Source organism: Ursus americanus, chromosome 1, assembly GCF_024610735.1.
Source record: "Ursus americanus isolate L20-20 chromosome 1, mUrsAme1.1.p, whole genome shotgun sequence".
In the NCBI taxonomy this organism is placed as follows: domain Eukaryota; kingdom Metazoa; phylum Chordata; class Mammalia; order Carnivora; family Ursidae; genus Ursus; species Ursus americanus.
Window position 1 is genome coordinate 40,422,176 of NC_142127.1, and position 144,179 is coordinate 40,566,354.

The 144,179-nt window shown below is 36.7% G+C and overlaps 1 protein-coding gene across 7 annotated transcripts; it reads left to right on the forward strand.

Annotated features, from left to right (window-relative positions):
* The first annotated feature begins 5,855 nt into the window (after positions 1-5,855).
* On the forward strand, positions 5,856-93,241 carry TANK (TRAF family member associated NFKB activator). 7 transcript variants are annotated; one of them, XM_045780857.2, is made up of 8 exons: positions 5,856-5,976; positions 40,331-40,478; positions 61,615-61,726; positions 62,811-62,929; positions 82,382-82,458; positions 83,089-83,204; positions 88,382-88,962; positions 92,411-93,241. In XM_045780857.2, exons 2-8 carry the CDS (start codon positions 40,380-40,382, stop codon positions 92,588-92,590), a joined length of 1,284 nt encoding a protein of 427 aa, XP_045636813.1. In that variant the 5' UTR covers positions 5,856-5,976; positions 40,331-40,379; the 3' UTR covers positions 92,591-93,241. The 7 variants fall into 7 exon arrangements, with proteins under 7 accessions (XP_045636813.1, XP_045636807.1, XP_045636799.1 ...); XM_045780851.2 differs by having other exon boundaries at positions 5,862-6,079; XM_045780843.2 differs by lacking the exon at positions 5,856-5,976 and adding an exon at positions 20,946-21,111.
* The last annotated feature ends 50,938 nt before the right edge of the window (positions 93,242-144,179 follow it).

The following is a 144,179-nucleotide window of genomic DNA, read 5'->3' on the forward strand; positions in this document are numbered from 1 at the left end:
CGAGGTTATCTAAAGAATAGCATGTACACACACACACACACACACACACACACACGATTACTTCTACACCGCTACCACTACTTCAGTCTTTCCCCCTCAAACAATAGCTCGTGATTTTACTTAGAACCATGTTTATTGACTCTTCCGTCACGACCCTGGCATCTCTCCAAATATGATTAATTAAAAGGTAATTGGTGAACGGAAGAATAAATAACATACAAGGAACCTTGAAATCTTTCTGTGAGTTTCAACTAGTTAAGCTTCTCAGTGTTCCCCTGGAGTCAAGCTAAACAGTTTCCAAAGGGCAAATATCTTTGAAAGTCTGACTTATTTTATTAAAGCTACAGAAAAATGCAGAGTTTATGGACTATCCTTTTTGTCTTTTCTCTTCTCTTTTCTCTTCTCTCTAATTTCTATCTCGTTGTCACTGTGTCTTAGAGTTTATAGATGGGCTAACGTGGTCTTTTTAATCTCCTCAAGAGAATTACGAGTATGAACTATTAATCCTGCTAATATTAGAAACTGTATCAGGACTAAATTACTGTACTGTTTGCATAGAAAATTATTGATGACCTTAAGCATCTCACAGCAATTTCAATTTTATGAGTACATAGATCCAGAAGAAATACGTTTCCAGTAATGCAAATTTGTTTTCTACCATTTATAAATTCTGGATCTCTGTGAAGGAGCCAAGTAATTTTTATTTTCTTTATTCCAATATCGAAACCATTTTTCTGGGTTTCTCAGTTTAGAGAAAGAAAATGCTTGTGAGACTCATTCTTTTGGTGGGTGGTTCTCATTAACCTTGGACAGGAGGAATCCCATTACATAGATCAAAATAAAAGGGCCATTTGGCAATAAACTAAATGTATTATTACCTTGGCCATTAAAAGAGAAAGTTGAATACGTAACACCTGAAACAGACATTTCTATGGTGAGGTGCCTTTATTCCCTGATGAAATTGTGTCAGCTTACAGAGATTTTTAGTGGAGAATTAGATAGTTCACCTTATAGCCTGTAGAAAGTACCATGGGGTTTGTTCGTGTGTGCAACTCACTCAACTGTACATAACAGATTAGAAAGGGAAAGAATTAAAGGATAAGTAAATCTTCACAAACAAAATGTGCACCATCATCTTCCTTAACTAATGACATTCAATCTGCTCCAAGTCTGCCCTATTTTCCTAAATTGGCACTTAAGAAAAGGCATCAAGTCTAATTCGCTCCTCCACTTCTCAGCAAGAGCCCCCTTCGCATCGCCCTCCTTTTCCTTTCCCATCGTCTTGTTGCCTCTGATTACACCATTCCTAAAATCCTATCCTTAAGCCAAATTAGTGCATGTTGAGAAGGATTGGAGGTATATATTCCCACTAACTTCTTTTTAGTCTGGAAGCTTGCAAAATTGGGCATAAGAAGAAATAAAAATCGGTAGGGAAAACATCTGAACTTCTTTTTACCGCCTCTAAAATTCCATATTATCAGCGAATGAGAGGATCTGTATTAAATAAAGTGCCCTATAATGGGCATCATGGCTGCACTACAGTAAAGTTGTTAAAAGCATGGACTTTGGAGACAGATGCCTGCATTTCCATTTACTAAGCTACGTGCACTTGGTTAAATTAGTTAACTTCTTGATGCCTCTGTCTTCGTATCTATAAAAGAGCATCCTCCTCATAGGGTACTTACAAGAATTAAATGAAATAATACATGTAAAGTACTTAGAATTGTGCCAGGCCCACAGTAAATACTACACAGGTACTAGCCATTATTATCTCATCTGAGATGTTAATGCTCTTGCAAGATTCCCAAGCAGCGGTCATTCATCTTCGGCTTGATTTTTCCCAGTAATTGGGAACTCACTTCCTCCCAAGGTGATCAGTCTCATCTTCTTACTATTGGAATGTTGATCCTTCTATAGTGAGCCAAAACTTGTTTTTCTGATAGTTCCTACTTAACCAGTTTGAGGTCTACGTGGGAGCCATACAGAAGAATTTGCGACTTGAACACTGTCATTTCCTTCTCATTGTCTTTAAGCTAAACATTCTCCACTCCTGCAATCGTATACTTGTGCTATGGATGAGTATTTTACAACCAGTTCGTCTATGGGCGTCTTAAAGAGCAGTACCCAGAAAGTCAGGTCTGAGAGCAAGACTAGCATTCCCCTATTCTCGAGGACCTTAGGATTAAGGTCCTGTTCATTTTGGAGTTTCTTAGCATCCACAGATTACCCCCTCAAATAAAACTCTTCGGTTGTGTTTGTGTGACTTCTACTAAGTTGAATCTCATCATCTCCTTTCTGGGCTTAGGCCACTTTTTCCTGGTTTTTTGTTTGTGTGTTCGTTTGTTTGTTTGTTTGTTTCTAGGATGGTGGTAGGAATGGCATTAGTAATTAGACAACTTTAAAACTACTATTAAAGTTATCTTGGCATTGGCCTATAACTTGAGTTTGTCAAGATATTTTTGGATTTTAGTTCTATCCATCTTCTTTCTATCATACGTCACTAAGTGTCCTCTTTACTTTGATAATCAAAAATACGTAGGCATCATAAGATGAAGAGGACAGAGTACTGGGAAGCCACAGCCCCACTTTTATTCCTATTCTCAAAAATAACAGGTCCGAGGTACTTCTTAACTGCTCAGTCTATCTGTGTACCTCACACATTTATTTTTTTAAGGAAAAATACCAGGAACACTAAAACAGTGTCTATCATCAAGACTATAAATAACCCTCTACAACGTTAAAGAGCAAATTAAGATTTTTTGGAGAAATTTTACTTATAAAGCTTTGGAAACAAGCAAAAAGTCACAAGGTTAGCCCAGAAGAAATCAAAGTGGAAAGGCCTAAAATACATTTTTAACACTTGGTCCTTCTGCTTGTTCAGTCCCTGGATATCTAGGCATCTCTTCCTGAGCTACTCAGGCTCTGGGGACTGACTCTCTGCCCACAAGCACCTTGTAGCTCTGCTCTTGCCTTTGGCAGTGGGCACAGGAAAATGTTGTTTGCCTACCTGTCTCTTCAGTAAGATCATGAGCTCCTCAAGGGCAAGAAAAGATCTTTTTAATAATCCCTATACCCAGCACAGATCCTTACACATAATAGATAATAAATTTTTATTGAATAAATAATAGAGCAAGCATGCTAACTACACATCCCTATTAATATAAGGCCAGTCATTAACTGAGGTTACCGCTGAAGTATAAGAACGGTAAAGAGTAAGGCTATTTCCCTTTCCCTGCCTCTTCCTATTTCGACCACATCTCCTCCTTTCCCCATCCATTACGGCCAGAAATTCCATTAAATGGGGACACCTTTAACTCTACAACTCTCTAAGATATAAAATGCAAATATCCCCAACAGAGAAGCAGTACTTTGGCATAAATTTATATTAAGTTGCAAATTAGTGATACTAACTACTCCCTTCAGCACACTGTGTAGAGATTGGGGTGTTAGCAGAAAAGGAGTATCCATTGTCCCTGCAGGTTCCTGCCTGCTTTGGCCCTGGGCCTATAAAATCCTAGAGCATCAGCCCACCAGCAAGCAGAGGCTAGAAATTTCTGCGGCTTCCACAAATACCATGCTTGGAGCAAGGATCCACCCTGAAGTTTCCCATGTGATCAACTGAACCAAGTTCCTCGATCAGACACCTATGCCAGGCAGCCCAGCTGCTCAACTAGCTTCTAGCTTCAGAGCTGCAGGTATCTGCCTCCACTCATGGAAGAGAGAGCCTATCCCTGAATCCCCGTCAGCAGTGAAGAGCCCTGGCCTTGCCCACTTCTGTTCCCAGGGAAGACTCTGCTTTCCCGGGATTCTTCTTAGGGAGGCCTTTGACCCGGATCTGCCCTGGGAACCTTGCTGCCTCAAGGTGGTGATATCTTCATTATTTGATTAGGAACTCCTTGGCCATTCACCTCTGCCTAAACGGGAATCTGACTTTTGCCTCTCATTCTCTAACTTGGCCTTGGAGCGCCCTCCCAAATCCTCCTGCCCTGGTCATTGTACCCTAAACTTTGCCATCCTGGCTTGGTGCCAGTTTCCTTCTTCCTCCCCTGCAGTAATCTCCATATCTCTATCTGCATGGTCATGTGGTTTATGACTCTGAGAGGAAAAAAGGAGGGGGAGGGAATAGGAAAAGGAACTGCCCGAGACAACAAAGATACAAACTTCCATCTGTCTCACATGTTTTGCCGAGAGCCAGAACTGCTTGGTGGTACAGGTTTTAAATTCCATGCACTCGGACAGAGTTTCCTCAAAAAAGCATCTCTTAACTACAGCTTCTCTGTCTTGCCTCGAGACCCTCCTGCAACCAGCGGCCCACCAGGTGGAGACCAAATTCCCAGGACTAGCCAGTTCTGCTGGAGCTTGGGTATCTGCCAAGCTCACAGGCCAAAGCAAACAGAAGAGGGAAAGGGCACAGAATGGAGAGACCAAAGGGGCATTTCCCAGCGAAGACATCAGCACACACACAAAAAAAGCAGTGTTTTTAAAATTCTGCTCATGCAAAAATATAAATTCTTGAGAAGAAAATTTTCCTCCCGCTTTTTGTTTTAATTTGCTGTATTTACAGTATTAGATAGGTTTTATTTTTCCATTGCATACAAGAAAGTTGAATGTTGGCTATCTGTGAGAGAGTTGTAAAACACAAGTGCTGAAAGAAATTAATAGTTCACTTTATGTTCAATGAGCAAATGGAATGTTTTTCATTACAAGCTTATTCATCATTTTAGATGCTTTAAAACATATTTCCTTTTCATGGAATAATTTCATCATGAGTAGACATATCTCAGGCTTACTTAACATCTAATTTAAGAGAGGGCAGTGTGTCAAAGTAGAAAAGAAACCAGACTGAGAATCAGAAGCTCTAAATTCTAGTCCTTCTAACAGTGGCACTTCAGGGATAGTCCTAAACTCGTCTGCAACATGCAGGCATTGAACAGAGCCTCTCCATCTTTTGTTGTTGTTGTTACAGTCATTTTCCTGTTCAGTAACTTGGTGTGCTAAGAGTACGGTACAGTAAAAAAAAGAAACACACTGGGATTCAAAAGACTCAGCTGCTTCTAACTTTCTTTATGACTTTGAGCATTTACCCTCTCCTGTTTCCTCATCTGTAATAAAAAGGAAATGGAACATACGGTGTCTCAGGACATTTCCAGCTCTAAAATTTTATAACAAAGAAAAATGGCCATCGTGCATATGCTGCCTTCCACTGGCATGTAAACTTGATGTTTTGCTCCAAGTAGCCCAAGAAGAATACATGCATTTGTGAAGCATTTCCCCAGTGTGCTGGAGCATGCACGCACTCATTCATATGAACAGAGCACCTTAGCTCCCAAGGAGAAAGCTGTCTTAAGACCCTTTTTTGGTTCATCTTTCTTCTCAGTCTCTGAGACCATGCTCTGGAATCCAGCACAAACTTCATTATTCCTAGGCTTCATCATAGGGACCTCCGTAGGCTTTCAAGCAAAGGCAACCACGCTTTGCCTAGTCTTTGCCTGCTGTTTATAAATATACTGCTTAAGTAAAAAAAAAAAAAAAAAAAAAAGCCTTCTTAAAAGCTAAAAAAAAGCCATTTTTTCAAACAGATTTTAACATTTTCTTACATGAAAATGTGATTAATCCAAAAATATTTTTGTGTTTACAATTTCTGGACTTTTGTTAAAATGCCCTAACTAGTCAAGAAAAGTATCTTTGATTCAAAAGGAAGTCAGAGCTGTAGTCACGGGTGGTTTACAGAACATTTTCTGGTAGTCTTTGCTTCATTTCAATATCTTGCCACGATTGGCTGTTGAAAGCTACAAATAAGGAAGTCTTCAATTTAGGGGATTTCTCAGTGGAAGTTCCCAGTTCAACACAAGAGAGAGCTCAGGACGGTTTGGGCAGCATTGCTAGAGCCTGCAGATAAAGCTTCCAGACTCTGCAACTGGCCACGTCTTTCAAGACCGCCAGTCTATGAAGGAGGACTTAGAACCCGGAGAAGAGGTAACCAAAACTTTAGTTGTTCCTACCAATTCTCAACCTAGCAAGGTGGCCTGGATGTCTTAGACTGAAGCGCTGCAGATTTGTTCTACTCTTCGTCTGCAAAGTGAGTAATTTATGACATGATTCAATAATGTCTTTGTATTTATTGTCATAATTGGAAATTTGGCCTTTAAAAGATGAGGTCCCTAACCAAGACTAAAGAAAATTTTTAAATACTGTGATCTTTTTACAGTCTTCTCAACTTTTAAGATCCAATTTACGTCTCTACTTGAAATGATATTTTTAAGTTTATATCTGGAATATATAAGCCTTCTCCAATGAGTGGTTTTTATAACATAAGACTTAAAAGATATGTATTTGGCATAATTAAGTTGTATATCACTTACTAGGTTGAACAATAAACTAATGCTATATATATTTGTACTTTTGGGGGACCAAATTTTTAAAGATCAATTCTGGCCTGATTCAGTCCATTCAAAAATTAACTCAAGGTTAGTACTTTTTCACCTCTTAAGAAATACACGTAAATGAGTATTTTTTACAGTAAAACATTAACCTTACAGACAACATTGCATTTCCTATCTTAGAACATTTAAGCTTTCACCATGGTAGTAATCCAGTCTTATTGGTACCAATTGGCCTTTATTTTCACAATCAAAAATGAATACTGAAGATTATGTAGTATTTTCTTAGGAATAATCCTAAGAAAAGTTGATAGTTTGAAAAGATTAAACAGCAAAATCATTACCAACACCAAGAGCTGCTGTTTACTGAATGTCTGCTGGAGAAAAACAGTCACAGGATCTTCCAGCTATGTAAGTGGTGGAGCCAGGGCTCACATCTGAATTCATATTACTCCTTTTCTTTTTATGACTCTCTGTTACCACTGCTCTGCCCTCTTACAATATTGAAATCGTATTTTGAGATGTCTTTTCCAAAGTGCAGAGTGATGGGGGGAAAAGGAAGATGACTTGGCCAAGTTCACAGAGCAGGCAAGTCATTCATAGAAGCTTAGAAGTCATTCCAAGGTCTCGCTTCTGCTCGCTCTCCCACCCCATTCTTCTCATTCCTTCCAGGATGCACTTCCACTCATGCACAGGTGCACACATTAGTTACTTCCATGCAGTGGGGGACATGGGACTGTATACTAGGTCCGACCTGACTGAGGTTCCTGCAAGCAGCTAGTTAGGGCCCCAAAGCAACATCCGGGCAATGAAAGAGATGGCCAATGGAAAATATTGAATCAATTTGTTAAATTCTGCCCAAAAAGTCCTGGTTGGAATTTCATGGAACTTACTAATTAGAGGGAAATGATCATGCTTATAGTAGAGAAACTTCCTGTCTGCACACATTTTTTCTCTCCATGTATTAAGGCTCCGGGAAACACCATAGGTTCTTTATTTATTATAAAATATACTCCAATATATTTCATCTTCTTTGTGTATAGGGTTGGGATGCTATTTGGATATGGACATTCTTTCCACTGTTTTTTCTAACAAATTACTGCTAGCATTTAGAAAAGTTCTTGATTTCATGTTTTTATTTTGTATCCAGCTATTATATTGATCCTCTATTTGTTCCAAATTACTTTAGGTAATTCACATGTGAAGCCTAGTTCAGAAAAATGTAATTTTTTCTCCTCTTTTTTTTTTCTTCTCACCAAAACTTCTAGAACAATGTTTAATAACAGAGGACATAGCAGCTAACCTTCTCTTGTTCTGATCTCAGTGGGAATTTCCCTAGTGGTTAACATTAAGAATGATGATGGCTGTTGGTTTGAGATAAATACATTTATCATAAAAACCAAATAACTACCAAATCTAGTCCTCGCTCTGTTTTACTAAAGGTATATCAAGCCTTCATGTTAACCTATATTCAATGTCTTCTGGTATTATTAGAGATAACTGTAAGATTTTTTTCTACTTTAAGGCATGTAGTGCTCTGCTGTTACACAATGCAGTAATTGCCTTATTTAAAAATTCTGTGTTATCAAAAATCATGCCTCCATAATAAAGGTATGTTTATAATTATAAAGTATATTTAGTTATTGCTCTAGTTAAAATAATAAATTAGTTGATCAAAATGAACCAAACCAACCCTACACATTTCCTCATTCTCTCTTTAATCCACATGCTCAGATGCCTCCTTTCTATTATTTTGGCTTCACAATTCAGTTCACAACTCAAATTAACAGAAAAGAATGAAAACAATGTGGCACAGCCAAGAAACCCTATCCAGGCAGAGCAACCAGATATTCAAACAAAGCAGCTGTTCCTACGCTTTGTGCAAAAAAGCTTTCTCCCTTTGATGACTGTGCTAGCTGCCAGCCACGGTTGTGTTATAACCAACAACGGTACGCAAAATGTGGGTCCAAATTAAATACTATTACACCAATTTATATTAAGAAAATGCATGCTAAAAAAACCTGTAATTTGTTGAGGACTTTTGCTTTCATTTGTACAAGTGAAATTCATTTGTATTTTTATTTTTTGGTAAAAACACCGAAGTTTTCCATGTTCTAAAAATGTTTAATGAGAGTTATCTGCTCCTTGAAATGTTTAAAGAGCAAATCTTCACACTGTTTGTCCTTGGTACCCACTTTTCGAAGTAATTCTTTAAAAGCTTTCCAATATTTTCTATTGTAATTGATCTAGTTGGGTTTAATGTTATTTTTTCACGCAGTTTAGGTAGCTTATAAATGATCCTTTTCATCAAATTTTTCAAAAGTATTAGCACACCCAGTATTCTCTTGTACTTTTTTATCATCTCCAAAACTATATAACTATAACCTTTTTCACTACTAGTTTTATTCTTTAATGTTTTTGCTCTCTTTTTTTTTCCTTATTGGACATGTCAAAGAATTTATCCCTTGGATTAATCATTTTATGATTAGCTCTTTTTAAAATAGTTTTTGCTTTCATTTCTATCAGTATTTTCTCTTTTTTTTTTTTGAGATGTATTTATTTATTTAAGAGGGCAGAGGGAGAGGGAGAGAGAGCATCTCAAGCAGACTCCCCACTGAGTGGGGAGCCTGATGTGGGGCTTGATCTCTGGACCCTGAGATCATGACCTGAGCCAAAATTAAGAGTTGGAAGCTTAACCAACTGAGCCATCCAGGCGCCCCATCTTTATTAGTGTTTACTTAATGTCTCTTATTAGACTATAGTATTTTACTTTTTCTTTTTTCAATTTTTGAGTTAAATGCTTAGTTCATTTATTTTTATTCTTTATTCTTTTATTTTTATTTAAAGCTAAGAATTTTCTGAGCACCATTTTAACTACATCTTACAACTTTTGCTAGGTCACTTTCACATCATCATTTTATGTTTTTTATTGTAGCTTTATTTCCTCTTTGATCCAAGAGTTATTTAGGACAACCAAGTTTTTTTCAGTTAATAGGCTTTGTTTGTTTAGAACAGTTTTAGATTTAGAGAAAAATTGAGCACACACAACAGTGAGTTTCCATATACCACCCTGCCTCACCTCATCACATAGTTTCCCCTATTATTAACATCTTACGTTAGGATGGTACATGTGTTACAATTAAGGAACCAGTATTGAATAAAAACCAGTATGCTTTTACTAACTCAGTCCATAGTTTATCCAATTTTCTTATTTCTTTCCCTTTTTAAACAATTGAGGTAAAATTCACATAACATAAAATTAAACATGATAAAGTGAACAATTCAGTAGCATTTATTCCATTCGTAGTGTTGTGCAACCACCACCTCTATACTGTGTCAAAACACCTGTATCACCCCAAAAGGAAACCCTGTGCCCGCTCAGCAGGTGCTCTGCATTTCTTGCTCCCCTCAACCCCCGGCAACTGCCAATCTGTCTTTTGTCTTTATGGATGTACCTGTTCTGGATATTTCCTATAAGTGAAATCATATAATATGTGACTTTTTCTGACTGGTTTCTTTCACTTAACATAATGTTTTCAAGATTCATCCATGTTGTAGGCTATATCCATACATTCCTTCTATGGCCAAGCAATATTCTGTTATATGTATATACGACAATTTGTTTATCCATTCATCTATTGTTGAGTAGGATAGTTGGGCTATTTTCACTTTATGGCTCTTGTAAATAGTTTTGCTATGACCATGTATTTATACGTATTTGTTTGAATACCTGTTTTCAGTTCTTCTTGGGAATAAACCAAGCAGTGGAATAGTGTGTCATATGGTAATTCTGTTTGATGTTTTAAGGAAGAACCAAATAGTTTTCCACAGTTGTCAAACCATTTTACATGCCCACCAGAAATGTATGAGAGTTCTGATTTCTCCACATTCTTGTCAACTCTTGTTATTCTCCATTGTTGTTGTCGTTATTATTATTATTATTATTATTATTATTGCTATCTTAGTTTAGGTGAAGTGGTACCTCATTGTGATTTTGATTAACATTTCCCTAATGACTAATGATGTCGAGCATCTTTTAATGTGCCTGTTGGCTATGTGTATAGTCTCCTTGGAGAAATGTCTGTAAGTCCTTTACCTGTTTCTAAGTTAGGTCGTTTGTCGTTTTGCTGATGAGCTTTATGAGTTCGTTATATAGTCTGGATTCTTAGAGTCTTATCAAATATATGATCTGCAAATATCCTCTCCCATTCTGTAGATTGTCTTTTGATAATATCTTTGATGTCTTTCAATGTCCAATTTTTTTGTTAATTTTCGTGAAGTCAAATTTATTTTTTTTCTTGTACATTATTTGGTAGCATATCTAAGAATCTATGGCCAACTTCGAGGTCATAATGACTTACCTCTAAGTTTTTATCTAAGAGTTTTACAGTTTTAGCTGTTACACTTAGATCTATTTTGAGTTAATTTTTATATATACTGTGAGGAAAAGGGCCCAATTCATTCTTTTGATTACAGCTATAAGTTGTCCTAACATCATTTGTTAAAGAGACTATTCTTTCTCCATTGAATAGTCTTGGTGCCCATGTCAAAAATCAATTCACCAAATATGTATGGGTTTATTCTTCACTCTCAATTCTAGTCCATTGATCGTATGTCTATCCTTATGCTAATGGCACACTGTTTTGGTTACTGGAGCTTTGTAGTAAGTTTTGAAATTAGAAAGTATGAGTCCTCCAACTTTGTTTTTCTTTTTCAGTATTCTCTTGGCTACTCAGGCCCCTTGTAGTTCCATCTGAATTTAAGGATCAGCTTTTACATATCTGACAAAAGAAAGGGGGGGGCATTGGAATTTTGATATAGATTACCTTAAATCTGTAGACGATTTTGAGAAATATTGTCATCTTAACAATATTAGTTCTTTCAATCCAAGAACTCACAATGTCTTTCCATTTATTTAGATCTTTCTTCATTTCTTTCAGCAATGTTTTGTAGTTTTCAATGCACAAGTGTTTTACCTCTTTGGTTAAATTTATTCTTAGATATCTTATTTTGGGGATGCTATTATAAATGGAATTATTTTCTTAATTTCCTTTTTGGATTGTTTATTGATGATGAATAGAAACACAACTGATTTTTGCTCTTGTATCCTACAATTTTGCCATCTCATTTATTAGCTCTACTAGCTCCTTGTGGATTCTTTGGGATATTCTACATATAAGATAATGTCATCTGCAAATAGAAATATTTTTACTCATGGCACACCTGGCTGGCTTAGTTGGTAGAGCATGCAACTCTTGATCTTGGGGTGTGAGTTTGGGACCCATGTTGGGTGTAGAGATTACTTAAAAATACAACCTTAAAAAAAAAAGAAATATATATATATTTAAATAGGGATAGATCACACTTGCATGATGCATAATCTATTTAATATGCTGTTGGATTTGGTTTGCTAGCATTTTGTGGAATTTTAAATCTTTATTCATAAAGAATACTGGTTTTTAGTTCTCTTTTTTTCTGGAGTTTTTGTCTGGCTTTGATATCACAGTAATGTTGGCTTCATAAAATGAGTTAGGAAGTATTCCCTCCACCTCTATTTTTTTGAGTTTGAGAAGGATTGGTGTTAATTCTTTTTTAAGTGTCTGGTAGAATTCTCCAGTGAAGCCATCTGGTTCTGTACTTTTCTTTGTTGGGAGGTTTCTGATTACTGATTCAATCTCTTTATTTGTTATAGATCTGTTCAGATTTTCTGTTTCTTCTGATTTAGTTTTCATTGTGTGTTTCTAGGTATTTCTATATCTTAGATTATCTTATTTGTTGGTTTATAATTCATAGTAGTCTCTTGTAATCCATGTTATTTCTGTTTGATTGGTAGCAATGTCCCCACTTCCATTTCTGATTTTAGTTGTTTATTATTCTCTTCCTTTTTTTCTTATAAGTCTAGAAAAGTTTTGTCAATTTTGCAGATTTTCTCAAAGAACTGACTTAGACTTCATTGATTTTCTTTCTTTCTTTTTTTTTTTTTTTTTTGGTCTATTTCATTTATCTCTGCTCTAATCTTTATTATTTCCTTCCTTCTGCTAGCTTTGGGTTTAGCTTGCTCTTCTTTTTCTAGTTCCTTGAAGTGTAAATTTAGGTTATTGATTTCAGAGCTTTCTTATTTTCTAATGTAGATGTTAATTACTATTAATTTCTCTCTGAGCACTGCTTTCACTCATCCCATAAGGTTTGGTATGGTATAATTTTGTTTTCATTAATCTCTAAGTAAATCTAATTTCCCTTGTGATTTCCTCTTTTGATCAGTTGTTTAAAAATGTGTTGCTTAATTTGCACATATTTGAATTTTCCAGTTTTCCTTCTGTTATTGCTGTCTAGCTTCATTTCACTTTGGTTGGAAAAGATACTTTGTATGACTTAAGTCTTTTTATATATATTGAGACTTTTTTGTGGCTTACCATTTGTTTATCCTGGAGAAGGTTCCATATCTACTCAAGAAGAATGTGTATTTTGCTGTTGTTGAGTGGAATGGTCTATATATGTCTGTTAGGTCTAGTTGATTTACACTATCATTCAAGTCCTCTCTCTTTCTTGATCTTCTATTTTTCCACCCATTATTAAAAGTGGTGTAGTAAATTCTCCAACTGTTATTGTAGTACTGTCTATTTCTCCTTTCAATTCTATCAATATTTGCTTTATGTATTTGGGAGATCTATTGTTTGATGTGTAAATGTGTATAATTGTTATATCTTTTTTATTAGTGACTCTTTTGTCAATATATAATGTCTTTCTTTGTCTCTTATAACAGTTTTTTACTTGAAAGATATTTTGTGTTAATATAACTATCCCATGTTTCTTTCAGTTACTGTCGCATGGAAAATCTTTTTTCCATCATTTTACTTTCAACTTAGTTGTGGTTTTGGGTCTAAAGTAAGTCTCTTGTAGTAAGACTATAGTTTGATCGTGTTATATTATCCATTCTTGCTAAGTTTTGCCTTTTGATTAGAGAGGTTAATTCATTTATATTTAAAGAAATTACTGATAAGGAAGGATTTACTTCTGCCATTTTGCTATTTGATTTCTGTATGCCTTATACAATTTTTCTGTTCCTCATTTCTCACATTAGTGCCTTCTTTTGTGTTTAATTGATCCTTTGCTTTGTACCATTTTATTCCTTTCTCATTGTGTGTGTATGTGTGTGTGTGTGTGTGTGTGTATATATATATATATATATATATATATATTAGATATTGTTTTAGTACTTACTGTGGGGATTACAATTAGCAATGTAAATTTATAACTATCCAATATGAATTAATACCGACTTAGCTACAATAATATACAAAAGCTTTACTCCTATACAGCTTAGTTCCTCCCTTATGTTGTTGTAATCACAGACTTTATCTTTATACATCATGTACCCATTAATATAGTTTTATAATTTTTAAAGCATTTGTCTTTTAAATCATAAGAAATAAAAAGAGGAGTTACAAACCAAAAATACAATTATGCTTGTTTTCATGTTCATCAATGTAATTGTCTTTGTCAAATTTTTTTTTGTAATGCTTTGAATTATTGTCTAGTACCCTTTTATTTGAGCCTAAAGGACTCCCTTTATCATTTCTCATAGGATAAGGAAGTCTACTAGCACTGAACTCCCTCAGCTTTTGATTATCTCAGAGCATCTTAATTTTTCCTTCATTTTTGAAGAATAGTTTTGCCAGATCGATAATTGACATCTTTTTTTTTTTTTAGCACTTTAAATACGTCATCCCACTGCCTCCTGAACTTCATGATTTCAAAACAACATTGGTTGTTAATCTCACTGAGGATCTCTTGTATATAATGAGTCACCTTGCTCTTACCACTTGCAGGATTGTTTCATTTGTGGCTCTCAACAGTTTGATTATAATGTACTTCAGTATAGATTTCTTTGAGTTTATCTTACTGGGCTCATTGAGTATAACATTTAGAATTTGACCGGAGAAAATGAGGAGAATCATTAGGAGGCTAGTACGATACGTAAGAATTAATGGTGGCTTGAACAAGGGGGGACAGAGAATGGCAATGAAGACAGTGTGTAACAATGAGGACAGAAAGTATATGCATGCAAGAAATGTTGCAGAGGAGTACTCATATGAGTTACCTTATGGGTGACTGATTAAATGTCAGGAAGAAAGAGTTTTATATCTTTGTTATATGGGGAATGTCAAAAATAAACATAAATAAACATATAATTTTGAATTCTAATTGTAGTTACTTACCTTCACTTTAAAAAAAAAACAAAACCTAAAATAATGTATGTCTAGCTATCATAGTTAGAATGACATCCTATCTATCCTTTCTTTATTTCTATAAGTAAAAGATAAGAAAAATAGTAAATTAGAACTTTTCACTTCCTGCCACCTCTCTTCCATCCACTTGAGTTTTTGTTGCTATGAACAGGAATTTTAAAATACATTATTATTAAATTATTTATTTATACCTGTACCTTATATCTTCACAATTACCTTTAATACCTTCATTATATTTGTTCCAAATTTTCACTTAATCCAATAGTTATTTCCAATACTTACAAATATTTCTTTTATCTCAGAATTTTACCTTTCCTCTTCTAAAAAATTTGATTCCCTTCTTGAGTAACTGAAGTGTATCTTCAACTATTTCAGGAAATGGGTGGTATATTTCTGAACCTTGAGGTATCAAAGAATATCTTTGTTTTCATTTCCTATGTGAATGATAACTTGGGTGGGTATAGACTTTGTAAGTTAAAACTTTCCCATGTTACTGTAGATGTTATTCTAATCAGCTTCTGAAGTTTAATGTTGAAGGTAGTCTATTTTTCTTTCTTTGCAAGTAATTTATTATTTTCTTCCTGTTTTCTTATTGAATTCTTTCCATACCTTACATATAGGAAAACTTTCCTTACCCTCTCAAGCCTGGACTCCATTGTGTTTTCAAAGTACCCTATACTGACTCCTATTGTAATATTGTAATACCACATTGCGCAATAATTGCCTGCTTCTCAAAAATTACCCACAGCAGATACTAAGTTCTTTTAAAGTAGGACTGTGTCTTGGTCATCTTTGTATCCCTAATTTTTAGCACACAGCAAGCACTCACAAAATACTTGCTTAATAAATAAATAAATTGGGGCGCCTGGGTGGCACAGCGGTTAAGCGTCTGCCTTTGGCTCAGGGCGTGATCCCGGCGTTCCGGGATCGAGCCCCACATCAGGCTCTTCCGCTATGAGCCTGCTTCTTCCTCTCCCACTCCCCCTGCTTGTGTTTCCTCTCCCGCTGGCTGTCTCTATCTCTGTCAAATAAATAAAATCTTTAAAAAAATAATAATAATAAATAAATAAATAAATAAATTGATAAATCATTTCATATCAAAATTTTTATGGATATGTCAAAGTGTTTGGTCTCTTTTCACTAATACATTTTAAAACTTATCGAGTCCTTTTCATCTCCAATTGCTTTGGATATATCTTCTGATATATCTTTGGTTGCTATTTCTGTTCTATTTACTCTGATCTCTTCTTCAGGAAGAAGTTGGAGCACTTTCTTTCCACTATCCCATTTCATGGTTTTCTTCTATTTGTCCTTTACATTGACATTTGAGAGCATTTTGCAGGCTTTTATTCTAATCATTGATTTAATATTCTGCAGTATTGATTCCATCCTTGATTATGTTCAAACAATATTTTAATTTTGCCATTGCATGTTTTATGTCCTTATAGCCTTAACTTATCCAACTTTATTTTTATTTCTCCCTGCCTCCTAACTAGGTCCTTCCTTTTCTTACTCAATCTAATATCTTGTCTAATATGACATCTTTTTTTTTCACAGAAAATGCAAAGCAGATTTTTCCCATTTACTTATGCTTCTGATAAACCATTTTCTGAAGTTTTCATTTTCTCTGCATTTTGAGAACTCTGTTTTCTTCCTTTATGCAACATAATCTTTCCAAAGTGTGCTTTGTCCTGTATTTTCTCATTCCAGGCACTCTGTAGCCCTTACTAAGCAGATGTATGGATTTTCCTTGGTTCTTCTCATTATCTGCCTGATTTCTATTAGTTCCTCAGCACGGGATATGGAGCTGAGAGATAAGAAGACATGCACAGGTCACAGGGATGTCTTGGTCCTGAAGCTGACATTTATTAATTTTGTCACTATAGATATTGACCTGGGGTGAGATCCCTTACCCTTATTGCCTAGTTATTTTAGTATGAAGAGGAGAATTCCTGGTTAATCAGAAACAATCATTGGTCTTTTCCTTGATAGGAACCGTATACGAAAAATCAAAGTCTTAGAGATAGTCAAACGCACAGCTCTGTCTGCTCATCCCCTTTCCTTATTAACTTCACATATCTTTAAATATAGAGCATCACATTTATCCACTACCATTGGGATCGTGTTGGTATACTCCAAACAATAGTTCCAAAAATGATAATAGAGAGAAGTACTAAGGAGGGACGTTGGGGCAAGGAGGTGTCAAATACTATGTGCAGGTCACACATAGTAGTGGGGTTACTGCCCAATTCACTAGCAGGTGCCATGAGGCAGATCATATTTTTACTGTTCTTCAGGCCAGCAGATTTCCTCATTCTCAAGCAACAAAGGTTATGTCCATTTCAGCCCCACAGTTCCTGGAAATGATTGGAAATCGTGTCAAATTTTGTCACTAGGATGCTTGTCGAAAGGATTACAGCTACTTTATTGATGCTTTTTTTTCTGACTTAGAAAAAGGCACTCCTTTGGGGAAGATTCAAGCCCCAGAGGGCAAAGCTTGGCAAGTGACCACTGCTGTCAGCTGGGTGCTCTGTATAGGGCAGAGCCTGCTCAGCCATCTATTCTTCCTTTCAATGCTGTTACGAGTTCTCATATTTTTCTGATTCTTTATTAGGCATTTAATTTAGAGTCTGAGACACAAACAGCTAGTCCAGATGTCATCCTAAATCGGAAGTCAACCAGATTCTATTAATAGTGAAACTTCACATCAAAGACTTGACGGAGATCATTGATGCATACCTGACATTCCAAGTTGTAGTAAGTGTTTATGCTGGCAGCTTTCCTTATCCCTAGATTTATATTCAGAGCGCTCAGTAAAATATTAAGCAGTTTTGAAAATAGAACCTAAAATATTTTTAATGAGCCTGCAGTTCTCATTTTCATCCCATTCTACCCCATAGTGCTGCTTGCTAACCTAAGGTATATAAATATAATATGAGTAGAGGAAAATTGAAGTGAAATTATGTCATTCTTTTAAAGGACTAATCCTCAAATAAATGTCTCAACTCAATTCCTAAACTTAATAAAACATACTGTATGTCAGTTCTAAAAAATTCATCATCATTATAGAAAAAGGAAAATGTTTGACATTATCTTAGCCCAAAATTCATCTCTGTACCCCAGCATTCATGCATGTTTCACACACTGGTGAAATATGCAGCCATTTAATTTTATGACTACAACATCATGGGATTCAAAAGAAAGAAATATATATATTTAAGAAATGTGTATGTTTAATTTTTTTATTCCTTATTCAAAGCTCTTAACACCTCCACATTCAAAATGCTTATGCATTTAGTTTTAGATTCTGGGTGTATTATTAAATTCCACTATTTCAAATAGAAATTATCAAAGGAGCTCTTTCAATTTGCTCAAAAGTTGGGTGAGTTGGACTTCATTAAAATAAAAAAAATTCTGCTCTACAAAAGACACTGTCAAGAGAATGAAAAGACAGGGGCGCCTGGGTGGCGCAGTCGTTAAGCATCTGCCTTCAGCTCAGGGTGTGATCCCAGCGTTCTGGGATCGAGCCCCACATCAGGCTCCTCCACTAGGAGCCTGCTTCTTTCTCTCCCACTCCCCCTGCTTGTGTTCCCTCTCTCGCTGGCTGTCTCTGTTAAATAAATAAATAAAATCTTTAAAAAAAAAAAAAAGAGAGAGAATGAAAAGACAAACCACAGATTGGAAGAAAATATTTGCAAAAGATACATCTGATAAAGGACCGTTAGACAAAATACACAAAACTCTTAAAATTCAACAAGAAATCAAAGAACACAAATTTAAATGGGCCAAATACCTTAACGGATATCTCACCAGAGAAGATATACAGATAGATGGCAAATAACCATATGAAAAGATGTTCCACATCATATGTCATCTGGGAAGTGAAAACTAAAACAATAAGATATACTACATGCCTGTTAGAATGGCCAAAATCTAGAACACTGACAACATCAAATGCTGGCAGGGATGTGGAGCAACAGGAACTCTCACTCATTGCTGGTAGGCATATAAAATGGTACAGTCACTTTAGGAAGATAATTTGACAGCTTCTTTCAAAGCTAAACATATAAATATATATATGATCCAACCATCCCACTCCTTGGTATTTACCCAAAGGAGATGAAAACTATGTCCACACAAAAGCCTGCACACTAATGTTATAGCAGCTCTATTTATAATCGCCAAAAATTGGAAGCAACCAAGATGTCCCTCAGTAGGTTAATGGATCAATAAACTGTGGTACATCCAGACAATGGAATATTATTCAGTAATAAAAGGAAATAAGCTACCAACCCATGAAAAGACATGGAGGAAACTGAAATGTATGTTACTAAGTGAAAGAATTCAATCTGAAAAGGCTACATACTTTTTGATACCAACCATATGACATTCTGGAAAAGGCAAAACTATGGAGACAGTAAAAAGATGAGTGGTTGACAGGGACTGGGGGTGGGAGGGATGAATAGGCAGAGCACAGAGGATTTTCCGGCCAGTGAAACTACTCTAGTATAGTATGATACTACAATGATGGATACATGGTATTGTATATCTGTCTAGGATGAACCCTAAAGCAAACTATGGACTTTGGAAGACAATGTTATGTTTATGTAGATTCATCAGTTGTGACAAATGTACTACTCTGGTGGAAGATGTTGATAATGGAAGAGATTTCTTCATAAGTTTGGATAGGAAGTATATGGGCAATCTCTATACATCCCACTCAATTTTGCTGTAAACCTAAAACTGCTATAAAAAATTCTTTTTAAAAAAGTGCTTTACTATCATATTTAACTCCATTACTTATTATAAGAAACTGTTCAACTGATCACAATGTTATATATGAGAAGTTTCTGTTTAAACATTTTTTGCAATATGTTTTGGTTTTGACTTTTGAAAGTAAGCCCAATATTAAAGAGAAAAAATACAATCCCAGGAGGAGCAAGATGCTGGGCTCCCCTGAGAAGACAGCAGCTTCTAAGTTACATGGAACTATATGACCAGAAAAAAGGGAGCTCAAGAATTCCAGAGCTAGGCTTGAATCTTTCAGGATGAAGAAAGAATCATTGACTGAAGATTTAATCAGGCATGGGTTGGCCAAGATCACCAAGAAAGAAAGTTTGTCAAATCTATGGATATAAAGCTATGTTCTAGAGCAGGCTGTGCCTGATAACAACATACAGTATTCACGGCTATTTTAATCCAGGCTATCAAACTATTACTTCAATGTCCTTAGTATGTTTGTGCTTGTTGATGAGGTCTTTTTCAAACACTATCAACCCATGTCAGATATGTGCAAAAGTGGCAAGATTTTTAAAAATATTTTTTAGTGAAATAAATAAAATAGGTCATTACTATGGAAGCTTCTGAAAGTGCTACATGCATTCAGCCAGATGCAATCATGCTCCAGTCAACGTGGAAAGTCCTAGACTTCAATGCCCTCAGGAGGACTCCACATGTGTTGTGGATTTGACTGTTATGTTTTCATGCGAGGAATCCGAGGGAAAATTGTGGTGGCAAGGAGCCAGCCTGACATGAGTGACTCTGGACAATATCTTTCATTTGAAGAGCATTCTAAAATTTACCATGTGCTTCTGCTTTCATTATTGGATTGATCCTCACAATCATCCATCCAGTGAAGCAGGTTATCACTGTCTCCATTTGTTAGGTAAAAAATTAAGGTTCATTAGGTTAAGCAACTTGCCCGAGCCAGGAAGTATAAGAACTAAAACTGAGAGTTCAAGCACTTCTAGAGGTATCTGTTTAAAATTTCTATCTTGGAGAATATTCAAGGACTGCTAGGAAATGGAATAATGGGGAAGTCTTAAGTCATGAGAATTTTCTGTGAAGGTCTACTTGTATCTAGCAACCACTCGACTTTAGCAAGTATATTTAGTGAAAAGTATTACAAATGGGGAAAAACTAAGCGGGGGCGTGTGTGTGTGTGTGTGTGTGTGGTGTTTCACAATGTGGACTTTAACCACCTTCATCACATTCACAGGAGCATCCGACAAATATGCAGGAGTTGCTCTGAACTCTAAGATCTCTAGGGGTGAACTGGTAAATCTAGATCTTTAACAATCGTCTGTGATGAGTCTTGTGTACGCTAACTCCCATACAGGGTGATGCTAGACCTGGCTATTTTCTGCTTAGGAAAAAGTCTCCCCAAGGCCCTCAGGTGACCTTTAACCTTGACATTATTGACTTTCCGCAGCTGTACTTTTCCCGGTGGGTCGGGGCGGGGCTTGGATGGGCGGGGTTTGGGTAGGGGGCGGGTCGGGGCGAGGCGGAGCGGGTCGGGGCGTGAGTGGGTGGTACGGGAGGGGTCCGGTCTGGCCTGGCGGGGTGGAAGGTGAAGGGTTAAAAGCTCCGCGCGCAGGCGCTGCCCTCTGAACTGGAACGGAAAACAACTTCCGGTCGATTCACTCGGCCGGGCGCCGCCGATCCGGGGCGTGAGAGACAGGCGCGGAATCCCTGAACTGTGGGTAAGAAACTTCGCGAACGAGTTGTTCCGTTGGAACCCGTCGAGCACAACGGCGGGGAACTTGTGTGTGTGAGCGAGGGCGGTGCGCTGGCAGTACGGGTGCCGCAGGGAAAGAAGCCGAGGAGCTGCGGAGACGACCAGTTCTCAGAGTGGAGAGGGACGTTGTGGGAGGGAAACCACCTGGGTGTGCGTCCCCGAGCGGACCCGGGAGGGGCTTTCCGAGCCCGCGACGTCAGCGCAGCAACGCTCTCCCCGCCTCGACGCTCTCTGGGGCGGGTTCCAGCCCAGCTCCGCGTCCAGCGCTCGCGGGCACTTGACTTCTTCGCCGGGAAAGAGGGGAGGCAGGGCTTGCGATGTCAGGGTGAGCAGTGGGCCCCGTCACGAGTGTCCCAGACTCCTTTCGGGGCAAGGGTTGTCTTCCGGAAGCTAGTACTGTCGTGGTTATTCTTTCGACAACTTTTTAAAAGAGGTCTTTCTGTTGTTCTTCCCAAGGTTGTTGCGCAATTCCGCTCTCAGCTTTCCTGTGGGGTGTCATCATAGCCGTGTCAGTGAGAAGTGGGGTAACTTCCCGGAGGGTCACGGAGAGAATGGGTGGGCGAGGCGGGAAAAGCAAAAAGCAAACCCTACCCCCAGTGGAACCCAGGCGTTAGGTAGGGTCTCAACTCCGGTATAAAATGAGTAGCAACTGAGTTACAGGTCTAAAAAGCTCTGCTTGTCAAGAAGTGAAGAAAGTAGGGGGAAGATACTCAAACCAAAGAGTAGGTGTATTTCCCTTGTTGCACTGTAACAAGCAAAAATTGAACAGCCTTGCTATGTCAAGTGTCCTTTCTCTCTCTGATGCTTTGACGAGTTGTCCAAAGGGAGAAATGGTAGTAACAGGAGTGAAGTGACATGAAAACGAAGCAATATAAAATGATCTGCCTCCTTACCGTGGTGGAATACACATTTCAAACGAGGGGTAGCAGAGAAGCAAGCTCTGTATTCTGTTGAAAAATTATTTTTTCATCATTTGGGAGGAGAGGGAAACCCTAAAATGATACGACCATGTATGTATAAAGCCAACAATTTATGGAGAAAATGAAACTTTTTTCTCAGTTTTCTCTCCAGTCGTAGTACTTCACAAAGGCCTTCCACATCACTCTTAAATGTGCATAAACATGTTATTTCGTTTCCTTGTGAAAGTGAGAGTATATATTCATACAATTCTGTTATCTGCATTTTCAGACAAAAAAAGAATATACGGTGGAAGTCTTGCCATACATAGCTCTACTTTATCTTAACGTCAGCTTGGTATTCTTGTCAGGATGTACCGTATTGTAGTTAACCATCTCTTAATGTGACCTGCCCATGTATTTTGCCCATTATTCTTCAGAATTATTTATCTATATTTTACTAGGGTGCAGATATATTAATCCTTTGTGAAGTATATGGCAGATATTTTCAAGAACTGTCAGTCTTTTGGTTTAAAATGCCCACGTTTGTTATCACTTAAGAACGCAGTTCCCACTCAAAAAATTATTAAAATATTTTCCTGTATTGTCTATTAATTCTTTTATAGTTTTTTATGCTTTACTCATTAGAATATCTGAAAATTATTTTTGTACATTATATAAGGTAGGAATTTAGCCATTTTCCCTGAAATCAGTTGTTGAAATCATTTCTTCCTGACTAGAATACTACCTTATTATAATAAATTTCCGTGTATACATGGGTCTTTTATTATTATTATTATTATATTATTATTATTCCTTTGTTCTATTTGTCTCTTCCTATATACAATCTCCTGATTATAGCATTTTTTAGTAATTCATAAAGCAAGTCCTTCATTTATCTTTTTCAAAATTTTCCCGAATATTGCTTTCTTTTTGAGGTAAAATTTAAAGTATAAACTGGTCATGTTTCATTAAAATAATTCTTTTGGAGGTTTTAGCTACTATATTCACTATATTTTGTGGCTGGTATCTAGATGAGTGATTCTATATCTGACCAACTTTCTAAACTTAATAGTTTTCATAAATTGTTTCCCCTGAATTTTCTAGAAAAGGTCATCTAAGTACAATCTTATCTTTATACTTCTTTTCCTTTTTTAATTTAGTGAATTGCTAGCTTCTCCAGCACAGTGATATGTAATAACAGTGATTCTGTCCATCCATATATTATTTCTTAGTTTGTGGATGTTTTTACTATGTCATCATTAAATAAGGGGTTTACTATTAATTTCCAATAAATTCTGTTTATCAAGGAAATGTCTTTAGTATTTCTAGTTTACTAGGATTTTTGCAGAGAATGGATTATTTTATTTTATTTTATTTTATTTTATTTTATTTTATTTTATTTGAGAGAGCAAGCAGGGAAGAGGGAAAAGGGGGAGAGAGAGAGAATCTTAAGCAGGCTTCATGCTCAGTTCAGAGCCTGAAGCAGGTCTCAGTCTCACGACCGTGAGATGATGACCTAAGCTGAAATCAAGAGTCAGATGCTTAACTTACTGAGCCACCCACACACCCCACAGAGAATGGGTTTTAGGTCAACGTTGTGTGTGTGTGTGTGTTTACATTGACTAGCACATTGAGAGCAATTTGAATAATAGATGTTGAGTGTTCATTTGGCCTATATATTTCTGGTTAAGATGATGTATTTTCATTACGACTTAACTAAACATTTTTATCAGGAGTGAAAGTTGAATTTTGTCATATGGCTTTTGGCATCTGTCATGACATATTGTGTGCTTTACTTTGACCTATTAGGATGTCAGGTTATTTTAGTTGAATTCCGGTTTGTGAACCAACCTTACACTTGGTCATGGTGTAATATTTAAGCATATAGGTTTCTTTTTGGTAACATTTTTACTTAAAATCAGTAATTGGGTATCATCTGTAGTCATCATTTTCTGTGTTATCTTTGCCAGAGTTTGATATCAGGGTTATGATGGTTTCCTAAAAAGAACTGAGAAGAATTCCTGCTTTCTCTACACTGAAATTAGTTTAAACAGCATAAGAGCTCTCTATTCTTAGAAGGTTTGAAAGAATTCACTCATGAAACCATGTTGGCCTGAAAGTACATTGTTCTTAAAATAGCAGCAATATTCAGCAAAAAGCCTCAGAACTTAAAAAAAGCAAACAAACAAAAACTCCTCAGAGTAAATCCAAATAAATGGAAGAGTCTAAAACACCAATATATTGAAAATAAAGAACTTCTGTGTTGATCCTGGTCATTTCTCTTCCCTCCTCCCACCTCTTTTTTTTCATGGTCAGAGAAGATGCTATAGGTAGGCTGAGGCTGATAATAAAATGTATTGCTGTTCTTTCTTTTCTCCGCTCCAGTTATACTATAAAGTAAACTATACTATACTGTACTATACTATAAAGTAAAGGGTGTTGCATCTACATGGGCAAGTTCTTCTCTGGCCTGGGGGAAACCAGGAATGACACTTAACTGGGAAAGCATCAGTTTCACTTTGCTGTCATTAGTGTCCCAATTTTGTTGGGAAATTTTCTTTCTTTAGAGGTACTAACCAAGCTAACATTCTACTGTAGCCAACTCCCATAAGAGAGTTTTAAAATGAGTAGGTGAAAAAAATACACAAGCTTAGCATGCCTGTACTTATTTAATATGAAGTGAAAATTATTAGCATAGTCCAGATATATGTGTGACATGTGTATTGTGTACTCTTTGGTAGAGTTACTACCTTTTATAAATGATTATTTTGGATTATTTTTGATCACTCAAGAATATGACCTTAAGCAGGTAATGTAATTTACCAGTATACGTCTGTGAACTGTGGACTTCAAGACACTCATAAGTGTTATTTACAGAGAGATGCAGGCATTATGTGAATGCTTGCATATTTGAAGATTTTAACTGAGCATGTATCAGTCTAGATAAAGTAATTATTGACATGATTTAGGAATGTGCCGTATAACAACAAAAGACTTCTTCTGCATGTTTTTTAAAGCCATATTCATTATCCAAAAGTAAATGGTAAATGAAAATAAGTAGCCTGTGATGTAAAACCTCACTATTCTAACTATTCTGACGTGATGCATTAACTGATTAGCTGTTAACTACTGTTTGGTACTTTGTTTGTTTTCTGACACCTTTATAAGCATGTATATTACTGTTTAATTTCACCTAGATTGTGTTTCATTATGTCAGGCCAAGTTTTGGTTTCTGGTTCCTGTAGGATTTATGTTGTGGCTGCCATTCCCCTTCCCCCCATCTCCTTGCTGCTGTGGTTTTCAGTCATGGGTAGAGGGAAAGAGGAGGTTATTACCTAGAATAGGTAACAAAAATTTCTTTATAGTCTGGGACCAAGATTCTGAGTCACCTTCAGAAAAGAATAGCAGAGAATATTCCTTGTGGGTAGATGGCTAATTAGTGTACGAAGTCTTTTGAACTAGATGAAATATTTGAAAAAGTTGAGGAGGACCAGAACAGACAGTGGTACCAGGTCCTTTGCAACTGAAAACAAGCCTTTGGGACCTATGTAATACATATGTCATAGTTTTTCAATCCCTAGTCTATAAAAACTTTTTAAAATTATGGTGAAATACATAAAACATGAAATTTACTATCATAATCATTTTTAAATGTACAGTTTTGTAGTGTTGAATGTATTTACATTGTTGTGCAACCAAGAAAAACAATTCTTAAGGGACTTTTTTTTTTTTCCTAAAGAAAAAGAGTTTGGGAAGTAAATAATATTTATCTCACAGGGGAAATGTCCTGTATAGTAAGCTGAGTTTTCTTCCTTTTATCCAGAGATACACTTTCTATGATAATAATTATCCGTACTAAATTATGAGAGTAAACTGAGCACTGATGATCTGCATTAGCTTTCACTTAACTACCAGTACTTTTGCTTTGGAAAAAAAAAAAAAGTGCCTATTAAAAATAGGTTGTGAAAACAAGGTCTGTCTTTCAAGTCATTTCAGTAAGGAATTATTGGGAATTGAGTAGATGAAGAAAAATAACAATGAGTTCCATTTTGATGGTTACTTAAGAAGTTGAAGTTCTAAGAATCTTTGAGATATTTGCATAAAGTGAGGTATAGAGAATTGTTCTCTGGAGCAGCAGAACAAACACAACCAGGTAATTTTGCTAGGGAGAGTAGCTTGCTTAAAAGGACAGAAATCAGGGACTTCGGTCTCTTCAAGATAATATATTATTTCAAATCACTTGAATAAAATCACCTGCTCTTATAGGGTATTTAAATGCTTATATTAGTCATAGCCACTTGTTATGTGGCATTTCCTGTAATGTAATTTCATGTATTTGCTATCTCTAAACTAGAATTGCCTTTCCTTTGGTATTAATGGTTCTTGGCTTTTAAAAATCCTTATCTCCTTTTTCATAAACGTTAAAATCTCACATATCCTAGGGAATTTAATATTGGCTCCTCCTTCCTACAGTCTTCTCTTACACCTCCTCGTACTGAATATAAACTTGATCTTGTAGTTCCTCCATCCAAGAATATTCTGCAGAGCACTACTTTATATGATTTATGAAAACAGATTTTTAATATTAAATAGCCATTTTAAACTGCATAAACCCCATTCTGCCCCCTCTCCCATCTCCAGATTTTAACATGACTCTTACTCAGGAAAGAATACCCCTTAGGAAGCTGAGCAAGCTAACTGAGCAGTGCCATGTTTCTGTTTACCTTGGGGTAGAACATCACATGCCATGCCCAATGTCTCTTCTGGTGTTATACTGTTTGGTTGTGCACTTCAACGCCAGAATTTGATGAACGGTTTCAGAGAAAGAAGTACTACTGGGCCAAAAAAAAAAAAAAGGAAGTAAGGCAAAGCTGAGACACATGGGTGTGGTCTTTGGCTGTGAAATCTTTTAACTCTTAGAAGATAACACAAAAAAGTTTCACCAAGTTAAAACATCCAGCAAAATGGAGAACCTGGTCTGGGGAGCTTTTGGGTTGATCATTGGGTGGGGGGTCATCTTACCTTGTTTATCCTGATACATTTAGCCTACTACCAGCTTATGGAAAAAATACACAATCTAAATTCTGACACTGCTGGATCAATGGTATTTAAGTTTCTATTGTTTCAGGTGCCTGACTGCAACACAGTTAACAGTTGTATTGCAGCATGCTATGGGTATATGGGAAAGAGACCAGAAATGCAAACTGTCATTTTGGGGAATTGGCTGCTTATGTTAGGGAACTCTCTTAAAAGTGGGAAATGATTAAAACTAAGTGTTAGGAGTGACAGTTCTTTTCCATTCCCTTTCTTTAAGTGGGGAAAACACACATACTTTTGAGTGTCTTTAAAAATTTACCCTAAGACAGAAGATGTCCTTTATTTAAGGTATGTACTATGTTATTGACTTGTGCTTTTTGCTTCTGATGATTTTTGTGGGTGAAGAGGTGATCACAGAGCTTAATTAAAAAAACACAGGGTGTATCTTCCACTAACCTATTTGCCTTTTCTTTTGCTAAAGTGGCAACTTTTCTGAAATAGAATGTGAATGCTTATTATTCATATCCCAAGGGGTTGGAAAAGCAGATGACTTTTCTGGGAAGAGGTAGCTCCAGGTGATTTCCTCTTCCCCCCTCTCGGCCCCAATCCTGAAACCACTTTAGATTTAAAGTGGCCCCTTAACACAAGTATGAACCTGGCAGAATGCTTACCTAGACACAGAATAGTCTCAGCGGGGGGGCGGGGGGGGGAACCAACAGTGGGGGCCTTTCCCACCTCCCAAATCACCCATACTTGTCTCAACTACCCCACAAAAAATAGACCTTACTAAAGCATTATAAATCATTCTGGGTGGAGGTGGTGGGAATCTGGTACCTTTAAGCCTGTGATTCTTTTCAAATTTGAAATCCCAAAATATGTAACTAACTAAAGTTGAATTGTTTGGTTGAGCTGGGCAATTGGTGGAACATTGTTTCGGCTTACACACCCCCAACCTTGGTTAGTGGAGCAGTGTTTTGGTTTACACAGCCCCAGCCTCAGTAGAGCTCTGGAAGCACCACTACTTACTTCGATTATTATTTTATTTATTCAGGATTGGTTAACTATCAGTTGGCAGAATAATACTGGTTACCAAAGACAGCAGGCTTAAGATATTTTATATATGAAACAAGAAAAAGAAGTTCATTTAAGAAGGAGGCTGGGAGGAAATAAGAGTATCACTTCAGAAGATTCAACATCCAGATAGAGGAGTCCCACAAAGGAATACAGAAGGAATGAAATTGCCAAAAAAAAAAAAAAATTGAAGAAAATTTCCTAGAAGTGAAGGATGAACTTCCAGCTGAGTTAGGTACAAGATCAGGAATCAGAATGTCTCTGGACTTCCACAAAAGAAAATGGAAGCTAGAAGACAGCAGAGCAAAGCTGTGAACTAAATCCTTACTTTGCGTAGTGGAAAGACAAGTAAAACTGAAAAATCAATAATGGCAATATTAGCATGTTATTTAGAGATACCGAGATAAATACCAGAAAGAACCAAAAGAGCTAAAAATCGTTGCCAAGGTGAAGCAGGAAATGAGGAGGAGAAAGAACAGGGCAAGGGATTTACAGTTTTTCTTAAGTCTTGTGAAACTCCTTGACTCCTTTAGATAGGTATAACTTTGGTTAAAAATAAAATAAAAACTAAATTAGAGTGAAAAGAGCTAGAGATTGGATTTTCATGTCAGAAAGACCTGGATTTATCTGGGTCTTTCATTGTCTAATTCTTTGACCTTACTCAATTTATATAACCTTTTGAAGCTCGTTTTCTTTATGTAAAAAGGGAAAATAATCTATGCTCCTGCAGAAGAAAAAGTAAGGTTGTTTATATAAAGCACCTGGCAAGTAATATTACCTCGATAGGTATCAAATCCCTCCCCCATCCCTAATGTTTCCCTTGGGGAAATAGGGAAATGCCTCTTAAATTGTTGGAATGCTTGTCATTCAAACACAAAACTGAAATTGTCTTTATGGTCCGTGGTTGTGTGCCTTTCTGGATTGAAGGCATGTCTTTGAGGTCTATGCCCTTTCTCAACTATCTGTAGATAGTTTGAGATTTAAATAGAATAGAGATGATTAGAGTATTGGTGGGGGGAGCATCAAGTGAAAAGGGTCATTGCTACTTGGTAGAAGAGCTGTGGTCACACTCAAATTTCTTTCTCAACATGAACTTAAGTACAAATGCCGTTAATGGAATCTCTTCCATTAATAGAGGAAACACTTGTCATACAGACTGTTGAGTTGTGGAAATTTCAGGGAACCAAGATCGTTAGAGTGCTGTTGCTTTGGGCCATCTGCCAAATTATCAAAATACCATTTTTTTTTCTTTTTTCTTTTTTTAAGAACATCTTCTACCTTAGCAACTACTATTTTTGTTTCCAAATTCTATATACTTCTTCTGGAACAATTCAAACAGCAGATCACTGTGGAACAAAAAAGACACTATAAAAAGTCTGTTTCCCTGCCTTGGTGCATATTCGTATAGTGTTATACAAAGTACAGTGCTTTCCCAGTTATGAATTGACCCCCTATGGCATGATTCTAAATTTGTCTTACATCTGCTCTTCTCTCTTTTCCCCTTTAGCCCCCACAAGAAAATTGTCCAAGAAGTCTTGGCCAGGGTTTGCTGATCTGTTTTTTTTTAAACCACCCTGGATGATTCTACTGACCCATGTCGTACAGTATGTTCTACCCCAGACATCCTAAACTAAGGCAGATGAGGGAACAGAGGTGCACGGAAAGGTTAAATGACTTGTTCACTCTGACCTGTCAACAAGCATGTATTCTCTACTCCCAAATCTGATTTTATCTTTGGTTGACTAGGCTTTTTAATTTTGATTTCTAATGTTCAAATTGTCTTAATAAAGAAGAAATTAATATATTTTACACAGGATGTGGTCTCAGTTAAAAACTGTTTGGAATCTTTATTTTATAGCATCCTTTTATTTTTCCAGATACAAAAAGAAGTGAAAGTGAAAAAAGTGAAAATTCTTTTTTTTTTTTTAAATATTTTATTTATTTATTTGACAGAAATAGAGACAGCCAGCGAGAGAGGGAACACAAGCAGGGGGAGTGGGAGAGGAAGAAGCAGGCTCATAGCGGAGGAGCCTGATGTGGGGCTCGATCCCGTAATGTCGGGATCACGCCCTGAGCCGAAGGCAGACTCTTAACCACTGTGCCACCCAGGCGCCCCGAAAAAAGTGAAAATTCTTAATAAACTCGCTTCCACATGGTAGGATAGCACAGCAAGTGTTAAGATTTACTAGGTCTGAATAGTCATATTTAAGAAAAACTGGCTTTGAAAAGAGTGGAAACTCGGTCACTTTGGGCACAGATGCAGGTTTGAGAGGTTGGTTTGTCAGGGTATCCAGGGATTTGGGGGCCCTGTCTTCAGGGGTATTCAGCAACTGGAGTAAGAGTGTGTTACGTGGTACTATATCTGGTTTTAAACTTTTATCATACTAAACATTTAAAGTCACACCTTAAACATCTTGGGAATGACTGGAAATAGAGATCTGGAAATCTCTGAAACCTTATTTATTTTCTCATTGGAGTTCTCACAATTACTTCTAATAAAACAAGTTGTGACTTGCAAACATTTGCCCAAAAGCCTCGAGGTGTCCTCAGGGAAATTAAAAGCAGGGGTATGAAGAGCTGGGGAGTCTCGTGCCAGTGGTTAAGAGCACAGAGTACAGCTTTATAATTATGTAAGCTTTTGCTTGTTCCCATTTATCATTGGTAATATTCTCAAGACTAAATGACCGCTCATCAATTTAAACTGTGACTTAAGAGAAAATAGGCCTTTTTGTGAAAAGGTCCCCTATCTGTCTCCTTAAGTTTTATATCTTCATAGAAGATCTCTTTCCTTTCATAGTGGTTTTGTTTTGTTCTGATAACAATAAACGACTCAGAGATGCTGGAGGGGTCCCTAATCTCTTAACTCGTGAGATTTTATTTTTAATTTTTTTTTTAAGATTCTGTGTATTTGAGAGTGAGACAGAGAGAGTGCACAAGCAGGGTGGAGTGGCAGAGGGAGAGAAAGAAGCAGGCTTCCCACTCAGCAGGGGCCTGACTCAGGGCTCCATCCTAGGACCCCAGGATCATGACCTGAACCAAAGGCAGATGCTTAACCAGCTGAGCCACCCAGGCGCCCCAACTCATGAGATTTTAACAACTTCTTCAAAAGCAACTTTTCCTTTTATAAATCTTGTGCAGCCTGTGACATCTTGTACATTATTGTGTTCTATTTAGGTGGATTTTTTAAAGATTACTGAAAATATTTTTTTTCAGACTCTTTTAAGACCACAAGATAGGCACAAACCATCCTACTCCTATGAAAGATCTTGGTAATGCTACTTTCTTGTCATAAATTTGCAGAGTAGAAGGGAGGAGATTTCAAAAAGATCACGCATTCAGACACTTTACCAGAGTTATTTTTCCTGTTATTTAACAGCATGTAAGGGTTAACAGAACAGAGCATTAGATAACATTCCTACCTTTTTGCCTGAGGGTCTCTTTACATAAGAATAACAGACTTATGCTAAAATGCCTTACTGTTTTATGCATTCCCTATTTTATTATTTACCTTCTGACATTGTCCAGTGGCCCTATCCTCTTTTTTGCTTTATATTTGAGAGGAAAAGAGTGTACATCTTGTAACCTGAAGTGATACAATAATGAGTATTACTTCTTTCTCCACTATTTTCTTTTCAAAAATGTAGTGATTTGGGGGTTTTTTTGTTTGGTTTTTTGGTTTTGTGTTTTGTTTTTTGTTTTTTTGTTTTTTGTTTTTTTTGGTAAAAAGTTTTGGGCTTGGTTGACTGTCCAAGGACTTAGGAGTTATCAGAGGCCATTCAAAACAGGACTTTAAGAATAGGAATATAAGCAGGAGGGAAGCCATACTTAGTATTTATTTGTTCTCTGGATTTCATTACTGCTCAGTTGGTATATTTTCCCTGCCTATTGTTAATTATGTGTCTTCTATAGCGCTTCTATCTAAAATTGTATTCAATATCTTTCTTCCCAAAACATTTTTCTTCCTGTTTCTCTATCTGGCTATCATCATTGTCTGCCTAGTATTTTGAAAAATATGGCTAGTGAACCAGCTTCAACAAAGTCACATGGGTTACTTATTAAAACACAGATTCCAGGACCCCATCCCAGGCCAGCTGATTCAGAATTGTAGCGACTTGAATGCTGCCTTCCTATCTAGATCCACCTGGACAACAAATCCCATTGACTTTGACTTAGAATTGTGTCTTAAATGTATTCATCTTTCACTTCCCCTGCTCTTGATCAAGCCCATCTTTCACTCAGACTACAATAGTTCCCTATGGATATCCTCACTTTGTCTCCCTCATTAGTTTGTATTCCACAATGGGTACCCAGTTTACCTTTCTAAAACATGTTTATCTCCTGCTTGAAAATCCTCCATTACTTTTTTTTTTTTTTTTAAGATTTATTTATTTATTTTAGAGAGAGTGTGCTGCGTGCACATGAGCGGGGCCAGGGGCAGAGAGAGAGAGAGGGAGAATCCTGAAACAGACTCCCCACTGAGTGCAAGCCTGATGAGGGGCTCAGTCCCTGGACCCTGAGATTGTGACCTGAGCCAAGTCAAGAGTAAGATGCTTAACTCACTGAGCCACCCAGTGAGGCACCCCGAAAATCCTGCATTACTTCTTAATGTCAGGTTAAAGTCTAAATTTATTAGAGTAACATTTAGGGTCCACTACAATCTGGCCATAACTGAGTCTGCTGCATATAGTGTATGCACCTGGTACACTCTGTAACTCCAGGGGGTTCCGTTCTGATTACGGTCTGCCTGAATGGTGCCCCTACGGTTTTTGTAGTGTAGCACAGTCATACATGGTGGCCCTAACTATTCTGTCTTAACACCCTCACCTCTCCGTCTTCTACACATCTTAGACTTCCATAAATAGAATACCTCCAGTCCCTAAATGCACTATCCTAGTGACTTCTCAATGCCTCTGTCTTTCAGAGTGAATATTCTTTCCTCCCTCTCATTCTCTGCTTGTTGAAAGCCTCATGTTTCAGGGCCAAGTTTATAGTGTCAGATCTTCTGTGAGGCCTTCCACAATCCCTCTCATTTTAATTGTTCTTCCTATTGAGTTGTTACCCTGCTTATCCCTTTTATTTAACAGTTCTTTTTTCTTTTTCTTTTGATATAAAACTTATATGCAGTAAATCTTCAGTGACCCATTGGGTGAATTCTTGCAAATGCTTCCACCTGTGCTTCCCAGACCCCTATCAAGATATAATCATACCTTTTTATACATTTATAATTGGCCTGCTAGTATGGTTAATTATTTTCATGCTTGTCTGCCTTACTAAATTATAAGCTCTAATTAGAGAAAAAGGCAAAGACTATGACTTTGTCTCTTTCCCATGGAAAAAAGTAGCACATACAATGCATTCAGCACTGAACCAGTGTTGACTGTTGTACCTGTTTAAACAACTCAGCTCCTCTATTAAGAGATTCTCAAAGACAGTGGCTTAAATAAGAGAGAAATTTTATTTCTTTCATATATTGGAATTTAAAGTGTAAGATGTCAAGGGCTGATCTGGCAGCTCCACCATGCCAAGGACCTAGACATCTTCATTCTTGTTCCCGCATCCCCTTGTCCTTCCACCATCCCTGAAATGTTGTCTTCATCATAGTGTTCTACGTGACTCACCACAACATCCCATCCAGCCGGGGAAGGGAAAAAAGTGATGAGCTCCTCTTGGAAGTTGCACTTACTTGCCAATGACCAGAACATACTCACCTGACCATACCAGTTAAAAGTTAGGATATTAGAGGAGAAGAGAACAGATATTGAGGAACAGATAATATGTATACTTCATATATGGTTTCATTTAATCTTCATAATACTGCAGACTATGTATCATAAGAAGACTAATACTCAGAGAAGCCAAATAAATGGCTAGAAAATTGCAGATATGGGATCTGATTACAAAGCCTTTCCTTTTTTCATTCTATGTAGTTAAGTGTTAGGAGGACATACATAAATGTTATTAAATAAGTAAAGTCATCTTCACTGTTATTTCACATATTTTTATATCACGTATTTTCGCAGTATCGTATCACCTCTTTAATTCCAGGACACCCTATATAACTTTACTCCATGCTTTTCACCATCTTGAAATTAAATGTCATATCAGCTAGTTTGTAACCAAGGCCTAGTTTAAAGTACAATTTAAAACAAAATGACTACTTCTTTTAAAGCTATGATATCATATGAGGAAAACTATATCACTGTATTTCCCAAGCAATAGCTTCAATACTCTGTTTGGAAATGCTATATAATCATAAAGTTGAAAGAGATTGTATCATTTAGCGCCTTCATTTTAAATAAGAAAGGAAAATTGAGTTCCATTGAAGATACAAGACTTATCCTTTATTTCATTCCCACTGCTGCTTTTCAAGCATCATGGGAAAGCACTAGCCTAATCAGTCATTTTTGTAAGTAACCATCATTGTTATACTGGAGAATTGTCTCAGGTTTGCAGAGTTGTATGATCAGAAAAATCAAGGGGTGCCTGGGTGTCTCAGTTGGTGAAGCACCCAACTCTTGATTTCGGCTCAGATCATGATCTCGGGATCCTGAGATCAAGTCCCACTCGCTCAGCAGGGAGTCTGCTTGAGATTCTCTCTCTTTCTCTGCCTCCCTCCCCAGGCATGTGCACACGCTCTCTCTCTTTCTCTCTCTCTCTTTCAAATAAATATTAAAAAAAGAAAAATCAAGCTGAATAATGCATAAATGCTTATTATTCTAGCCTTTTTTAGTGAAGAATGGATATTATCTAACACTAAAAACATCTTTATAGCCCTTGGGAACCTGTTCTAGAAAGGATGACTGCTATTTGATAATCAAATACCTAGTATAAATGTTACCTACCTCTCAGAGCCTTTCCTAAGCCTCAAAAATAGATGTGACCACTTTCCTCTCCCAGTTCTATAGCCTTTGGATACCTCAGGGTACATATATGTACACTTTTAAGTTCTAGCTCATGGTGCTTTTGTGAAGATGAGTTTCGTTTTTGTTTTGTTCCCAGTGTCAGTGGTGCCCAGTAGTCTTTGCTCTTACTTGGCAGTGTTTTATCAAGTAAACATATCCACCATGGCACCCTAGGAGAATAGTTCGCAGTTGCCTTTATTTTTTTTAAAGGTAGTTAGTTAGTTAGTTAACAGAGAGGTAACACAAGTGGGAGGTGTGGGGAGTGGGAGAGGGAGAAGCAGGCTTCCCGCTGAGGGGGGAGCCTGATGGAGGGCTAGATCTCAGGGTCCTAGGATCCTGACCTGAGTGGAAAGCAGACGCTTAACCACTCAGCCACCCAGGGGCTCCTGCAGTTAGTTGCCTTTAATAAACAGTCCTTGAATGAAGAATTTCATAGTCCCAGTTCCCATGCTTATCGCTTTGTAGCTCTAGGGAGCTCATTTAATGCCTCTGAGCCCTTATCAGTCAGATGGGAATGTGAATAATAGTATTGGTGAAAAAACTTTGTAAAAGGAACACAACTCTGAGGTGGTACCCTCTGAAGCCCCTTGCCTCACCCCACAAAAGTGCCTTACATGTAACAAGTAAATATAAACTTTATTTTTCCTAATTGAATAGTAATGGGATCCATTTTATAACATCTAAGTTTGGTCCTAGCAGTTGGCAGACCTTTGTTGGAGCTGGGGAAACTTTACCAAGGGAAGATAAAATTATCTACCTTGCGTAGGCTTCCTCTCCTACCCTAGAACAGTTTTATTATTGAATCAAGGGATTAATGAAAGAGGAAGCAGTCTGCTGCCCAGGGATTTTCTTGGTGCTTCCTCCTGGGTGGGCACACATTGGACCTGGGAGGCAGAACAGGAACTTGCTGTCCTTCATTTTCCTTCTCACAGGAACCACCCAGGGGGAAAAAAAGGAACTACTGCCAGAGGGACAGAGGTGGATGGGTAGGGGCTATCCAGGCTTCAGGGGGATTGCCCTGGGTGGGTGGGGGTGCTTTGCATTCCGCTTGCCCAGATACCTTCTGGGGTATCAGTGACTTACTCTTCCTCCTGTAGTGGAAGGAAACCAGCAAATCAGACCCAGAATAAAGAAATTACCATGGAAGGCTTTCCTAAAAATACTCTTAAAACAGTGAAACCATAACTAGAAGAGTGCTTCCAAGGCAGAGGTTGCTTTAGCTTGGATCTCCTGGGTTTAGGCAATGAGATTTGGGTTTGAGCATGTTTACTATAAATAAAACCATTTCCCTGGAGCCTGGCAAGTTTTGCAGCAGGCATACCAAAATGTAATTGAAATGTGACTGCCTGTTAAATTGTGAAATTAATTTTACACTTAACAAATGCTTTAAAAAAAAAGAGAGAGGAACAAGTGGCTTTAAAGTTCAGGGTGTTAATATTTGAAATCTGTCCAATTTAATTAGTTGGGTCTCAGCGACTGTTTCCTTTTTCTCTGGTCAGTGTCACTGATCTAACACCCAATTCTCTTCTTGGTTGTGAGATAGAAATTAAATGTATCATTTATTTAGTTGTATTGACCTGAATCGTATCTCTCCAGCATACATTCTTATTTCAGGAAATAGGATGCATTCATGTGGAATTTACTCAGTAACTCTTGTTAGTGACATTTGTGTGATCTAATTCAAGGACCTGAAATGAAGTGTCCACATGATTTACTTGCATATGATGCAGCTATTTTTAGTATTGCATTTACATTTTTAAAAACAAGAATGCGCCTTCTTGATGGAACAGACATGCATTTTTAGACTCACAGATTCAACAACTGAAGAACAAAGAACTTTCTTCGAAATCAAGTCCAAACATCTTTTTTTGTATTGGAGACAAAGAAACTTGGGTTTCGGAAAGATTCAGTGGCCCTGAATCAAGGTCACAGTGTCATTCAGTGACAGAACAAAATAAGAAACTAGATGGGTTTCCAATTCAGGGTTCTTGTTTGTCTCAGATTTTAAAATATAGGTGTGTTTTATGTTGACAATTTGTCATGATGTGCAGCTTTTTAAGATAGTGATAGGTAACTCAGCCACATAGTTACTTAAACCTCTCATTTCTGCATTAGCATTTTATACTGTATTATAGTTCCGAAAGCTGCCAATTCTTATTTTCTTTTACTGTATACCTATTTTTAATCTTGCTTATATTTTTATAAGCTGCCTTAAATCCTTCTTTGAATGATATAGTGTCCAAATGAATAAAGTACTCAACATGATGCTTTGTGTTAATGCTAATTATTTGTTTTTCCGTAGTATCTATGGCATGTCAGAGATCCTGGCAATGTTAGTTATCCAAAGAGTATTTCATCTTTTTTTATCTATCAGAGGTAGCAGTAGAAACAAACTTCCCCAGTGGAATTCCTTAAAAAAATTACCATTCTTTCATTTCTTCAGAAAGCAGTAACACTCTGACCCCCCATAATAAAAACCTTGAAATTGTTTTTAGAAGCCTGAAAATGACTTAGGAGTGTATTTAGTACTTAAAATGAAAGACTGACTGGTAGGATTGAAATATTACCTAGATATTTAAAAAACATTGCAATTTATGGTCAGCTGATTTCAATAAGAGTGCCAAGGCCATTCAGTGGGAAAAGAATAGCCTTTAGTGCTTGGGCAGTAGGATAGCCGCATGCCGAAGAAAGAGTTTGGACCCCTACCTCATACCATACATAGATTAACTGAGTGTGGATCAAAGATACAAATGTAAAAGCTAAAAGTATAAAATTCTTTAAAGGAAACATAGATGAAAATTTGCATGACTTTGTCTTAGGCAGCAACATTTTAGATAGGACATGAGAAAAGCAAGCAACGAAAGAAAAAAATAGATAAAATCAGATATCAGAATTAAAAACTTTGTTGAAAGACACTATTAAAGAAATATAATCTATAGAATGGGAGAAGAGTTTGCAAATTACACATATGTGATAAAGCTCTAGTTTCCAGAATATATAAAGAACTCTTACAAATCAACAATATGAAGACAAATAACCCAATTAAAAAGTGGACAAAGGATTTGACTACATAGACATTTCTCTAAAGAGGATATACAAATAACCAATAAGCACTGAAAGATGTTCAACATCATTAGGAAAATAAATCAAAACTGATGAGGTACCACTTCACACCCACTGGGATGCATATAAATTTAAAAATTTAAAATGTTAATAAATGTTAGTGAAGATGTAGAGAAATTGGGACTCTTACTCATTACTGGTAGAAATATAACTTGGTGGGGCGCCTGGGTGGCTCAGTCGTTAAGCGTCTGCCTTTGGCTCAGGGCATGATCCCAGCATTCTGGGATTGAGCCCCACATCAGGCTTCTCCGATAGGAGCCTGCTTCTTCCTCTCCCACTCCCCCTGCTTGTGTTCCCTCTCTCACTGGCTGTTTCTCTCTCCGTCAAATAAATAAATAAAATCTTTAAAAAAAAAAAAGAAATATAACTTGGTACACATCCTGTGGAAGCAGCTTTAGCAGTTCCTTTAAAAGGTTAAACAAGATTATCATCTAACCCAGCAATTCTGCTCCTAGGTATATATCCAAGAGAACTGAAAACATGTTCACACAAGTATGCATACACAAATAGTATAGCTTTCTTCAGAATAATCAAAAAGAGGAAAGAACGCAAATGTCCATTAGCTAAGGAATGGATAAACAAAATGTGGTATGTTCACACAATGGAATATTACTTAGACATAAAAAGCAATGAAGTACTGTTACGTGCTACAACATAGATAAACCTCAGAAGTTTTATGCCATGTAAAAAAAGTCAGACACAAAGGCCATATCTTGTATGGTCCCATTTATATAAATGCCCAAAATAGACAAATCCATAGAGTCAGAAAGCAGATTAGTGATTGCTGGGGGATTGATGGGAGAGGGGAATTGGGAGTAACTGCTAATAAGTAGTTTCTTTTTGTAGTGATAAAAATGTTCTGGAATTAGATAATGGTGATGATTGTACAACATAGTAAATATACAGAAAGCCACAAAAATGTACACTTTAATATGGTGAATTTTATATGAATTGTATTTTAATGTAAAATACCCCAATTTTTTAAAAAGCATTGTGTACCCAAAATAAAAGGACAGATGAAAGATTAGAGACTGAGATTATGAAGGATTTCCAATCATAAAGAAGTGAAATAATTTGGTACCCCCAAGTCCCCTGCCCCCATAGAGAACTTTATCTATTCTGTGGCTTTCAGAAGATTAAGAGGAAGGTCCTGTGGTGTGGCTTTCACAGGAAAAATCAGAATCATTACGTGGCCCTCTGCTCAGAGCCAAGGAATGTGGTTAGAAATGTTATGCAAATTGAGATGATAAAACCAAATTACCTCCACTCAGTAAATCACCTGTAGTTCAGAAACAGCAGGGAGGTTGGAAAACTAATAGGGAGTGTGGGTAGGACTGAAGGGATGTGATTTTTCTTTTTTAATGTACAATCCAACAACAACTCTCCGTAGATTTTGTGCTAAAATAAGAGCATTTTCACACATTTTAATTGCTCTGCGATAACAACAGTGTGAACTCCATCCACAAACATTTATTATCTATTTAATTTTGCTCTAATTTCAGTGTAGCAAGAATTCACCTTGTAAGTGGGAATAACTGTCCGTTTAGTAAAAAGAAATTCCTTCCCACGTTGCTAATCCTGTTGTGCATTTCTATAATAAAGTATTAATAACAAATGGCCTTTTATATTTCTCCACTTTAAGGTTGTGTTTTTAGATTACTATTTTCAGAGTAGCATCTTTATGAACTGAAACCCTACTTGCTCCTTGAATACTAGTAGAGAATATTAAAAATTGAAGAAGCTAATGTTTCTTAAGATTTGTAATCTGGGTTTTATGGGGCATCTGGGTGGCTCAGTCGTTAAGCGTCTGCCTTCGGCTCAGGGCGTGATCCTGGTGGTGTGGGATCAAGCTCTACATCAGGCTCTTCTGCTGGGAGCCTGCTTCTTCCTCTCCCACTCCCCCTACTTGTGTTCCCTCTCTCGCTGGCTGTCTCTATCTCTGTCAAATAAATAAATAAAATCTTTAAAAAAAAAAAAAAAGATTTGTAATAAGGGTTTTAGATGAGACTTGTATCCCTTTATAAACTTTTATATAAAGTGCTTGGTGCTATAATGTTAATGATAAACTGTATGGAACTGTCTATAAGATGCATTTTAGAAATGAGATTTGTATAATTTAGTAGCTATCTAAATTGTTCTGATTATTTTCCAGACTTGTCATTTACTCCATCCTTTATAGTGATGCTACAGAACAGAGAGGAATGGATAAAAATCTTGGCGAGCAACTCAATAAAGCTTATGAAGCCTTTCGACAGGCATGTATGGATAGAGATTCTGCAGTGAAAGAGCTACAGCAAAAGGTATATGGTTTTGGTTTTGAAAGTTCTTATTTATCCTGGTAAATGGAAATTTGAGAATCTTTTGCAAGTGAAAAATATTGTATTGTTAGAAACTTTCTTGAACTATAACTACTAAAACAGAGATATATATTAATGGATGGAATTTAAGATTCTTATTTGTTGTTTTAAAAAGCAAAACAACATTGTGACCTGAGGGAAGAGTTCATAAAGAGCATTATCCTCCATAAATAATTTTTAATTTTCAGTTTCAAAAGAGAGTAAATTAGAAGAAAGTTATAGTTCCTAGGTTAGTTTAGTAGTTCCGAGACACATGTCTGTTATGGGGCCATGATTAGATGTTCACTAATCTGCAGCAAAATGAGAAAAATAAGAATGTAATGAACTTCTTGTAATGCTAAATTTATCCAGTTCAAATTTCTGTCCTTTATTCTCATACTATGTTTCCATACTATCAGATTATAGGGCAGAATTTTATTAACACATGCTTTTGTGAGATGATAATGATAGAGTTTTTGTTTGCTTGTTTAATATCACTATTTAGTAGTGTTTTGGGGGTCCCCAATACCAAAAAACACATTCTCTGTTCTCTAGAGGAACTCACAGGACTTAACATACGGTAACATTCACAGCTAAGATATATTATAGTGACATGATAAAGATACACAGCCAGATCATTAATATAAAACATCAGACAGACTCTAGAGGGATCCACATGCAGGCCTTCTATGCTCTTTCCCTCCTGTGAGGGGTCACAGAGAGTGTACCCTGCCTCCAGCTTCAAAAACTTTGTCACACATATGCAATCCTTTTACGTAGGGACTCCATTTGAGACTCAAGAGTTGGGGGGGGGTTATTAAGAGCTAGTCACATAGATATTATATGTCAGCCAAAATTTCAGACTCTTAGAAGGAAAGTAGGTCTTCACCACAAATTTCATGGTACAGTCTAATTAAGCTGGCACAACAGTCAACTTTATCACTTTATACCTTTATCACAAGTCAAGTTCCTAGATGCCAGCCAAAGGCCAACCTTGCAGTAGTTTCAACAGGCAGTAGAAAGTGGGAGATCTTAAATTGGTTACCTCATTTAAAAAACAATTTTATTAGTCTTAAAATTCTGAAATCTAAAAAATATGCTAGCCATGCAATTCTGTTTCTTCCATAAATATAGGAACCACACAGTTCTCTTCATCCTTTCTGCTTGACACATCTATAAAACTAGATGTCATACGTACTTCCCCATATTTCTCAGAAATCATTATTATTTGTGATTCTCCTGTTCATTTACAAAAGATTATTTCCAGTTATATGAGTAGACTTATGGACTAGGTCTTCTTTAGGGGTACGTAGGAGAAACGGGCATAACAATGAGAGAGTTTTCCAAAATTATTGAACTTTAGAATTTGGGTTTCTTTGCCTTTCCAGTTCAGGTATAAGGCATAATCACTTTTTAAAAAACAACAACAAAAAAAGAATCCCAACTTTTATTCTTCTTATTTTCCCATTAGGTTCATTAAGAAACTTCAACAATCTTCTACTTGTTCTAGGAAAGTTAAGAAACAGAATTAGGGAAGTATTGAGGTATTCTTAGGTTGAGGCAGAAACAGAAATTTCTCTAACTGCTCCTTTGCCTTCACTAGCCAGTGGTAAGCAACCAGAAACTCGTGATTTAACCTTTTAACTGCCATGGAAAAAGCCTTTGCTCACATCAGCAATTATCCAAAGGAGGGTAAAGGGAATTTTTTTTTTTTTTTTTTTTTTTAGTATTTGTCAAGTACTCAAGAATAAAAGAAAACATGTATACTATATATTCTTATGTACTAAACTCAAAATATCCTGACTTATTTAAGAAAAATCAATGTGTGCCTGCTGTATACTGGGTCTTTGATGAAGTTCTGAGAATGCTGAAACAAACATAGTTTATGCCCTTAAGGAACTTTCCAATAAGATAAAAAGGAAGGTTAATAGTTATTACCACAGTGTACTAAGTGCTATAGTGGAGATCTGTAGGGGATAGTTAATAAGCACAAAGAAGAGACACCTAAATCAGTCTGGGAGGATCAAGCCCAACGCTTGAGCTAACATTAGGAGTTGGGTAAATTAAGGAAAAAGAGTCCTGCAAGCAGGGGGAACAGTATACATAATAAAAACACAAAAGTGAGGGAATATATGGTACATTCCATGTACAATAAGGTGATTCTTGGCTCCAACAGGAACAATAGAGCAGTTCAGAAAAAGAAGCTGGTGAAGCTAGATTAGGACCCTATCATGAGGAATATGACTAAATAGTTTATACTGTATTCTTGTTCAATCAGAATTTATATATGCTTTTAAAAAGTCTTCCTGGGGCGCCTGGGTGGCCCAGTCGTTAAGCGTCTGCCTTCGGCTCAGGGTGTGATGCCAGCATTCTGGGATCGAGCCCCACATCAGGCTCCTCTGCTAGGAGCCGGCTTCTTCCTCTCCCACTCCCCCTGCTTGTGTTCTCTCTCACTGGCTGTCTTTGTCAAATAAATAAAATAAAATCTTTAAAAAATAAAAAAATAAAAAAGTCTTCCTGACATTGGGATATAGGATAGAGGGCAATGCGGAATTCACCTCAACAAGCATGGTGATGATAAACAGTGGTCTAAGAGCCAGGAATATAAAAATAAGTGGCAATCATCAAGTTGCACTTTATGAACTTTCATATATATATATATAGAGAGAGAGAGAGATCTGCATGTAACTTTTGATTCTCTAAAAACATAACTACTAATAGTCTGCTGTTGACAGGAAGCCTTAACAATAACATAAACAATTGATTAACACATATTTTGTATGTTATATGTATTATATACTGTATTCTTAGAACAAAGTAAGCTAGAGAAAAGGCAATGTTATTAAGAAAAGTTATTAAGAAAAAAGTTATTCAGAAAAAATATATTTATATATAGTAATGTGCTGTATATATTGGGAAAAAAATCCACATATAAGCAACCCATGCTGTTCAAGGGTCAACTGTACGTATATTATACTTCAATGTAAAAAAAATAAATAAATGGCACTCATTTCAAGCAGGTCAACATGAGAACTTAAATTAAGCATTAGGGATGAATTAGGGAAGAGATTTAAGATTTATTTAGGAAATAGAATGGAAAGCAGGTGGCACCTGCAGGCCACTTCTGAATGTGATAACATAGATTCTAGGATGATACTCAGGTATCTGGAGTAGAAAACTAGATTGATGATGGTGCTGATGACTAAAACGATCAGTAGAGAAGAATATACAGATTTATAGATGGGGAAATAAGATGCGTAATTAGGTTTTAATTACCTGTGCGAGATGCAGGTGAAATTGTCCAGTGGATGGTTGCAAATATGGATCTAGAAACCTTTATTATAGCCTTGAATAAAATAGCATTTCCAGGTTTGAGTGTATAGAGCAAAGAAGTATTTGAAGGATAAGAATGTGAGAGGAAGGAAATAAGGCCAACCTGTTTGTTATTGGAGTTTCAAAACTAGGTTAAAGAATGGACTATGAAAGAGGAGGAGAAACACCTATTCCTCTGAGAACTGGAAGGAACGAGAAAAAAAAATAGGTGTACACGAAGATAAGTTTGCAAATCAGAAATGGTGGTGGCAGGAACTTAGCAGGGTTATCATCTATCATTTATATGTGGAATCTAAAGAAGTCAAACTCTTAAAAACAGTAAAGTGGTGGTTACCAGGGGTTAGAAGGTGGGGATAAGACTGATGATGTTTAAGGGTATAAACTTATAATGAGTAGTGAATAAGCCATAGAGATCTAATGCACAGTATAATGAATATAGACAATAATATTGTACTATAATTATATAATGTGATAAATATTGCCACAAGGGCATATTACAACATGTAAATGTATCAAAGTAGTACACTGTACACCTTAAGCTTGCACAATGTTACGTGTCAAATTTATTCAATTAAAAAATAGAAAGGTTATTATGTAAGACACTATTTTTTTTTCTATGAAATACAAAGTGAAGTCATCTGAGTGAAATGATTTTAGGATATTCTGCGAATGGTAGTAAAGCATTGAAACAGCTTCAGTTAAGAAATGAGAGAAGAAAAATGTTGCATACAACATTTACCATGAATTTGGTGCTATCAATCCATGATTGTTGGTCATTTTCAGCAGCTTTCTTGGTACAGAAGTGGAATGAGCAGATGGCCAAATCCAGGATTAGCAGAGTTAAGAATAGAAGAATGGTTAGGTGGCTAGAAAGTGGGTGGTACAAAAGCAATTGAAATTGTGTGCTTTGAGATACAAACTAACATCAGGAAGAAGTTAATCTAGGAGTCTAATAGACTAAGAACAAAAAGAGGGTTTATATCTGAGATCTCCATGAAATGACAGAACAGATACAGAAGGAGTAGAAGAATGTGAGAGGTCTATTAGTAATAGACTATTACTAATGAGTTTTTGAATTGATGTTTAGGATCTTCTGTCTTCATAATGTGTCATGAAAGTGGGTAGCTGGAGTGGGATTGAGAAATTGAAGAAACTCAGAGCACTTCTCCTAAAGTGTTGATAAGATTAGGAGCATTTGGAGAGACTGTGTGAAAGGAAGAACCAAGGGGTGCCTGGGCGGCTGGGATGGTTAAGCGTCTGCCTTCGGCTGGGGTCATGATCCTCTGGGTCCTGGGATTGAGCACTGCATTGGGCTTCCTTCTCAGTGGAGAGTTTGCTTCTCCCTCTCCCTGACCCTCCTCCCTGCTTGTGTGCTCTCTTTCTGTCTCTCTCAAATAGATAAATAAAATGTTAAAAAAAAAAAAAAAAAAGGAAGAGCCAAAATGCTGTAGTGTGAGAGAATGGTATGTTGTAAGATAAACAGCTCTGAGGAAAGACTGGTATAATTGATTGCCTTGTGGATGGCCTTTTGCTTAAATTTAAAGGACTAATGGTTCAGAAGTAGCAATGATGAGGCAAGATAGTGCCTATCTTTTGTTCTCCCACTTCCTATTCCATCCATTGCCCAACCCCTGTGGTTTGATGTAGACAGCTTCATATGAGGGGACTGCAGAGGCATCTGTATCCTCAGAAGACAATGTAATAATTCCCATTTTAAAGCAAGATATCAGTCTTTTTGAAATTCAGATTTATTGGCCATTACATTCGCTATAGTATAATGAAATAGAAGTTCTGACGTAAAGTTTTATACTTTGATCTCATTCATTATGGTTTTTTTAATTAACTTTTTTCTAAAACATTATTGCGAAAAGACCGGTATACTTTTGACATTTCTTGGGATTTTATTTTATGGAACATTTATTGTTTTTCGAATTATAGAATCAGATGTGCCAAGTGCACTAATTTGTTCCACTCTACTCCCAGAAATGAAATTGAACTTTGAAGTAAAACAATCTAGATATTCCTCATTTAGAATCTCTAGTAATAAGATGATATATATGAGCGCTCAAATTCATAGTATGAAAATTAGAGCAAAGGCTCTGAGTGGTGATTTTGGCAAAGGAAATTATTACTTGCTTTGGATATTTTGTGTTCACATGTAAGAAGATTAGTCAGGGCAAGATGATCAGCAGGAGTTGAAGTGTTGATCTTTAAGGTACCAGTTGGAAATACCAATTTGGGAATCATCTTCAGAGAGATGTTTGGAGTGATAGGAGAAGGAAGTACCAATGGGAAAGAGAGCAGAGCAAGAGAAGAAGAGAAGCAAGAGGACAACCTTGGAGAAGTTTCCTGGCATTCTGATGGCAAAAAGGCCCCAAGGGCTTTGCTGTCTGTGAGCCTACCTGCCTTCTTAACATTATGCTTATGCTTAAAAGAATTAGTCTATCAAGTGACATCAGCAAGATGGCAGACTAGGAAGTGGCAGGCGCCTGTTCAGATTGATTGAAATAATTTTATAGGAGCTCTGGAAATCAGTGATTTTCAGCAATCAAGCAGACAACTAGTCAAGAAAAAGCCATATTCAAAACTGTAGGAAATTTCATGGCATTTCTACTTGCCCTTGACCCACTCCCTGACCATAATGGTGTGGTGCAGTTGGGAGGAAATAGCCCAAATTCCTGGTTCCCTCCTCAGGAAGAAAGGAGAAGGGTAGAACTTGTTTGAAATATCCTGACCTGTCTGTGGACTATCCAAGGGACTGTTTTCTGTCTAACTTGACTTGGAGCTCAGAGTCGGGAATGGTAGCATAGTTTGGGTGTCAGGCTGGAAGCTGTGGAAGGCAGTGGTGGGCAGCATTAGCATGTGGAGAGAGACTGCAGTGGACATCTAAGTGTAAGAGATTGAAGGAAGAGGAATAGAATAAACATCTAAGGTCCTAAGAAGCTGGGGTAAGACTTTTTGAGAAGTTAAGGTACTTCAGCCAGCCAGGAAAAATCAGAAACAAACAGAAACATACACACACTGGCCTAAGCAAGATACACACCAGAAAATACCTGGAAGACCGTAAGGCTTTACCCTGAGCTAATCTTAAGGCTAAAGGGCCTGCTAATTGGTAAAGATCTTTCACACCTGGCTGCAGAGACCGGGAGAGTTTATTCACATACCCCAGTTTTCAACAAATTATGAGGCCTACAAAGAAACAGGGAAATGTAGCCCTTTCAAAGAACATAATAAATTTCCAGAAACAGTCCCTGATAAACATGCATCAGACTTACTAGACAAAGACTTTAAAACACTATCATAAGTATGCTCAAAAAGCTAAAGGAAAACAGACTCAAAGAAAGGAAATGAGGAAAGCAATAATATAAATAAAACAAGAATATTAACAATGAGACAATTATTTTTAACAAGTGAAACATTCTGGAGTTCAAAAGTAAAATAAATGAATTGAAAATTTCACTAGAGGGGTTCGAGGGCAGACTTGAACAGGCAGAAGAAAAAATTCGTGAACTCAAAGATAGGTCATTTGAAATAATGGAGTCTGAGGAGCAAAAAGATAAAAGAAGTAAGAAAAGTCAGCAGAGCCTAAGAGATTTATGGGACACTATCAAGTGGAGCAATATACACATTATAGGAGAAGGTAAAGAGAGAGAAATTAAAGAAATGTGGGGGAGGGGAGTAGATTGTTTGAAGAAATAATAAATGATAACTTCCCAAATTTGGGAAACAATGTGGATATACAAATCGAAGAAGCTCAACAAATTCTATGTAGGATAAATCCAAAGAGCTCTCCATCAAACTACATTATAATCCAACTGTCAACAAAAACAAAAAGAGAATCTGGAAAGCAGCAAGAGAAAAGGAACTCATCATGTACAAGGGAGGCCCTATAAGATTGTCAGTGGATTTCTCAGCAGAAACCTTGCAGGCTAGAAGGCAACGGGATGATATTTTTAAAGGCTATAGGAAAGAAACCTGTTAACCAAGTATACTGTATATGTGGTAAAACTGTCCTTGAAATGAGTAAGAAATTCAGATTTTTCCCAGACAAACGAAAGTGGAAAGAGTTCATTACCACTAGACCTGACCTAGAAGAAATGCTGAAGAGTATCCTTCAAGTTGAAATGAAAGGATGCTGGATAGTAACTTGAAGCCATGTGAAAGTACAAAGTTCTCTGTAAAGGTAAATATATAGACAAATATAAAAACTGGTATTGTAATTTCAATTTGAAACTCCACTTTTTATTTTCTACAGGATTTAAAAGCCAGATGTATAGAAAAAATTAATTTTATTTATTTATTTGAGAGAGAAAGAGCATAAGACAGGAGAGGGCCAGAGGGAGAAGGAGACTCCCTGCTGAGCAGGGAGCTTGATGCGGGGCTCGGTCCTGGGACTCTGGGATCATGACCTGATCTGAAGGCAGTCACTCAACCAACTGAGCCACCCAAGCGCCCAGTAAATATAAATTTACTTTAAATCCATATTAATGGATACACAATAAAAAAAGATGTAATTTGTGCTATCAGTAACAAAGTAGGGGGGTGGAGCTATAAAGTTGGAGTGCTTTATATGCAATAGAAGTTAGTTTGGTATCAATCTAGGATATTGTCATAACTTAAGGATGTTGTATGTAGTCTCAGTTGTAACCTCAAAGAAAATATCTACAGAATATACACAAAAGGAAAGGGGAAGAGAATCAAAATGTGTCAATGTGTGCCTACAAAAAATCAACTAAACAGACAGAACAGACTTTATATCAAAGATTTTTGTAGAAGATAAACAGGGGCATTATATAATGAAAAAATTATCAATTTGTCGAGAAGACATAGTAACTATATATGCACTAAACAGCAGAACTCCAAAATATATGATGCAAACATTGACAGTATTCAAAGAAGAAATGATAGCTCTATAACAACCATCAAAGACTTCAGTACCCTGGGGCACCTGGGTGGCTCAGTCAGTTGAGCATCTGACTCTAGGTGCCGGCTCAGGTCTTGATCTCATGGTTGTAAGTGTGAGCCCTGTATTAAAAAAAAAAAAAAAAAGACTTCAGTACCCTTTCAATAAGGGATAGAACAACCAGATTAGAAGATCAGTAAGGAAAATGAGGTCTTGAACAAACATTGTAGACCAGTTGGAACTAACAGACGTATATAGAATATCCCACTCAACAACAGCGGAATTCACATTTTTCTCAAGTTCATGTGGAACAGTATCCAGGATAGCCCATATGTTAGGCCATTAAAAATGACTTAATAAATGTTAAAAGATTGGAATCATACAAAGTATCTTTTCTAATCACAATAGACTGAAACTAGAAATCAACAACAGAAGAAAAACTAGGAAACTAAAAATATGTAGAAATTAAATAACAGTCTTAAACAGCTAGTGGATCAAAGAAGAAATCACAAGGGAAATTAGAAAATATCTGAGACAAATGAAAATGAAAACACTGTATACTAAAATTTGTGGGATGCAGTGAAAACTCTGCCAAGAGGGAGGTTTTTAACTGTAAATACTTATATTAAAAAGAAGAAAGATCTCAAATCAATAACCTAACTTTACACCTTAGAAAACTAGATGAGGAAGTACAAACTAAACCTAAAGCTAGCAGAAAGAAGGAAGTAGAGATTAACAGTCATTAAAAAGTTCCCAACGAAGAATGCTTAATTCTTCGTGGTGAATTCTGCCAAACATTCAAAGAGGAATTACCACCAGTCCTTACTCATACTTTTCCAAAAATTGAACAGGATGGAACATTTCTTAATGCATTCTATGAGGCCATCTTTACCCTCATACAAAAGCCATACACAAACATTGCAAGAAAATTGCAGACTAATATTTTTTATGAATATTGATGCAAAAATCCACAACAAAATACTAGGAAACCAAATTCAACAGCATATTAAAAGGATTATAGACCTTGACCGAGTGAGATTTATTCCTGCAAAGCAAAAATGGTGCAGCATACAGAATCAGTCAGTGGGATACACCACCTTAACAGAATGAAGAGGGGGAACACCACACGATAATTTCAATTGATACAGAAGAAGCAGTTGACAAAATTCAAACCCTTTTAAAACCTTTTAAAAACACTCAGCAAACCCGGAATAGAAGGAAATATTTCAACATAATAAAGGCCATTTATGAAAACCCCACGACTAACATAATATTCCATAGTGAAAGACTGAAGGCTTTTCTTGTAAGATGGGAATGAGACAAGGATGCCCACTTTTACCACTTTTGTTCAAGATAGTACTGGAAATCCTACTGAGAGCAATTAGGCAAGAAAAACAGTATCCAAATTAGAAAGTAAGAAGTAAAATGATCCCTGTTTGCAGATAATCTTATATGTAGAAAACCTTTTAAAGATTCCATCAAAAAACCCTGTTAGAACTAATAAATTCAGCAGAGTTGTAGGACACAAAATCAACACACAAAAATTAGTAGCATTTCTATACATTAACATTAATCTGAAAAAAATTAAGAAAATTCCATTTGCAATATCATCAAAATAAATAATATACTTAGGAATAAACTTACCCAAGTAGGTGACAGACGTATACACTGAAAATTACAAAACACTGCTGAAAAAAATAAAAAAGCCATCAACAAATGGTAGAAAATTCTGTGTTCATGGGTTGGATTTACCTTTCACCATGTACAAAAATTAACTCAAGCCAGAACCTAAATGTAAGAGCTAATACTATAAAACTCTTAGAAGAAATCATAGGGAGAAAAGTTTCTTGACATTGGATTTAGCAGTGATTTCTTAGATATGACACCAAAAGATTAGGCAACAAAAGAATAATTAGATAACTTGGACTTCATCAAAATTAAGGCAGCCAAGGAATGTGAGAAAATATTTGCAAATTATGTATCTGATAAGGGATAGATATCTAGAATATATAAAGAAACTCCTACAGCTCCACAACAACAACAAAACCTGAATAAAAACTAGGCTAAGGGTGCAAATAGACATTCTCCAAAGAAGTTATACAAATGACCTGTAAGCACATGAAGTGATCCTCAGCATTATTAGCCATTGGGGAAATGCAGGTCAAAACCACAATGAGATGCAAGTTCATCCCCATTGTATTGGCAAAGATATGGAGAAGTTAGATTCTTGTACATTGCTGATGGAACTGTAAAATGGTAAAGCCACTGTGGGAAATGTATAGTATTCCCTCAAAAAAATAAATGTAGGATTACTATATGACTCAGCCATTCCACTTCTGGGTATATACCCCAAAGAAGTGAAAGCAGGGACTTGAAGAAATATTTGTATATCCATGTTCATAGCAAGCTTATTTGTAATAGTCAGAAGATGGAAGCAACGCAAATGTCCATGGGTGGATAAATGGATAAACCAAATGCAGTATATACATAAAATGGAATTTATTCAGCCTTTAGGAGAAGGAAATTCTGACACATAGTACAACATGGATGAACCTTGAGGATATTATGCTAAGTGAAATAAGCCAGTCACAAAAGGACGTATAGATGTATGATTCTTATATGAGGTACTAGAGTAGTCAGATCATAGAGACAGAAAGTGGTAGGGTGGTTCCTAGAGGCTGAGGGAAGGTAATGTAGAGTTAGTGTTTAAAAGGTACAGAGTTTCAGTTGAGGAGGTGAAAAAGTTCTGGAGATAGCTTGTGGTGATGATTACACAACTTTGTGAGTATACTTAATGCCACAGAGCTGGACACTTAAGATTGGTTAAAGTGGCAAATTTTATGTATATATTTTACCACAACTTTAAAAAAATCTGTTGCAGAAAAAGAAAAGAATTGGTGTAACCTGGATTCTCTTACTAGCTATGTCTTATTGCTGTTCATCTATTTGTACAAACTTACCAGCCTTTTACCACTTAGTTGTCCGTACTCCAGGCCAGTTCTTCTCTTAGTGTTTCTGTGGAAAAGTGCAATTTAAGACTCAATTTAAGACTCCCATTTAAGAAGTCAATGTGCTACATCCATTTAAGAGCATTCTGTCAAGCAAAGGCATCCAAGTGTTACAAATTAATGAGGGAAACAAAGTCAAATAAGGGCAGGTAAGTGATTTTTAAAATATTACTGGCTGAAATTACAAAAGCAGCACATGCGTATTGAAAAAATGCAAGTAATTCAAGATACACCAAATATAAAGTGATTGTCTTCTCCCTTACTCCCGAGGGGTAAGCATTGTTAGTAATTTGTGAATCATATTTTTTGAAAAATAGAATGGTGCTAATCTGAAAAAGATTAAAAATTTTTAAGAACGTCTTTATCTTTTGGGGCATCTGGGTGGCACAGTCAGTTAAGTGTCCAACTCTTAGTTCCAGCTCAGGTCATGATCTCAGGATCATGAGATCAAGCCCCACATCGGGCTTCACGCTCAGTAGGGAGTCTGCTTAATTAAGACTCTCCCTCTCCCTCTGCCCCTCCCCACTGTGCAGGAATGCACGCGTGTATGCGCGCACTTTCTCTCTCTCTCTCTCTCAAATAAATACATTTTTTAAAATTGTCTTTATCTTCACCATCATCATCACTAAGATTTATCAAAGCTTATGTTTACCAAAGTGCTTTATACAGTCATCTGATTTAATCACCATACAAGTCTTGTGAGGAAGTATTATTTTCATTTTTCAGTTAAGGAAAAGGAAGTGCAAGAGAGTTGAAATAACTTGCCCACAACCATGTATCTTATAAGTACTAACGCAAGTAGAACTGTGATTTGAAAAAAATCTACCTGACCGTAAATATCATGGCTATAACTTCTTTGCCTAAAATCATCAATAGTCTTGCAGATTCATATATAATAGGGCTACCTCATTCCGCTTAATGGCTGACCATATCTCTTGTACTACCTCTTCCTTAAATCGTTTTTTTAACATTCCAGATAGCATGTTTGCTTTTTCTCATTTCTCCTTGAGTCCCTTAATCTCCTTTGTAGGTTTATTCTCTACCACCCTGCTGGTACATTTTAGTTTTTCAAGACTTTCTTCACTTCTTATTTTATATTCTTATAGAGCTATCTCATCTTCTCCTGTAATTTCAGATACCTATAACAATGACTCCTAAATTTATCTCCCTACTCCAGATCTGCCCTCTGAGCTCTATACCCATATATATCTCATTGCTACTTGGAAGAATGTTAAATTGAATCCCCAGACCTCCACTAATTTTTCCTCATCTGTATCATTTCAGAAGAGTAATGAGTTTTACTAACTGCTATGGAGAATTATACCACCTTCTATTTATCCTAAATTACCTCACTTAAATTTCAAAGGATGATTCCTCATTTTATTACTAGCATCCTATTATTGGTCATCAAGTATATTTACTTTCCCTGGCCCCTAAGTAGTTTTTCTCTTTTAGTTCAATACCAAATTTTCCATTATTATACCTAGGCACTCTTGGCCACCACGCCATTAAATTGTATTAGAATCTCTCATTTTAAGAACACATAACTATTTTGAGCTTTTCCTTCCAGAATAGCTTTTATTCTACTCCATACTAAAATGTCACATAACCCCAGATAATGCTGAGCCAGTTGCATCCTGTTCCTCATTCAGTCCTTAAATTTATATTACATCGTAAAACAGAAAGGAAAATTATCATTCATTAAATGAATATATTTTATAAGTTTCACATACTTTATGTGTAAATCCTCATAGCCTGGCGAAGTAGACATAGTTAGCCCATTTTAAAATGAAAAAACTGAGACTCAGAAATAAGTAAATTTTTTTCAGCCAATGTGGCAGAATGTATACTGAAACTAGGTTTATGTGAATCCACATTTGTTTTACTAACCTAGCTAAATCACAGCCCATTCCAGGTATTCAAACTGTTCTTCCCATTACTATGAATAACCTATCTGGGGTTCCTCTTTTCTTGGATGAATCCTTACTTTGTGATTTATACACCTCTTATGAAAAGAGACTGGAGTGTAATGCTTGTTATTCATTTTTCTTTCATTCATCCTACAGTTTATGACGTCCCAGGTACATAAAAAATGTAAGGGATTCAAAGATAAGTAAAACATAGAGCATGCACTTAAAAGGTTCATAATCTGAAATCACTTATTCTATTTGTTGCCCTGTGTAAGCATTCATATGTACCAATGCTAAGAGGTCTTATGATTGCTCCAAAGTAGAGGGATGTTTTAATCACAGTAGCCCCTGACATGGACAGCTTTTAATGTGCTTACAGAATAAGAGAAGAAACTCTTAAATAGGACAGTGGCAGAGTTGTCTCGGTCCTTGAATTAGTTACGGTACAGGATAAACTATTGTTAACAAGAGACCAAGAAGTACTGTGCTTAAATAAGATAGAAGTTTACCCTCTCATGCAAGAGTCCAGAGGTGAGTAGCCAGGGACAGTAAGGCAGCTCTACCATCCTTAAAATATGGTTTCCCTCTCTGGAATCACAGTGGCAATTCCTGTTAACATTTCCCTGCCAGGGAGACCAGAGAGAAGCATGGAAGAGCAGATAGCTTTCTTTTAATTATGCAGTCCAAAATTTGTACAGGTCACTTCTGTTCACATCCTGTGAACAGAACTTAGACATATGGTCGTATGCCTGTAAATATATCCTCAACTGGATGACCATGTGTCCAGGTAAAAGTCTGTATTACTGAAAGAAAAAAACAAAAATATGTATGGGGGAATAATTAGCAGTCTTTGCCACATCTTTTGGCTGACGAGGCTAAAGTTGCTGGAGAGTATCTAATATGACAAGAGTCCATAATGTGGACTTAAAATATTTAATCAGTTTTATTACTTATACCAAGTTGCTTCTTGTACATTTCTGCCACTGTTCTGTGGAAGAAACCAAGTATACTTAATAAAGACTTAAATATCCTCTATTGCTTCTTTGACCATCTTTTCAAGAGAAGAATCAGTAATAATTAAAACATCTTGAAATTTTAAAATTGTTTACCACTCTTCTTTTTTTCCTTTCTTTGGTCCCCAAAATCTCTGTGTAAAGTGTCCGTGGTAGTGGAGCAGTTGACGCTTGTTTTTTTCTACAGAAGCTACTGGTATTAGAATAAAGGTGCTTCTGGCTATTTCTGATCAAAGTTTTATTTCTTCTATCTTACATTGTCAATACTTTGCCATAGACTCTTTTTCTACCTATCAAAATTTAAAATATTTGTATCCTTTGTTCCAGGTTTTTATTTCTAGAAATATTCCTATCAAAACTTTTAGACAGGTATGCTAAGATACAAATTCAAGGATCTGTTAATAATTGGGAGAGTTTAAATTATAATGTTCATTCAAAAATATCGTGAGCACCTATTCAGTATATTGTATCAGGAACTGTTCTAACTATTGGGTCCACAGTGATAGGCATACATGCTCCCTGCTTCGTGTAATGGTGGTACATCTAGTAAAGCAGAGACTAGTCAAGTAATCTCATAAATGTAAGTTTTCAAACTCTAATAAGTATTAGGAAGAAAAGTAAACTGCTATTGGAACATCTGTTAGGGACTTTACCTAATCTAGGAGGTCAGAGAAGATAGGCTTTCTGAAGTCATTTTTGAAAGGGCACGGTCGGGGTACTCTCCAAGTATAAGGACCTATGTTATACAGACTCATTGGCCTAAAAGAATTGAAAGTATAAGGGAAATGTGCAATGAGAAGAATCGGGGGCAAGACTGTGTAGGGTCTTTCGAGGCCATATTGAGGATTTTTGGTTCTGTATTTTGAGAACAGTAGGAAACCAAGATATTAAGATATTTATGGGTGAAGGGTGGAAGGACTGAATGGATGTTATGATTACATATGCATTTTGCAAAACACAGTGACTACAGTTTAGAGAATGGATTGGCTGATACATTTAGGGAGAGCAGTGAGGTTATTGCAGTAGATAATTAAGGTTGTGATGGCTTGAATGGTGATGGCTACATTAGAGACAAAAAAGTGGATAGATTTGAGAGATTCAAGATTAAAACTGACGCTTGATAACGGATTGACTGTAGAACAAGTAGATGTCAAGGATTGTTATAGGTTTCTGGATAGATAGTGGCTATCTGGATGGATGGATGGATGGATGGATGGATGGATGGATGGATGGATAGATAGATAGATAGAGGTGCCATATACAGAGAGGGAGTCCAAAGGACCTGATTTTGCAGGGAGCTGGGGTGGGAGGAGGGAGAAAGAGAAGTTGGAGGGAGGAGATCATCAATTCTGAATATGTAAAAGTTGAAATGCTTTCCCAGCAGCACTTGGCCACATAAATCTAGAGGAGAGACCTAGGAACCTCAGGGGAGAGGTCTGGGCTAGAAGGAGAAATTTGAGAGTGGTGTATAACCTGCCACTTCAGATGAGATTGTTAAGGAGAGAGTATATAGCAAAAAGAGGACCTTGGTAGAACTGGATATACTTACATAATATGCCACAGTGGTTATTTAAGGGCTTGGGCTTTGACAGTCAGGCAAACCTGAATTCAAATCCCAGGTCCACTGCCTACTGAGAAACTTTGGGCAGGTTATTTTGTACCTCTTTGTGTCTTCAGTTTTCTCACCTGTAAAGTGTGGAAAATAATCTACTCAGAAGATTAAAGGACTAAAATGAAATAAAATAGAGCTCTCTGATTTTGGCACATAGTAAGTATTCAGTGAAATGATCATATGATGATAATGTATTGTTGAAAATTTTGGTTACGGAATAGTTCACAGTTTTTAAAAAGTAAGATACATATATATGTGCACAGAAATTCTGAAAGGGTACATACCAAAGTGTCAGTAGTTAACTCTGGAGGACTGGAAGTCACAGTAGAGGAAAAGACTCACTTTTTACCTTGTGCATATGTGGGGTTTTGTTGTGGTAGTGATGGTAGACATTTTGTTGTTTTTTTGCATTTTCTCAACAAATGTGCTACTTTTGTGATTTTTAACAGCCATTAATTGTTACTTAATCATTTTTGACTATTTTTTCTCTGTGTAAACTTTGAACAACCAGGGTTTTTAGTGTTTTTTTGCTTGATAGAATGTTTTTGATTCAGTGGAGGTACTACACTGCTTTCTCAAAAAGAAACTTCTGAGTCCTGGGTTACAATGAACTAGAAGAAAGACTGAGAAAACTGGCTTAGAGCATGGGGAAGTTGTGTGGTAAGTCTGGTGACACATATTATCCATGTTTAGTGGCTATCAGGGCTTTAGTTAATGGATGCATACACTAGATGCTATGGTAACAGATATTATATAGATACCTTGCTCATTATTAAAGGAAAGGAACTAACATTTGCAAAAAGCTTATTATGTACCAGATAACTTACACCATTTGCTTCAGTCCTTCAGGCAGATACCATTTTCATTTCAGAAAGAAAGAAACCAGAGCTCAAAGAGACTAATAAATAAATTAATCAGAACCAAAACACAAGATCATAAAATAAAAATAGTTTGTCATTCTTTACCATTTGGCATACTGAGAAATTGGTGGCAGCACTGTCACTAAATAGTGGATAATCAGATTGATAACCTGATCTGTCAAATTGCAGATCTAGGTAAGTCTTGATGGGGCCGGGGTGGGGAGGAATAGCAGGGCTTGTAACCTAGTTATAAGAAAATATAGCAGAGAGTGGTTGAAGAATAAACTCTGTAAACCAGGATCTCTAAGTTGCTAATCCTATAAATCTCTTTTTTTTAAACTTAAAATTGAAGTTGATATTTAGTTTACCCAGAGTTTCAAGATAAGGTAGTTTGTGATCAAAGTGCTGTATCTTGGGACAGTTATTATTTAATTGTCTTACTTCCATGAACTGTGGAGTTTCCTTATTGAGAGCCATTTGTGGTAGCCTTCTATAAAGCTTTTGTTCTCTTTGTTAATCTTGGAACAGTCTGAAAGGTTTTTAAATTGAGATTCTTTTTTTAACCCATTCAATTTATTAAATTCCTATTGTCTTTATACCTGGAGGAAAACAATGGTATTTTTCAGAATATTGAGATTAATTCTTGAGGATGAAAAGAGACAATGTTTGACCTTTTGCAAGTATCATTGATGACGAAGGGCACTTGAACTTTTATTCCCGCATCTAGGAAATAAGTGCTTTGGAAAATATGAAAAATGACAGTTTTCCGTGTCAGCAGTAGGAAAAAAAATTCAATTTATAGAACTCTTTTAATATTTATGAAACCCATGAAAACTTGAGCAGCTGTATATCCAAAATTATAGAGAATATGCTGCCGTAGTTTTGAAGATGAATTGAAATTTTCCCTGGATAAAGGGACAGTTCTAAAGATAAGCTTTCTGCTTTGTTTATGACCAGGGAAGGACATGTATAGACAACCATTTTTAATAAATTTAAAATGCGTAGTATATTGATCAGCATTGTTTTAAGTTTTGCTTTTGAACACTAAGAAAGAATACAGAGTACGTTATGGCACAAGTACCTAAGTACCTGTTTACCTCTTTAGATGCTGGTAGACCACTTGTTTTGCTAGTCTTTGGAATTGGAAGGAGTGTCAAATACACAGAAGCCAGAGTCATCTTGGCCAGATGGTGTTTGATACAGATGGATGGTTAGTTGTCATGCAGATCTCCTAGTTGGTAACTTGTTGCTGCCATCTGACTCAAAGAATCATTCACACACACTGGCTGTCAAAAGCATCTTCTCTTCTGTCTGTTTTAGCTGTCATGTCTGTGCTCTGTACAGAAGTGTTGACAAGACATTGCTGTTGTACATTTTCAATGTGGTTGTTAGTGATTTTTCTGTTTTGTGGGGTCTTTGATGGGGCTGGAATGTACTTGATTTGTAATTGTATTGTTTTGTTTTTTTTTTTAAATACTGTGACAGTACAACAATTATCTGACCCTTTAAAAGAACTTTTCAGGTTGTAAGTTTATTCAGATCTGTTCAATGAACAAAAGCATTTAATAAAAAGAAAAAAAAGTACTGTTTCAGTTTCCAAATATAACAAATAAATTTAATTCTACTGGTTATTTCCCAGTTTAATACAATATCTTCTCTGGACTTTCCCTCTCATAGCCTTGTGGTCAAAATCTTTATATTATTCTCTGAATATGTATTTTCTTTTCTTGAATTAGTACCCTTTTTTTGCTGATGGTATTAAAAAAAAGGAAAAAGATCTTTAGATATTGCCTATCTTTTGTACCCATCTTCTCAAACTTAATTTCCTTTTGTCTTATTCACCTACTGACCTGTCTCCATTTTTCCTGTTTCCCTTATAAAATATAAGCAAAGCCTTTTCTCCATTCTTTCAGGTAACTTCTGAAGTCATGTCTGTTTCTCTGATACTTAGTTAACAACTTAAAGTCTATTTATTCCACTAATATTTACTGAGCATCTCAAAATTGGCCAGCCACTCTGCTATACTCTAGAGATACCAGAAGAAAATAAGCCTCTGCCCTTGAAGAGGTCATAGTCTAAAGCAAAATCAGAAGTATAATTAGACTAGAATACTATAATTGCTATAATGTAAGTATGTGGAAAAAGCAGTAAGAAAACAAGGACCATTGCTATTCTTTTTCCCCTACTGTACTTCCGGAATATGAGTTTTTAAGTTATTGCAGTTTGCTGGAGTTTATAAAGTACTTTATTAAGTAGTTTAAGAAATAGTTCAAAACTTCAACTTGAAAATTTTCCCAGCCAATGAGTACATTTTCAGCATTATTCATTTACTATAATATTTTATATGTAGGTGTGCTGAAGTATGTGTTCAAGCCAGAGACTAAAAGATGAATATTACCTGGCAGAGCCTTCTGAGTTGGTTCCAAAAGAAAATACAAGTCCCTTGGTTTTTCATGAAGGTGGGAAAAAATGTATATAGTAGAAGGAGAGTGGGCTGAGATTTGAGTAACTTACACATTTATTCTGGGCCTATCTCTAATTGCTAAGTTTTTTGTCCTGGTTACTTAATGTCTGGATAGTAGAATATTTTTACCTATCGAAATGTAGTGAAAGAATGGGCAATTATTGGTCAGTGTTTATGAAGAGCTTTGAGTTCTTTGGAGAACATTGTAAATACACAGAAGTAGATAGTGAAGAAGTAACATTAGCATGTTTGCTGATTCCTTAGCCTGGTAATTCTGTGTAGCCCAGGTAAATTTAAGCTATTATAGAATTTGCTATAAACCTTTAAATCCTTTTTTCAGTCAACCTACTCACTCTAGGGGTTTGGATATAAATTTATGTAGGAATAAGATGTCTTGGTCTGAGAGGCATGGCCCTAGTGTTTAAGGTTTAGTTCTGAGACTCATAACCATAAGTCATATGGTCCAATTGGACTCAGAACATACATTCTTCTATTTATAATAATAAAATTAGGCTTCTTTTTTTTTTTTTAAACTTGGATTCCTTATTTCCTTTTTTTTCATCAGTGATGTACTAAGTATCTCCTATGTATAAATTACTTTGCAGAATTCTATGGGCGTATCAAGTTCTATAACGCTACTCTCAGGCAGCATGCAAAGATAACAAACCACTTGAGTTACTTATCAGCTCTGTCAGTTATTCTTGTTTGAAATGTATTACTTATAAAATTTCACCCTTTATTTGGGAAAATGTGGTATTTTGCTTTAATTTCCTAAGCTAATTTATTTTGGGAATCTAGGAACAGCTGTGTAACTTATAAAGAACTTTAAGCTTATTGGTCTCTGAAAATAATAATTTCACTGATTTTTAATTACGATAAAAATTCAATTCAAAATCAAATATTTTTTTTAAGGTTTTATTTATTTGAGAGAGAGAGAGAGAGAGCACAAGCACAAGCAGGGGGAGCAGCAGAGGGTAGACCAGAAACAGGCTCCCTGCTGAGCTAGGAGCCTGATGCAGGGCTCTATCCCAGGACCCTGGGATCATGACCTGAGCTGAAGGCAGATACTTAACCAACTGAGCCACCCAGGCACCCCTCAAAATCAAATATTTAGTATCTACTGAAGGACATTCTGAGATTATTAAGACCCTATTTTACATTCAGGGAATTTATGATTTAGTCCTTTATTGTTCTTTATTGATAAAGAGTTCTCTATTATTTGTTGATAATATATTTTTAAGACTTTGTACTAATTTGGTAATTGTAATGCAACATTTTCATATTTGCTTAAAGGTTTGTTAACATCAGTTATTCTCTAATACAAACTGCTATCTTCTTTCATTGCTTAATTCTCACAGTCATTGCAATAAAATAGCAAGATGAATGGACTAAAAATATATGGGAAATTATGATATTTAAGATACCCAATAAGGATTCTGGATATTCTCTTGACTTCTTAAAATTTAATCTGAGAAAAGAAGTTTCTGATCAATATAATTTTATAATTTGTACTTGCTCCTTTGTTTTCATTACAGTTTTAGTATGCTACTTCCTTTGTGGTTTTATACTCTAAATACAAATTCAAAACTGTTTATTTAAAAGATGGGAAATCTTAACATTTTTTAAGTTAGTAGGTATTTTTATAGAATAATATAGCATCCATTTTGTTATTCATGCTTTTTTGTTGTCATTAGGGACTGAATTCTAAATTACAACTTTTATCCTAACTGAAGGACCAAGAAACATACATTTGAACTATTAACTGAAATTTCTTTAATTAAGATGATTTTTTAAATTTTACAGTGTTTTAAATCAGTGATGTTTAGAATGATTATTAATACGCTATTGGAGCCAGTTTTTAGTTCAGAAATAACATGTTCAATACCTGGGAAATGGCAGCAGGGCAACTCATATCTATATGTGATTAATTATTAATGGACAGTAAATGTATGTACATATCTGTCAGTGAATATCAGGCTAACTGGTTTTTATGTCAGCAGACTGAGAACTATGAGCAGAGAATACGTGAGCAACAGGAACAGCTGTCACTTCAACAAACTATTATTGACAAGCTAAAATCACAGTTATTTCTTGTGAATTCCAGTCAAGGTATGTTCATATTAATTTTTTATGCATTTCTTGAACCTCTTAGAGAAAAGAAAGGTGGAAATCAAATTTTTCTTTTATATTTCTCCATTGTTTCTCAGTAGTTCTGGTATTTTAGTAACTGTGGTACAGTTACATATTTTTATTTAAGAAATGGATACTTGCGGGGTATGGAGAAATGAACATTCACATATACTATATTGTAGAACTCTAAGTTGATGAAACTTCCTAGAAGACAATTCACCTTAAATAGCAAAAACTTTTTTAAATGTCTGTGCCTTTTAAATGAAAATTTCAAGTCCTTAAAAATACGTCATAAGAAAATATTTGTTCAGGAACTCAAAGACATGTATGCCAAGGTTGCTTATCATAATATAATGTCTAATAATGAAAAATTAGAAATAAAGATGTGTTCAGCAGTTAAATTAGTCATTCATGTAACGAACAGCTACGTAGCCAAGAAAAAGTGATAATAGATGTTAACTTACTAACATGAGACATTCATAATATTTAAAAAATGAACAAAGCAGGATAAAAATATATATATAATTTTATTTTATGTGTGCAAAAAGAGGTTCTTGTTTGAATTTATATGTATAGAAAAAGAAAAACTGTGATAAAATATAAACCAAAATGTTAACAAGAATAATTCACAGGTCATAAAAGTTGTGGGGAGCTTTTATTTATTTATTTTTGGCATGTCTGCATTTTCTAATTTTCCTAGAATAAGTATGGAGTAGTTAGGCAAATAATTATCTTAAACAAGGGATACATACCTGGAAAATATGGCTTATTAAAAGTTTAATTGCTGTTGTTGATATGAAGTTGCAAAGAGCTTCTGGTTTTCTAAATTCTACATATTTTTTACACCACTTATTTTGGGAGTGGGAGTTTTGTGTATTTAGTGGGAATGAAAAAGTCTAAATGGGAAAATTTAAATTGTCAAAGTAATTATTATCTAAAGAATTTTTGAAGCTCATAGTTTAAAATCTCTTTAAAATTAGGGTTTCTGGTTTGTTTTTATTTTTCCAGGTGGTACCAAAAACAGGGGTTTTCTACTTACATCCAAGAGGTTTTTGTCTTGCAGATAACAGTTTTGGCTATGTTCCCCTGCTTGAAGACAGTGAAGCAAGGAAGAATAATTTGACTCTTGATCAGCCACATGATAAAGTAAAATCAGGAATACCAAGAGAAAAACAATTACAGGTAGACTGCACTGCTGGTTTATTCCCTAAAGGAAATAAGAAATGAGAAATCAGGTTCCACAGACTTCCTGAATTATTCAGTCAGTATTCTGTGAAATATGGGTGGGCAGGAACAGGGGAGAGGGTGGACAAGATTCTTTTCAATCCTGCCATTGCTTCTGCAAAAAAGCAACATTCAAATGCCGATACATAACACATCTTCCTTGTTTTATTTTCCTGATAAGATCCACCATTGGAATTTAAACAAATTCTATTTATACACAAACAAATGACTTACATGTTTTTAAGTAGAAGCACTATTTCCAAGTAATATAAAGGCTTACTAGGTTTGTTTCGTGTTGCCTGGTATTCTCTTTCTATATCACAGGCATTTAACAAAGAAGTAAAACATTTAACTAAGGTAGATAGTAAGGCACAGATGATTCTGGATTAAAAAACAACACCGGTTTTTTCTTCAATTGCCTGTGCTTAATTTTTTAAAAATCCACCTCACCAGTTTAAGCAGAAGGAAACAATGTAAAAGGAACATTCTGCATCTGCAAGGAGACATATATGAGGATGTTCAAGCTACATTGCTTAGAAACAACTTAAACATCCATCAGTAGCAGAATGGCACATCTTTACATGAAACACTTTAGGAAAATTAAAATTAACTGAATATTTATGTATTAGTATGCCTAGATTTCAGAAACAGCGTTGAATAAAAAGTGGAAATTACAAAATGATAAAATGGGAATAATTTATGTAAATTTTTAAAAATATAAAATATTATGACATTGTTTATGAAAACACAAGTATGTAATAAAAGTATAAAAACATGGACAGGAAGTTACACAGCTCCTTTAGAAAACCGATCACCTCTACAATTGGAGATAGAATAGTCTGTGATTCTGGGAAGGGCTTTAATTGTATCCACAAGTTCTTTTTTTTTTTAAAGAAAAGAGCTGAAGCAAAATATTAACACTTGTTAAATCAAGGTAGTGGATATATACGTACATATTGGTCTCCATGTTTTTATGAGTCATTGAAATGTTATGTTTAAAAAGGAATTTTTTTTAATGAGTTAGGTTTTAATAGGATGAAACAGCTTTTAAATAAAATAAGATCTCCCAGTAAATGAGGACTCTTAACATGCACAAGACCAATTAAGTCAAGAATTCTGTATTTATTTCTTTTCTTCTAGATAAGGTAGAAGATTTTAGCTTTGTGTGCCAAGGTTATTCAGTTACCAATCCCATAACTAAGACTACCTAAACTTATTTTCATTTAACATCAAATATGAGAAATCCAATTTAGATACATTTCTATATATAAAGATTTTAAAATGGGAAGTTCTCTAAAGTATCTTCCACTTCATTTTTTTTTTTTAATCATTCTTGTTTTTTTATTTGGATCATTCATCTCTTCACCTCCACTGCAATTTCCATTTATCTCAAAATGCTAATAAACACAAGAAACCCTGGCACTGGAATATGTTTAGGATTATTCTGTAAAAGACAAAATTCAGAAACAGTGATTCTGACTTCTGAAATACAGTTTTGTGATTGGGTCTATTATAGTATATTACAAAATAATTGAACTACTCTATAATGGTGACTTATAAATTTAGTGCTTAAATAAACTATACATTCCACTTTCCTGTTTCAGGGACTTCTAACTATTATTTACCATTAATTTTTATTCAAAATTCCCATATTGCAGTTATAACATTTCTTTGAAGATTATTATCAGTTCAAAATATAGAGAAGGTATTTTTGAAGAGATTAGTCTTGGTTTGAACAAATGGGATGGTGTAAAAGACTCTTAGATATGTTGGTAATTTCATTTATTTTATATTTGGGTAATTTGTCATTGTTTATGAAAGTTTTAGAGTTTATTTCTCAGTAAGTGTTCAGTGGGAACCTTCAACAGAATTCTTTTTTAAATTACATTTGTTTTATTTTTATAAGATATCTTTTGTTCACAAAATATATGTCTGGATACCTGGGCTAACGTTAAGTGTAAGTAACAGAAATTATGTCAGAGGTGGCTTATTTCTGAAGAATTAACAATGTTGCATCAGTTGTGACTTTAATTTGTAGACAGACAACAGAGGGAAAAATATAAAGCTCCAAGTAAGAAATAAATCTAAATTCAATGAGTTCTCTTAATGATCTTTACTAGTAGGGGAAATGTTTATCTGACAGCCACATATTTAATACTTTGAATAGCTCATCCACTCAGTCTTCTTATACTTGTAACCGTTTAATAGAAATAAAAATTAGTCTCTTGTATTTCAGCTTTCTCATCTTTCTTTATATATCCAGAGCCAAAGTGTTAATGAGCACTAAATATATAACAGATTAAAAAGAAGAGTAAATATATTTTAAAAGAATGAATAAATTGGATTTATTGAATATCTGAGAGCTGGCTGTATATTGTAAAAAGTTAGGCTTCATTTAGAAAAATACTGCCTAATTAAGTAATTGAAATTAAAATCTTTTCAATTGGCATATATGTTGTTCTATACATATTGAGTCATAATTAAATTTACTTTTAGTTAATACAAGGAAAATCCATTCCTAAAGAACTTCGATTTTGGATATATCAGGGTTTTTCCAAAATGAAAAAATATGGGTTATCAGTTGCAATTTTGTAAAAGTATGCATCTACATATAAAAACTGCAAGGCATGATGTAGAAATGGCTAAGATAATGGTACAGTTCATTTTTTTCTGTTTTCAATATACTTTTATATTATTAGTCTTCTTAAAAACTAAATGATTTGTAGAAATCACATTCCCAGTCAGTTGGACTGGCCTCTATAATGAATTACTAAGTTAATAGAAATGCTTTGAACCAATAACACAAAGAAGCTACTAACCACCCACAGTCTTTTCCTTCAGTTAGCTGTGTGATTTGAGGATTTGTTTTCTTTAGACTATGTATTTTGTTTAAGATTTGGTTAGGATATTTGACAGGGGAAAGACCCATTGACATGCCAAATGCCAACCTTGAGTGCCTTGGAAAATGAGACAAAGAGTGGAGGATAGGGGTATATTGAGGGGAAAGAAGCTCTTTTAGAAAATTTTATTTGAGAAACATGAAATTTATAGTTCAGCCTCTGTTCATGGTATTCCTACACAGAGCATGCAGGAGTCCTTTAAGTCAAGGGGCGCCTGGGTGGCTCAGTCAGTTAAGCATCCGGCTCTTGATATTGGCTCAGGTCATGATCTCAGGGTTGTGAGATCAAGCCCTGAATCAGGCTCTAAACTCAGCAGGGAGTCTGCTTGAGATTATCTCTCCCTCACCCTGTGCCTCTCCCCACTGTCCACCCCCCATGTGCATGCACATGCATGCTCTCTCTAAAAATAAATCTTTAAAAAAAAAAAAGTTAAGACATCAGAGCTTGTATAATTGGATGACTCTTAGTACTCTGCTTATAGTTTAGAGGCATTAGGGAAAAAGTACTCAGTTTAATGGAAAACCTGAGTTTCACTTCTTTTTTTTTTTATTGGCAGGGCAGGGGGAGCAAAGGGAGAGGGAGAGAGAGAAGGTCAAGCAGGCTCCATGCTCAGTGCGGAGCCTGACACAGGCTCAATCCCACACCCTGATCTCACAACCCTAGCCGAGATCAAGGGTTGGACACTTATCCAGGCTGAGCCACCCAGGCTCCCCTGAGTTGCACTTGTACACCACCATGGTTCGCACAGTCTTTCTTGATGAGATATTATTTTGGCAAAGGGGTCATTGCATCATCCATCATACAATAAAGTACCCCAAATTTTACCCCCAAACTTAACAGCTTAAAACAAATATTTATTATCTCAGTGCCTGTGGGTCAGAAATTTGGAAGTCACTTAGCTACATGGTTCTGGTTTAAGATCTCATATGATTAAAATCAGGACATGGGCAAGGGCTTCAGTCATCTAGAGGGTCGGTGTGGTTGGAGGACCCACTTCCAGGATGGCTCACTGACATGAACGTTGGCAGGAGACTTCTCCATATGGGCCTTTCTCACAACCAGGCCCATAACTTCCTCAAAGTAAGAAAGTAGGAGATCCAAGAGAGAGAGCAAGAAGGAAGCCACAGTGCTTTATATGACTTAGTCTCTACAAATCACATACCTTTATTCTGCTTGTTAGAAATAAGTTAAGAGGTGCTCCAGAGGCAAGGAAATAAGCTCCTTTTCTTGAAAGGAAGAGTACCAGAGATTTTGTAGATGTATTTTAAAAGTATCATGGGATTCTAGATTGTGGCATACAGAAGAGGGTACCAAAGATCAGGGGTGTGGGGTGTAATATTCAATTTATATGATAAATACTAGTGAAAAGTAGAGGACCTTGGCAGAATTTAATAGTAAATTCAACTTCCTGAATCCTATCACTGTTAATCTCGGAAGAAAAAAATATCATAGCTTCTCCTCTTAAGAACAATTTCAAAAATTCGAATGTAGACTTTCCAGGGAATAGCTGAGCGTGTTTTAGAGAACCAAGAAACTGTTTTACTCTTTCTTTTTTTATAGCCAATTTTAAAAATCGAAAATATGTAGAAAATCAAATAACACAAAAATACACATACTTAGTCTTCACAAAACTCTTATTTGTAGAACACCATTGTCTTGATGTCTCAGCAGTTATTTAAATAACAAATTATGTTTCTTAATATAAATATAAATTGGTATTGTTTAATTCACTTTTTTAAAAGCCAGGATTGTAATATACTGGGTCATTTTTAAGATCTTGGAAATAAGAGATTTTTATAATACTGCTCTGGGAAGCACTTCAGTTGCCAAATTAAAGATTTTATTTATTTATTTGACAGAGACAGCCAGCTAGAGAGGGAATACAAGCAGGGGGAGTGGAAGAGAGAGAAGCAGGCTCATAGCAGAGGAGCCTGATGTGGGGCTCGATCCCAGAATGCTGGGATCACGCCCTGAGCCGAAGGCAGACGCTTAATGACCGAGCCACCCAGGCGCCCCCAAATTAAATACTATTCTAGCTGCCCAGGGTTTGACAAAAATTGCTTGCCCTCCTCTTTCTATCCTACTTTTTGTTTTTGTGGAAGTTACACAAAAGTCTAGATAGAGTGTTTGGATGCAAGAAAATATGTAGAGAGCAATAATATAGAATGCGCAGAAGAATTTGGTGATATTGGTAAATTTTCTTTGCTCATTCATTAACTGAACTGCTGTGTGTACTTGACACTGCGAGCTGCTGGAAGAACAAAGAGATACTGTCCCTGCCCTCTGGCTTAAGGTCTTGGTTTAAAAAACAAACAAGAAAACCGACATTATTGATTGTTGTAAAGTCATTTCAGAGTCTAGGATCCAAAATACAAAGTATAATGTGAGTTTATTTGAACTTCTAACTATTTAAATAGAGCTCATGTGTTCATGTGTCCTAAGAGCTGATTTTTGCTTTATCTGATTTTCTGTGTATATTTCTTGTTTATACATGTCTTTTTTCATCTGACTTATATGCTTCAAGCAAAAGTATAAAAATACAAAGAATGCAGTTACTGAAAGATGCTGATTAGACAGTTGGCGCATTTCTAATGTAGTTATCATTATGATTAGATCAGCAGATACATGGTAGCTTTGAGGAGCAGCGAAGATTTTGTGGGTTTAGAAGAGTAAACCAGTGATGCAGCTGTGGAGCTGCCATCAGTGCTAACATTAAGGAAATAAGATGTGCTGTACCTGGCAATTCTAGTATGTACAGAGGCTCCGACATGTTTGGAGAAGGCTGATGTCTAAAAATTCACTTGTCAATCACTTAAACAAGAAGTATTTGAACTCCTTCTATTTGCCTAGTCTTGCTAGTCAGTGACAGGAATACAAAAAAAAGAGGAAGACAAGATCTATCTCCTTTAAGGAGCTACATAATCTGGTTGGAGAAACAAGGGTTTGGAGACCCAAAGCAATTAGCAAACATTATAAGACAATGCGAAGTCTTACTTATATGATAAACTGAAACACTAAGTATAATTTTATGGTACAGATAAAACATGTAGACCTTAATTTAAAAATAAAAATTCCCAGTGAGCTGAAGGTAGGTAGGCTTGAGCAGGGGCCCAACATTTAGTTCAAGTAGAGAAAAGAAAACATATTCTTATATGCCTATATTTTGGTAATATGTGCACAGATATGTAAATTTCTGCAAGATTTTAATGGGAAAAGAATAATTTCTAAGCAAGAACCAAAATTATTACAGGCCACTTTGGAGAGTGTTATATAAACTGAAAGCTGGAGTGCCTGGCTGACTCTGTCAGTAGAGCATGTGACCCTTGATTTAAGGGTCATGAGTTCAAGCCCCATGTTGGGTGCAGAGATTACATGCATAGATACAGCCATGTATACATACATACATACATACATACATAAATTAACTAAAAGCTAAAACTTGGGGTTTTGAAAGAGCATTTCATTTTCTATAACCTTTTTATTTTTTTATTTTTTTTTAAAGATTTTATTTATTTATTTGACAGAGAGAGACACACAGCCAAGGAGAGAAGGACCACAAGCAGGGGGAATGGGAGAGGAAGAAGCAGGCTCTCAGCAGAGGAGCCTGACGCGGGGCTCGATCCCAGAGCGCTGGGATCACGTCCTGAGCTAAAGGCAGATGCTTAACGACTGCACCACCCAGGCGCCCCTACTATAACCTTTTTAAAATAACATAATCATGGTTTCAGAAGACAGAATGCTCCCTACCATTTTGTTACTTTATCCTATACATGGTCCTTCAGTGAGAGGCATTGGTGTGTTCCTCTAGTTATGTATGACAGTTTCAGCAGGGTGAACTTTAGCTCTGCTTTACTTTCTGGACTTCCATAACTTATAAAATCCTAGCCTCACAAATCTACGTCTTAGATGGCATCCCTGTCCTTGAACTGTTCGTTTGTCATACACACTGGATTTCAGATGCAGTTCCTACTTAGGGATCTCTCTCTCTGAGTTTAGGCCTCCTGTAGCTTCTCACTTTTTCTATCGCAAGTCTCTTAAACTATATTTAGAGTCACTATTCTTTTAATGATCAGTTATCGTTTTTCATCACATTTTATTAGACAAAAATAGCGATTGTACCATCTGTACAATGGCACATGGCAGCCTAAGTTAGGGGCTTAGTAGGATTGGAGAGAATGTGTGTGAACACCCTACCCTGTCTTTTCTCTCAGAGCAAATGTCCTATTCCCCCTAGTTTTGTTTCTAGAGACTGGATTGAATATACTTTCTTTTAGTGTATAACACTTCTATATTACTCCTGTTTGGAGACTGGTCTTTGTTTATAGACCCTCTGGTAGAATAGTAATTAGAAGGAAGAAAAATTACCTTCAGTCAGTTTATTCATTAAAGTTCAGAGTTTTTTCCAAAGTGTCATATTAGATATATCACAGACTTAAGAAACAAAAAAATATATGTTGATACTTTGAAATTTCTGTTGCAGAAATTTTGATTGTTTCCAAATCTGAATTTTTTTTAAGATTTATTCATTTATTATTTTAGAGAGAGTGCACAGTGGGTAGGGGCAGAGGGAGAAGGCAAGAGAGTATCTCAGGCAGACTCCCCGCTGAGCATGGAGCTCGATCCCACAACCCTGAGATCATGACCCAAGCCAAAATCAAGAGTTGGATGCTTAACTGACTGAGCCACCCAGGCTCCCCTCCAAATCTGAATTATTACTCCAGCCTAGGTTTTTCCTGTCTGGGCCTCTGTTTTTTAATTCAATACATCGTTTTAAGGTTTTTGTTTTTATAATACTGGAAATAATTTTTGAGGGAAGAAAAAAAATGGAAAGGGGCATATCACTTTTTAAGTTTTCTTCCCAGGCTTCTAAGCGCATCTGATTATTTCTAGTGATGGCTTTTCTCCCCTTACTTCCGCCTTTTAAGCCCCTTCCTGACATTTCCCATTTTTCTTTTTTCTACTCTTCTCCAGATACCACAAAACAAAGTTAGTATATTCTGTTCAGCCCTGATTTCTCTTGACCCAGTCATGAAAGTCTGTTCTCTCAGCCTCAGTAGGTTAGGACTAGCCCCCCAAAACAATCTAGTTTCTCTTATATTATAATATGTCCTAAAAATCTCAAAATCTGTTTTGAAAACATTGGTTTTTCAGCATATGAAACGGTTCCACGTTTAGTCTGTTGTGATCTGTTGTATTGTTTTTTGGTTGAATTATATGGAATCTGGTTTCATACAGATAGGTTGTTAGGAAAGGGAAGAATATTTTAATAACCTTTTTAGAAATTGTGGTTAGAATAGTTAGAAACTATTCTCCTTTGATACCGTACCAAAATTCAGTAAGTAGTAGTCTCAAGTATTAATTGCAATATAAAAGCTGAAACCAGTGAACTTTTCTACTGCATTAAAAGCCAGTGGTCTACCTTGTACTTTAGATCTTTTACCTATATGATTTTGTAGCATCATGATTTGGTTATTTGGAAAATATTGCTTCACTGAGCTATACAGATCTTGCAGATATTGACTATGATAGAATATTTAAAAATCACGTTTAACATCTTACTGATATCATCATAAAAATCTTTTTAAGGATTTTGGGCAGTTGTCAAGCTTACTGTAACAGGTATACACATTCCCCAAGCTTTTAGTTTTCACTTGAAAACTTAAAACTTTTTTCATGCACAACAAGTCTTGTCAATTGTTTTCCTTAAAGTGAGAGGCTAACTTCATTTGCTTTTGAGAATGTCTGATTAACCATAGCTTGCATGTCAGTCGTTCTTTCAAGTGAAAATGGCATTCCTTTAAAAAAGTGACTAGTTCAGCTTGCAACTCAAACAGTTGAACCAGTGCTTTTCCCCAAGACAGTCCTTGTACTTTGGTATGAAACAGAAGTCCTCTGTGTGTATTTCCTCTTTTGTCTCGCACAATATTTAAATTTTTGATCCCATTAACTTGGGATCAAAATTTAATAAAATTAATAATTTTTATTGTCTCATCAAGGAGATAGCTTAGGACCCCCTGGTTTATTTCAGTCTTCACCATTTTCCTGAGGGGGGCACCAGAACAGGTCCTGTATTTACCAGTGATTCCGACCTTCTTGGTGCGTTTAGCCATGTCGCCACAAACTAGATCTGAGCCCAGAGAGCTACATCTTTATACTTTAAATCATGATACCTGTATATTGCTCCCGGTTACTTCTCTATACCTTCTGTATTAAGTCTAGAACAAACAATTTTGATTCTAGTCTGTTAAAGATAGTGTGGTGCCTGATACATTTCCTGGGGTATCCACAGAACCCAGACCTGTAAAATGTTGCATATTGTGTTCTGATAAATTTTAAAGGCATCTGAAATCAACAGTAAGACAACCACTTAGTTTAACCACAGAATCTCTAGCTAGCATTTTTCCCAATATTGTATTTTAACAGCCTCTTAATGGATTTGTAGTCTCCTTAAATATATTTCTAGAATTTGGTGGGGGAGAGACAGGGAAGGCTCACCTAATTTTTCATTTGTACCTAATACATTATACTTTGGCAGTCTTGCCATGTTATGAAACCTGAGTTTTTCCCTGAAAGATTTTTTTCTATCCAAGATGGATATCTTTTGTTTTCTCTCCCATTTTGCTTACCAGCAGTGGTGTTGTGATTTTTTGTATTCCAACGTAGTTTTCATCTAAGTAATTCTATATCAGATGGGTTTACGTACATTATTTCTACCCCTAATTGCTCTTCACTACTTAACATTAAGAACAGTATGTCTCCCTCTACACTGTATCCACATAATGTTGCAGGGCCTCACTGACTCGTCCTTATTCCCTTAAAGTGTCATCTGGAATTTACTTCTGCTGAATGACCAAATAGATGCAGTAACTCTTGCTTTCCTTCTTGCTGCAGCTGGTTAAACATTCTCTTCTCCTCTTGTCCTAAGGACAAAGTGAGAACTTTTTTTCTAAAGCTGAATCTAAAACTCTCCTTCCTACTTTTTTTCTATTTCTTTTGATGTGAGGAAGATAATAAATCTTGGCATTTTATTGCCCTTTGTCAGACCTACAGTTTTGTTTTGGATTTTACTATTCCAGGAAAGCCTAATCTCACTTTCTTTAAGGTTTTATCTTACCCTAAGATTTTTTTTACGCTAAGGAGAACACCATTACATTAAAAAAGGAAAATGAATGTTAGAAATTTGAACCATATTTGAGGAAAAGGTAATTAGGTTATGTTTTAAAATGTGGTCTACAGTAGACAACAGAACAAGTGAAAAGGTACTGTATCAAAAGAGATGAGAGTGGTTATCAAGAGAGAGGGGAGGCCTGAAAATACAGACTGTAGAAAATGAAAACTCAATAGAGTTGATACGAGAATGAATGATAAGAAAAGTATATAATGAGAGAACAGTGTGCCCATGTCTGAACCTTAGAGAATGCCCACATGTATGGCCTTGGTCAGGGGGCAATGAAAATATCAAAACTTAAAGAAGAAAACCTAAATATGTTATACTGGTAGCCAAAAAAAATGTTTCAAGGAGGAGGTTATAGTCAGTAGTGTGAATACTGTCAAATGAGCAGTGAACAGAATGAGAGCTTTAGGAAAAGCCAGTGGATTGGTGATTAAGACTTCTTTGGAAAATTATTGTGAAGGCTCAGAAGAATGAAGGGATTAAAAAAACAAAAAAGCCCTGAGTTGGGAGTAGGAGCTTCTGTATAGAAGAATGAGTACCTAACCAGTTCTCTACAAATAACAGTATTAACTCTGGCAAAATACACAAGAAGAACTCCCTTAGGAACTGGACACTGAACTTTGCGTATTTTAGAAAGGAGTCAAATATGGAGCAAGTCATCAGCTCAGAGTAAATTCCCAGTTTTCTATAGTTTTGTCCTGAGAGTGGTCATAGTTGCAGTGGCTGAAATTCCGGTAGAAAACCCACCATCATTCTGGCTGGAAGAATCAGGAAGGAGAATGAGCTCAGAATAAGCATGGTCACCAGAGAGAGGGAAGGAGCCCCAGAGAGGAGAGAGCCAGAGAAGGAAGAAGAACCCTAAGTTCTGTGTTTAAACTCAGCCCAAGTCTCTGGCTGTCCCCTGAGGCAGGGATGTGCAGGGGCAAATAGGAAGCAGTTTGCAGCTAAGGCTTATAGGACTGAACTACCCTTCAAAGAAAAGGAGTGACAGTTTGGAGTCTGAGCCTCATCAAGTTAATTGCCTACAAAAACATTTCCACCCTTGGCACTGTGTAGCATAATGTCTCCACAACATATTCACAATATTCAGGGTACAGCCTAAAGTTATTCAATACATGGAGAGTCAATTGTAACCCAGTTTCAAGGGAACACACCAACCCTAAGTGGATCTAGATAGTGAAATTGTTAGACAAGGGTTTTAAATCAGCTACCATAACTATGCCCAGTCCTCTATTAGGAGATGGGGGGCAGGAAGAGAATTGAGGTTTTGAGAAGATGGAATTAACAATAAGATACTCTCCATTGTCATGCTTTGTCAAATGGTTAACTTCCAATAGTAAGTTTGAGAAATAAACTATGAAATTTTGGTTAAGAAACTATTGCCAGATTGCTTCTGTCAGCAGTTGAACTGGTTTGGCAGAACTTGAGTAAATCTATCTAGGTTATTTTTGAATGTAAATTTCTACTTGGACATTCTTGAGCACAAAAAAAAGGCCATACCAAAGGGTTTTTCCCAGGCAAAATTTAAACATCAAAACTTGGCTTATCACTGCTTCTCATTGAGAAATGTATTTGTTGTATGACAGGTTTTAGAATCTTAAAATCAGTTTGCATTAGTGCAGTGTATGAATGTTACCGTTCTGTATCTACCTCACCATGCTAGATAACTACCCTGGGCTTCCCTGGCAGCCAAGCCCTAGACTGGAGAAATTAAGAACCTAGACTGATGAGGCCGGGGTTCCAATTGCAGCTACTCCATCTACTAGACTGTAGACAATTATTGGACCTCTTCAGAGCTTTATTTACTACAGCAAACTTCAAAATCAAAGTACCTAAGTTACAAGATTATGTGGATTAAGTTAAATAATTAATATATGCAAATTGCTTTAATAACAGCTATTTTCATGAAGATATTTTCAGTTCAACGTGGCAATGGTATAGCATAAAATTTGTGGTTAATGAAAAGGATTTTCCCAAGTCAGTTCATTTAAATTCTGGTGTTTGGAGAAGCAGTGGAGGAGTTATGGGAAGCCTTACTTTTTTAAATTGGTCATTTAAGGTATTCATTTTCTATTTTGCATAAAGAGGCATCTCCACAATTCGATATTTATTCTTATTAAGAAAATAAATTCAGAAAGATGTGCAAGTGGAACCTAATGCACAGTGAAGATTCAAAAGACAGACAGTAGGAGAGTATTAATCTCGCTGTGCTTCAAAATAACGTAATAGAATTGAAATTATAGTCATTGTGACAGTACTGGTAAAGGATTTTAACTTTTTTTAAAAGAACGTTTTATTGTAGCATTGATAGTGATTTTTGGGGATTTACATTAAACCAGAATCCTGTGAAGAACTTGGAAGTAATTGGGTATTTAATTTTATCCTTATATTGTTTATTTTCTTGCTGCTTCCTTCAGAACTCTGGAATGGATCCCATTTTGCCTTGAAATTGTTCCTGCACTGGCAGTGGGTTTGCCTGGCACAGTGTGTCATGCCAAACAGACAAGACTCGTAGGATTTGTGTTCCTCTTGCTTTGCTAGATTTTTAGTAATATTAATGAGGGTAAGAGAACTGTAGATTTCACACAGCCATAAATTCTTAAATACAATTTCTTGTATTTTTTATTTGTCTTTTGTCTTTGAACTTTCCTTTTACTATGCCTTTATATTCTCATCAAACCTCCTTTTTGTAATTTTTTTTGTTGCTCTTTCCACCTTAATCTCTTCCTTGTCTCAGCCGTATTCTCACTTTCTCCCTGTTTCAACCATATCCAGTACTTGACTTTACCATAACATCTTTGTCTCAATATATCTAAAACTGGTAAGAAAATATTCAACCTCAGTTTCTCCTTTAACATTTCATTGTTAGTTTCAGTAATCTAAGTGATAAGTGAATTCTTGTTTTCAGATTGTTTTTTCATTGCTCATTTATTTCTCCTTTTTCTTTTTTCTTTTTTTAAGATTTTATTTCAGGGAGAAAGAGCATGTGAGGAGATGCAGGAGAGGTGGGAAGGGCAGAGGGAGAAGACACCCTGCTGAGCAGGGAGGCTCAGTGAAGGGCTTGGTCCCAGAACCCTGGGATCATGACCTGAGACGAAGGCAGACACTTAACTGGCTGAGCCACCCAGACACCCCTATTTCTCCTTTTTCTGTAGAAAACTTTATCAAGCTAGTATTTATAACTATTCCACAGTTTATATTTCCTTTAATCCATCCTATCTCACCTTGGTCTATTTCTTGGGATTACATTGTTCCAAGTAAGAGCATAGTTCTCTTTTCTGTTTTAAAAGCATAATTTTAGGGGCGCCTGAGTGCCTCAGTCGTTAAGCGTCTGCCTTCGACTCAGGGCGTGATCCCAGAATCCTGGGATCGAGCCCCACATCAGGCCCCTCCGCTGGGAGCCTTCTTCCTCTCCCACTCCCCCTGCCCATGTTCCCTCTCTCACTGCCTCTCTCTCTGTCAAATAAATAAATAAAATCTTTTTTAAAAATAAATAAATAAATAAAAGCATAATTGTAGGGGCACCTGAGTGGCTTAGTCAGTTAAGCATCTGCCTTCAGCTCAGGTCATAATCTCGGGGTCCTGGGATGGAGCCCCAAGTGGGACTCCCTGCTCGGTGGGGAGTTGGCTTCTCCCTCTTCCTTTGCCCCTCTCCCACTGTCCCTCCCCCACAGTCTTGCTGTCTCAAATAAATAAAATCTTTTAAAATAAATAAATAAAGTCGTAATTCTACTTTTTAAAAAAAGGCATAATTCTAAGCCTCATCCAGAAACAAAATCAAATATTGGCTACACTCAGTTGCCTGAGCCACCTAAAAATAAATATTCCTTTTGCATCAACTAAATTTTAGAGGGAATCTTTGATATGAACACTGGAATAGAATGATAATCATTGCTGTAGTTCAAAATGTGTCATTACAAACTTAACACCTTTATTCGATGTTAGACTTTTCAGCTTTATATTCTATATAAGAGAGTATACATTATATTAATGAATGTAGTATTATCTTTATAAGTTTCATAACAAAGTTTAATTTCCTAACCTCAGTTGCTTAAAATTTTGAAGAAAAAACATGATTTTGAATTTAAATTTTATTGCATTTTCCCCCAGCTTTATGGAGGTATAATTAATAAATAGAAAATATATATATTTTCAGTGTACAGTATGATGGGCTTATTTTTTTTTAAGATTTATTTATTTGGGGGGGCTGGGAGGGGCAGAGGGAGAGGAAGAGAGAGAATTTCAAGCAAACTCGCCGATGGGGCTCCATCTCACGACCCTGAGATTGTGACCTGAGCTGAAGTCAAGAGTCAGACATTTAACTGACTGAGCCACCCAGGCACCCCCAACATGATGTTTTGATACATGTATACATTAAGAAATGATTACCATAGTCAAGCCAATTAACATATCCATCACTTTACATAGTTATCTTCTTTTTCATTGTGATGAATACATTTAGGATTTACTCTTTTACAAATTTCAAGTACACAATGTGGTAGTATTAACTATAATCACCATGCTGTACATGAGATCTTCAGAACTTATTCATCCTGCATAAATGAAACTTTGTACTCTCTGACCAACATCCCCCACAACTCCCCCCACCCCAAAAAAAACCCTGACAACCACCATTCTACTCTTCTACTCTACTTCTATGATTTTGGCTTCTTTAGAGTCCACATATAAGTGAGATCATGCAGTATTTGTCTTTCTGTGCCTGCCGTATTTTGCATTGGGATGATGTCCTCCAGTCTACGGCCATACCATCCTGAACGCGCCTGATCTCATCTGATCTCGGAAGCTAAGCAGGGTCGGGCCTGGTTAGTACTTGGTTGGGAGGATGATGTCCTCCACATCCATGTTGTCTCAAACAACATGATTTCCTTTTTTTTTTTTTTAAGGTTGATATATTCATTGTGAATGTGTATGTGTGTGTGTGTATATATATATATATATATGTATATATGTATGTGTGTATATATATATATATATATGTATATATGTATATATATATATATATATGGTTAGGGAGACTGACTCCCCACATAGTTGAAAATCTGCATATAACTTGACTCCCCAAAAACATAACTACTAGTAGCCTACTATTGACCAGAGGCCTTACTGATAACATAGTCGACTAACACATATTTTGTATGTGTATTATATACTGTATTCTTACAATAAAATACAGAAAATAAAATATTAAGAAAATCATAAGGAAAATACATTTACAGTAGTGTACTGTATTTACTGAAAAAAATCTGCATAGAAGTGGACCTGCACAGTTCAAATTGATGTTGTTCAAGGGTCAGCTGTACAATATTCCATTGTATATTTATATACACCACATTTTCTATATGCATTCATCCAATTATGGACACTTAGGTTGAATCCATATTTTGGTTATTGTGACTCATTTCCTTATTTTTCAAATTGGTTTTTAAAAGGAATAAAACACTTTCACTTTTAGTGCTAAATATAAAAAAAGGCTAGCATTGGGGAAAATCTACATTTCTTTCTTTAAGATGTTGATATCTAACAGATCCTGGACTCCCAACACAAACACACAGAAAAAGTTTTCCATTAGCTTTGCATTAAGAATAAATCTGGTTTGGGACTAACAAAAATATTAGCCACTTTTTCTTTTCCCTCCTTAAATATTGCATATTCAACTGGCCCTGGAACATATATTTTTTATATGATACCCATCTATGAGAAACTTAAATTGATTTACACTAAAACAAAATTCTCCCAATTCACATAAGAGGCAATTTAAGGAATCATTTCACAACATCTTTCAACTGTTTAAAATGGGTTTATCTTAATGATTTAGTTGAATGACTTATCCAGCGCCATAGTGGAAGTGTAAATGAAAAGTACGACGTGTAAAGCTCTTATTTCAGTATTCATTCCACAAGTTCGGCATTTCCAAACTAGTACTTGGAACAGTTTATAATGTTAAGTATTTTAAGTTTTAGTACCTCAAAATAAACTCATTTGTTGAATGATTTAACGTTTAAAGCCTCCTAAAATATAACGTTCAAAGTTCCCTTGCTTTCTTATTTGAAGTTGCAGTAACTTCAGCGTCCTGCAGTGCAGGGTCCGCTTGGATAATAGTTGAGAATAGAAAGAAAAATACAAGTTACCTCTTTTAATGTTTGCTTACTCTATGGGATGCTCTAGGAACTGCATAGTCTTCATTAAGTAAAGTAATTTAGCATTGAAAAGCAAGTCTTGAGTTTCTGGGGAGAGTGTTGGGAGTTGCCATTGACTACACTTAATTCTACATCCTTTGAAAAATAAATGATTGTTTTCAGAAAGTTGTGTCAGATAGCTACAATGGAAAATAGCATAGATATGCTATACCCATTCTAGATAAACCCCAGTGTAAAACTGCTTGCCATTGTTGTCATTTGTTAAACTAACAGGTTAAAAGGTCCCTTTTGAAATTTTTTCTTGGTATGCTGGAGACCTAAAATTTTCATTCGAACTATATCAAGATATTTATTTGGTGTAAATGATAGAAGATGCAGTGTATTGCTTAGTACAATCGTAATGTTTTTCTTCAATAAGAATAACAAAAATAATAGTAAGCAGGACTGTGTTCCTAATCCCAAAGAAGCTGAAGACCTTAAATTTACATACTTCATGGAAATTTCTCAATAAGAGAATCCTCCCTTTACCCCTTACCATTACACCTGAGGAATCTTTTCCTGATAAATTCACCCACACCAGTTATCAAATCTAAATGTCAGAGGGGCACCTGGGTGGCTCAGCCTGTTAAGCATCAGCCTTCGGCTCAGGTCATGACCCCGGGGTCCTGGGGTCAAGCCCCTAGTTGGGTTCCCTGCTCAGTAGGGAATCTGCTTCTCCCTCTCCCTGCCACTCTCCCCCACCCTGCCCCCACTTTGTGTGTGTGTGTGTGTGTGTGTGTGTGTGTGTGTGTGTGTGTGTTTTCACGTCTCTCTGTCTCTCAAATACATAAATAAAATCTTTTTTTAAAAAATCTAAATGTCAGAGAAGTAGGTTGACACAGGTTATTCGCCAAACCATAAGAAGTCTATCATTCTTTTCCTCCCTTTTCCTTCACCTTCATCTCCTCATCTCCATCCCAACCCCCTTGTTTTTAAGGGTTCTTTTAACATCAGAAGCAATCATTCCAGTTACTAATTCCCAAATCAGTTCTTTGGAAACTGGAATAGTCTTTACAGTCTTTTCTGTAAATATCTTCATTTTTAACAGAACACAACGGGCTTTTGAACAACAGAGGTTTTGAACTGAATGGGTCTACTTCTATGTGGATTTTTTTTTATAATTACAGTACTATTTTTTCTCTTCCTCATGATTTTTGTAATATTTTCTTTTCTCTAGCTTACTTTATTATAAAAATATAGTATATAACATACAAAATATATGTTAATAGAGTATTTATGTTATCAGTAAGTCTTCTGGTCAGTAGTAGGCTATTGGTAATTAAGTTTTTGGGGAGTCAAAAATTATACATGGATTTTAATACATAGGGGTTGGCACTTCTAATTCCACATAGTTCAGAAGTCAACTCTACTTCTTTTTGGTTCTTTCTGGCTCCTAATAAAATAATTTTGTTTCATTCTGAGGATTTCTGGTAGTAAATTTTAAAAGGAGATTAATCATTTTGTTTAATCACATATTTTGATTTGTTTAACACTAAATTGTCAAATGTATCTGTTCTCTTAATATTACTTCTTCTCTGATTTTGTTGATACAGATTTAGTATCTTTCATTTTATTTGTTATTTTTTTAGTAAACTCTCTACCCAACATGGGGCTTGAAGTCATTACCCCCAAGATCAAGAGTCACATGCTGTACTGACTGAGCCAGCCAGAAGCCCCTTAATATAGTATCTTTTAAAAAGTTTGCTTTCATACTTATGGCATCCTGAATGGTTGGGTATCTTTAAAATGTTGCCTTTCTTCCTAGTCCACACTAAAATCCATTGAATGTTTTAATTGCACATAACACAAAAGAAAATCCTTGTCTACTGCTTTTAAAAAGAAATTGAGTGTAAAATGTCTTCTGATGTGACTGCTTTTCAAGCTCAGTAAAACACTTTTAATCCAGAAGAAGACATGGCCTAAATGTTTGCCAGACAAAAAGTGTGCAGTAGCAAATGATATTTATTTTACTGCAGTCTGACAACATATAATATATAAAATCAAATTGTTTGGGTTGCCGAGACTTTATTTTACTAATTAAAGGACTACTCCATTTTAGAAATGTTAAGCAAACACTCTTATTTAGAAAAAGCCAAAAAAGTAGAGCAGTAAACTGAGATAAATTGGAGAAGATAATAATAAAAAAAAAACTGGAATCAAGGCTTTTTCTTAACAAATAAAACTCCTAAAAAACTGAAAGAACTTTTTGAATAGTAGGATTAAAAGGGGTTATACTCAGATGATAAGAAACAGTGAGATAAAATTATCCATTTTAATAATGGCTACAATGACCTTCAATCTTAAAAAGTAGCTAAATACTGTCCACAGTTTCAGTTTGAACTTAAATAAGACCTATAAACTTTTGATAGAATTATAATTTATGATTGTATAATATTAAGACATTTTCAAATCTTTGAATTTGTCAGTTTATGCCTTTAGAAGATACACAACGTTTTCTAGGTATGATTAAAGATTGTTTTAAAATCTAAACCGTACAGTGGATTTACTACATGTTCTTTAATGTTGACTTTTAGGTGTCAGAATAAATGTAATACCAGGATAAGCCACAGGGTGGGAGTGAAAGGCAAGAACTTAGCTTCAGAAAGTAGCTTAAATACATCATTGTGCTATCTTTAAAATGCTTGTTAAATGCTAAGGTGCTGTAGCTTGTTTTTCTTTCTTCCTCTAAATATAGCTGCATTCCTCAGCAAAGAATCCATAACAAAATACAAAGACATTGATTTAAACATATAGGCCAATAATGGGAAAGAAGTAAATACACCATACACACAGGTATTTTTTTCCCTAGTTGCTGGTCATACCAGGTGCTTGATAATCAAGAGTAACAATTTCAGTCAGTACTTGAATTTGAGGAAAGTTCTTGAATTGTCAGTACTGGAAATAGTAATTACAGAAGCTACCAGAAATACTTCTTGTCTCCATCCTGTTTTTCTACCTTAATTTTCCTTTTTCCCTGATTGTTCTCATTTAAAGAAAAAAAAATCTATGTATATAATCTGTAAGCTACCTAAATTTATTTCTCCATGAGGAAGATGAATTTTCCATTGTATTTTCTGTTAACCCATTCTCATTTGAGTTTAGAAGCAATTTAAAGTGGTAATTCTTTTGTATCTTTAAGGTAAGAAGACAAGAGGTTTCTTCTCCTAGAAAAGAAACTTCACCAAGGAGTCTTGGCATTCCTTTATTCCATGAAAGGTAGTTCTATATCCTTTTTTGCCAACTCTAAAAATCATAAATACTGAAATATGTTTTTATTTACATATTTTAAAATTTTGCTATTGTAACAAAATAGCAGCATTTTAGAACTAGAAGAGACCAACCCAAGGCTCCTCTATGTTAAAATGACGTATGTAAGTCATACAGTGAAAAGCAGAGATGGGTCTAAAAACTAAATTAAAGCTCTAATTAATAGACAAAGTATTATGGCCACATCATTTTATATGGACAGATTTTAATGTAAAATGAGGAACATTTAATTTTCTTCTATTTAAGATGTTTACTGAGAATAAAAATCAATACATTGAAATTTCTAACGTGAGAATGAGACAGCCAGCAAAAGTGTGATATATGAACAAGTAGATATGCTCATCTGTGCTACATGTATGTATTAGAACTTTTAATTTATCGCTTTCTTTGTGCCTTTGTGCTTGGCTCTCCAAACATTAGAGTAGTTCTTTAGGACATTTTCTAGGATTTTAAATTAATTTTTTTAACTTTAACGTTTCAGTAATTATTTTGCGGTTTATAAAATGGTGCTATTTAAGTTTAATAATGATAAAAAGTATTTAAAGATAGAGCCTTATATTTTAAAATATTTAATTTTAGGGCTTATGTAGAGAAGACTTTCCAGGATCTAAAAGAAGAATTTCATAGGATACGCATGCTAGCAAAAGCACAAAAAGACCACTTAAGCAAACTTAACGTACCAGCCACTGCAACTGGTAAGGTTTGATTTAACACACAATAATATTAATTTGATTGATAGAAATTTATTTCTTTTTGATTGTGAAAACATTTCTAAGTGCTTATTAAGTGCTAAGGATCTGCAGTTTGCGCCTCACACCACTCATAATGGGTAAGTGCTGTCTAAGTTCTGTGCTGTATTACAACATTATTTAATAATTGGCTTTTTTCTCTCTTTATTGTGTGTGGGACTATATAGAAAAAATTGAGTGATGTAATTGCTAATCATCTTAATGAGAAGTCCCACCTTGAAAAAAGTACAAAACAAATATAGGAAATCTCTCAAAGTTTTCAGTTGCTCTTTGGGGGTTTAATTAAACATGAATTCATAGGTTACTATGCAGCCTGAAGCTGTACTACCATATATGAGCTAAGTAAAATTAAAAAGTCAGGTTTGTTTTTAACTTCTGCTTGAAAGTTGATTGAACGCTATGGATTTTTATAGTTTGGTTCAAGAAGTAAACATTTCTCATTTTGTGAGGCCAGTTCTGTTGGAGATACAAAGTACAAATTTAGTATAAAATATAACTTAAAAGGAACATCTGTTTTACACATGTGATATGGTGTGTTTTTTAAAACCTTTACCCTTTCCTAAAACCCTGAACTGGTGTTTGCTTCAGTCGTTCATATGAATAGCAAAATACCAGGGATTGAATCTGGCTACCAAGCACTTCTGTAAACAAAAGGAAGGTAAACTGATCATTTGAAATGATAAACTCTCCTTTACCTTTGTGATTTGAGATATTCTGCATTCAATTCCCAAGAGATGTGATTTACAGTTTTCACTCTGAAAGATGTTGCAGCAGTGCTAATACCCCTTTAATTAAAGATCACTTTCCATTTCTAACAGCTCTTATATCTAGGCTATTTAGAAATCATTTTATAGTGTAAATTCACTTTTTGCATACTACTACCATTTTATTTTCAGAAAAGGCACACAGTGTGGTAGAGAAACAAAACAATCTGTGTAGACAGACATAATTTATTTCTTCCCCTCCCTCCCTTCTACCTCCCCAAAAAGAACTCTAGTTCTTTCACCTGAGTCTTTGTCATTTTCATGAGAAGTTGATCTTTTGTGTAAGCTAAATGCACTAAGTACTTCTGAAGTAAAAGAATTATTTTTATTTAAAATGTACTAGCTATAGAGATGTGGTATGTAGAATTCATAAACATGATTTTTTTAACATCAGCATCTTATCAAAACACTGTAATGGTGATATATTCATTGTTACACAGAGAACCTACCCCGTTATCAATGGCTTAATACTTTGACCATTTTTAAATTGCACAGGTCTAAATCTGAGTATGTATCTGTCAACTAGAACACTGAGTGTTTAACTTCAATTTCTTCCCCACTAAAACTGCTTCTTAATGTTATTTTTGTGTTTTATATTAAATGTGTCACAAATAAAAAATACAACATTATTCTTAAAATATTTTAGATCTGTGCGCCACAGACTCCAGTGAAGTTTGGTGGGTCCAAACAAAAACCAAAATATTAAGTATTATTCTGGTAGTAGTAGGTCAAAAAGGGAAAGAAAGAAAAATATTTTGGAAAAAGATGACTATTCAGACTTTTTAAGGATGAACATTGCATTGAATAAAAATATAAAGAAAGCATTTCAAATGTGATTTGCATAATACAGCTGGAAATTAGCGTTATTGTCCTCATGTTATTTTTTGTGAAAATTTGACTTTTACTTTTAGATAAACATATGATTCATGAAAAATTGCTGAGTTAGTAGAATTGTACATTTCCTTTTTTCTCTCATTCACTTACAGCAATAGCCTTGAGAAGGGATAAAGATAAAATGTATGTTTAAGCAAATGTGGCTTCGTAAAAAGTATTATTTGGTCCATAAAGGAGGATCCTATTTCAAGAGAGATCACAAGAGTAGAATATAGGATTGCAGGTTACAAACAACCATCAGATCTTTTTGTTTTGTCAGTATATAAAGTAATTAAACTAAGAAGAAGTCTAAATGGACAGCCTGTACTTAAAATTTAGAAATCTAAAAACGTTTCTCATTTTGGTGGTGTTTTTTTTTTCCTGCACAAATAAGTGTTCTTGAAATAAACAAAATAGAAAAGCAGTTTGCTCCACCTGATCATGTTTCTCAGTATAGTGTCAGGATGACAAGTACTTTTATGTACCTCGTTAATTCTTTTTTTATAGTAACTCATTGCTTGAACAGGTTAATTCAGAAAATTATTTTAATGTGGCTGAGGTATGCCCACGAGCTATACCAAAAGAAAATACCTGCTTTATTATAGCTGTTTTGAGTTTTCCAGGTTTTGTTCACAAGGGCGATAGGTCAACTACTGGAAAAGAAATTCAGAACACATTTCTATCATTTGGGGGACTCTTCAATATATATAGAAAGCAGCGTGTTTGATTTAGCATAATGTTTCAGAGCACAGGCTCTAGAATTAGGTTGCCTGGGTCCCAGTGCCAGACCTACCACTCATTCATTAGCTGTGTAGCCTTGGAAGTAATTTCTTCATGTCTCAGTTTCTTCACATGTAAAGTGGGGAAAATACAGTGCCTACCAGGTGGCTATTTTGAGTATGAAATGAACGAAGGCAGATACAATGATTATAACAGTGCATGGCATGTAGAAGTGCAGTTAATGTTAATAGTTGTCATTAGCAGCGGCAGCAGATTCGTCATCATCATTCTCCCTGTTCTTGTGAAGATCGTTTTGATAAGCCTTTCCTCCTCACGTGTTAGAGAATTCGGTTACCTCAGCAGTTGATTTTCCTGATTTGCTTTTTGCAGTTAGCAAATATTACTTACAAAGAAAGTACTGTTTCCTAGAATTTCCTGCTACTCTTAAGTCTACTATCAGGAAAAATAACTAGAGTTAATGGACTTTAAGACACCTCCAAGGACAAAGAAATCCTGCCAAACAGTTGAGCTTGGTCTCAGTTACTGCACCACTCCCCATCACACATAGATTGTCTAGTGAATGTAGATTATCCTGCTAGGCTCTGTTGGGAACAGAATATAAATTCATTTAGAATACATTTATTGAGGACATACTCTGTGCCAGGCACTGGACAGGGTACTGGGGTTAAGTGGGAAACAAAACAGTTGATCTTAAGAAACCTACTTTAATGGGAGCAAGAACAGTATACTTGGAAACATAATGCAAAGTGTTTAACCCTCAGGGCACCCAAGAATCATGCCTAAACCAGACTTGGGGAGCCAGAGAGAGCTATCCGGAGAAATTAATGTCTATACCAAGAAATGAGGGACAAATAAGAGTTAAAGAGTAGTCAGAGAGGACACTTCCGGCAGTCTGCACAGCGTGTACAAAGGCCCAAAGACAGGAAAGCTTGGCTATTTCAGAGAACTGTACAAAGTTCCCCACCATTATAGTTGTGGCGAAAGGTGAGAGCGTGGAGAGGACCAAGGGCCAGTCATAAACAGTTTTATATGACTTTTCTGAGGGATGAGGCTTTGGAGAGCCATGAAAAGATTTTATTAGGAAGGTAAAAATGACCAGATTTGTACTTTAGAAAAAAATAGGGAGCACTGTAGAGAATGGATTGGATATGAGCTAAATTTTAGAGGCAAAGAAGCAGTTCAAAGGCTGTTGTAATCCAATAAGATAAGGTGGTACGTACTAAAGAGAGGTAGTAGGTATATAAGAAGGTAAACCAAAGAAGTTGGTTGCACTGTACTACCATCATGTCCAAGCAGAAAATATCTTGTGTCAGAAAGTGCTGTGGCAAAACATGGAAAGGTGTGATGAGAGTGCCAGGACCAGAGGGAAAGGAACGGACATTTGTTAACTGGCCACTAACCTGGACAGAATTGTGCAGGGCATGCTCTGTTTCAGCCAGCATCCTTGGGAAAGCCTCCTTTTGTGAAGGTCCAACTCCTCTGATGACTACCTTTTAAAGTGCTGATTTTTTTTTTTTTAATTTCTACCTTTTGTCCGTTTAATGAAAATGACACATTACCAGTCTCCAGCCTTACTGTCTTCCTAGGTAAGATTGTGGAGCACAGTTTAGCGTTTTCTGATGTCTCAGGATCATCGACATGGAGAGTGCTTTGATCCTTGTTTTTTTGCGTTGAGAGATGTAGCCCTTATTGGTCCTACATCAGATTATAGTGTTTTCTGAGTTCTTATATCTGCTTTTTTCTTGTCTCCTCTCATGCTTTCAGCTCTTGTTGATATCTATATCTGTCTTCAACAAATCCTGTCCCTACCTTTTAATTTGCTGCTTCTAACCAGCTCTGAGCTAGGGAAATATCATCATGCTCGTTAGAATAAATCTAAAAAGAGAATAAGAGCAAAATGCATGTATCTGTGGGCCTTTTGGCTCTAATTCTGACTCCTCAGAAGCTCTATTTACTTACTTTCTAGCTTTTGCCTGTGTCCTAGAGAGCTGAATTTGTTCTAGAGAGCTGAATTTGTTGGATAAGGAGCTTCTAGTTAAATGAGCTGCAGAGGCCATGATATCTACCTGATATCTACCTACTAGCTTCAGAGGCCTGTATATAAAATGAGAGGATTATATATTCACATGCAGTTTTCTGAACATGCATCCCAAAATTTCATCCTTCTTTTGCCTCTGCTGCCTTCTTCCTCCCCAACCCCCACCACTGCTACTCCCTCACATGGGTTATTGAGACTATACAATGGCCAAATTGATTGGTGAGACACTTTGTCACACGGTGATATTAGGGGTAATAAATGGCCTAATTCATGTAGATTCTTAACCTGTATAATGTTATATAGGCCTAGTAAGGATTTTCCTTTTTAACAACTTATTTGTCTAAGCAAGCTCACAGTTGCAGCTTCCATTACTGACAAAATGTTTAAATGTATACACTACAAGCAAATGTTTTTTAAGCATAGAGCAGTATAACTGTGAACAAGATGCAAAGCTTACAGCAAAGACCTAGGAGAAGACAAAGTAGTTTAGCCGTGACTAATAAGCTAGGTTCCCATTCACCCACTGGAGACTGCTAATATTCCTGTGGAAGGTGGTAGCAAATGTAAAAAATCCCAGTTGTCTTCAGTTGCTATACAAACTGATAGAGAAAATAATATTTATCATCTGTCCAAAGCTAATTGAACATTGAGATTTTTAAGAATGATTGGAATGCAACTGTTTTCCTTTTGTGCTCTTTTCCTTGCAGAAACACAGTGCTCTCTCCCTGTACAGTGTACGGACAAAACAGAGAAACAAGAAGCGCTGTTTAAGCCTCAGGCTAAAGAGGATATAAATAGAGGTGCACCATGCGTCACATCTGTCACACCGAGAGGACTGGGCCGAGAGGAGGAAGATACCTCTTTCGACTCACTTTCTAAATTCAATGTCAAGTTTCCACCTACGGACAATGACTCTACTTTCTTACATAGTACTCCAGAAAGACCCAACATCCTTGGTCCTGTCACATCTGAGGCAGCATGCCAGGATAAATTTAATATGGAGTTCAGAGACAACCCGGGAAACTTTGTTAAAACAGAAGAAACTTTATTTGAAATTCAGGGAATTGACCCCATAGCATCAGCTATACAAAACCTTAAAACAACTGACAAAACAAAACCTTCCAATCTTGTAAACACGTGTATCAGGACAACTCTGGATAGAGCTCCGTGTTTGCCACCTGGAAACCATAATGCATTATATGTAAATACATTACCACTTCAGGACCCGTCTGATGCACCTTTTGCTTCACTTGATTCCCCGGGAAAAGCTATCCGAGGACCACAGCAGGTAACCGTTTTGCATTAACAAATATATTATGTGTGAACACACATTTTGCCATACATGCACAGATATGCATCTTTTTTAGGTTATCAGTCATCCTTCTTAAACTAATGACTAGCTACAGTTAAGGGTTTTAATAAAAAACCCAGGTCCTATAATAAATGACATGAAATTTGAGAAGCTGAATATGGTAAAGCTCTATTATGAAGTACCTTAAAATGTAGGGCACATTTTAAAATACATGTCAGCTTTGTCCGTACCTAGTGTGTGTCACTTTCTTAGTCCCTTATTCAAAGCTTTTTACTCAGCATCAGTGTTACAATAGGATTCTTTGTTAAATTTCATACTGTGAAACAAATGACATTTTTTTATTAAAAAGTTTGTGCGTGTCATATTCCTCTTTACAAGAATGCATGTTTTTAAGTAAATAATTGCATCGTGTATTCCTATTTATCAAAATAAGTGAACTGTCTTTCACCTAATACTTCCATTACATTCTAGTTATACAGTACGTAGATCCGTAGGGTTTGGTTTTGGTTTCTAATCTGGCAATGAACATGCAGCCTAATATATTTTTTAAATAGTCTCTGCATATGTATGATTTTAATCAAACACTTCAATGTTTCTAAAGCTCACACACTACTTACAGCCCCCCCCATCCACTACTACCCTCCCGTTTATCCAGGTTCTATCAGAGAATGGTGCTTAGTTTAAAAGAACAAAAACAAAAATTAATGCCTCTGAAGGCAAATGAAAATATATAATTGTTACAATAAGCAGAAGCTTGTGAAAATGCAGAATGGTGTAAATATCTATATAATTTGCACACATTTGTTTAATTTCTCTTTGCCTTGAGATACTTATTTTTAAAAATCCAACAACTTGATGAATACCCTTTGGCTTTCTAAGTACTCGTATAGGTTACAGACTTCTAAATCAGCATACAAAGGAGGCAGTAGTCAAGCTGTGGTATTTTAGTAGTGGGGGAAACTAGGCATCTCTGACAGTAAGCTTTAATTATAAACTCACTTATGTTCTACATTGTGCCTTATTTCACATCATAGTCTCAGTTATAGTTACTACTAAATGAAACAAATTAAACAATTTCTTTTATTACAAATAGAATTCCTGTGGAGCTGTGAAGTGCGTCGGTTCTAATGCTTGTTACTTTTTTCCCCATTATATCTCTTGCTTGTTCTTTTACTAGTTAGTCTGTGCGTTCATGTTTCAGTAGATGGCACCCTGCATTGTGCATTTGCTTTCTATGCTACAGCAAGGGAAACAGCTGGTATGTGATTACAACTTGATGGAAAAGTATTCAGCTTAAAAAATGCAGGAGAATTGGTGTTGAGCTGTCACAAGACATGGGGCATAAGGTTAGATAATTGATATTTTGGCAGAAAAGGCAAAGAAATTAGTTTGTTTTGAAGGCCACGTTGCAGTTTAGGATAGAAAGAATATTTCTTAATTTTTGAAAACATTTTGCCTTTTTATTTGTATTAATAAAGCTAATATAATAAATACAAAATTCTTGAATTGTTGGTAATGACAAAGAGAAGTGAAAATTTGAGGTTACATGTTTCAGATTTTTATTTTATATCAATCACTACTACTACTTTTTTATACATTCAGCTGTCATAACAAAGCCTAAAATATATCTGCTTATTTTTGCTCTATGTGATTTTCTTTTCTTCCTACTTTTGCTGAGTCAGTGAGTGGGGTCCCAACTGAAGTCTATGAAAAGATCAAATCTGAAAATCTGAACCAGTAACTCCTAATAGAGAAGGATAAACATGGACTTTGAAGATAAATTTGCAGTAGAAGATTGGCTCACCAAATGTAGAAGCTAAAGTGCTTCTAAGCTTATTTCTTAGTGTTGTATAGATCTTAAATAAGAATTGTCTTTAATGAAACAGTCTTTTATTTATATCTATATCAGTTTCCCATTAAAGTGATGCACATTAATCACTTTTACTTTTTGTTTAAACTGCAAACAGTAAAATTTAAATCTGGTTAACTCTAACTTATTTTTGCTTATATACTCAGTGTTGTTACTGCTGTTTTTAATCATATTTTGTAAAGAAAATAATCCCAAATTTTAAAATAAATATTTTTAATGTTACTATTTTTTGTGATAAAATTGTCACTTCTTAAAAAGGGAATGACTTTGTCAATGTTATTATAAGCCTCTGCTCTAATATTTGAATGTATCTCGGTGCCTAGACAGACTTTGTATATTTACACCAACTGTACGCAGCTGTCCAGTAAAATGTTTATAAGAAGACAGTGATGTCGTGAAACTCAAATGCTTCAATCAGTAATACACTGTTTGTTGTAAATGATTGGTTAACTAGAATGAAAGAGATTGGTTAAGGGAATGAAAACTAACACTGTATCAGGTGTTGGACTAGGCTGTTACTATAAAAACATATTCGCAGTAGGAGCCCAAAGGGGTCTCTTTAAATTGACTTTTTGAGGTGATTCTCCTCAAAGTATCAGAAATTAGCTGTGTCAAGGTATACAAGAAAGCAAATTTTTTAAATAATTTGGTTTATAATATTTCAGGAAAGTAAGATATTCCAGTCAACAAACATTTATTGAGCACCTACTATTGAACTAAATGTTTTTTCTTGCCCTGCTAGATATTTTTTTAGAAGGAATAAATGCAGTATTTTCAGAAATTAAGTCTTGCTTATAATGGAGACAGTTGTGTTGAATTGTGATTTTCCATACTTTAATTAGGCAGCTATTGACAAGTTTCACTGTACTCAGTCACAAGAAAGAAAGCAAAACGATGCACTGTGTAACAAGAGCAAACTAAATCAAAAGAATGGATCCCATGTTAGATTTTGTTGGATGATTAAATATTTGAGGTTTCAAAAAACAACTGATCAGTGGAATTTGTTTAGTACTTTAAAAATTCCTTTTCTAAAACCAAAACTACACTTATTCCTGTATGTTTTATTCATTGTGTATTTGCTTATAAATAGCAAAATTTAAAGGGCTCTTGATCAAAATGCCAGTTTACACACCTCATGTCTCGTGTACTGTGTATTAAAAGAGCCCCATAACTTAAGGCTTCTGCTGGAAAATAGAAAAGATAGAATTTAATTTTCAGAAAGTGTTAATTATTGTCTGTTGTTCCAAAACTACTGCTGTTGTGATAACTGGTATTAAAATCTGCTGGAGGTATAACTGGAAAATTTTTAAATATGTGAAGATAAAGTGTGTGTATGGATTTTAGGTGACTCTTTAATCAAAGTTGAGCTGTGCCCTTAATGAAAAGAGAATTGAGTCATGTCTTCATGCTAGTGCTATGGAAAGGTAATTTGCTTTCGTATAAGGCTATTTTGTGTTTATGCACATAACCCACACAAAAAATTTGAATTTGAAATTCATTGTAAGTTGATTTTAAATACAAATAACAGAAGATGTTTTTGTTTGTTTCCTGCAGCCCATTTGGAAGCCCTTTTCTAATCAAGACAGTGACTTGTCATCGGTACTAAGTGACACAGGCTCAGAACTGCATATACCTCGAGTATGTGAATTCTGTCAAGCAGTTTTCCCACCATCCATTACATCCAGGGGGGATTTCCTCCGGCATCTTAATTCACACTTTAATGGGGAGACTTAAGATGCATTTGAAAACAGTTCTGTGTGATGATTCTATGTGATCGTCAAGTTCCATGTGATGATCTTGGGTTTGTAATACTATAAATACTTGATTGCAAACTTAGTTGAAGATCATTTATTGAAAAATAGCTATGTCACAGCTATTTGAGTTTTTTTCTAAACTTGCATTGTAACTGTCTTTTATTATCTTTTAAAAGATCATTCTGTATATAACTAATTCATTGTATTCATGTTTACAGTGTTCATTACCTTAATTTATGTTTGTTTCAAATATCTAAGCTTATTGCTTGGATTTCTAGTTAGATCTATTGAATTTGGTGACATCAAATGTTTATAGGTTTTTCACCTGCAAATTAGATTATTTATGCTATAGGTGATTTTTTTTTTAATAAACCTATGATACAGAACAGCAGACAACATGAATGTCTAAGTAGATACCAAACCTGAGACATTTGTTGCCGAGTGATAAAATCACTGGTAGAATTATTTAAACACTTTATATTGTTTTGTTAAATAATATACATGGTTTTAAATTTTACTGTGTGTATAGCTACATGATGAGATGAGTTAAATATTTAAAAAGTTGCTTATGTTGTGATCATTAAATGTGTTCTTTGATCCTGAGTGAAAAAAAATAAAGGAATAAATCACATTTTGGGAAAGTTTATAACATTCATGTTTTCTAATTATAGAGGATATTATCAGATCTGGTGATATTTAATTATGAGTACTAGATCACTTTGAATTTAAAAATTATTTTTCAAACTAAACTTGCTAAAGAAACATGTTTGTATTTCCTGAGAGCAAATCTAAAGCCCTGTAAGGACTATCCACATTTATTGATTCATATTATAAGATGTTTACATTGTTGTTCAGAAATTTATTATTCATTGTCAGCACCTGATTGATGGCCACTGGAAGACATTTGAGAGAGGGTACCAAATCAGCAGGCTGCAAAATTTTGTTTGAAATGAGATTTCTCTTCCATTTTTCTTCCCTATGGTGATTGTTCTTTAGGTTTTCCTTTGCCTCCGATTTTTTAAAGTGTTTGAGGCATGGCTTCCATTTTAGAAAGTGAACATTGATTTGCAACTCTCAAAACAGGAATTTAAACCTTCTTTGGAGTAAGTGTTTTTAAAGATTGGAGGGTTTTAGGATGGGGGGATTTGAGAGGCCTCTGTGTCACAGTAAAGAGCCTTAACTCCTGGAAGAATGAGAATGGTGCCTCAACTTCTCAGGGTGCCAAGCACATCATGTTGACATCTTCCTCACCAAGGTGACATAGCGATTATTAGGCATTCACTGTGAAGGATTCTGAGACATGTACATCTTTCCTCCATTGCCACTGGGGCTGAATGGAAATACCTAGACAATTAGCCAAGTCTCTTCCCTACCTCCCACGCACCCAGCCTCGCCTCTCACTTACCCCTCCCCCCACAGACACAAAATTAAAAATAAAAACTTCTCAGCCTGTACCAGCCTGAATATACCTATCTCGCGAATGGGGATTCTTTTTCCTTCTCCTTTTGTAGAAGAGAAAGAGTCCCTCTCGCACAGTTGCCATCTACTAGCCTGCTGATAACCAAAGGAAATGGTAGCCAAGAAAGTGACTCAAGTTAAAAGTGTTAGCACGGACTCTTCTCCAGTCCACCCTTTTCCCACCTCCAGCACTGTTACTAAGAGCGGGAAACTCGTTTCCTTTTGGGTCCCAGGGCTCCAACTTCCGAGGGAAAAGGCCCTCTTGGGCCACAGGAAATGCAGCCTGGAGAGCAGCCTCCAGTCCGCACTGCAGAGGTGGCGCTGGCTGCAGTTCCAAAGGTGGAGTGGGCACCCGCCAGGTCTCCCCCTCTGTCTCTTATTACTAAGTCGTGCAGGGACTGCGTCTTGGCATCTGCTAAGCGTGGCCGGGTAAGAACAGCTCCCAGGTAAAAAAGCTGCACACACGAAACGCTGAGTCTGAAAAAACCACCCCCGCCGAGACGAGGCAGTTGTGAGCGGGATGCCTGAGAAGTGGGAGGTGAATGTCCTCGGGAGGGCCCCCCCGGTGCAGCTTTCCCCGGAGGCTGAGGCTGCTGCCAGCGGGGACATCTGCTTTCTTACACTCCAGCCTGGCTCACCCCGCCCCCTCAGCCCGGGTTGCGTGGTTATTTTACCAACACCGAGGGAGGGAGAGCTCGAGGAGGTAGAAAAGGGGTGGATGGAAGCTCAGGAGATGTTCTTCCCACTCCCCCACGTCCCCTCCTTTTTTTTTTTTTTTTTTCACATCTTTTAACCTTCAAGGTAAGGACTTTATAAATACGAAACGATAAACGTGCCCGCTGGCTCCCAGGCCCGCCTTCTGCTCGCGGGGCTCTCGGGTGCGGGGCCTTGCCCTTCTGTCCGTCGTCCCCGCAGTCGGGCCGGTTTGGGCGGCTGGGCCGGGCGCAGGGGCCGGCCTGGTGCGCTCCGCCTGTGGCGCCTTCTCTCCCGGGCTGCTGCCTCGACAGCTGCTTGTAGCTACAGTAATTAGACTGTCAGTGCTTGTTAGAGGAGAGCGGGGCGAACACGCTTCTGACAGCAGATTCCGAGACTCCCCAGTTTGTTAATTTCTAAAAGATCTTTAAAGCATTAATTGAGGTCTCCGCAACTCTCCCCTCCCGCCCCTCTCCCCAACTCCTCCCTTCCCAAAAATATCTTAAGGAGAAGAGAATTCTTTGCGCGTGGAAGCCGTGTTTCCCGCAAAACTGCCAGGCCGCCCCCGACTCACGCGCATACACCCTATTTTACATATACGCATATACGCGCACATGTATACGCGCGAGGTTAACTCCGCGGAGGCCTCGTCCAAATAGGAACCAGGATTGCATTTAAAATAATAATAAATAAGTAAATAAATAAATAAATAAATAAATAAACTGGGGGGTGGGGAGGGAAGCAGAAGTCGGGAAGAAAAGAGAAAAGCAGCAGGCTGATTACGAGGTGTCAAAACTGCCAGGAGCAAGAAGGTGATAGCAATCAGGGGTGAGAAGAGTGCGGCATTCGTGCGGGGCAACTAATTATCCGTCTCATTTGAGAAGAGCAGCATTTGAGGCAGCAGCGTTCGCCTGCTGAACGGTGACAGATTGGCGCGGAGGAGAGGGGAGGTGTTAAAACAATGGAGCCGGGCGCGCGAGCGCTGCTGCATGCTAATCAGCCCTCCCTCCGCCTGCCTGCCGCGCTCCCTCCTTCCCCCCGGCCTCCCTCCTCCGCGCTCCCTCCTCCCGCCTGCGGCGCTCCCTCCTTTCCAGCGGGCCCGCCGCCGCCGCCGCCACCACCCGCTTCCTGCTCCCTCGCTTTCCCGCGCGTCCTTCCCGCCGCTGGCAAGTGGAACTCAGCCACCGCTATCGCGTCCCTCGCGGGTCGGGAGCCCCCGCGCAGCCCGCCGCGAGCATCCTCCGCTGGGCCCGGCCGTAAGCGCGCCGCAGGCCAGAGCCACCCGGCGCTCGTGCGCCCTGTGCCCAGCGCCCACCCCTGGGCGCCTCTTGGGGGTGGGGCGAGGGCCCGCGCTCTTGCTTCCAGCCCTTGGAGAAGAGGCCAAGGAGCCTGCATTTTCGTGCCCACTTGCTTTTCTGCCGGTGGATTGAACGAGCTGGGCAGAGAGTGAGAACCCAAGCGAATTCACGAAGGGCGAGGGACAGGAGGGACAGACAGGAGTGGGAGAAGAGTGGAGACCAGAAAGGCAAGAAGGCCCCTGGAGAGACTGCAGACCCGACGCCCGGCCCTAGGGGCCCTAGGACGGCTGCCACCCCACAGGCCTCTCGCGGCCCGCAGGCCGCTCCAGGGCAACAGAGCAGCGGGTGGGCTCATCCCCTAGCAAAGGCTCCCTCTTTGCTCCCATAGACACCCCCAGAACCTTCCTCGCCCCACCAAGCCAGAATAGAGTACACGACTTAATAATCAGAGAGAGGAAGAAGACAAAGGGCCTTCGCGGTAGTTGTGCTTCCAAGGCTTGACCTCCTGACCCAGGACTAAACGGGACCTCCGGAGACACGCCCATTAAACTGTTGCTGGTGAGAGAAAGCCTTTAAGAAAACGGCCACCCCACCCTTTGCCGCACAGACTTGGAGGCAAGAGGGCGCCGGGGCATTTCTGGAAGCACAGCTCTCTGGTTGCTCCTCTCAGTGCTCTGATCTGAGTGAAGTTGGTCTCTGGACAGAGGAGAATCCACCAGAACTTGAGCCTCTGCTATACCTGTTGAGGCAGACCCAGGACCGGAGGTTTTGATACAATGTCCTCCTACTTTTTGAGTTTAAAAGCTGATTGTTAAGCTCAAAGCTTTTGCTTAAAATGCACTTTTACCTATAGCCTACATTTTTACTATTCTATATCTACATAAACTACCCTTAGAGATTAAAACATTGAAACACTGCCGTTCTTGTGGCTTCAGTGGGTTAAACAAAACATAGCTTCAGAGGACTGAAAGAGAATGCGGTTCCTTCCAACCTGTTCTGTGCTATTTAGCTAAGCAGGTGTCTAAATTAACATCGTAAAACTTCTTTACCCAAAAACGTAGATGGAAGAGGCAAGCCCCTGAAAGATAACCCAGACAGTATAAATTTCTTTTCTGCTGACCTTTACCATTGCATCAATTTACACACACAACTGTTCGTTTAAAAAATATCAATTTAAAATGTGGAGATTCGATGAAGCTGTCCTTTATACATGAGAGTTTCATTTCTATTATTCTCTCTCCCGTTCTCTGTAATGTGTCATCATAAAAGTACAACACAAGAGAATAAAATAGAAATGACTTGAGTAAATTTTGGTATTCTAAATCACCATCATTGATCTAGTCATAGGAAAACCTGCACACACAGAATGAATCCGTTTTCCTTTTCGAAGGTGCCCAGTCACACTGATACGATGGCTGAATGCGAAGTTGTTGGGACCTACAACAGAATAACACAGAATGTTCAAAAGTTTTCAAATTGAGAATTCTTAAAAGAGTTACCTCAAGAATTTTGTATAAATAATGGTCTTTTTGGTGTCTCCTCCTTGGAAAACCACTAAGCAGTCCTCTCTGCCCTCACTGCGTCACAGACTTTTCAGTGCTGGAGTAGTATCTGGCATTTGGAAAACTCCCTGGGATCTGAATCTGTGAAAATAGCAACCTACCTAACAGGGGGAAAAAATTAACTTTACATTTACTAATGTAAATTTGGAAATTCAGGTGCTCCATCAGCATCAAAATTAACAACTCATTAACTATTCATTAGGCTTTTCTTCATTAACCAATTCTATAGAACCAAAATCTCTGTGTCTCTGAAGTGGTAAACCTATAGAGTTCAAATACACTTAGTTCAATTCCGTGCTGTGTATGTATGTCTCATATCTAACCAAACTCTTTACCTTCCCATGTCTTGGTTGTTATGGGGTTTAATGCAATTTCTTCTCAGTCTACAGACTTCACAAATGTGCATGGTTGTTTTAATGGTGTACTTACAGATAAGTTTTTATTTGCACATAAGGACAAAAAGGTGAAGTGAAATTTGGTCCCAATGGAAACCTGTTAGGTTCCCTGAACATATGGCTCATTGGGCTGTTACTTCCTTTTTGAGATCATTTTCCAAGATTTTTTAATATATACATCAATTTGACACCAGTTATAAAGCAAATATATTGGCTTTGAAAATGCCTCCACCTGGGGCATATCTCTCAGTAACAACCCATCTAGTCAGGTGGACCTCTGAATGTACCGGCTTCTGGTCTCCAAGAACAGGGTACAATTTGAAACCGGTCAGAACTGATGGTTGCTTTACACTGTCTTTGAAATCAGGAAGCTCTTTGGATTCTTAGAATGCCACGATGATTTGATTAATACAGTTTAGGGGAGACTGTTTAAAACTCTTTTTCCGGAGGCTGTGCATTTGGAAACCACAGTATTACAATGATTCCTCTCAGTAGATACAAGAGATGTAAGTCTCATTTATTGAAAGTATGTGATACCAGCTTAAGACTTGAGGGGAAAATCACAGCACTTTGAAAAAGATGTAAATGTTCAATTGGTAAAAAAGGGGGGAAAACTGTGCTAAAACACGTGCCTATTTCCATTATGCTTAATTTACTATTCAAAACAAGTTTTTCCTAATAAGCTCTATTGTTTCTTTCTGTTTTGTAAAATTTAATATGTGTGAGACAAAAACCAGATTCAGAATGTGAATGAAGTCTGTTTAGCGAAAGCTTGTTGGAGCTTACAGCACAAGGAGGGCCTCATATTAAAAGACATACCACTTTATAACCCTGGGAGGATGTAAGGAATTGAGTTTCTTGGGTCTTTTCTAAAACCAGTTACAACTAGATTGCTAACTTCCTCCAGCCTCAGAGCACCTCACGGATGAATTCATACACTGAAAATGCAGTAAACACTAGAATATTGAGAATGATGATGCCGTGTATATTTACTAAATAACTAGCTTTCTCTTTATTGCAGTCTTCTTCTTCCTCAGGTCTCAATCCCCAAATAGGACTCCACCTTAGGTTCTCAAACGTGTTATCCCCTTGTCCTGTTTGTTCGGGGTTAAGTCACTCACCCTTCTCCAGAGTATTTGCACCTGCTTAGGTCTCTCTTGATGTTGAACTGGTCTCCCTCCTTTGAATATCCCCTTGGAATCTGGAATGCCTGGATAACCTGAAGTGTGCCCATGATTCCTTTGTTCCTGAGAGCCATAGCATGAATACATTCTTTAAACATCTTACTTATAGCTTTTGGAAGCAGTGTACAAAAGATAAGTCATCACTGACTAATTAATTCAAGGAATAACTGTTTTTGAAATAACAAAATCTTAAGGATTGCCTAATCCAACTTTCTTTTGGTGTGGATGACAAAAACGAACAAACAATACATCCCAAATAAACTGCATCTGAAGAGAATGAATGAGTCCCTCAAACCCACTCAAATCTTAGAACCCAGCTCAGGCTCTCCTGTCTTTCAATGCACTATTTTTTCTGTGATAATCCTTCACCTTAAACTAAGTATACTTTTTCACTGGCTTTGTACTTGGCTTCATAGGAAGCTTAAATCATTCTATCAGAAGTCTTTTGTACACAAATGGACTGAGCATTATACTAAACCGCAGGGACGGTGGGGAGGCTGATATTACCTGACCATGGGGGGGGGGTTATTCAGGGATTATCCATTTATCGCACCCTAAAGCAGGCCTCAGAACACTTCTGCTGGGCGGAAGCACCACCTTAGTGCACTGAATGTCAAGCATTTCCCTTTCCTTGCTCCATGCAGTAAGCTTCGGAATGCATTTTTGAAGCCAGAGACACAAACTAAGGTAGGAGAGAAAGTAAAAGAGATTTGCATCTCTAAAGCTTGGAGTTAAACCTCACCATACCACCCAAACCGCTAACCTTAATTGTTTAAATTCTAAACAGAAGGTTAGAGTTTCTATGGTAAAAGAAAAAAAGTAAACCAGTATGAACTGGAAGTGAGCCCATATATATTTTCTGGAACTATTCAACTGGAACTAAAACATTCTCTAAACCAAACAAATGTTCCATTGGTTCAAGAGTTGGCCTTCACTTGTCTCAAGATGGCCCTGAGGCCCATGAGGTGGTCTCAGCATTATATTATCTTCCCTTACATATTGGTGAATCAACTCTGGAAACAGCTCTCATTGGACAAATAGTCTCTCCCTTTGCAGTTGTTAAAGGGGCAGCCTGTGTGGGGGTCCTCACGCAACTTCAAGCCACTGGCTTACAAGGAAGGCAAGCTCCCTGGGAATCCAAAGTATCAGTAAGGGTGATAACGTGTCTGTGAAACAGCTCTCACTAACCAGGACTGAGGGAGAAATGCAAGCAGCAGGCTTCCACTGTTCAGCTCTCCCATTCACACGCACACACACACACACACACACACACACACACACACTCCAGTATGCAAAGACCCACTGTTTAGTTTTTCCTGAGGTTTCTACCACTGGCATTTTGAAAGTCCTTTCTTTCAACATCTGTAAGGCCTGGATGAGATGTGCTTATAGGTGAGAACACTTGATAAATTTCAAAGCAGAATTTGCTCTTCCCTTCCTTCCACCTTGAAAAGTTTTCAAGTCCCAACTTTGTCTCTTTTGAAATACACACCAACGAGTAATACGGCTCCACAATAAGTGGTAGGAAACCTATCATCCTGATATGGGAGTCCCACTGTCACGGACACTCTACTTCCGGGCGGGCCGTGGGTACCCCGGACTGGCCTGGAAAGGAGCCAGCCTCAAGGAAGGAGCCCTGGCCCATTTTCTGGTCAAGTCAACAATGACACTGCCACTTGCTCCAACACATAAGGACATTTCCAAATGTTTCCATCATTTCTTCCTCCTCCACCCTACAACGTGCTTGGAAAAGTATCCTGCGAAGGTAACTCATTTCCTTTCAAAGGCAAAGTCCCATTGAGAAGTCCTGACTATCCTGATTATTATATTAATATACATCAGAGCATAAGCCTTGCTTCTTGTATGGCTTCTTCAAAAAAGGAAAGAAAGAAAGAAAGAAAGAAAGAAAGAAAGAAAGAAAGAAAGAAAGAAAGAAAGAAAGAAAGAAAGAAAGAAAGAAAGAAAGAAAGAAAGAGAAAGAAAAGTATTTTTTTTTAGGTTAGTATTGCCAGATTTGGCAAATAAAAATACAGGATGCCCAGTTAAATTTGAATTTCAGATAAACAACAAATCATTTTTTACTGTAAGTATGCCCTATGCAGTATTTGGGAACCCTGTTTTTAATATTTCTTTGTAACTATGTGAAATCAAGTCTTACTTAACAGATTTTCCTCTAGGTTTTGTGTGGTTTTTTTGTTTTGTTTTGTTTTTGCTCTTTGTGGATTTTGGGGTGAGGGTGATTAGGTGTGAGGCAATTACCTCTTTTTGTGCCCAGAATTGTCTTTCTTCCTTTTTCATTCCTCAAGGGAAGTCTCGGTGCCTCTCAAATCTCTGTCAGCATTCGCTGTACATACTGCTCCCCTTGCTTCGGTCTCAGGGTTTGTGGTGAAGTGTGTGTTTGTATAGTCTCCTCCATGGTACTGTGAGCTTCTCCAAGAGAACCGGCCGGGCCACGTTGCTCCCTCCCTTCCAGAGCAGCCGGGCACCTTTCCGGCCTCTCCCGCCAGGCGGGTCAGGTGCGTGGGGACGCGCGCCCCAGCGCTTCCCCCCCACCTCTGACCCGGAGCCGAGGGGAGACTGAGGCTCGGGAGCGGGGCCCCGGGAGCCGACCGAAAGAGGAAGGAGAAAGCGAGGAGGGCTCCTCGATCCTCGCAGCCCAGCCCTGCGCGGGGTGGAGGGCCTAGGCAGGCCCTTCCCTGAGGCCTGCACTGGAGGCCCGCGCGCTGCCAGGGCCCGCGAGGCCTGGAGGCCCGGCCCGGGGTCGGGAGGCCGGGGAGCGGCGCGGGGGACCGACCGCTCCGGGCCCGGGGTCGGGAGGGCCGGGGAGCCCGGCTCCGGCTCCGGCTCCGGGGCGGGAGGCACCCAGGCCCTTCCCCGCCCGGCCGCGCCGCTCCGCGCCTCGCTCCAGCCGGGCGGATCTTCCCCTCATTTGTTGCATTGTTTGCATTAATATGAATATCTTGTTCTGTTTGTTTTGTCTCCTGGGAGCCAATAAAGCTGTGAGTTTTTTCTTTACACCAAATGCAGCTCTACGGGCGATCAATCAATGGGTAGTCTTCGGATAATCTGTGAGAGTGAGAAATCTAATAAAGCTAGCGACTAAAAAAGGAAAACAATCTATTTTTCTCTTAGGTTAACTACGTCAGGATGAGTGTGTCCCACTTCTGCTGCCTGAGGTGGGTTTAACTCTTGTTCTTTTTTGGTTTGGTTTGGTTTTTGTTTTTTAAACAAATGGATTAAAATGTCAAGGTGGGAGGGGAGGCGATCTGAGCGGAGAGTGAGAAGGAGAGGAATGTTGAGGGGCCTCTAAACAGCTTCTGATGATTGGTCGGTTCTCTCAAGAAGAGGAAAGAAGGTACTTTCTAATGTCCCAGAAAAAAAAAAATGCGAGAGATGTAGGATTCTATGAAGACGCACTTTGGCGAAGTGGGCCTTCCTCAGTGTTCCAAGCAGACAGGAGATGTAAATTAATAAGGAGGTAAACTACTGATAATAAATCAAGTCATTACGAGTGGCCCTCGCCCCCATGGCTTGTTCCCTCCCGCTAGTCGCCAAGCTCCCCAAGTGCATTTTAGGAAGTCCCCTCAGCCATCCTGAGCCATGCTGGAAAGATTAGAAGCATCTTCTGCCTGGGCTGCCGCCGTTCTCCTCACGGCACAAGGCAACCTAAATCATTTATAAACAGATCAAAATAACAATCGGAATTATCTAACATTAACAGCTGAACTGAAGAGCCCAAGATTATGTGATGAATTGTTAAATTGCAGTAGCATTGTTTTGGATTGCTAATTAAAAAAAAAAAGCGAACCCCATGACTCTAGATATGACAACTGAAAATACCCACAAATTATTTAATAAATGAAGCGTCTAACAACTTTAACACTTCCTGGTCGCCTTGTTAATAAATGTAATTTGAGGTAGATTTTAAAAATCTTCCATCTAAACAGTGAATTCATTACGCGCCATTCAGATCTCTGGATGCCTATGGACTTCTTGGAATTAGGTGTTAAATAGACAAAAGTGAACCAAACTGCCTTTAAAAGCACAGCATGACCATGTAATTCTTTTTCCAGTTTGTGGTAAAAAATGATGAAACTTCTTTCCAAGTAGCTATCACCCAGATTTAGTGTGAAAAGTAGTGTAATTGTAATTCACGCCATCAGGGTCTATCGCTGATAGACGATCAGCTGTTCTGTAGTGGGGAGAGGCTTTCTTTTCAAATAGGAAAGCTGCCAAGTGCTCTGCGATACCTCCAGCAAGCTTATCGGATTGAGTTCAGAGCCAAAACAGCAGCTGCACACATATGCAAATTGGCAATTAATAGTATAACATTCTGCAAAAAAAAAAAAAAATGTTTAAAAAAATTTTAAAGAAAATAGAAAGAAGCTACCTGAACGTTAACCTCCCCTGTAACTGGGACTTCTAGGATGAATGACTAAGGATTAATTACCCTCTGGAGAGGACTTGCTCTTTATTACCTTCTCTCCTGCAGATCAAGTCTTTGTTGTCTTGCTGAGTTTTGTGTGTTCCATGGAACACAGCAATGGACTCTACAGGAAGAAGTTTATAAAAATAACTAAAAAGCCCTTATATTTTAATTCCAGAAAAGGGGGAAAATTAAGTCCCTGCCATTGATCATGCTTTCTCATACAGAGAGATCACAAAGCAAGAGCTTTAGCACCCTCGTGGCAAAGACATTTTGCTCTGGATGTCATCATCTCCTTCCACTCCAGCTTGCGGTAGGAGCAAGCTTCACGTCCTGGGGCTGCTGCCTGTCTCGGTCTTGATTTCTGTCTGTCTCTTCCTCCCATTGACAGGAATGCCGTTTCTAGGCTTCACACAGCAGTAGCAGAAATCCAGCAAGATTTATGGTTTGTGTTTTCCAGCATGTAGAAACACAACATTCTCAAATGTTTAAAGAAAAAAAAATTATATGAATTTGTTAAATGTCTTGACATCCTGGTCCTCCACCCCCATCCCACCCCAATTCACACACACACACAAGTACGCTCTTTCCCTGATACAGTCATCAAATAGTTGTGGCTGGAATTAGGTTGACAACCTAAGGCCTGAGAAGGGCCTGGCATTTTCACAGCAGGCTTTCCCCAAAGCTTGGAGTCTTCCTCTCCCTCTAGCATGGGGGTGGGTGATTAGTAAATGTTTCAGATAATCTGTGAATTCTTAATAGTCATAGTTCCATGGTTGAAGATCTGCCTGTTTCTGGGATGTGGTAGGTTTCAGAAACCTTAGTGTTGGGGGTTTTACAGATATTTCCAAGTTCCAGGAGTTTGAAATTTGGGTGAGGATCCTGATTCCCTTCAATGTATGACAGCGAAGGAGGTTTTATTTTGCTTCATTTTTCTGGATGTTCTGGGGTGAGATTGTATTGGTCCTGGCTGTAACGTGCACCCTAAATGCAGAGTTGCGACCATTACCTCTGCCTGTCTCTCCTTTTATCACCTGCACTTCTGATGTTCTCACTTTCAGTTCTATTACAATCAAGTGTGCCTTTATTTTAAAAACATTCTTTGTCTTAGCCCCTGGGGACATTTCTTTTATAATCTGAGACAAATTTGGGATTAACATCCCCCTTGAAAATAATACTTTGAAGGCCAATACAGGCTTTGAAGCGTGAATACCAAAATGTTAATAGAAAATTCACCCATGTAGAATTTAAATATATTTGTTTATAGTTCTTGGAAAAGAAGATTTTTGATAACTCTCAATTAGGTATCCAGTCCCATGTTGGGTGCAAAAAATTTTGAGTTCCTAATAAGAAGGACAAATTTTTTTCCCCACTAAATGACCAACTCTGGGTCAGTAGTTGCACTTTCTTAAATACTTGTGATTAACAGAACTTTGTTTTGTCTGATTCCAATAGAGGTAGCCTATGTTCTGAAATTTTAAGGTGCAGGAGAAAAATTGTCAAGCCTGTATTCTGTTCATAAGTAAGGTATTATTTTTCTTGACTTGTGATCCAATTCGAAAGCATTGTTAGGCTTTTCTATTTTCTCTTGACTAAATGAAAAGTGGTTTAAAATGATATAGCAAGTCAACCGGAAAGTTGCTTTTGAATAAAACAGAAAAATGGGAATGCCAACTTTCTTTCCTTCTCTATAACTTCATTAACATGGTTGTATAGACATTTGCATGTAAGATGTAGTTAACAAAAATTACACAGAAGTAAATTTAGTCCTTTAGTGCTTACCTCTATGGTAAAATCAGACCATTTGGCATAGCTTGAAGTCTTCCAAGAAGGCTTGTTTCCACCTGGAAAATAAATTAACTAAATTTGAATGTGTTACTTATACTATGGTGAGTTGTCTATCTGTTAACATTTTATTTTAGTGCATATACTAGAAGTTGTATTTAGAGATTTCTAAAAATGTCATCTGTCAAGGTAGAGAATTATAATAATATAATTATATCCAGGAAAGGTGTTCTGACTTTAGATTATTTTGATGCTGTCACAAATATGATACATTTTTAAAAATTCAGAATGCCACAAGTTCATATGCTTCATTGTCAAATTTGGAGATTTAGTTAGCTATAACTGTTATAACCATAGTTTAATTTCTTTGCCTTTATTAATACACAGCTAATGTTTATACAGGGGTTCAATGTAGCACATACTCACTCTTGGAATATCTAGCCGTACTTACTTTGCTCCATCTTTAAATGGAACTTCATCTCAAAAATTTCTAATATAACATATCTATCAAATCATTGTTATCATCTCAATTCAATGTATCCTAGTGTTTTAAATCTTAAAGTTTGTGGTATTATAAAAACTATTTTGATTAATCGAAGATTCTCTGTCAGATGACACAAAGTATCATAATGAGGTGATCGATGAGATGTCATCGACAGTGAAGACAGCACTGGATTACCTTACCCAGATAGAGACTACGTCTTCTACTGCGGCAGGTGTGCACAGTGGGAGTGGACGGATGAAGCCGCGGGACCGTGACTCAGTAAGAACTCAGTACCGCAGCTAGTGACGGGAAACGATGTGTCTTACTCAAATGTGTTTGTAAGTTTCTCTTCATCTGAAAGGAGAACACATTAACCTCCTAAAGGAAGCAGTATTTCTTTCTGAAGGGTGTATTTTCCAAAATGAATCGACAACCAGAACAGGTGTGCTTGTGGAACTGTATACTTTCAAGACCAGAGACTTTACAATTAGGTCCAATAGACCCAAACATGTCTAATTCCTATACCAGTACCATTTGCAGGATAATTATAATTTTATGTTTGTCATTTTTTTATTCTGAACAGCTTTGTGAATCCAGGTGAATATATAATAGATACCACCTTCTGTGGGGTTGGAAAAGAAGAAAAATCTTGATTCATACTTGAAGATGTTATATATTTGAACAATATGATGTTAAAATAGTTTACTTAATATTTAATAGCACAGGGCACTTGTTTTGGAGAATTTATCTGGAGGACTCAGGACATCTTCTATGTAGTAAACTGAATGAGAAGCCTTGAGTTAAGATGGTAAAAGAGTAATATTTGTAGAAAATCATGCCTCTAGGACATTTACTTGGCAATTGGTTTAATAGTCTAAGCGGTGTTGGTGATTGTGATGGGCATTATTATGTTTATTCACTGACGAGGAAAACGAGGCTCAGTTGAAGTCACATGGCTAGTAAAGGATGAGCCCCTACGCTGTGGGACTGGTCCTTGCTCTTACGTTTGGTGCTTCCATTCTGGTGTCTGAAGGATAGAGGGATGGGAGGTTAGGAAACCATCTCTGTCCCCTTAAAAATCCACTTCTCCTTTACTAAATCCAAAAGACTCAATGAAGTAGTCCAAGAATTTAGCAGTGTAATCGAGGTCCATTTGATTAGGAAGTCTTTATATGCCTAGAAGCAGGATTGCTTTGGCACGGGCATAAAGACTCAGGCGATCTACACATCCATCCTCAAATTTAGCAATTCGAAGCAGTTAGCTACACGGACAGTTTTGTATGCATTGCTAAATGCAGACACAAAAACTGCATTTGCAAAAAGAGGAAACCCAGTTAAACTAGGTTGCAAATTTGGCCCTAATTTAGCGTAGCATTTGTGATACATATAGGTTAGAGTGACATTTATATAATGGTGTGAAATATGAGAAACTTCCAATGCTAGACACAAAGACTTTTTAAAATTGCTTTTGCCTACTTTAGTTAGTTTAAGAAACAGGAGGAAGAATTTGGTTTTTCAAGTGATGGGAAGCCTTTAAGGATGTTGGAACACTGTTCAGTCCCCTGGGGTTCTGCCTGCTGTACAATTTTAAATGTCTTTTAGCTAAAAAATTGGCCAACAAGGGAAACATAGAGATGAAATCTCTTTTTCCTTATCTGGGAAGTGACAAGCTATAGGTGGGTAATATAATCCAATTGTGGTTGTCAAATAGTCAGCTTTGGAGGTCAGAAAGCCATAATCATTTCCCCTAGCTGATATGACTATTTAAGTGGAGTAACGACTTATATGCTAGAATTTACTCTGGAGGGTTTGTCCTTATGCTCGGTTGTAGACATAGTTTTCAGCTGAAGAAATACAGCCAGAAATGAGACTAGCTCTACACACAATGTTTTCTTTCAGTGCTGCAATCATGGTACCTGAAACTATTTCCATTTCTCCAGTGAAGACCACTGGAGGGCAGTGTTTTCTCCTCTGGGAATAGCACCTGGTTTCAGATGGAAGAGGCACTGATAAATTAAAAAGGCGTCTGGCTCATGGAAAATGAGTTGCTCTTCTCATTCAGGCTCTGCTTGGAACTGACCCCTCCTGTTTACATGCTGCTTATCACACTGCCGGCCAAATCAGGCAGACCTCAAGTCAGATCCTAAAATAACATCATGCACAGTGTTTGCTCCTTGGGAGTCTTTTGAAGTTTTATATGAATTAACCATGTGAGGAGTGTGCAAAGTTTGTTCTACTAATTTAAATAGCAAATGAAAGAATACATGAGCAAGAATGGATAGCTTTAACTAGCTGCTTTGTGCTTCACGATTTTAACATTTCATTAGGTTTACATTAATTTTATTTTTCATACAGTACGTATGCATATGTTTGTTGCCAAATCAACAAGTTAGCATTTTCTAGAAAGAACAAATGAAGAATGTTCCCTAGAGTTTATTTGCCCTATTCTGTGGTATGATTTGTTCCCTAGGGAAAGTATATGGAAAAATATTTAGAAATTTTTTATTTAAAAAATGATCTGTTGCTGAGTATTAAATTTTATAATTATACTTAATTGTGTTCCCATTAATTAAAAAGTGAAGCAGGATTACATAATAAAATTTAGGGAGGAGCCCTAATCTTTACTTAAAGGCATATAAAGCTAATTGAATTATTTTAATTATCATAATAATTTTTTTCATTCTAGCTCTGTGATTTTGTCGAACAAAAGATCATGATTTTTTATAAAATCAACATATAATTTTGTTCTCATGATTTACTTGGTATATTTTTTCAATGAAATGCTGACAAACTAACCTGGGCTTACACCTAAACAAAGAGACCCAAAGCAACCAGTCACTTGAGGAAAAAACATAAATTTCACTGTCTGCATCAGAAGCATTTGTTTAGAGTTTTTTTTTTTTAAGATTTTATTTTCTTAAGTAATCTCTACACCCAATGTGAGGCTCAAACCTACATCCCTGAGATCAAGAGTTGCACTCTCTACTGACTGAGCCAGCAGGGGCCCCAGGATTTTATTTTTATAACATTATTGCTGGTTATAAAACTAATAAGTGTTTATTGTGAAAATTATGGAAATAATATAATAAAAATGACTCATAGCCCAACTAGTTGGAGATAGTCACTGTCGATATTTTAAAGCATACCATTACAGTGTATTTTTCTGTGCAGTAATACATATTAAAAATAATTAGAATACAGGGCACCTTATTTGTGAGCTACACTTTTCACTTAAAATATATCACAAATATTTTCCCATGTCATTAAATGCTTGTCACCAGAATTATTTTGAATGACTGGTACACCATCATTTACGTAACAAGTTCTCTAGTACTATATTTAGTGGTTTCTAACTTTCCTACATTATAAACAATGCTATGATGAACATCTCTGTAGACAATACTTGCATACATCTGCAATTATATCCTCCATACAAATTCCCCAGATGGGAATTTGAGGGTCAAAAAGGTTTTTTTATAAGCTTTAATACATAAAGCCAAAGTGTCTTCCATATTGGAAGGGTATGAAGGTGTCCATTAGCCGTCTCTTCACCAACACTAAATGTTACCAGTTTTTTAATCTACTGTGATGTTTAAAAAACAGTTTTATTCTTCCAGTTTTTGTTATTTTGGCATGAAATTTTTCATATATTTCGTGTGTTTATTTGCCATTTATATTGTTTCATAGTGGCTTCCTTCTCTACATCATCCATTTTTTTTCTATTGAAATGTTTTTTTTTTAATTAATTTCTGAGAGTTTTTAATATAATGATAGCAACACTGTGCCACATATTATAGAGTATTTTTCCAAGGTAACATCATATTTTGCCATTGACTTTTTCATTTTTAAAAAAATTTTTTTAAGTAAACTCTACTCCCAACATGGGGCTTGAACTCACAACCCTGAGATCAAGAGTCACGTGTCCCACAGACTGAGCCAGGAGGGCACCCCGACTTCTTCATTTTTAAATTATCAGTTTCACAAATGTGTTCATTGAAATTTCTTCCCATGCTTGTACATTTAGAAAATACTCCTTATGAAGATTAGATATTGACTTACATTTCCTGTTACATATTTGGTGACTCTGGTTTGTTTTTGCTTTTTGTTTTCATTCCATGCATTTAAGGCTTTAAGCAACCTGTAATTTGGCTTTTCATGTGAGGTGAGGATTTGATCATTTCTTTCCAGTTGTTCAGCAATTGTCCCTGAATATTTATTGAATGATACACTTCTTTCCTGTTGATTTAAAAAGACTTTGAATCAAGCTGACTTTATGTTCCAGAGTCCACTTTTGAGATTAATTTCTGCTCCTCTGATTTCTTTCTTCCTCTACCTTTATCACAATATTTTAATTATACATTCTTACATCTGATATTGCAAGTCTCTCTTCAGTAGATTTCCCCCCCAAAGTCATCTTTGTTATTCTTGCTTACTTATTCTTTATATGTTTCAGAATTACTTTATTAAGTTAAAAAATTCACTTGAGAGCATATGTTTTGCTATGGAAAAATGCCCAAGATATATTAACTGGAAAAAGCAAGTCGTAGAACAGTATGGATGATATTATCCCTCCTATAATTAAAAAAAGTCAGCGAAAGCAAGAAGTGTGTGTGCATGCCCATGTATATGTGACTATGTGCCTTATAGAAACATAAAAAATTTTGAAAGAATAAACAATAAGAGCTGTTACCAGTGGTTACCTTTGAGGTGTGGGAATGGACATTGTGGGGAAGAGGAACTTTTCCTTTTTACTATAGAGTAGTCCTTTTAGGCAGTCTGGATTTAAAAACTCACCTGAAATTCTTTTTTTTTTTTTTTTTAAAGATTTTATTTATTTATTCGACAGAGATAGAGACAGCCAGCGAGAGAGGGAACACAAGCAGGGGGAGTGGGAGAGGAAGAAGCAGGCTCACAGCAGAGGAGCCTGATGTGGGGCTCGATCCCATAATTCCAGGATCACGCCCTGAGCCGAAGGCAGACGCTTAACTGCTGTGCCACCCAGGCGCCCCTCACCTGAAATTCTAAACAGAATTGCATTCAATTCATAAATGAATTGGGACACCTTTATATATCATTGTAGGAACAGCTTGTAAAAATTTTTGTGTTCCTCAGTAAAGTTTTTTAATTGTTCTCGTATGGGTCCTACACAAGCTCTGTAGTTTCTTATACCTCGATTTTATGTATCTATAAATATCTAAATTATGTATCTGTATCTGTAGATTAATATACAGAATTATAAAAATATACAATATCATAAATATATATTACATAACTGTGATTGTAAAGTTAATTTGTCTCATTGAAGACTATTTGCTAATTGCTTTTTTCTCTAAATAATTGATTTTTTAGTTTTCTTAACTTGAATTTTAAAAATAATTCTAAAATAATTGGTCTCTCAAGATGGTCAGTTTAAATTCAGGCTAAAATGATTGATTTTTGTAGAAATATTCTGATTTTGCTCAATGTAATTGTTTTTATTTATAGAATAAATAAATTATGGAATTTTTGGAATCATGTAAACATGGCTTAAGAAAATAGCAATTATGAGGAATATTCTAAAATACAAATGACTGCAGAATACAATACCTGTCATTTTTTGAAATGAAATGCAAGGGAGTAATGAACAAAAATAATTATTAGTATAGATAGGATTTCCATGAATAATTTATGAGGACCTAGACAAGGAAGAAATAATAGATATGACCTATTTTGAATCCTGTAGACTTTTTTCCCATATTTGTAGTAGAAGATATTGCCATTTTAAATATTTTTTCTTTTCAAAAAAGGTGTTTTATTGCTCTTGTTCCTGATTATAAATATATAATATTCTCATTGTAAAAAGCATTCAAATATTATAGAATAAAAGGACTTCCTTATGTGAAGTTCAGCTACAACCCTATCATCCAGAAAAAATACTATTAATAGTATTTTGCCTATTTTTCAAGAATTAATTCTACTCATATATATTTCATATATTTATAAAATGCGACCATACTGTGCATACTGTTTAAAAGCTTCCTTTTTCTTTTATTGTATTTTCTGCTGTCTTTTAACGTCTGTAAATGCAGATCTTCATAATTCTTAATGGTTGCCATTAAAATGTACATTTTATTTCATGGTATTCCATAATTTGATCATTTAGGCACTTTCCAATATTTTACAATGAATATTCTAAAACATCTTTTCACATTTGACACATAATTTCCTTAAGAAATGGAAATGCTAGGGGCGCCTGGGTGGCTCTTTCATTTAGGCACTTTCCAATATTTTACAATGAATATTCTAAAACATCTTTTCACATTTGACACATAATTTCCTTAAGAAATGGAAATGCTAGGGGCGCCTGGGTGGCTCAGTCGTTAAGCGTCTGCCTTCAGCTCAGGGCCTGATCCCAGGGTTCTGGGATCGAGCCCCGCATCGGGCTCCTCTGCTGGGAGCCTGCTTCTTCCTCTCCCACTCCCCCTGCTTGTGTTCCCTCTCTCGCTGGCTGTCTCTCTCTCTCTGTCCAATAAATAAATAAAAAAATCTTTAAAAAAAAATAAAAAGAAATGGAAATGCTAGGGGCGCCTGGGTGGCTCAGTCGTTGGGCATCTTCCTTCGGCTCAGGTCATGGTCCTGGGGTCCTGGGATCCAGCCCCACATCAGGCTCAGCGGGAAGCCTGCTTCTCCCTCTCCCTCTCCCTCTGCCCCTGCTTGTGTTTCCTCTCTCACTGTCTTTCTCTCTCTGTCAAATAAATAAATAAAATCTTTAAAAAAAAAAGAAATGGAAATGCTAGATCAACAAGTGTGCTTAATTTTAAGACTTGATACGTATTGCCAAACTGGCCCCCAAAAACTTCATAGTGATTGTTCTCTCGAACCTTTCCAGTGTTGAGTGTTGACATTATTTTTCAAATCTTTTATAATCTGATAGATGACAAATGGTATTTCATTGTTCTTTTAACTCCCAGAACTTGATTGCAAAGGAGATTTATTGTGTTTTTGCATGTCTGTGGTCTATCGTTATTTCCATATTTATTTGTGAGTTAGCTATTCTATCCTTTCCGGGGTTTTTTTTTCCAGGAGTATATATCTTATTGTTATTGACTTGTAAATGGCTCCTTAAAGATTAAGAATATTAATCCTTTGTTTGTTATATCCATATATTTCAGGGAATCTTTAGTCTTTTTACCTTATTTGTGTCATTCTTGCCATACAGAGTCTTTATGCGATCAAATTCGCAAGTGGTCACTTAATTTAATATCTTTGGTATCATTCTTAGACATTCTCTATGACAAGATTAGTGAGAAAAGGTTCTCATATGTTTTATTCTAACTATATTTATGTTTTCATATTTTGCAGTTATATCTTTAACTTATCTTGATTTTCTTTTTTAAGACATAGAGATCTAATCATATTTTTTTCCAAATGGTTACTGTTACTGTACCATTTTTGAGCAACTGATAATTTTCCCACTAAGTTCTTAGATGTATTGTAATCTAGTTCCAGATTTTATTTTTATCTTCTGTTTCATTTATCTGTATTAGTATGATCTATATTAGTGAGATTCTGAGAATATTGTTCAGAATGTTGCAGCAGTAGTGCTATGTAACAAACATTCCCTCAAAGCTCAATGGCTTACAACAACAAACATTTCTTTCTTCCTCATGGCTCTCTGGGTCAACTCTGCTAGATGCAAATGGACTTTGCTCCAAGCTCCAGGTCAGGCTTATGACTGTTTCACATGCCTCTTTTATTCGAGCACATTCTTCTCGTGATAAATGGCAGGAGTTCAAGAGGGCTGGCAAAATTTGGCCATGCTTCTTAAATCTCAACTCAGCACATTCTCTTTTCTATCCACACTCCATTGCTTTGACCAAGCCCTCAGTGAATGACGAAGGAAAATACATTGCCTTCCCAGGAAAGGCATGTTAAGGACTTGGAGAAAATGAAAACTTACAAACAAATAATACTATCTACCTCACTGAGCCAGTTATATTTTTAAAGTCCCAGGTTTTTCACTGTTAAATGTGATAATTGTGAAGATTCAATAATATAAATAATAAATTACTGACATCTAGTAATTCAATAAATGTGTATCTGCTTCCTCACCATATACTATAGCTTTATAATATACTTTAATATGTGAAAGGGCAGATTAGTGCCTCCCCCATCACTCTGTTTTTACAGCATTTTTCTAACTATACCATTTTTTCCAGGTGAATAAACAAACTTTTGATTCCATCCCATGTGTTCATCTCATTAATAACTGAAAAAAAATCTCAATCATATCACTTTTAGAATGATGAGCAGATTGTTTCAAGGACTTACCAAGAGGGGATTGAGGGATTACTCTTCACACCTGCAATAATCAACATATTTTCTGTTTATTCAAAAAAGTCAAAACAATACTGCACAAATTTTCAAATGATATTAAATTAATTAAGGTGCTTGGTGTCCTAAAGAAAAACTATAATTCAATTTAGGATGATGATCATATTTTTTTTAATTTAAAGGGTTTATTTATTTATCTGATAGAGAGAGCGAGCTAGAGAGCACAAGCAGAGGGAGAGGGAGGCAGAGTGAGAGGGAGAAGCAGGCTCCCCACTGAGCCAGGAGCGGGACTTGGGACTTGATCCCAGGATTCTGGGATCATGACCTGAGCTGAAGGCAGATGCTTGACCGACTGAGACACACAGGTGCCCCAGTGATCATATTTTTTTGAATGACGCTCAAAAGAAGAAGTGCAAGGTACACTCATAATCATTCAGGGCAATGTAGGATTGTAAAGAGTGTCAGGGCAAAAGGACAGAAGAAGACTTTAAGACTTATCTACACAGTACAAATGAATGTGGGAGAAAACAAACAGAATTTTTATGATTTCCTAAATAATCTTGAACAGGCAAGGGAAAGTGTCTCTTCTGTATCATATATTAATTACATTTTTGTTGAAAATCACTTCCTGTTTGGGATCACATTTTTTTTTTTAAGATTTAAACGTTTATTTGAGAGAAAGCGAGCACGTGAGCATGCAGGGAGGGGCTGAGGGGGGCAGAGGGAGAGAGAGAGAATCTCAAGCAGACTCCCCGCCGAGAGCAGAGCCAGAGACAGGGCTCAATCTAATGACCCTGAAATCATGACCTGAGCCAAAATCAAGAGGAAACTCAACCGAATGAGCCACCAAGGTGGCCCTGGATCACATTTTTAAAGGAGGTGAAGAAACTGATGAAAATTCAAAGGACAGAAAAATAGCAAAAGAGATTTAAGTCCTTGAGGAAAGCTAAAGGAATTGGCATTATTTAGTTGTAAAAAGCTAAAGTGTGACTTGATTAGTATTCAATGGCAGAATTTATTTTCAGAGAAAAGACGCTGAACAGGAGTCCTTTATGTCTAAATAAGAACAATAAATTTTTATTAAAACAGTTTGATGTGACTTTTTTTTTTTAAGATTTTATTTCTAAGTAATCTGCACCCAGCGAGGGGCTCAAACTCACCACCCCAAGATCACTGACTGAGCCAGCCAGGCACCCCTGATATGACTTTTATAAGGTAGCAGTGATTGCTTGTTAGATCAAGGAAAAACTAAAGATAAATACCAACAAAGATTTTTAATTTTCTATTTCTAGAAAAAGAAATATTTTATTTTTTAAATAATAGACAACTATCCGTTTGGCTGAAACTGTCATTTGAAGGTAAGTGACAGACCAGATGAGCCCTTCCAACCAGTGTGAGCCTATGAATTTGTCTCAAGTTGCCTAACACATGAATCTGTATTATTCATTAATAAATTAACTCAAATATTTATTATTTAGTTTAGTCCTAGCATTATAGTGACATATTTATGCACATTTTGAACATGAAGCAAAATAGCATAATTGGCTAATTTGCTCTTATTTCTTCTTAATAAACAGCAATAGATATATTAAAAATACATTTGGTCAGTTATGTTCTGTGGATCATTTTAAGTTATTATTTACAATCATCCACAAAATGTTGCCAACACTATATCCATTTATTCTTGATTGTAACATAGAAATTCAGTTTTAACTGTATTTTTAAGCATTACTTTAAGGCTTAGAGTCATGTATTTTAAGTTGTCCTCCAAAGACCCAGGTTTTAGAACTAAAATGCCCTTTTAAATGTTATTTGTTAGTGCTGTTAAACTGATTTTTCAAAGGGGACATCTTCAATGCATTTTAAAAAGGGGTCTGTAACACAAAAACCAAGAAATTCTCGGTAAAAGGGCAATTGGGAGGAGCTGAGATACCCTATGGTTTCAGTCTGATGAGACACTGGCTGTTCCTTGTGTGTGTATGTGTGTGTGTGTATATGTGAGATGAGAAATTTTAAGAAAGAGTAAATGTCAGTTTTCAAAAATATAACGCAAACCTGTCAATTAATTTAGACCCAGTTACAAGAAATGTGTTTTGGTAGAAAGCAAGAATGAGGTAGGGTGGTTTTGTTTTTATTTAATCCCCTGCCAATGGTTCTAAGAAATGCGTGTGGGGGGGGGGGGGGGATACACATCAGTTTATCCCCAAACCTCAGCTCAGTGGAGTAACCTTTGTGTAAGAAAGCAGTGCATTTGCATATTATAAATGGGTCAGTTAATCTTGCCCAATTTTTTATAAATATTATTTTCAAACTACTGATATTATTAGCCCTGATTGCATTTTGGCCCAAGTAGAGGCCTATTTTCACTTTTCTATGGTTTACTCATCTTTACATGATAAAACAGCCTTCACTGCTTGAAAGTTCTCCAGTTGGTTCCCCTTTTTTAAATTGCATTATTCCAACTATTGGTAACTTCCTATTTGCATTATTAATAGGCTGTCAAAGTGTTTCGATGTCTGTGTTAGTTTTGAAAATCCCTTGAGGTTTTCTTTGCTTTGGATCTAGACAGATCAACCCATTTGGAGAAGAGCGTGATCAAAAGTGACAGCCTTGCTCTCTTGGTCATAGAATCACCAACGCAGGCACATAGACGCACGAGCTGGAAATGAGGCAGGTAGGATGTCCACTTCAGTTTCAAAACTCCGTTTATTTTTTTTATCTTTTCTTTTTCAAAACTCAATTTAGTTTTATATCATTTTGTGTTTTATTCGAACATTTGTTCGTTTTGTAAAACAAAAGGAAAATTGCGTCCTGGACTCTGCTCTGAGGACTGACTCTGATCTTAAGGGCGAGGATCGTGTTTATTCTGCCTTGGAACTGACTGTCCCACCACTGAACAACACCTGAGGCCCGGCAGCACTCGATACCCTCTCAGTCGGGTGAACTTGACAGTGCAATATAATGATATCAAAACTGGCCCTTTGTAGGTTCTTGGAACTTGGACATAGCTTTGCTGTGCTTAAAGCTACAATTTAAAATGTTTAGCCGGCATTTTCATCCATTGTAGTTGGCAATTTGGCAATGTTCATCAAAATTTAATACACACACATTTAACCCAGCGATTCCAGTTCTTTGAACCTATCCTATAAAATACCCAAACATACTCACGACAGTTGGTCTACAAGGCTACTCACTGCATCATCGTTTTCAACAGAAATACCTGCAAGGAACTGAATGCTTGGCAGATAGTTAAGTAAATTGAGGTACATCTGCACTGCACAGCAGTGTTAAAAGAAGAAGGTAGGTCTATGCGTGAGCACGTAGGAAGGTCTCCGAGATGTATTGTTGAGAGTTGAAAAAGACCACAATGTTCTCCAAATAATTTATGTGATGTCAATGAATAAGCATATATTCTAAAATGATAGGCACAACACTTTTAATATTATTTACCTCTGAGATACAGAGGTATATTGATAAAATCATACGTTTTAAGGTTCTGATATGGGCTTTCATTTTTTACTCGACTGTATTGGTGTTCTGTTTTAATTTTTAAGAACAAGCATGCATTTATGAATTAGATGATTAAATAAACCTGTGAGTTTTTTTAAACAATACTTTTTTATGCAGAGAAGCTTTTCCCTGGTAAAACAATTGTTAAAGTATAAGGTATAACATTTATAATTACTCTCCACGTCTCCATCGTTTCTGCCATTCCTCACTTCACACATCCCACCCGTTACAAAGCTACAAAAAGCCAAAACCTCTTTAAAAACAGGAAAAGGGAAATAAAGATATGCCTAGAAGATGCCTCATTTAGATTATGTCCCTCTCTTCGTTTAGTGGCAAAAACTCAAGCTTCTTTTTAACCCAGTGGATACCGTTCATAGATACGGTATTGAGAGCACGAGAGAACCCGGCGTGTTGGTCTCTTTCGGTAAACTTCCAGGGAGATGCAGCTGATCATTTCTACCAAAAGTCAAAGACAGAACAGTTCTTAAATGCTTTTGAATGTGTAGATACATCCTACGTTAGCATTTTATCTGATTGTCTTACATTGAATAATATCAGACTGGGGTTAATGTTTTTCTTTAAGTACATGTTACATTGCTTTAATCTCACTAAGTATTAATATTATTAACCGTATGTTCTGTTGTGATATATTATTTCCTATTCATTTGTCTACCTCACACATGACATCATTTATTGCTGAGACTGAGTCTTGTCCATGCCTTTGTAAACCAAATGTAAGAAGTACTTCAGAGGGGTGCCTGGCTGGCTCAGTCAGTAGGGCATGTAGCTTTTGATTTTGGGTCCTGAGTTTGAGCCCCATGTTGGGAGTAGGGTTTACTTTTTTAAAAAAAAGTACAAAAGCACTACTTAGCTCTTGTCATTTCTTACTCTCTACTTTTGTGTATACTTGTATACAATCTAACACATAGTTATAAAATCATTTCTTGTTTCTATGTTATCATATGAGAAATATTTTACATAATGAGTAGGGAGGAGGAATGCTTCCATATAATGAGAAGTTGCTCCTGAGAAAGATAATTTTTTAAAATATGACAAGTGCTTAAACTTACTTGCTCTGTGTAAACTCTCACTGAGATAGCTACAGATTTTGACCTCCACTTTTCAAAACTCTGAATATCTAGACCATGCCTTTCATTGTTTTCTCTGAAGCCTAACTTCATCTGAACAGATTTTGTTCTTGAAAAGAGGAAAATTTTTTAAGATTGAGGCCCAAGGTTGTCTCATTTAACGCCATTTTGAGCTAACTTATAAGACTATGAAGAAGAAAATTGAGGCATCACTTGTCCTGTTATCCTCCACAGAATCTGATCTGGTCAGTAGAACCGCTAACCAAATAATCATCTCAAAATGTGTTGCTAAGTCCTAAATGAAAAAGCATTAAAATAATAAGATGAAACAAAATCTAATGATAGTCAACCCCTTCTACTCTTTCCAAATTCAGAAGTAGCAACCCATTTTCCCAAGGGAGGAAAATTTCTAACTAAACAAGTAGAAAATAAAGCTACTCTCATATATTTTTCTACTATAGCATTCCAAGGAAAAAAACAGGCAGGTAAAACCTTAAAGCAGGAAAATACAACAAGAAATAATGTGATTTTTTGTTTGTTTTTAATCATTCATATTATTTACTTTATTTTTTAAATATACTTCCCTCTTCCTTCTAAAAGAGTTGTATTTCTAAAGTCAGTGGAAAATGACATTGTTGCAGGCCAGGTAATGGAAGATGTGTTAATACTCGGTCAAAATGTGGAAAATCCTACTGAGGTCTTACCAGTCGTTCAGGCTTTTGGCCTCTCCTTGCACTCTTATTTTCTCACCTCAATTTTTAATCAGTACGGCCATCATTCATTACCAAGATGGGCAGAATAAATGATGTATTAGGAGCTCAAACTTTCATTTAAATATAGTTCAAATTTTTAAATAGCTGATGGTCTAATAAGAGACACAAGATTAGCCTGAAATGAATTCACTGAAAATAAGCTAATATGGGTTATTTACTCTTGTTTTGTATTTGTAGGTTTGCCTATTATATAGATACTTATATGCATTCACTGAATATATTCTTGCATGTGAACATGCACATATAGGGAACAAAGTGGTCAATCACTCTGTATTAATGTAAGAAGACTTCTAAGAGAAGGGGGCTCCACATATATGGATGGCTGATAATTCCATGCTTGGAGTCAACTTGAAGATGATAATGAACCAAAGGACTTACCTGAAATTTTTACTCTAAAAATTGCAGTGTTGTCACAGGAATAATTGCTGTCTATGGGACAGCTAAGTATACATACATATTTATGTTATTATGTACAATTATTATTGGCCTGTCTGCCTCAAAATGAAAAACTTGCCTTGTTTCAAATTGAATTCTGATGAACTGGAAATAACTGAATGTATGAAGAAAACTTTCTTTTTGTTTTCCATCTCTGTACACAGAACAACAAACACAAAAAAAAAAAACCCAGTTTGAAAACCAATTTTTATTTAGGACTATCTTTCACACAAATTAAAAGAATATACATTGAAAGAAATATCTGTGTTGTCAGCAAAATGGAAAATTTAAATTACTTGACTAGAAACATAACCAGTCCTCATGTAACTTTCACTCAAAAGAGCCAAGAGCAAGGTAAGTACATCCCATATACTGAAATCATCATTTATTTTTCTAACATTGATAATTTTAGTAAGATTATACTTTTAAAAAAATTAACAGACTAAAAGGATTGTATTTACCTATATCTGCACGAAGGTATAAATGAGACTATAAAACTAAGTTTATCCATTTATTGGCTAGCCTATGTTTCAATAGATATTAAGCTCTAATAAATCAGCTTCTAGTGATCTTTTTCTTGTCCTTGTTGGGGAGAGTCGGGGTACCATTTCTGATATTTTTTGTACTGAGGATACTTCATAGTACTTAAAATCCAGATAATCTTTGAAGAGCTCGTCTAGCACAACTGCCATTAAAGATATGTTCCCTACCTGTAATTAAAGGGTAAAAATCAACTATTCTACAACAAAATGGGGAAAGTATTCTGAGCTACTTCTCCAACTCAGTCCATTTCTCTTCAGCGCACTGCACAACGAAACAATTTTTTCCCAATTTTCTTGGTTAAATGGACTTTTAATAGTAAAACAAGCCACCTAAACGGTTTTCCTTTGAAAAGAGAGATCCTATAGAGGCATTAGGTTATTTTACCCAACACTTTTTGACATGACCAACACGTGGTTATGTTCTGAACTTGACTGTTAACATGCCTTTCATGGTCTAACTTTGTAGGTTCCGAAGAACGGAACTTCCCCTACTTTCCCGGGAAGACAACTCTCCAGTGTAGTCCCTCTAATTATTTAAGGTAGGTCTTCATTTCTTTAAAATAGCTGAGTTATTCAAGTTTGAAAAGCAGCTACTGCGTCAGCAGCCTGACTTAAACTGACAAAAGCAAGGAAATTCTGGATCCATAATTCACCTTCCACCCCTCGACCTCACAAACCGCCATATTAGCGTGATCACACCAAAATACCAGCTTGTGTTTACAGTTTCAGTCCTCCTGATGGCGGACGGGCGCGTGTACACGAGCACTCGCTCTGTGTGCACTGAATAGGATCACGATCCGGAGAGCTGAAAATGTAAACACAAGCTGGTATTATGGTGTGACTGGCGGTCTGTGGTTCTTTGTTTGAATACTTTAAAAATGGGCACCCTGGCAAGAACAAAAGAGGCAGAAAGCAGAACTGCTCTTAAATGGCTTCTCTCATCTTTGTCCCTCCTCAGGTAGACCCAGAATAACTTATCCGCTTGACGGGCGTCCCCGCAACTATTTGTTTTTGCTTAGTTGGCTACACTTCAACCCAACAGTTTTGTTTTCAAATGCAGGCCGTTAATACTGTGCCTTTGGTAAAATTAAATTATTTTTCAGTATTTGCAAGCACTATACTTCTCTAGTTATTAGTTGAATCAAAATCGTTTGCGTGGCAAATTCATTGCAACGTTTGATGGGTTTAAGCAGGAACCTAAATGCCTTATGTGGCCTTGTTTTAGTATTTGCAAATTAGCAATAGTTCCTTCACCTCAAATGAGGACTGGCATCAATATAACCTACTAGACAACATAACTACCGCCCGTTCTTCCTTGGGCTATTTTAGTCATCGATTTTGAGGTGCAGAAGTTGACCTCAAGAGAAATGTAAAGGGTAAAAAAACTAAAATTATAACCTCCATTTTAGCATGAAGTCTACTTGCATGGTTGGTCCTTTAGCTTTCTCTACAGTCTTTGTCATTTTTCCATCTTAACGCTAAATACGCTCATTTGTTGGTTCCCCACAGTGAACTTTCATTCTGAAATAGATTTACTTGTAGGATGAAGAGATGAACCTATCATTTCAAGAAGAAACTTAAGACATATAAAGCAGGAAGGTCGGGAAAAAAAATAAATTCTTGCCTAAAAAATGTCAGCATAGCTCATGATATGCTTGACTTCATGATAAAGTACGGGTCTTGTTTTTTAAAAAACAAAATTTTCTCTTTGGAATTAGGTATACCATCACTACCAGAAATCAGTAACTAAAGGAACAGTGGGTAGTTGGCATATCCCTTTTCTTAAATAAAAATTACAAATTGATTTTACACCTACTGAGGCAGCCATTCGCCACTGTAAACTCATTTCTGACAACTGTTTCTCTTAGAATCCAATACGTAATTGAAAAACAAAAGTAAATTTTCTCAATACAATTGGAAAGCAGTTAATGTAAAGACATAAACACAAACAACTCATGGCTGTAGACAGTTTTGATGTAGACTGCAGTACTTAATAATGGAATAGGAGGGGTCTTGGCTTAGGATTTTTTAATGAAATGCCACTCAAATGGGAACAAGTGATTTCAGAAGTGTCGTCAGTCACTTTAGACTGAAAAGAAATAATAAGAAATAGCTTTTAAGATATCGAATAATTTGCACTAAAATGTTATACTATCGCATCTCGCCTTTGAATAGGCCAACAATTTGCCTTGTTAATTTAAAAGATCTCATACTTGGTCAGTTCACGAAACGGCACAACTTGACTTACTTTTGCCATCTTGTACCTCGATTATCTCTCTCCATGTGAGATCCCTCACCAAGGCAGCTTGCTAGCATTTCACAAACTAATACAAGAACCACCGACATGTACATCAATCCCGGCAGACCTGGATCATCTTATTTTCACCTGATACATTTTCAGGCTCAATTGAAAACTAAATTATGGAATGAATATTTACTGGAAGAGTGAGTTTGGCCTTATCTTACACATGCATTTTGAGAACAAGTGAATGAGGCTATTCTGGAGATTCAATATCTACAGTAATATGTTCAGTTCTACAAATAATTAATGTACAAAGAATTGACATTGTCACAAGTTTTACCCCCAATATCGTATAAGTCATATCTCGTGTGCCATACATATTCTGGAGGAAAGCATTCATTGCTGCAGTATTTCATAGCTTTCAGCTTTACTTTTAGTTTTAGAGATTTTTTTTAAAACTCTTCATTTCAAGTATGTGACTGTAATTTTACAGAAAGTTCAGAACCTCTTTGAGCATGCAAACATCCTTTTTACTCGTCGTAATTTGCTTTGGCCCATCCACTTTCTAATGCCATCACCTCTTGTCTCCCTCATGCTGTTAGTATGTGTTGGTAGCAAATACAGATAAACAAATGTGGCCTTTTAGATTAGAAGGCCTTTGGCAAATTTATCTTATGGGATCCAGCTAAGAAAGGGCAAGCAGAGCTCAGGAAAGCTGCAACAATGGCCCCATTCTATGTTTCTAGCAACAACAACCACCAACTTAAAAAAAAAAAAAAGATGGATGGAGATAGATGGTGGTGGGGTGATTGTATAGTGTGAATGTGCTTAATGCCACCCAACTGCACACTTGCCGCTGGTGAAAATGGTAAATTTTATGTCGGTTTTACCACAGTAAAAAAATAGAGGTTAAGATGAACTTGCGTGAGAAATTAGGAACTGACTCCAAGAACCTACTTGCCCTGCAAAAAAACAATGGTACCCCGGAAAGGATGCAAAGGCATGTGAGAGATTAAGCAGGCAAACCGAACTTTCTTCCCAGTCCCCTGGAGCACACACTTAAGAATTCTCTGCTGTTGAAATGTATTCAAACACAGATCATCTATGTTAACGTAGCCAAAAGATAATACTAAAGGAAAACAAAGTTTATTACATGTCTTTTAGTATCTCCTCTATATTTTTTCCAAATGGCCATCTTTTTTTCTGGGTTATTATTTTTTTTTAAAGCCCGTGCACATGAGCATGTAACTTGTCTGTGTGACTATTTATAAAAATGAAAAGGAATAAAGTAAAAAGAAGTGAAAAATAACACTGCCTTAAATACTAATGAATTTTAAGTAGTTGAATTTTTGAAAAGTAAACTCTAAGTCATACTGTAGGGCCTACTTTCCTACTTTTTAATAGCTTTCTAAAAAAACTCAAACCTTGAAGTGCATGCAATTAGTAACATGCAACAGGGAGGCTAGGCTTAGTCACAGCACTATTTCAATGCTGCTTCTATTTTTGGTGTCCTACAGAGAAATAGAATTAGAATGTTCTAACCTCTGCTCATTCTGTAGGTGAGAGTAGAAAGCTGACTGCTTAAAAAAATTGGGGAGGCAGAGTCCTTTCTAGCCAATTTTTTCTCGTGTTTTATATATTAGGTGATTATTTTACTATAATGTGGACAATTCAGGACAAACAATTAATCTTGTATACATAACCAACTCCAAACTGTCTTGGACAGATTGCCATGAATGTGGCCTATCTAGGAGCCCAAGAACATGGTGCCTTGTATTCATATTATCCTGCTGGTTTTGGGCCCCAGCCGTATGATTTTTAAGACTTCTCCACAATCTAAAACAGAGCAGTGTTACATAAATTTAGAGATTCTTAGGGTTTGGATGAATTTTAACTTCATCCAGTTCAAGCACCCATCTGACGCTTGGAACTCTTCAAGTACTCACACAGCCTTAAAGTGAATAATTCTAGTGATGGTAATGCTTCCTTCCTGCTGGAGCGTATGTAGTTAAGAACCAGAAACCTAATAAACCAGGAATAAATTACCATTCGTTCATCTGCAGAGTATCTATAAGATTGAGGACTCGATGAAATAACCCATGTAGTCATGGCTAGCACATATCAGAAGTATAACACATACTAAACAATAGTTATATTTAAATCCATTTATATCACGCTCATTACTTCTTATGTTTCAAGGGTCTAGGGCTCGTTAACGTCACATGGTTTTTTGTTACCTTGTTGTTAGTGAAGGTGAGAGTTGCTCGAGTGTCATTAGTTTCATATCATGAAATAGAACCGTTCACAATTTTTGGAAAAAATAAAGATACTTCCATTATAAACTAGTTTCTTCTAGTCTTAGGGTTATGGCTGTGTCATGATATAGTTGACATAAATATTTATCTGTCACTTACTTCACCTTTCCACTCACTCGCTATTGCTAAACTCTTGGCCACAAACTGTGAAAATCACGAGAAATTTTGGAGTCTTACGACGGCTTCGGTAAGTGCTTTTGTCTTCACATGTGCCAAGTCGCTCTTCCACTCCCTTCATACCTCTGGTACTAGATATTGGGAAGTACAGAAACGTACTGATTTTCACATCTAAGACATGCCACGTGTCTGTTTAATTTTATATTCAGATATTAAGGGAAAACCCCACAAAACTTCCCGCTGGGAAAAATCACATTCAACTAGGTATGGTAGTCTTTAAGCTATTTTATTAAACGTTCTTAGGGATGTCTAGTTGTATGATTAGGATTATTATTAAAGCGATCTGAATAGAAGCAGTTTTGTTCAAGAGAAGTTAATTCAAATTATGAGTATGTGACGTAAAATGTCTTAAGGTAATTAGCAGCTCTGGTTCACCTGCAAACGGCAGTTATCAGGAGCGTGTGGCTTACTACCAGCACATCTCTAATATCGATGTTATTTAAAGCCATACATTAAGAGTCATAAGCATCTGTAGTGACAGAAGCAGCATGCAGCAAAGTACTGAAAAACTGGAATAGAATTAATTGGTTTTGGTCTACCCACTTCAAATTAGAAAATAGCAACAGAAAAAAAATTAAACACTAAATGTATTCGTTAGGCAGGATCAGCAATCATGGTGCCCACACATGATCTGCAATTAATTTGTAAATAAGATTCATCACCTGGAGGATAATAAACTCTAGTTTTATGGCCCAAAAGACTAGACAAGTAAAAACCACTAATGAATGTACTGTATAAACACAGGGGCAAGAATATACATTGGCTGAGCAAGTGAGGATAACAAGGAGCCTGTGTTTTGTTATTAATGTAGACCAAAAGATACATGACACGTATCTGGAGATTTTTCTGAAGTGTTAACACTGCTCAAAACAGGGTCACTTAAAAGGCGTGGAAAAGTGTTACTACAAGGTAAGGAGGGCGAAAGTTGATTTTTAGAAAGAGCGTTTTGTTTTTTTTTTTTTAAGTCAGGATCAGTATTTTAAAAACTGAGTTAGTTATCTCAATTTTAATTAATTTCTTATAATTGCATATTAGAAAATCTTATAAATAATAACCTGAAGTGATTTCAGTTTACTATCTTTAAATGTGACTTGGATTATGAAGAAATGTCTGCAAACATTGTCGAGAAAATAAGTATGAATGGCATGTTCGGTATTGCCCTACTTTGGAAGAGAGTTTGATACGAAAACTAATTTCCTTCATGTAAGTTATAATTGTATAACACACCTTAATTTGGGGTTTTGGGGGTTTTTTTAAGTTTTTGTTTTGTTTTGTTTTGTTTTAAAATTCTATTTTTTAGCAATCTCTACACCCAATGTGGGGTTTGAACTTACAACCCCGAGACCAACAGTCGCATATTCTACCGACTGAGCCAGACAGGCACCCCTTTTTCTCTTTTCTTTCTTTCTTTTTTTAAGATTTTACATCCCTTGGGGCGCCTGGGTGGCACAGCGGTTAAGCGTCTGCCTTCGGCTCAGGGCGTGATCCCGGCGTTATGGGATCGAGCCCCACATCAGGCTCCTCCGCTGGGAGCCTGCTTCTTCCTCTCCCACTTCCCCTACTTGTGTTCCCTCTCTCGCTGGCTGTCTCTATCTCTGTCGAATAAATAAATAAAATCTTTAAAAAAAAAAAAAAGATTTTACATCCCTTAATTTCAATCCAAAATAAAACAGTCAACTTTACATCCATTCAAATGAGAGTTTCTTCTTCAGTGTCAGCTAAGAACTATACGAAGTACGCAGAGGTAAAAGAATCAATAGGGGTGTTTATTTAAAATAGAGAGTCCTGGTCTCTACCTCATACCAACTGAAATACAATCTCTGAAAGTGAGACCCTGGAATGTGTATGCAATTGTAACAAAATATTTACCTGATTCTGATACATGTTAAAGTTTCAGAATGACTTTATTGATTAATATCCATGCTTGTCACAAATTTCTTCAGATATTTGCTCTTATAAACAAAAATATTTTTCAGTATACTTGAAAATATTTCTGCAAAGTGTAAAAAAATAGCCCTGAAATTTCCTGTAATAAATAAGTTCTCAGACCTGGAGTCATCCTAATGGGATCAATAATATTATTATTTTTTAATTTATTTGAGACAGAGAGAGAGAACAAGCGGGGAGAGGGTCAGAGAAAGAGAGGGAGAAGCAGACTCCCTGCTGAGCAGGGAGCCAGATGAGGGACTCGATCCCAGGACCCTGAGATCATGACCTGAGAGGAAGGCAGACACTTAACCGACTGAGCCACCCAGGCACCCAATCAATAATATTATTAATATTAAAATTAAAAGGAGAAGGAAGTCAAAGGCATATAATAAATAGTATTCAAATTTTGAATGTTCTAGAACTCAATTATGAATTATAAATATAATCAATATATTAAAATAAATCTCTCATTAAGCAAATAGAACTATCAAAGTGTCTCAGTACTCAAAACAGATGCCATAAAGCATACTAAGGTCTGTGTAATTCAACAATAAGATTTGTATTTGACCCAGTTCTAATAACTTTATTAATCTGGCATATCTGATTATAAAACATTAGAGGTAATAATATTTTGAAACAAAGTTTGGGGAAAGAAGACATTTGCTGTTAGCAGTTACTTTTAAGAAGTAATACCTGGGGAAAAAATGCTTATTAAAAAACAAGCCCCCAAATACCAGACTGTACTAAAATATTACAAAGTGTAAGGTCAAAACGCATAGTTATTTGGGGCCATTTAATGTATGGCCAAACACTAGAATAATCTGTATATGCTTCTGTAGTACTGTAATTGATATTTATGGTGGTGATTATCAATCATCAGGAAACAGGCTTATATTCTCTAGCTTAAGAAGGAAGAGAAATGTATAGCCCATTTAGAAAGATTTTAATCCAGATTGTTTAGAATTAACAATTCTTTAAATCTTAAAGAGATGAATTGTACCTATCATGAAAATTCACTAGTGGGATTTACCTCAAAGGAAGACAAGGATTTTTCCAAATAGTTTAACTTAAAAAAAAAAATAGATTGTGTTACTTAGGCGTAGGCGCCATCTACTGGCAAGAAGCAATAGTTTTAGGGTGATTGTTTTGTCCCTGGATTAGGACAATATGCAACTGGCTACATCCAGAGGTTTTGTTAAAGGTTTTTAGAAATGTCTACTTTAAATCATACAGATTAAAATGAAAATTATTCATTAAATTTCAAAAGAACTAAGGCTAATTAAGATCACAAAGTGAGGCAGAAGTTGAAGATGATGAAAGTAGTGTCAACATAAATAGTAGAGATATGGGAAGTATAAAAGGGAAAATCATTACAAATAGGGTTTAAGAAAAACTTTATTGAACATTGATCATAGATATATCACTTATTATATACATACATTTTATGGGGAATGTTTTGTTTTGTTTTGTTTTTACATTCAGAGCCCTCTTTAAAAATATGGATATGTGGTGGAATTCTCTCTTCTCTGGTGAAAGTGGTTATAGGCAACATTATTATACATTCAAAAACTAACCAGTAGTGAAGAAACCTGAGTTTTTGGATTAATTATCGTTTACCAACAAATACTTATTAAATAAATACTCTTCATAACTAAACAATTTCAAGGGAATGAATAATATTGAATAAATATATAGTTTCTGTTTATAATGGAAAAAAATACAGCTGATATGACAACCGATTACTTAATACAGATAATATTTAGTAGGGAAAATAATTTAAAAGTCATTCCAAACCTAAAACCACTGCCCAATCAAAAGCTCAAGGAAGGGTGTTCTGCTTATCCTGGTGCTTTTGCATCTCTATTAGAAGTTTATTGTGTGTGCTCATAATTTAGTTTGACATATTTCTTTCTATAATTTCTGACATTGCTAAATTCAAATGTAAATACAAAATCAACTTTTTCCAAAGTTAAATAGGAATTCTTTTTGAATCAGCCACCATTTTGGACCAGGAGGCAGTAGGAGGCACTCTTTGGATAGAGAGTAGATAGGGTTTGGAGATACATGGTCCTGGGGTTGAATCCCAGTTCTGCTAGTTTTCAGTTTTGAGACTGTTTGCAAAGTATCCAAACTCTCAGAGCCACCACAGTCTCATCTATAAAGAATTAGTAGCGTCCATTATGTGAAACCATATGTGACGTGGCCTATGGGAGATACTTAGTTCTAATCCTCTGACGCTTTCATTAATATAGATAAGTAAGTCTAATTGATAGTAAAAACTGGGCAAGTACTGAAGGGTAATATTTTAAGTGGGGTATGATTAGACAAGGAAGGATTTAAGATGTTTTGAGAAAGCTATAGAACAGAGTGATAGGTATAAAATGACAAAGTAGAAGGGTGCCTGGGTGCATGGACCCTACTTTAAAAAATTGGGGGACACCTGGTTGGCTCAGTCAGTTGAGCATCTGACTCTTGATCTCAGCTTAGGTCTTGATCTCCAGATCATGAATTCAAGCCCCACACTGGGCTCTGTGCTGGGCATGGAGCCTACTTAGAAAAACAATGGCAAAGAGGGAACAAAAAGGCATAGAAGCTAGGAGCATAAAAATGGAAATTAGTGTGCTGTATTGATATAGAGGTCAATATGGAAAGTAAAAAGACATAACACAAGAATGATGAGGATCATGCAAAGAATTATCTTTTAAAAATTTATTTTATGTTAGGTAATAGGGAGCCATGATATTTTCTTGCAAAATAGTGAAATACATCATTCAAGTAGCCGATTTACCAAAGCATAATTACATTTTAGTTTTGATGAACAGCTATGTTGAAAAAATTAAGTAAAAACTTCTTCAGCTTTGTTTCCAGTATCTGGAAACAAAGTATCTAAGGTGCTAATCTTCCTAAGCTGTCAAAACCATGAATCCATCTATACCTTTCTAAACTCTGTTATTAAAATTTCTCTCTGTAAATGATACCTATCATCTTAAAATTCTTCAAAGTAAGTCATTCTACTTAGAAAAATAAATATAAGAAAAAAGCTATTTTATAATGTTTTATAAATTGATTCTTAATTATTATAAACCGCTGTAGGTCTTGTCAAGAAGTGTTAGATTACAGTTTGTCTTCAGCAGAACATAGACATAACTGATAACCTGTAATCTTTTCCTACCTCTTGCAAACTAGGTGCATGGGTTCTTATGTTTCCAAACTTCACAATTCAGTTTTTCAACAAAATAAATAATTGGCTAAATTATTTATGTTCCAGAGCATGTTTTTTGTTTTGTTTTGGTTTTTGTTTGTTTTGTTTTAAAAGATTTTATTCATTTGACAGAGAGAGACACAGCCAGCGAGAGAGGGAACACAAGCAGGGGGAGTGGGAGAGGAAGAAGCAGGCTCCCAGTGGAGGAGCCTGATGCGGGGCTCGATCCCATAACACCAGGATCATGCCGAGCTGAAGGCAGACGCTTAACGACTGAGCCACCCAGGCACCCCATGTTTTGTTTTGTTTTGTTTTTGAGTAATCTCTACTCTTAACACAGGGCTTGAGCTCAAGAGTCACATGCTCTACCAACTGGGCCAGCCAGGAACCCCAATTCAGAGTATGCTCCTTAACCTCTATATTGAGGTCCATTGGTTTGTGTGCCATAGTGAATTGTGAGATTTGCCAAAAGTAATATGTGTTACTAGTAAAAAATAAAGCAGCAAAATTGACAAATAATTTACTTTTAAAGTTATCGCACATTCATATTTATCTCTGTAATGACATAACTCACTCATTTGAATTCATGGATAATTGTGTTAAAATTTTTTTCACCCCGCATGCGCCCAGAGGTTCCCATTCCCCCCTACCCCCACCTCAAGGACATGGGATGAATTCACAAATTATTCTTAAAAGCAAAAGCGAGAGCTAGAATAAACTTCTTTTCCCATTCCCATGAATTATCTACATCTTTAAGGTAGAGCTGGCATTGTTATAGCACAGATGTAAGCTCTCCAAGCAACGTATGAAATAAATTCCTGTCACCATCCATCCTTCGTAGTTGTCTTGTACATAGCAGTTATTCATTCATTCATTCTATTTCCTGAAAAATGTGCTACATATTCGGGTTCTAAAGACTGATAAGATTAGGTCCCTGTACTGAAGGAACTCAAAATAACTAGGGTGAATAGTTTGCTTGGTAGCCAAAATTACAGCTTGTGGTGTTAGTAGGAAGATGATTTCTAAGAGGAAATCCATTGATTGTTTTATTTGGGAATTTTATTCAGTTATATGTAAATATACCCATTTCATGTTCTTATTTCTTAAATTTTAATTTTCAGATTCACATGCACTAATTGTGGGCTAACAAAGTGCACGTGGCTTTTTGGTTGAGTAACCCAGGGTGGTCTCCCGATGCCAGCGCATTTATCCTAATTTCTTGTAACTTTCAAGGTTATTGTCGAGATGTGGTTTGGCCATGAAATTTCTCCTTATATATCATTTGTTGAGTCATTATTCTGGAGCAGGATATGCAAGGACTTGAGGTTTTTCTGATACGTTTTGCTCTTCACCCAGCTTTGGGCCCTGGGAGACCAGCCCCTAAGGACTGACTCATCTGGAAGCCAGTGTCAGTTTGAGAATGTCTGAATTCCATTAAGGCCATCGTTCCTGTCAGATGGCCCATCCCCCACAGCTACACATCTCCTCTCAGGTTCTGGTAACTACTACTTCCCCTTCCCCCTTCAAGTCTAGGGATAGGAATGGCTTCCTGTTGGCAGGTGCTTCCGTTGAATTCCTTTAAACTAGCCTGCGTGTCTTAATGAAGGTCCTCATTAAACTGTCTTTTGATGACATCTTTTGAGTGTGTTTCTCTTTCCTGCTGGGATTCTGACTGATAGAAGGCTTCTAGTCAGAATTCCAGCAACAAAATTATAGAAAAGAAATATATATACCAAGTAGGAGAGACACAGGCAGAAGAGGCTAGCTAGTTGTATGTCGTAGTAACAGACACTAAAATCCTGGGTTTAATAAAAGATTATTTCTCTGTCACTCAAAGATCACAGTAATTGATGCAGTTCTCTAGAGCAGCTGTCTGTCACTCATGTGTCACTTAACAATCGGATCTACTTTGATCTTCTGCCTCCAACTTCTTACCACAAGACATCCCCATTTGCTGCTGTAGGGAAAAGGAAACTGGGAGATTGCATGGTGCCTTTTTACTGCCTCAGCCGCATATCACTCACTCTCAGGCTATTGACTGGAAATATCATAAGGCTCTGGCAAACTCCTGATGGCTGGAAAGTGTGGTTTTCTGTGAGCTGAGGAAGGAAAATGGACATGGAATATCTATCATTGTGGTATAATAAAAAAAACACATTTGGCCTTTGTCCCTGGTTCTTGGCACAGAGATCCTAAAACCCTTGTAATTTTCTGAGTGCTAAGAGTGACTTTTGTTGTTTGCAATAAGCCCCCTTTGATCACGCTTGAGTTTTGCTAATGAGATAACTTAGAGTAGGGTCCCTAAATGGCCTCAAGATGGGACTGGTCACCAGAAATATCAGGTGGTTAGAGGGTGGAAACTCTTAGCCCCACTTACTGACCTCCAGGGGTGGGGGTGGGGGCTGAAGATTGAGCTCTGTTAAAAACATTGAGACTCGGGGAGCTTCCAGGTCGATGAACACATCAAGGTACTGGTGGGTTGCATGGCTGGGGACGGTGTGGAATCTCTGTGCCCTTCCCATCCTATGTACTTCTTCATCTGACTGTTCATTTTATCCTTCATAATAAACCATAATGGTAAGCACTGTATTTTCTTGAGTCCTGTGAGTCATTCTAGCAAATTATCAAGGGTAGGAAGTAGGAAGAGTAGGAGTAGGAAGTAGTTGGAGTAGGAAGAGGTTGTAGACACCCTGGATTTGTAGCCAAGTGGACAGAAGCATAGGTACCTGGGGACCCTGTGGTGAAGGCAGCCTTATGGGACCGAGATGTGTTGAGTCTGACACTCACTCCGTGTGTTAGTATGTAGGATTGAATTGCAGGACACCCAGATGGTATAAGAGAATCACAGAGTTAGAGAGTGGTGTTGGAAGAGACACCATGTATTTGGTGTCAGGGAAAGAACCCTAGAACCACAAAGAACTGTTTATTCTGAATAATGTGATTAATGAAACTTCACCATTAAGAGTTCCAGGTAATCTCAGGTGTGTCTCGCTGTTTCTCACCCTGCCAAGAACAGATGTTGTGCCTTTTTAGGATTCCCTCTTTCAGCAAGATCGCTGCACATGAAGAAAGTCAAAGGTCAGGGCCCTCTGGAGATATTTTTCACAGTGATTGGAAGTGGAGTGAGTAAACCAAAAGAATCTGAATAGTCACAGATAAAATTTGGCATTATTGACCTAAAGTTGCACAACCATTACCGCCAATAAGCAAGTAGCAGTGAAACATAAAGGTGAGGATAGGAAGCAGTCACTGATGGACAAGTACTTTGGTCTCCCTCTATTTATAAGTGGGCTATTCTGGTATTTAAAAGCCTGTTTTCATATATATATTTCATTCACTTTTCACAACCCCAAGGTATTTTAAATCCCTGTATTTAAAAATGATAATTTTATGTATGGCTATTTACTTATGGTTGTTTACAGTACCCCTATTCTGACAACATGTCATTTTAGTTAACAAAGACCTGCCCCTCACCCCTCATACCATCTACAATATAAATACACAGAAATCTCTAATTAAATATAAGAAAAATGTTTCTTGAATACATAACTGTGCTTGAAAGAAAAAAGCAATAATAAATGTGGCATGAAAGATATACAAAATGCTAACAATTAGTGTATAGAACTGAGTCTTCATAGCTTAAAAAAAAGAAAGAACTGTAATATAATATTTATATATAATATAATATTTCTTCTTAGCAATCAGTGAAGGACGGGGAGAGATAGAAGCATCCCTTAAACTTAAGTACCGGTAACTAGAAATGGATTTGATGTGAGGATAAATACGAGAATTTATTATAGGACAGGGCAACATTGCAAGTCAGTAGGATAAAGACAAATTACTTAATAAACAGAGGAACAATTAGATAGTAATCTTGAGAAATATGATTTTGGAGACCCACCTTACTTCTTACAGAAAAATAAAATCCAGATAGAGCAAAGATTTATTTATTTATTTATGATTTCATTTATTTATTTGAGAGAGAGAGCACAAGAGGGGTAAAGGGAGAGAATCTTCAAGCAGACTCCGCACTGAGCATGGAGCCCAATGTGGGGTTCGATCTCACAACCCACGAGATCATGACCTGCACCAAAACCAAGAGTTGGGTGCTCAACTGACTGAGCCACCCAGGTGCCCCCAGATAGATCAAGGATTTAAATGTAAAGTCTTCCTTAAAGAAGGAAAATATGATTGTTTACAGATATTTATGCTGTGAAACCTTCTTTTTTTTTTTAAGATTTTATTTGTTTATTTGACAGAGACAGAGACAGCCAGCGAGAGAGGGAACACAAGCAGGGGGAGTGGGAGAGGAAGAAGCAGGCTCCCAGCGGAGGAGCCTGATGTGGGGCTCGATCCCACAATGCCGGGATCACGCCCTGAGCTGAAGGCAGACGCCCAACCACTGTGCCACCCAGGCGCCCCTATGCTGTGAAATCTTCTGATTGTGTACAACCCAGAAGGAAAAGCAAAGTCATCAAACTTTTTTTGAAACTTTTATACGGCAGAAAATAGCGTAAACCAATCTGCAGAGAGCTCCAGGTGTTCCCCTCCACCACCTGCACAGAGCAGTTCTGCGTGTATGTGTTTTATGTACTGGTGTTCCATGGTAAGATTCCATTTAACAAAATGCTCTATTGCTAGAATAAGAAAAAGAAGAGAAAGAGGAAGAAGTTGAAAAACACTCTCTCCTCATGCACGCTGAGGCCCAGAGCCATTAATTGATCCAAAATCACAGAGTTAGCGACGCAGTCTCGTCCAAACTTGGGCTATTTTGTTTTGTTTTTTTCTTTTCACTAACCCTTTGTTAAGATTAAGTGAAACACTACAGAGCCCTTGAAATAAATCCTCTTTTGAGGATTTGAATAAATAGCCTGTTGACTTTTTCTGTTTCTTTAGTTCTCAGTAGTTTTGATGATTTTAAATCTTTTTCACATGTCCCATTATTGATTATTTAATTTCTTATTATAGCACTACAGAGTCTAAAAATGTGCAGGTCAGAAAAAAATAGAATAGACTTTTTAAAGAAATATACAGTGTGTGTGTGTGGTTTTGGGTTTAAAAATTACTCCAAACAATAAACAATTCATTAGAAACGTTTTATAACCCAATCCAAAATATCTTATTATAAGGAGGTGTCACCTTTGAGGTAATTCTGTAGCACAGATACTATGGTTATTATTACAACTCCAGAAAGCCTTTTTGCATGCTCACCTTAGGAAGTTACTTCATGAAAAAAAAACTACTTATATATAAAAAATGTATAAAAAAGGTTATACATGGGGCACCTGGGTGGCACAGTTGTTAAACGCCTGCCTTCTGCTCAGGGCGTGATCCCTGCGTTCTGGGATGGAGCCCCACATCAGGCTCCTCCGCTGGGAGCCTGCTTCTTCCTCTCCCACTCCCCCTGCTTGTGTTCCCTCTCTCGCTGGCTGTCTTTGTCAAATAAATAAATAAAATCTTTAAAAAAAAAAGGTTATACATATACATTCATATGTGTATATAAATATATGATTTGACGTTTTGTATGTGAATATTATTTTTTTTAAGATTCTTATTTCTTTATTTGAGAAAGAGACAGAGAGTGAGTGAGAGCATGAGTTGGGGGGTGGAGGGGAGGCAGAGGGAGAGGGAGAAGCAGGACCCCAGGATCATGACCTGAGCTGAAGGCAGACTCTTAGCAGACTGAACCACCTAGGCGCCCTGTAAATATTATTTTAAAATGTTTTTTGGTCAGAACGATTAATAGTTTAATTGCTCTTGTTAAGCATTAATAGCCCGATTATATTTTGAAAAATAAAATAAAAAATTACCTCCTGGTAAGGAAAAATAATCTGGTCTTTATTTAATCCTTAATCAAGTTATTTCTAGTCTCAGATTACCACTTTCAAACTTTTCACTCAATGACTGAGATTTATTTAAAATGCTACCACCTATGGGGCGCCTGGGTGGCACAGCGGTTAAGCATCTGCCTTCGGCTCAGGGCGTGATCCCGGTGTTATGGGATCGAGCCCCACATGAGGCTCCTCTGCTATGAGCCTGCTTCTTCCTCTCCCACTCCCCCTGCTTGTGTTCCCTCTCTCGCTGGCTGTCTCTATCTCTGTCGAATAAATAAATAAAATCTTTAAAAAAAAAAATGCTACCACCTATCTGTAAAGAATTCTTGTCATTTTGTGGGTGAATATAAAATCCTCTCCATGAATGAGCTTACTTTCACCCAAATTGTTAGGAAATTCATCTATTACACTAACATTTTAAAGCATTAAGGTTATTGCTTAATTTATCATGCACAATAATTATAGAAAGAAATCACAAAGTGCCAGGAAAACTAATACAAAGATTAAAGGAGTTTTATAGTGAACTAATCTACAAATCGAATAAGTTTATTATAAAAATAGTTATACTCTAATAATAGAACTCTTTATAGACCCAATTAATAACAACCAACAAGGATGATCCTGTTTAAACTACCTCATTAGAGGCTAAGAAGGCTTTTGAAGTTTAACTAGAGCAACATTTTCTGATACTTCACACATTTTGATTTAATTCTCATATTTGTAAGAGGGTCGGTTTTATTTTATAAAATGTTCAGAGCTTTACATTAAGTCCTAATCAATGAGTCACTAGTATTTTTACTTTAAAAATAGAAGGGGCACCCAGGTGGCTCTGTTGGTTAAGCATCTGCCTTTGGGTCATGATCCTGGAGTCCTGGGATCGAATCCTGGGATTGAGCCCTGCATCAGGCCCCTGCTCAGTAGGGAGCCTCTTTCTCCCTATCCCTCTCCCTCTGTGTGCACTCTCTCCCTTTCTCTCAAATAAATACATAAAATCGGGGCACCTGGGTGGCTCAGTAGTTGGGCATCTGCCTTCGGCTCAGGTCATGATCCCAGCGTTCTGGGATGGAGCCCCACATCGGGCTCCCTGCTTGGCGGGAGGCCTGCTTCTCCCTCTCCTACTCCCCCTGCTTGTGTTCCCTCTCTCGCTGCCTCTCTCTTTGTCAAATAAATAAAATCTTTTAAAAAATAAATAAATAAATAAAATCTTTAAAAAAAATAGAAGCTACATGTCAGTTTGAAGATTTTATGAAATTAAGAAAAATGTCTTACTCTAATTCTTAAGAGGAGAGTAAAATTTTATCCAAACAGTATTCTACGTATTGAAATAAATAGTAAATGACAGTACTATACTTTTCTGAATCCTGGAATAAAAAAAAAATTTAGGAATTTTCAATAGTGATCTGATATAGGCAATTTCCTTAAGCCAGAATACACCCAGCGTCTCTAAATGATCACTTAAGCTAGTTCAAAAAAAAAAAAAAAGGAAATCAGTGTTGAGTCACTATATTGTACACCTGAAAATAATATAACACTGTATATTAACTATACTGGAATTAAAACTTTTAAAAAAGGAAAAAATTATAGTGTAGAAATACTGAGCCACTAGGTCTTCACTCTTCTACTTTTTTTGGCTAGTCTGCACCCTAACAATTTTAGGGGAGGTACTTCAGCTTCTTTTATCTACAAACTCTCCAAGTAGTAAATGAAAGATAGGACATTATCACTCAAAAAAGTGGGTACTTCCCTGTACCTCTTATTTTAAAGCTATTAAGAACAGAAATGCTTTATACTATCCTTACAGTTGATAAACTCTTCTTTATTTATTGTTAATAAAGCTCTTCAAAATTGTCATTCAGTGTCTTACATGGAATAGAGGAGATTCAGTATTTTTCCTGAAATAACTTAGCATTTGTTTGAATTCATCCCTTAGTTTTTTTTTCTAGGTTAAAAAAAACCCAAATTATTCTCATCTCTATTCATGTTTTCTATTATTAAAACAATTATTAGTTTTGCCTTTTCTTTTTCTTAAAATGTGGTGATAAGTGTTAGATGTTGGATTCCAAAAGGGGCCTTGTCAATGCCAAAAATAGGAAGAGATTACTTTCTTGCACGTGCTTATTAGAACAAGAATGGGAGGGTTTTAGGAATTATCCAAATGGAAAAGGTGGAGATTTTGGTGAGACACAATGATCGTTAGGTGTAAGTGGAGGAAAATACATCCTGAACACCAAATCTAACCATGAAAATGGCCAGAAGTAGGACATTGTATGGAAAGGGGCAACTCTTTGGAATGAGCAGAGAAAATATGATGGAGATTAAATGGAAATTGGACTTTCTTTAAAGATTAAAATTAAATTTATTGTTTATCAACCATTATTCGTAACAAGTCAGTCTCTAACTGTGGATCACCACAGTCATTTTTCTCCGTACACCAAGAGAATGATACTACGTGCTAGTTTCAACGTCATTGGGAAAAAAAGTCAGAATTTGGGAATAGTTCTGCAAAATTAATAACATGAAACAGAACATGCATATTTTGAAGTAAAAAAATAGTGGGGAGATTTAAAAAATTGACCCGAGTCAATTGACCCCTAAAAAGGGGTCAAAAGGCTTTGGTAGTGGTTTTAAGGGTTTGTGCTGGAATTTAAAGGATGATAAGCAGAATTCTTTTTTTTTTTTTTTTAAATAAGCTCTATGCCCAACATGGGGCTTGAACTCACCACCCTGAAATTAAGAGTCTCATTCCCTACCAACTGAGCCAGCCTGATGCCCTACAGTTTCAATTTTCTTTTTTCTTTTCTTTTCTTTTTTTTTTTACTGCAAAGTGAAAGGGGTAGATTCTGGAGATGTTATGAAATACTAGTTGTCAGACATTCTAATCTGAAATTCTTATAAACAAAATTTTATGCAAGATGACCCAATATCATGCTAAGTTTTAAAACAATAGCATTTGCTTACGCATTTTTTTGTTTTTGTTTTTGTTTTTAAGGGAGGATAGGGAGGAAGGGATGGGGGAGAGGGAAAGAGGGAGAGAGAGAATCTTAAGCAGAGCCCTACATGGACTCAATGTCACAACCCTGAGATCATGACCTTGAGCCCAAATCAAGAGTCTGACGCTTAACCACTGAGCCACGCAGGCGCCCCTGCTTACACTTTTATATTCAGCTTTATAGGCCACCGGGGTAATTCAAAATATATTATTCTGAAATTAAAGATTTGTCTTATAATTAATACTCTCTATGCCTTGAACTTGGAGTTACTAGAAGTAAAGCTTATTTATTTTTTAAAATTTTATTTATTTACTTGACAGAAAGAGAGAGCACAAGTGGGGGGAGCAGCAGAGGGAGAGGGAGAAACAGGCTTCCTGCTTGATCCAGGGACCCTAAAATCATAACCGGAGACACAGGCAGCTGCTCAACCTACTGAACCACCCGGGGGCCCTAGAAGTAAAGTTTAAATCTTTGGATAAATTCTATCCATCACACTATACTTTTTATTTTTTAGTATTTTAAAATATTTTCATTTCATATTTTTCATGCTGAATATGCTTTAATACTATCCTAGGCAAAATTATACAGATCCGTGTTAAGATTTTCCATAAATAAACATTAAACTGGGGTGCCTGGGTGGCTCAGTCAGTTGAGTGTCTGCCTTCAGCTCAGGTCATAATCTCTGGGTCCTCAAATTGAGCCCCGTATGGGGCTCCCTGCTCATCGGGGAGTCTGTTTTTTTCTCTCTCTCCCTCTACCCTTCCCTTTACTTGTTCTCTCTCTCTCTTTCTCTCTTAACTAAATAAATAGATAAAATCTTTTTTTTCAATTTAAGTATTCCTAAGCCAAAGTGTTTGAGAATAAGAGAGAAAGTTGTGAATCACTAGAAAACAATGAACTGGGCTTGAGACCTGAGTTTTCTAAGGCACTAAGGATACAGGAATAATCAAGACAGATACAGTTCCTACCTGTGCAGTGGAGCCTGGGGTTGAATGGGTGAGAAAAGGTGACGTTCTTTATACAGGTCCAGTACTGTGCTAAGTGCATTATATACACTATTTCATTTAGTCACATAATTCTATGAGGTTGTTAATTTTATTATTTTGATTTAACAGATGCTTAAAAAAAAAAAAAAGAAAACTGATGCTTACAGAGATGAGGTGACTTGCCCAATATAAGTAAGAGATGGAACTGGGATTTGATTCTAGAACTGTCAAATACCATTATCTGGATTATTACAGTTGTATACTGAGACTTGAAGTCAGGTGATATAAGTTCTTCAGCTTTGTTCCTCTTTTTCAGAGTTATTTTGGTTATTCTAAGTCCTTTGCATTTCCATATGAGTTTTAGAATTAGCTTGGAGAGAATCGATATCTTAATATTGAATCTGGTTCAGTTATGTAGAAACACTTTGATCCTTTGGGGTTTTGCTTTTAAGCTTTTTAAGCAGGACCAGACCTGCAATTAGTCTAGGGCTAATTATTCCCCACGAAGAAGCATACCCTTCTTGGGGCTCTAACTGATGCTGTTTGAATTATGAAGTTTTTTACTGTGTCTAGCTGTTGGGATAGGTATTATTCCTAGTGCCTACAAACCAGTCGCTGTTCTCTCTAATCCTTTCACATGATTTTTTACCCACCCACACACATATACCGATTAACACTCAACTGATTACTGAAGGCCAGCTCTCTGCAGATCTCTGGTGTTCTCACTGTGATCTCTCCTCTCTGGTACACAGCCCGGTGAACTCTAGCAACCTGGGTTCCTCACACTCCTGTCTCTATCTCCTTAACTCAGGTAGACACTTGGGTTCTGACTAAGTTCTTCCTTCCTGTACTGAGGCTTGGAAACTTTCTCCAGAGAGTAAGCTGGAACAACTGGGGGGACTAGAGAGCTCCACTCCTTTGTTTTCCATCTCTCAAGGTTCATTCTCCTTTGTTGCTTAACATCCCATGTCTTAAATTCCATTGTGTCCTTCCATCCCACTAGAGATGATAGTCTCTTTTGTAGTTTGTTATTAGAATGTAAACAAAAGTGATATGTGTAAATTCTAGTTCATGCTCCTAATAAAAAGCTGTTCGCCCCATACTTTCTCTTTTCCCCTTCCCACATTGTTGTAGTGTGGGGGTGATGGAGCAGCTGGGGGGAAGGACCCCAGGCTTCCAGACAACTTCATGGAGCAGTGCCACCCTGACTCCCATACCACCTTGAACTTTCATGTGAGATAGAAAAAAATGATATAACTTGTTTAAGCCATTACTATTTTGGTCTTTGCTAGAGTAACTATATATACGAACCAATATAGCCAAGGAAAGTAAATAACTTTCCAAGTTCATGCAAATAGAAAGTGATGGAGACTATTTATATTTTTAAAGATTTATTTATTTGATGGGGCGCCTGGGTGGCTCAGTCGTTAAGCGTCTGCCTTCGGCTCAGGGCGTGATCCCAGAGTTCTGGGATTGAGCCCCACATCAGGCTCCTCAGCTGGGAACCTGCTTCTCCCTCTCCCACTCCCCTTGCTTGTGTTCCCTCTCTCGCTGGCTGTCTCTCTCTCTGTCGAATAAATAAATAAAATCTTTAAATTAAAAAAAAGATATATTTACTTGAGAGAGAGAGAGAGATGCAGACTCCCCATGGAGTGTGGAGAACGATGCGGGGCTCAATGTGGCACTCGACCCCACAACCCTGAGATCATGACCTGAGCTGAGTCAAGAGTTGGATGCTTAACCAACTGAGCCACCCAGGCACCCCTGGAGTCAATTTATAAACTCAGATTTACCTATGACCAAGATCACTGTCCAGTGTTTTGGAATTTTTGTCATTTATTCACTATTTCACAATTTTTCCCACCCATGTCCTATTTGTGTTATTGTTTACTTAATATTTTTCTTTAATAGATGACTTTAAAAGAAATTGAGTGTCATTTTAAGCAATAACCATTAAATCACAGATCCAATATCTTTTATATATTTTTCTAGTATGCATCAAGGTAAATACATATCTATTAATGTGAAAAATGTCCACGGACTATCTAAAATTATCTTGTGTACTACCTGTGGAACTCATGATAAACAAGAAGAAATACACTGCATTTTGATTTTGCCTCTCAATCACTTTAGATAATGAGTAGATAGATCACAATGAATAGAAAGATCAGACTCCTCAGTGGGTCTTTACCGCACAACATATTTCCCTCACTCCATCTGCCAAATTTGAGTTTCCAGGACAGCTGTTATTGAATTTCCTGTGTTATTTACAAATATAATGGACAAACCTATGACTGTTACTGTTTACTATTGGGTGTAGTGTCCCTGGAGCAGCATTCTAATCTCAGTGGACTGCTAAGTCCATATACCTGCCTGGTTCATAAAGGAGGTGATCAAATGCAATCTATAGTTTAGAATGCAATCTAAATTGTCATGGAAATTTAATATTATATTTCTTTCCACTTAAGAAAAATAAATTATAACTTAGAAGGAAATGACATTAGTTGTGCATGAGTTGTTATTCCACCAAAAAAAAAAAAAAATCAGTGGTTACTGTGAATTTTGACTCTGCTACTAACAACATGACCTTTCCCATGTGATGTGTTCTCCTTGGGCTTCATTTTACTGACATGCAAAATTAAGAGTTTGAAAGTATGCAAAAAGGACACATAACACCTTAGTAAAGAATGTGCCAAAGTCATGAATTGACATTTCAGAAAAGAGAAAATGTAAATGGCCAAAAAACATATGATAGATGTTAGCGATCAGGAACATGCAAATTAAAGCAAAACAATATATCGCTTTTTCCCATTAGATTGGTAAAAATTAAGAAGCCTAACAAAATTATATGTTGGTGGTAATGTAAAGCAATGAGAAAGTTTGAAGATTATATTGGAATACAATTTGGTATTATTCATTGAAACTGACAACATGCATGCCTTAGAACCCAGCCATTTTACTTCTAGGTATATATCGTTGAGAACCTTTTGGTCAAATAGGCATGGAAAACATAGAATATTTATAGCAGCATTGTTTGTAATAACAAAAAAACTGGAAACAAACCAAATGTCCCTCAACTAGAGAATGGATAAATAGTAATACAGCCATACAACCATGAAAAACCTGGAGAAGAGATAGGCACAGATATTAGAAATTTGCAAGTCTTCAGAATGGACAAAGTAATTAAAACTTTATATTTTAAAAAGGGTTATTTATTTTAGAGGGGGGAAGGGCAGGAGGAAAGGGAGAGAGAGTGAGAGAGAGAGAGAGAGAGAGAGAGAAGGAAGCAGACTCCTTGCTGAGCATGGAGCCTGATGTGGCTCAATCCTATAACCCCAAGACCAGGATCTGAGCCGAAATCAAGAGTTGGATGCCTAACTGACTGAGCCATTCAGGCGCTCCAATAATTCAAACTTTAAGCCTGAATAAAATCATACATAAAGCCCTGTAGAGTGAAAAGAGAAATGGGTGGAAAATGGCAAGTAAGAGGGACCAAGAAATTCCCTTTTCAAAAAAAGAGAGGAAGCAAAGGTATACAAACCTTTAATAATCATCTAGTATCAATTTCCTTTTTCCATTAGAGACTGAATCTATTTTTGGTCTTCTGTAAAGTGTCTTTCATTAGAAACCCTTTTGTAATGTGCAAAATTATTTTGTAATATAAATAATCATCATCTTTTTTTCCTGTAAGATTATATTGGGTTTCTAAATTGAGAGCACATCAACTTGGAAACATTTGATTTATTCTTTTCATTTTATTTATTTTGCTTGAATACAGTAAATTAAATATTAGAGGTTTCTTGAAAACAAAGGTTATGCTTTTTACCCAGTAGTAACCTGAGTATAAACTCCGGATTCTGATTTATCCCCTTTATGGTGTCCTTTCTTCATAGATGCTAAGAAAATTCTTTGTCGAATTATTCACTCAAACAGTCAAAGAGAAATATG

Bases quoted from the DNA above. Each gene is read 5' to 3' on its own strand.
- TANK (XM_045780829.2), top strand. The intron at 62,930-82,381 runs GTAGACTGCACT...TGTATCTTTAAG, and splicing joins CAAGAGAAAAACAATTACAG to GTAAGAAGACAAGAGGTTTC. The intron at 88,963-92,410 runs GTAACCGTTTTG...TGTTTCCTGCAG, and splicing joins CTATCCGAGGACCACAGCAG to CCCATTTGGAAGCCCTTTTC.